This window comes from Cryptomeria japonica, chromosome 4 (genome assembly GCF_030272615.1).
Source record: "Cryptomeria japonica chromosome 4, Sugi_1.0, whole genome shotgun sequence".
NCBI classification, from domain to species: domain Eukaryota; kingdom Viridiplantae; phylum Streptophyta; class Pinopsida; order Cupressales; family Cupressaceae; genus Cryptomeria; species Cryptomeria japonica.
In genome coordinates, this window is record NC_081408.1 from 37686077 (window position 1) to 37830255 (window position 144179).

The 144179-nt window shown below is 37.8% G+C and overlaps 1 protein-coding gene across 7 annotated transcripts; it reads left to right on the forward strand.

Annotated features, from left to right (window-relative positions):
* Positions 1–37429: 37429 nt before the first annotated feature.
* LOC131047827 (uncharacterized) lies at positions 37430–99658 on the forward strand. Of its 7 annotated transcripts, none has more exons than XM_059219543.1 (9): positions 37430–37723; positions 37920–38425; positions 38530–38617; positions 39195–39386; positions 42518–42591; positions 95587–95736; positions 95886–96171; positions 96872–97105; positions 98836–99658. In XM_059219543.1, exons 4-9 carry the CDS (start codon positions 39240–39242, stop codon positions 99193–99195), a joined length of 1251 nt encoding a protein of 416 aa, XP_059075526.1. In that variant the 5' UTR covers positions 37430–37723; positions 37920–38425; positions 38530–38617; positions 39195–39239; the 3' UTR covers positions 99196–99658. The 7 variants fall into 7 exon arrangements, with proteins under 7 accessions (XP_059075526.1, XP_059075528.1, XP_059075527.1 ...); XM_059219545.1 differs by having other exon boundaries at positions 37431–38425; positions 98836–99210; positions 99459–99658; XM_059219544.1 differs by having other exon boundaries at positions 37431–37723; positions 37939–38425.
* Positions 99659–144179: the final 44521 nt, after the last annotated feature.

Consider the following 144179-nt stretch of genomic DNA (forward strand, 5'->3'; position numbering starts at 1 on the left):
ATAGAAGAAATGTTAATGCGATGCAAGAACCCTAAAATAAGGCAATGCGCAAATGTTAAAGTATGACTCCACAAGCGTTGACCATTTTTAGACGTCTACAATTCCAACAGTTACAATTGTAACATATGGAATTGAAAGAGCCTTATGAAATTCGAAGAGCCTTGCATCAACCTTTCAAATCCCAATTGACAAGCAATTGCAGTACAAATTTGCAAGGTACGCTAAATCTCCATGAGCTTTTATTTTATTTTTAAAAAATTTCATGTCAGGATTGCATCTGCTTTAATTTTAGGGGTTTGAAGCAAAATTTGTCTATGTAATCATGAATTAATCGAAATTTAGGCTTGCATCAACTAAAGATTCTTTTATTTGATCAATCATGGATTCCAACAAAAGTTGTTTGATCAAGTATTTGAACAAAGTCGACATTTCTTTGCGCTTCTGCAGGAAGAGAAGATGAAACTTGTGTTGAATGAAAGTCATATTCCATATCAGGCTGAAGCGCTTAACCCATCCGTGCAGTCACAAGGTTAGGAATTTCCTTTTAGGTTTTGGAAAATAATCTCTCGACAATATGTAATCTCAATTATGTTAGTTTTAATTTTGATTTGCGCAAGGGATGGAAGGAAACCAAAAGGTTCTATATTGGTCCCGGGGTGAAATCACAAAGCTGGTTCCCACTTTTGCCAACGAAGGAATTTGGCGAAAGTGGGAACTTCGATTTTCTAGGTGTTCGAGCGAAATAGTGGTATTCGCTCGAACTACCCCTGGGCATTCGAGCGAACCATGTTGCGGACCTGGGTTCGCTCGAACTGCGGGTGACTTTGTACGGGTTGAAATCAAGCCTATTAGTTCAAGTGAATGGGGGTTCGCTTGAACCATAAGGGATTCGAGCAAACCCCATTCGCTCAAAGTACTGTTCAATCGAACCCTCCAATTTGAGGTTTCTCCCAAAAAAATTTAGAATTCTGAAGAATTAATGACTTCAGAGCTCTGGTTCAAAGCACGAATGAAATAATCTTGATAACCCAAAAATATTAGATGGTAGTACTCGGAGCAAGCTTTCCAACGAGTATAATTTTGTTATATTTTGAATTTATTATGTTCTTGTTTTTTTAATTTTATGGAAAATTGGTTTTTCATTGAACATGAACTTCTCTGTTCAACGCATTGGGAAAAATAAGAAACTAATTCAAAAAAAATCTGAAAAATATCTATGCCCCTGGTATTGATGTCTTTTTTCTAACCAAAAAAAAAAAAATTGAATTTCGATTTATATAGAACAAGTTATGTGTTCAAACATAAACCTATGTCTGAATTATGACTAGTCGGACTTCAAAACTTTATAAAATGAAAAATATTGAACATATCACTATAAAACCAAATGCAAGCCCTAGATATTGATGTTACAAACCAAAATTCGAAAGAATTGAGTTTTTATCATTTATAGAAAAAAAGTTATGCATTTCGGGAGGCACCTCACTCTTAAAAAATGTAGTTTGTTGTAAAAAACTACTTTTCAAGGGAGATGGAAAAAAATTTTAAAAATCCTTCAAAAAAATTTGAAAAAAATGTATATAGAATCTACAAACAAAATGCTAGCAATCACTAATTTACATCATCTTCAAATTTTTAATAGTTTAAAAGTTATAGTTCTCGGAAGTTGAAGATTATTTTAAAAATGTACATCTCAGTGTCAAAAGTGGCAAAAAAGTGGGAACCATTATTGTGAGTTCACCCCCCGAATTTTTAGAAATGAATGGCGACCAGAAAAACAGATTTTACGAACCAGTGGCCCTCAAATGATATGAGTCATCCTCATGTCTTCTCTCGATTTTATTTTTAGGTTTATTTAGACCAGTTGCAGCATTACCTAGATCGATTTGTGTGAAGCTATCAATAAAAAAAAGCCATTGTTGAAGTTTATTCAAACATTGTGCTTTTATTCAGAATATGTATTATTTTTGGTGCTAATCGAAACAATTCTATAAAACATCCATCCTTTCAAAAATAATATTATAGTTTAGGGTTCTTTTCTATGCTCTGTATTCTGTCTCTTTATTTTCCATGAGAGAACATTTCTAACTTATATCAAAGTGATTTATTTTGAAGTGATGGTTCTTGATGTAGTTTTGTTAGGTATTTCAGAGTAGAGTTGGTTAAAGGTTTATATTAATTAGTATATCATGAATCTTTGAAGCGCTTTTCTCTACAACAACGATTTAGCGTTCCTTGTAGCTCGAAAAGGAAGATGCTTGCATAAATTGCTAACAGATTTTCTAATATAGCTTCTTCCATTCAACAATGGCTTCACAAGCATCTTCATTATAAGCTATGTTCGACATGAGTATAATGATAAAGCATCAAAAGTCCTCGTACAAATGCAAAGAGCCAATGTTAAACTTAATCGGTTTATATTTTCAAGTGTTCTTGGAGCACGCATTCATGTTGCAACTACGGAAGAGGGAAAATAAATCCATGCAATTGTAACAAAGGTAGAATTAGCATATGTAATGTACAAATTCATTCCACTGCAAGAATAGTTCACACGTTAGAGATAATCTCATGACAAGGTAAGCGTAGTAGAAAATCATCAATTTCGTTTATAGAAAACCATTTATTTTTATTGACTTGCTTGCTCATCAATATGTGTAATTGTTTCTTGAACCGTCAAATAGTGTCTCCTTTCTTTTAACCAATTGAACAGGAATATTTAATTCTTTGTGAAAAGTGGAATAATCAAAATTTGCACCAATTGTTGATCAAGTAATATACAAGAATATCTCCTCCCAATAATATTTCCGCCATTGCATAACTCTTTATATCAATGGAGGAATCTCTGGAGCTGTAGATTTGTCCTTTGAAGAAACATTTTGTTAGAAGTTACAAATGCATTAGAAAGTGGAGAATATCAAATGATATCAAATGTATGGAAGTTTAAAAGCTTTTTTATTTCCCTATTTCAAAATGGTAAATGAATTTCAATTTGAATGGAAGTGTAATAGTTTTTGGTGAAGAGTATGAAAAATTTAAGTTTAGTGATGTTTGATTTAGTAAATACGGTATAGGAAGTTAGGTTTGAATTTTAAAAGAGGAAAAATCTCATTACACAGTTTGGTGCGTTTTGCATTGTCTCATTACAAAGTTTGGCATGTTTCTCATAATAATGGAATTGGAGGTGCAGTTACAAAGATATGATATGATGTGTTTATTACTTGACAAAATTTTGAAGTATAATAAAAATGAAGTTTAGATTAAAAAAGTAAGGAAAAACTCTTAATTTTCAATTTAGAAAGATGAAAAAGAATTTTAATATTTCTAAATTTTAAACTTCAATTCTAAAAATCAAAGTTACATGCATACACAAATAGTTGAAAAATAATATATAAATTTCTATTTTCAATTAGAAAGATCAAAAAAAAAATTTAAGTTTCTAAATTTTAAACTTTCTAAATTCAAAAAAGTAAAATTAATATACAAACAATTCAAAAATAATATATAATTTTTAATATATATAAAATATTTATTATTAAAAGTAATTTCTAATTTATCATAGAAATTATTTTTTCTAAGGAAAAAATTTAATTTTCAATTTAGAAAGATGAAAAAGAATTTCTATGTTTCTAAATTTTAAACATAAATTTAAAAAAATCAAAATTACATGCATATACAAATAGTTGAAAAATAACAAAGAAATTTTTATTTTCAATTTAGAAAGATCAAAAAGAATTTTTATGTTTCTAAATGTTCAATGTTTCTAAATTCAAAAATCAAAGTTAGATTCATACAAAAATATTTATATCCTATTTATCTCTAAGTTGATTTTTAAAATTTATTTGTATTAAAAAAATTTCAATTAGTTCCATTAAAATTGTTTTATATAAATTATGATTTAAAATTCTTTTAAATATAGAAGATTAAAAGAATGAAAAATATAATATAATTTTTAATATATATTTTAACTATTATTTAAATTTTTATTATATGTTTCTAATCATTCTATAATTATTAAAATTAACAAAATAAATAGTTCTTCTAACAAAATAATTAGTTTTTTACTTGAAAATAACTTTAAACATAGAATGTATGCTCAAAATACAACTATTTTTCATTTTAAAGAAGTATTTGACCCATTTTTCCCTTTTCAATAAACTCCCAAATCCAACCAAATCAAACTTGAACCCTAATTTATGACCTTAACCCTAATCATAAACCTAATTGAATTGTAACCTTTCTTAAACCCTAATCTTAACACTAGCCATAAACCTAATTTTAAACCTAAACCTAATCATAAGTCTAATGTTAAACCTTAACCCTAACCCTAATCATGATATAAACCCAAACCATATCCACAATCTTAACCATAACTCCAAACCCTAATTCTAATTATAATCTTAACCTTAACTCCAAACAAGATGATCTTAACTATATCCCTAACCATAATCTTAAGCCATAAAACTAACCATGATGTAAATCCTAACCATAATCTTAACTTTAACTCCAAACAAGCTGATCTTAACTATAACCTTAACCATAATCCTAAGCCATAAAACTATCCATGATGTAAATCCTAACCCTATCCCTAAATCCTAACTATAATCCTAATCCTAAGCCTAAACCCTATCCCCAACCCTAACCCTAGCCACAATCTAAATGACAACCCTTAGCCTAACCATAATCCTAAATCTAACTGTAACCCCAACCATGGTGTAAACCATAACTATAACCATAATTATTGCCATAATCATACACCCTAACCCTAATCATAATCCCAACCCTAACCCTAATCCTAATCCTATCTTAACCATAACCCTAAACCCTAACCCAAATAATAAACCTTAGTCCTAACCCTAATGCTAACCATGATGTACAACCTAACTATACCATAATCCTAACCATAACACTAAACCCCAAACCTAATACTAATCATGATGTAAACTTAACCCTATCCATATGCCAAACCCTAATCCTAACCATAACCTTGATCTTTAACAATAGCAATAATCCTTAGGCCTAACCCTAAAACCTAAACCATAACCCTAACCCTATCTCTAAATCTAAACCCTATCCTTAAGCATGATGTAATCCTAACCCTAACCATATCCCTAGCTATAATCCTAAGACCTAACCCTAGCCATAATCATAACCTTGACCTTGATACTAACACTAATCATCAACCTAATTGAATTGTAATCTTTCTTGAACCCTAATCCTAACACCAATCATAACCCTAACCCTAAACCTAATCATCATTCTAATGCTAAAACTTAACCCTAACCCTAATCATGATATAAACCAAAACCCTATCCATAATCTTTACCATAACCCTAAACCCTAATCCTAACCATAATCCTAACCTTAACCCCAAACAAGATGATCCTAACTATAGCCCTAACCATAATGGTAAGCCATAAACCTAACCTGATGTAAATACTAACCCTAATCATAACCCTAACCCTAAACCTAACCCCATCCCTAAACCCTAACAATAATCCTAACCCTAATCCTTAACCCCAACCCTAACCCTAGCCACAATCTAAATGACAATCCTAAATCCTTAGCCTAACCATAATCTTAACCCTAACTATAAGCCCAACCATGATGTAACCCATAACTATTACCATAATCCTACACCCTAACCCTAATAATAAAACCTAACCCTAATCCTAATCCTAGCCTAACCCTAACCCTAACAATAAACCTTAGTCCTAACCCTAACACTAACCATGATGTACAAAATAACTATAACCATAATCCTAACCATAACACAACCCCAAACTTAACCCTAATCATGACATAAACTTAACCCTAGCCATATGCCTAATTCTAATCCTAACGCTAACTTAACCATAACCTTGAACTCTAATCTTAGCAATAATATTTAGGCCTAACTGTAAAACCTAAACCATAATCATAACCCCATCTCCTAAACCATAACCTTAACCATGATGTAAACCTAACCCTAACCATATCCCTGACCACAATCCTTAGACCTAATCCTAGCAGTAATCATAACCCTGACCCTAATACTAACACTAACTCTAACCAAGATGTAAACCCTAACCATAATCCTAACCCTAACACAAACCCTTACCATGATGTAAATAGTAACCTTAACCATAATGCTAAGCTCTAACCCTAACCATAAATCTAATCCCAACCCTAACCATGATGTAAATCCTAACTCTAATCCTAAACCTAGCCCTAACTATTATGTAAACCGAACCATAATGTCATAACCCTAACCCTAACCTAACCATGTGATATCAATCCTAACCCTAGCCATAATCCTAACCATGACCTTAAATCATAAGCATAACTATAATGTTAACTATAACCCCAACCATGATGTAAATCCTAACTCTAACCTTTAACCCTATCCCCTAAACCCTAAACCTAACATAAACCATGACACTAAACCCTAACCCTAGCCCTAACTAATGTAAACCTAAGCATAATGTTAATCGTAACCCTAACCTAACCATGATATCAATGCTAACCCTAGCCATAATCCCAACCATAACCCTAAATCGTAAGCCTAACTATAATCTTAACCCTTTAACCCCAACCATGATGTAAATCCAAACTCTAACCTTTAACCCTATCCTATAAAACCTAAACCCTAAACCCTAAACCCTAACCCTAATCCTAACCTAGCCATAACGTTAAACCTTAACCCTAACAATAAACCTTAGTCATAACCCTAACACTATACATGATGTACAACCTAATTATAACCATAATCCTAACCATAATCTTAAACCCTAACCTTAACACTAATCATGAAGTAAACCTAACCCTAACCATATGCCTAACCCTAATCCTGACCCTAACCAAACCATTACCTCTAACACTAAGGTCCTAGAAATAATAATTAGACCTAACCTACAACCTAAGTTCCATAACCCTAACCCTATTTATAAACCTAAATCCTAACCTTATGCATGATGTAAACCTAACCCTAACCATAATCCTAAGACCTAACCCTAACCATAATCATAACCCCAACCCTTATACTAACCCTAACCCTAACCATGATGTAAACCCTAACCAAAATCCTAACCCTAACAAAAACCATGAAAGTAAACCCTAACCCCAACCCTTACCCTAAATCCTAACCCTAACCACAATGCTAACTCTCAACCTAAATGTAACTCAAACCTTAAACCTAACCCTAATCCTAACCATGATGTAAACCCTAATAACAATTCAAATCCTAACCCCAATCCTTAACATAAACTATAACCATAACTCTTACTCTAACCCTACCATAATGTAAATAGTAACCCTAACCCTAACCATAATTTAAACATAAACCCCAACCATGATGTAAATCCTAACTCTAGCCCTAATTATTATGTAAACCTAATCATAATGTTAACCTTAACCCTAACCTAGCCATGATATCAATCCTAACCCTAGCCATAATTCTGTCAATAACCCTAAATCTTAAGCATAACTATAATCTTAACCCTAACCCTAACCCCAACCATGATGTAAATTCTAACTCTAACCTTTAACCCTATCCCTATCCTTATCCCTAACCCTAGCCCTAACCATGATTTAAACCCTAACCTTATCCCTAAACATGATGTAAACCCTAACCCTAGCCATAACCCTAAATCCTAAGCCTAACCATAATCCTAACCGTAGCTTGAACTCTCTAACTCCAACCCCAACCATGATGTATATCCTAACCCTAACCCTTTATCCTATCCCTAACCCTATCCCTAACCAATATGTAAGCCCCAACCCTAACCCTAACCCTATCTTTAACCATGATATAAATGCTAACCCTAGCCATAATCCTAACAATAACCCTAAACCCTTATCCTAACCATAATCATAACCCTAACACCAACCAACCATGATGTAAACTACAACCCTAATCATAATTCTAACCTTAACCTAACTATAACCATAACCCTAAACCCTAACCCTAACAATAATCCTTACACATACCTTAACCCTAACCATTACCCAAAAATTATCTATAACCTAACCCTAACAATGATGTAGACCATAACCCTAACCATAATCCTAACCCTAAACCCTAAGCCAAGTCTAAGCCTAATAATACAATAGTATAGTTATATATCAACTTATTTAATATCTTCCATGTTGTGTTGTGACTACTACTAGCCTTTATATATATACACACACACACACACACACACACACACACACACACACACACACACACACACACACACACACACACACACACACACACACACACACACACACATATATATATATATACATTGAGAGATATCCTTCTTGAGGCACCTATTTTTAATATTTTTCACCCTGAACTCTAATAATAAACCTTAACGTTAACCATAAACTTAACCCTAACAGGCTAAACCCTAACCATTATCATAACCCTAACCCTAACAATGATGTAAACCTTAACCCTAATAGTAAACCCTATCTGTAACCCTAACCCTAACTCTACATTAAATAATCATAAGTCAAATCATAATCCTAACCCTACCCCTACCTTGAGTTATAATTATCCCTAACCCTAACCCTAATTTGATATAAACTCTAAAAATAATTGTAACACTAACAATAAACCCTATCCCTAACCATAAACTTAACCATAACCATAACCCTAACCCTAACACAAACCCTTACCATGATGTAAATAGTAACCTTAACCATAATGCTAAGCCCTAACCCTAACCATAATTCTAATCCCAACCCTAACCATGATGTAAATCCTAACTCTAATCCTAAACCTAGCCCTAACTATTATGTAAACCGAACCATAATGTCATAACCCTAACCCTAACCTAACCATGTGATATCAATCCTAACCCTAGCCATAATCCTAACCATGACCTTAAATCATAAGCATAACTATAATGTTAACCGTAACCCCAACCTTGATGTAAATCCTAACTCTAACCTTTAACCCTATCCCCTAAACCCTAAACCTAACATAAACCATGACACTAAACCCTAACCCTAGCCCTAACTAATGTAAACCTAAGCATAATGTTAATCGTAACCCTAACCTAACCATGATATCAATGCTAACCCTAGCCATAATCCCAACCATAACCCTAAATCGTAAGCCTAACTACAATCTTAACCCTTTAACCCCAACCATGATGTAAATCCAAACTCTAACCTTTAACTTTATCCCCTAAAACCTAAACCCTAAACCCTAAACCCTAAACCCTAACCCTAATCCTAACCTAACCATAACGTTAAACCTTAGTCATAACCCTAACACTATACATGATGTACAACCTAATTATAACCATAATCCTAACCATAATGCTAAACCCTAACCTTAACACTAATCATGAAGTAAACCTAACCCTAATCCTAACCCTAACCAAACCATTACCTCTAACACTAAGGTTCTAGAAATAATAATTAGGCCTAACCTACAACCTAAGTTCCATAACCCTAACCCTATTTATAAACCTAAACCCTAACCTTATACATGATGTAAACCTAACGCTAACCATAATCCTAAGACCTAACCCTAACCATAATCATAACCCCGACCCTTATACTAACCCTAACCCTAACCATGATGTAAACCCTAACCAAAATCCTAACCCTAACAAAAACCATGAAAGTAAACCCTAACCCCAACCCTTACCCTAAATCCTAACCCTAACCACAATGCTAACTCTCAACCTAAATGTAACTCAAACCTTAAACCTAACCCTAATCCTAACCATGATGTAAACCCTAACAACAATTCAAATCCTAACCCCAATCCTTAACATAAACTATAACCATAACTCTTACTCTAAGCCTACCATAATGTAAATAGTAACCCTAACCCTAACCATAATTTAAACCTGAACCCCAACCATGATGTAAATCCTAACTCTAGCCCTAATTATTATGTATACCTAATCATAATGTTAACCTTAACCCTAACCTAACCATGATATCAATCCTAACCCTAGCCATAATTCTGACAATAACCCTAAATCTTAAGCATAACTATAATCTTAACCCTAACCCTAACCCCAACCATGATGTAAATTCTAACTCTAACCTTTAACCCTATCCCTATCCTTATCCCTAACCCTAGCCCTAACCATGATTTAAACCCTAACCTTATCCCTAACCATGATGTAAACCCTAACCCTAGCCATAACCCTAAATCCTAAGCCTAACCATAATCCTAACCCTAGCTTGAACTCTCTAACTCCAACCCTAACCACAATGTATATCCTAACCCTAACCCTTGATCCTATCCCTAACCAAGATGTAAGCCCCAACCCTAACCCTAACCCTATCTTTAACCATGATATAAATGCTAACCCTAGCCATAATCCTAACAATAACCCTAAACCCTTATCCTAACCATAATCATAACCCTAAAACCAACCAACCATGATGTAAACTACAACCCTAATCATAATTCTAACCTTAACCTGACTATAACCATAACCCTAAACCCTAACCCTAACAATAATCCTTACACATACCTTAACCCTAACCATTACCCAAAAATTATCTATAACCTAACCCTAACAATGATGTAGACCATAACCCTAACCATAATCCTAACCCTAAACCCTAAGCCAAGTCTAAGCCTAATAATACAATAGTATAGTTATATATTAACTTATTTAATATCTTCCATGTTGTGTTGTGACTACTACTAGCTTATAGATAGATAGAGAGAGAGAGAGAGAGAGAGAGAGAGAGAGAGAGAGAGAGAGAGAGAGAGAGAGACTTCTTGAGGCACCTATTTTTAATATTTTTCACCCTAAACTCTAATAATAAACCGTAACGTTAACCATAAACTTAACCCTAACCATTATCATAACCCTAACCCTAACCCTAACAATGATGTAAACCTTAACCTTAGCTACTAACCTTGATGCAGAGCATCTATCACAAACCACAAAACCTTCATTCAAGGGTAGACTTTAAACTTGAATCAAGAGGCATATAAAAAGATACAACATTCCTCTCAACTCCAAATCAATTTCAAAGGTTATATTACATCTCTATAGACCTTCATTAAATATTTCAAATCATAACATTCACCATAACATGAGAGAACAAATTCTTATTTGCCATGGAATACCCTAGTTTAGGGTTTCATCCTTTAACAACTGTTTTTACCAAAATGATCACAAAATATTCAATTCTTAACCAAATAAAGTAAGACAAAAAGAACTGGAAAGAAGATTCAGAGAAATTTCCAACACATATATCCTTTCTTCAATATTATCTCTCATGTGACCACACCAAATGCTACAACCGGGTTGTTGCTGCCTTCACCAATCCGGTTTTCACCATGAACTATAACAAATAGTCATCAATAACATTTTACATATTTCTCATAAAGACAATCGCTTCATTCAAAATTTATATTACTGAGTTAAACAAGTCCTCTCAAAATTTCAGCCAGATCCAACGGTTAAATAAAAAGATATGATCATTTTCCCAAAACTAGGTAACCCTTGGCAGGGTTTTGATAATCATTGAAAAAACAAACATATCTTGCCAAATACTCCACAAAAATGCACAAGAAAGGATTCATCTGAAATATATTTCATCAATCTATCATTAAATAACATCTAAATATAAAAATTACATCAAATGTTATCTTCCATGGTTCTATGACAGTCACAGATTCCTTAAAACCTCATGACAGTTTGAGGGTTTGATGGATAATCTTTGTCAAATCCCCTCCAAACTGATCTCCCTTCTTGATTTCGACCAAACATGGTTTTATAAACCATTTCCAACTCCTTTCTAACTACTCCAACCACCTCATAACCAATGGATTTCATTTTTACACTTTTGTTGCACTTTTTGGCAATATTGCAACTTTGCAATTTTTACAATTTTTGACATAAATGACTCGAACTCTTACATGGATACTTTTAAAACTTCAATATGGACCAAATATGATATCTTTGGACAAAATGGCTCATTTAGCCTTACATATTATGATTCAATTGACTCAAATAACCTTAATATATTATGAATGACTCAAATACAATAAATTGTTCATATTATGACTTTTGACCTCCTGGTATGCTTGTGTGCTTAGGTGCCTCTGCACCAAACCTTAACCCTAATAGTAAACCTTATCTATAACCCTAACCCTAACTCTACATTAAATAATCATAATTCAAATCATAATCCTAACCCTACCCCTACCCCAAGTTATAATTATCCCTAACCCTAACCCTAATTTGATATAAACTCTAAACATAATTGTAACACTAACAATAAACCCTATCCCTAACCATAAACTTAACCCTAATACTAAACCCTAACCATAACCATAACCCTAAATTTGATATAAGCTCTAAACATAATTGTAACACTAACAATAAACCCTAACCCTAACCATGATATACACCCTAGCCATTATCATAACATTAACCTTGCAACCTAACCCTAATCATAACCCTAACCCTAACAATGATGTAAACCTTAGCCTTGCCCATAATAGTAACCTTAACCCTAACCCTAACAATAATCCTCATAGTAAACCTAAATCCCAACCCTAACCATAATTCTAAACCTAAACCAAACCCTAACCTTGATGTGAACCCATATTGTAGCCCTAACAATGATGTAAACCTTAACTCTAACCATAATACTAACCTTAACCCTAACCCTATCCGTAACCATAATACTAACCATTAAATAATGTTTTATACTAGATCATTAAATAAAGTCTAATATATATCTTACATTTTAGTATATGCTTTAATCTTGTAACACGTATATTTATTAAATATAGTCTAAATGGATATATAAAATTTCATATATCTCCACATAATAATATAACAATATAATAATATAATATTATTATAATACTATAATATAATTCAATTCAAGAAAATGATACTATATAATTATATATTGCATTTATTTTATGTTTTTCATGTGGCGTTGCACGATGCCACTAGCATATATACCTTAAATTTTAATTTAATCTATATAAGATACGCTGAGAGATATCCTTCTAGAGGCACCTATTTGACTTTAGCATGTTAAATAGATTAAAAATAGGTGCCTCGAGAAGGATATCTCTTGGCAGCGTATCTTATATAGATTAAATTAAAATTTAAGATATGTATGCTAATATATATAACATAAATACATCCAATGCTGGGACGCATCTATTCTAGCTCCAAAAGTGACCTGTCGTACAAACGACATGCATCCAGAGTCCATTGACATACATCCCTCCCATGCCCTCCCATAATGCAATGAGTCACGTTCTGGGACCCACCATTAGGCTGATCTGGAGGCATGTTGTCATTTTCTGGTTAACAAAAAGGCTTAACAAATGCACTCGAAGCGTTGACCCTTTAGAGTGGCTGGTGTGGGCCCCTCTGACCCGTCCGCTTCGTCGTTACCAGTTACCATTTCCGTCATCCGTAATCCCACTCAAAGTTTGATTTTTTCAAACTCTTTTCTCCCGCTCATAAGCCAAAATGGGAGCTTTCAAACTAAATTAATATTCCCCCCATTATTAGAAAGAAAGTAGTCACTTCGTTTGTGCCACGTAGCCCACGAATCAGCGAAAGCGACTAAAACACTATGTTAGTCGAATTCGCTGTTTTGCGAGGAAAAAGAAATGGCGGCCACGCAGTCCGCGAATCAGCGAAAGCGAATAACACACCATGTTAGTCTAATTCACAGGTTTCGTAGGGCAAAAGAAAATGGCGGCCACGCAGCCCACGAATCAGCAAAATCTACTAACACGCTATGTTAGTCGAATTTGTTGTTTCGTGGGGCAAAAAGAAATGGCGGCCACGCAATCCGTGAATCAGCGAAAGTGACTAACACGCTATGTTATTCGAATCTTCCATCAACACGTTATGTGCCTAAACAATGTTCCATGAATCTTCTCTCTCTCTCTCTCTCTCTCTCTCTCTCTCTCTCTCTCTCTCTCTCTCTCTCCCATTCTTTCTTTTTTAAGTCTCTCTCCCTCTCTGCCTCTATCTCTCTATCTCACTCTCCTCCTCTATCAAGTGTATCTTTTTCCCACTCTCTCTCTCTCTCTCTCTCTCTCTCTCTCTCTCTCTCTCTCTCTCTCTCTCTCCCCTTCTTTAAGGTGTATCTCTCTCTTATTCTCTCCCTCTCTCCTTCCCCTCCCTCTCTCCCTTTCTCATTAACTCTCTTTCTCACTCTCTCCCTCTCTCCCTCTCTTTCCACCAATTAGGGTGACCTCCAATGGTTAAATTGAGACACCAAGATTCAAAATCACCAAGAAGGGGAAGTGCACTAACATATTTAAATTGAGACAACCTATGACCCCTTAGAAATCCGTATGACATCTTAGGTATCGTTACAAGTCATATGGTGTCCTATGACCCTGTAGGACACATGCATGGATCCCTAGGATACCATATGAACCCTAAGAATACCATATGTCCCTAGAGAGGGAGAGAGGAGTAGGAGAGCGAGGGAATGGGAGAGAGACACACCTAATAGAGGAGGAGAGTGAGATAGAGAGATAGATACTGAGAGGGGGAGACAAGAGATAAATGAGATAAAGAGAGATGGGGAGAGAGAGGAGGGGAGACCGAGATAGAGAAAACATAATATTGATGAATCAACACCTTGAGGTCAACATAATTTGTAATCTGATGATGTTTCAAAATCATTGTTGAGTTATTATAAATGTATCTTCTTCTTCATCAATAACATACAAAGGTAGCTCATTAAACAAAACAAGCATTATCTCATCATCTTGCTCAATATAACTAGGTAACTCATTAAACAAAACAATCAAAAACTTGTTATCAACACTTTTTCCTTGCTCTTTAACCTATTGTTCTATATCATCATACATATCATTCTATTGCAATAAATTTAATTTTTCTATTTCTACATCATTTGCAATTGTATTGACAAAAGATATCTTTGTTTCTACCTCAAAAAAGTCTCTCTTTTGTTCAACAAAATAGCTCTTTAGATATATAATAGGACCTCTTGGACAAAGGAAATTGATGCTAGGGCATGAAAGTTGATTTGCAAAAGGACTTTGATAAGATTTGGGGATTCCTTGAGGTGGAGACATCTCTTTAAAGGGTTTCTCTTGGGGAATGATGACCTAGTTTTCTAAATACATTTAACATCTTGCATGCGTTGAAAGCTTCTAAATCTTGGGATTTCAACTTTAGAAGAATCACTTGAAGGTTGAATCTCTAGTCTCTTCTTCTCTTTGCATCAACCTCTCTCTCTCTCTAAACCCTTCCCTTCCTCCACCCCTCTCTCTCACCTGGGATCTTTCTCTAGTCTCATACTCATTTTCCATCCCTTCCTCCCTCTCACTTAGTATCTATCTCTCTATCTTAGGTCTCTCTCTCTTAGGTTAGGCTTGGGAGGGAGAGAGGGAGAGAGAAGAGAGGATGGAAGGAGAGAGGGAAAGAGAGGGTGAGAAGGAGATATACTTGAGAGAGAAAGAGAAAGGGAATGGGAGAGAAAGAAAGAGTGTTAGAGGGAAAGAGAGAGACTCGAGAGAGAAAGGGAGAGAGGGAGAGAGGGAAAGAATGGGAAAGAATGAGAGAGAGAGACACTTGAGAGAGGGAGAGTGAAATAATGGGAAGGAGAGAGGGCGAGGGAAGAGAGAGGATGGGGGAGGGAGAGAGGGAAAGATGAACATAATAGGAAAGAGAGACACCTAAGAGAGAGGGGGGAGAGAGACCAGAGAGAGAGAGAGAGAGATAAGAAAACAGAGATAGAAGGGTAGGGAGAGACACTAGAGAGAGAGAGAGAGGGGAAATAATGGGAGAGAGAGACCTAAGAGAGAGGGAGAGAGGGGAGAGAGAGATGGATGGGGAGGGAGGGAGGGAGGGAAAGACTAGAGTGAATGGAAAGAATGGGAGAGAGACACCTACGAGAGAGGGAGAGAGAGATAGAGAAAGGGAAAGGGAGGGATAGGGAGAGATGGAGAGAGAGACAAAGAGAGGGAGATAATGAGAGAAAGAGAGGGTTGGGAGGGGGAGAGGTAAAAAGAGTTAGAGGGAAAGAGATAGAGACCATATGGTATCCTAAGGGGTCATATGGTGTTCTACGACCCCTCAGGACACCATATGGTGCCGTTATTGGTCGTATTGTGTCCTAAGGGGTCATATGGTGTTCTAGGATCCCTTAGTACACCATATAACCCCTTAGGTGTTATTAGGGGTCATATCGTGTCCTAAGGGGTCAGATAGTGTCTTATGACCCCTTAGGACACCAAATGGTGTTGTTATGTGTCATATGGTGTCCTAAGGGGTCATATGGGGTCCTATGACCCCTTAGGACACCATATGACCCCTTAGGACACCATGTGGTGTCGTTAGGGGTCGTATGGTGTCCTAAAGGGTCATATGTTGTCCTATGACCCCTCAGGACACCATATGACCCCTCAGGACTCCATATGGTGTCGTTATGGGTCGTATGGTATCCTAAGAGGTCATATAGTATTCTACGACCCCTTAGGACACCATTTGGTGTCATTATATGTTGTCCTAAGGGGTCATATGGTGTTCTATGACCTCTTAGGAGACCATATGACCCCTCAGGACACCACATGGTGTTGTTATGGTTCATATGGTGTCTTAAGGGTTCATATGGTATCCTATGACCCCTTATGTGTCATTAGGGTCATATGGTCTCCTATGACCCTTTAGGACACCATATGACCCCTTAGGACTCCATATGGTGTCATTATGAGTTTTATGGTGTCCTAAAAGGTCATATGGTGTTCTATGATCCTTTAGGACACCATTTGGTGTCGTTATGGATCCTATCGTATACTAAGGGGTCATATGGTGTCTTATGTCCCCTTAGGACTCCATATGACCCCTTAGGTGTCGTTATGGGTCATATGGTGTCCTAAGGCGTCATATGGTGTTCTATGATCCCTTAGGACACCATATAACCCCTTAGGAGTCCATATGGTGTTGTTATGGACACCATATGGCCCCTTAAGACACCATACGACCCATAACGACACCATATGACCCCTCAGGACACCATATGGTGTCCTAAAGGGTCATATGGTATTCTATGACCCCTTAGAACACTATTTGGTATTGTTATAGGTCCTATGGTGTGCTAAGGGATCAAATAGTGTCCTGTGACCCCTTAGGACACCCTAGGACCCCTTAGATGTCGTTAGGGGTCATATTATGTCCTAAGGGTCATATGGTCTCATTATGTGTCTTATGTTATCCTATGACCCCTTAGGAAACCATATGGTGTCGTTAGGGGTTGTATGGTGTCCTAAGGGGTCATATGGTCTCCTACGACCCCTTACAACACCATTTGGCCCCTTAGGACTCCATACGGTGTCGTTATGGGTCGTATGGTGTCCTAAGAGGTCATATAGTGTTTTATGACCCCTTAGGACACCATTTGGTGTCATTATGGGTCGTATGGTGTGCTAAGGGGTCATATGGTGTCCTATGACCCGTTAGGACTCCATATGACATAATATGTGTCGTTATAGGTCATATGGTGTCCTAAGGAGTCATATAGTGTCCTATGACCCCTTAGGACACATGCATGGATCCCTAGGATACCATATGACCCTAGAGAGGGAGAGAGGGGGAGGAGAGGGAGGGAATGGGAGAGAGATACACCTGAGAGAGGAGGAGAGTGAGATAGAGAGATAGAGACTGAGAGGGAGAGACAAGAGATAAATGAGAGAAAGAGAGATGGAGAGAGAGAGAAGGGGGGAGACGGAGAGAGAGAGAGAGAGAGAGAGAGAGAGAGAGAGAGAGAGAGAGAGAGAGAGAGAGAGAGAGAGAGAGAGAGAGAGAGAGAGAGAGAGAGAGAGAGAGAGAGAGAGGGGGGGGGGAAATAGAGGGAAAATATAATTTTTAAAATAATAATTTTCCTTTTCTATGGTATTTACATGAATGGTAAAAAATCGTTATGAAAATAAAATACTCTATTAAATTTCTTAGGTAAAAAGATACTTCATGTACATGCAAACCTAAGAAATATAATTATGTGTTATAGTATCCCTTTGCAAAACAAAATTTAAAAATATATTACCTCATGGTGGATCCATCAGGGTAGCATACCTTCTTAGGATAGCACATTATATCCTACACCAATACCCGATGGCAATGAAGACTTCTCCTTTGGCTTTGTCATTGGTATAGCAAAAGTTTACATCAGCATAACTTGGTCCATCAGGGAAGGCCTTTTCGACTATGTCGATACCCGATGGAAAAGAAAGAAAGAAAATCTTACCAAATGTTTCCATCGGCAAAACATATAGTATCAGAGCAATGCCATTTTCGCTATGCCAATACCCGATGCTTAGGGTTAGGGTGGTTGTTGCGAAATGCACTATAATCTGTAAGGAGTTTCTTCAAATCGATTCCATCCTTCAAGACTGTTTATGATCATGTGTGATGTGTCATTCATGTAAAATATCGGAGAAGATGTATCAAGACACACAACATGAAATTGGTTATTATCTGCACAAGCGATGCTTGCAAAGGATTGAAAATCATGGTTTGCAATGACCTTTTCCTTTTTCACAACGCGCTTTGGAACAACTTCCTATGATCTATGGTAAATAAGTTCACTGGTCTCAATGCTTTCACACATGCCAGTTGTGCTACTTGTTTCCTTTTGACATGAGCTTACCATGGCAACTAAAATGATAAGCTCCTTCCACTATTTCTCATTTGCAGGTCAAACAACAACGCTATCGCTTCCATCCTTTTTCTTTTCCAGTATAATGATACTTCATGATACTTCAACCAAGGTGCAAGCAAAACTCAAGCTTCTACTGAAGCAAGCTTGTCATTGATTTTAAGTCCAAATTCTTTTGCATATGGATCTTGAGCGTATGCATTGTGGTAGACAGTTTGTAAAATGTCCATCTCTCTGTCTTTAGGGTGTTGACTTGTAACTCTCAGAAGGGCAGCAAATTGCTTTTCATTCAAACATTTTGAATAGCGTTGGCCCTCTATTATTTTGCATAGCTCCATTTGCAAGTAGCTTGGCCTTTGTTGATTTCAAACTTGTAGGGTTAGAATTATGGTTTAGGGTATGGGTTAGAGTTAATTTTAGGCTTATAGTTTACATAGTAGTTAGGGTTACGGTTACCATTTACATCATGGTTGGGGTTAGGGTTACATTTAGCATTTTGGTTATGGTTAAGGATAGAATTTAATATAGTAGTTTGGGTTAGGGTTGAGGCTAAGGATTATGCTTAGGTATATGGTTGGCTTAGATTTACTTTATTGTTAGGGTTAGGGTTAGGGTTTAGGGCTAAGATATTAGTTTAGAGTTAAGATATAGGTTTAGGGTTAGGGATAGGGATAGGTTTTGGGTTATGGTTAGGGCTATGGTTAGGGTTAGGCTTTTGGTTTTGGACAAAGGATTATTGCTAGGGTTAGGGTTAATCTTTAGGGTTAGGACAAAGGATTTTTTCTATGGCTAGGGTTCAAGGTTACTATTAGGTTAGGGTTAGGATTAGGATTAGGGATATTGTTATTGTTATGATTGTGTTTAGGGTTAGGTTTACATCATGATTAGTGTTAGGGTTAAGATTAGGGATAAGTTTAGGGTTGATTTATGATTAGGATTCAATTAGGGTTATATTAGGGCCAGAGATAAGGCTATATTGAGGTTAGTGTTAAGGTTAGGTTATGATTAAGGTTACTATTCTAGGTTAATGTGTGGGGTTAGGGTGGGTGATCAGTTAGAATCAATGTTAAGATTAGGATTAGTATTCAATAAGGTTATACACATAATTTTTTGTTTATGATTAGGGTTCAATTAATTAGGGTTTTATTACCCTTCGAGTAAGTGTTAGGATTCAAATGTAGTCAGAGTTTAAGTATGAAGCATGATGTTTGGATTAGGCTCCTTCAATAAAGGTTGATTTTAAGGTTAGAGTTAAGGTTTAATTAGGGTTATGGTTATGTTAACCCAAAGGTTCAATTAGGGTTAGGATTCAATTTAATTTAGATTAGGGATACTATCAAGGCTACCATTTGATTATGGTAAGTGTTTAACTATAGTCGGGGTTAGTATTAGAGTTCGATCAACATTAGAATTAGGGTTATGATTTAATTACATTAGGGTTAAGGTTAAATTAGGATTATAGGTAATTGAGGGTTAGGGTTTGGGATAGAATATGATTAGAATTACGGTTCAATTAGGGTTAGGGCTTAGTTTATGGTTAGGGTTCAATTATGGTTAGATTATAGTTCAAATTATAGGTAGGGTTTAATTCTAGGATTAGAGTTAATTTTAGGCTTAGATTGTAATTATAGTAAGATTTTGTTTAGGCTTAGATTGAAATTGTATATTTTAGGACTACCTTTTAGTTTCTTTCCATTTAATACTTCCTCTATTGCCATTTTTATTTTGTCCACCAGCATGAGATTCGACAGTGATGCTTCTTTGAAAATTCTTTTGTTCCTTTCCTTCCAGATGTGCCATACTATTATGGATGGTCCAATTGTCCATAGATCACTCCACTTTGACTTCTGTCCGGTTGGCCAAGAGAGAATGAAGTCAAAAAAGTCTTTTATTTTTTACCATAGCCCAATTTATTCTTTCAATGAATCAGTTCCAACAATATTCTGCCACCGGACAATTGAATAGAAGATGATTTGCCGATTCTTCATCTGCACAACACATAACACAACGATTGGGGCCCGAGATGCCAATAGTTTTGAGTCTATCACCCATTAGGATTCTACTATGAAGAGCAATCCACAAAAAATCCCCAACTTTTGGAAGTAGCTTGGTGCATTGATAAGGCACGGTGGACAAAAATATTTTGTATGCTTTCATTATATTAATTTTCTTTTATTGTGACTAAATTGTGTGTCCATGTGACTAATTTGAGTTGCGAATGAAATTTGATCTCCATTGAAGTTGACTGTGATTTTAGGATACCAAGTAGAATCTCAAAATTTTAGTGCATCACCTCTTAGGGCTAGTAGTTTTCAATTCAAAATCAATATTTCTATCATTTTCTCTTCTCAAGTGAAATAATTTTAGGAGGTTTTCCAAGGGAAGTATCCCATAATATGGAGGTTCATCCTTGTTTTAGGTCACTCATAGCTTGAGAAACTCATAGTTTTGAGGCAATATCTTCACATGCCTAGTGATCATATAGGTCCTATGGTGTGCTAAGGGATCATATAGTGTCCTATGACCCCTTAGGACACCCTATGACCCCTTAGATGTCGCTAGGGGTCATATTGTGTCCTAAGGGTCATATGGTATCCTATGACCCCTTAGGACACCATATGGTGTCATTATGTGTCTTATGTTGTCCTAGGACACCATATGAGAGGGAGGGGGAGGAGAGAGGGAGAGAATAAGAGAGATATACACCTGAGAGAAGGGGAGAGTGAGATAGAGAGGATGACAGGGAGAGACTTCATTGTGTGTCCATGTGAGCTATATTGGTTAACCTCATGCATTAATTGTCTATGTATAGTCACATTTTTGTATATATAGCATATATAATCTTAGTCCTTAATATGCACAAATGGTTTAACATCAAAACTAATGGAATCTATCTCACACACACACACACAAAATCATTTCTTATTTGATCACAATTGGACACACTAATGTGTGCCCCAAGCTTCAATATTATTTCTTTGGAATGAGTCTTTCAATGACATAATCTACACTTGCTCTAGCCTACAAAATTTTATAGTTTTCCATAGATGTAGCTAATAGAGATAACATGTAACCAATAAATAGAATCTAAACTTGTTATTTGACTCCTAAATGGATGATATGATGATGTTCCTATGGTTTGTTTAAAGATCCTTCAGTTTTGTCTCGTTTATGCATTTTCAAGGCAAGAAGTGTCATGTTAGTAGATGTTGTATGTTTTGTTGAGTGTTTTGGCAAGTTGAAGTTGTGAATACAATCATTTTCCTTCAAGCAATTATTTAATTTAAAACTTTCTTATGAATCAATTATATACTACATGTTTCTAATTTGAGTTGCGAATGAAATTTGATCTCCATTGAAGTTGATTGTGATTTTAGGATAGCAAGTAGAATCTCAAAATTTTAATGCATCACCTCCTAGGGCTGGTAGTTTTCAATTCAAAAGCAATCTTTCTATCATTTTCTCTTCTCAAGTGAAATAATTTTAGGAGGTTTTCCAAGGGAAGTATCCCATAATATGGAGGTTCATCCTTGTTTTAGGTCACTCATAGCTTGAGAAACTCATAGTTTTGAGGCAATATCTTCACATGCCTAGTGATCATATAGGTCTATGGTGTGCTAAGGGATCATATAGTGTCCTATGACCCCTTAGGACACCCTATGACCCCTTAGATGTCACTAGGGGTCATATTGTGTCCTAAGGGTCATATGGTGTCCTATGACCCCTTAGTACATATGGTGTCATTATGTGTCTTATGTTGTCCTAGGACACCATATGAGAGGGAAGGGGAGGAGAGAGGGAGAGAATAAGAGAGATATACACCTGAGAGAAGGGGAGAGTGAGATAGAGAGGATGACAGGGAGAGACTTCATTGTGTGTCCATGTGAGCTATATTGGTTAACTTCATGCATTAATTGTCTATGTATAGTCACATTTTTGTATATATAGCATATATAATCTTAATCCTAAATATGCACAAATGGTTTAACATCAAAACTAATGGAATCTATCTCACACACACACAAAATCATTTCTTCTTTGATCACAATTTGACACACTAATGTGTGCCCCAAGCTTCAATATTATTTCTTTTGAATGAGTCTTTCAATGACATAATCTACACTTGCTCTAGCCTAAATTTTTTTATAGTTTTCCATAGACATAGCTAATAGAGATAACATGTAACCAATAAATAGAATCTAAACTTGTTATTTGACTCCTAAATGGATGATATGATGATGTTCCTATGGTTTGTTTAAAGATCCTTCAATTTTGTCTCATTTATGCATTTTCAAGGCAAGAAGTGTCATGTTAGTAGATGTTGTATGTTTTGTTGAGTGTTTTGACAAGTTGAAGTTGTGAATACAATCATTTTCCTTCAAGCAATTATTGAATTTAAAACTTTCTTATGAATCAATTATATACTACATGTTTCTAATTTGAGCTGCGAATGAAATTTGATCTCCATTGAAGTTGATTGTGATTTTAGGATAGCAAGTAGAATCTCAAAATTTTAATGCATCACCTCCTAGGGCTAGTAGTTTTCAATTCAAAAGCAATCTTTCTATCATTTTCTCTTCTCAAGTGCAATAATTTTAGGAGATTTTCCAAGGGAAGTATCCCATAATGTGGAGGTTCATCCTTGTTTTAGGTCACTCACAGCTTGAGAAACTCCCCATGTTGTGCAAGATTACTGAGTTTTACATCTTAGCATTTGGGCACAATCCTTAGTAACAACAGCTTTTGGCACACCAAGTGGGATAGTTTGGATTGTTTCTGTCTAAGGATTTTCCATACATTGTTGATATTTTTATTTATATCAATGATATCTTCCTTTCAGGCAATATCTTCACATGCCTAGTGACTCTGAGTTCAAATCTATTGGTTCAATAGTCCAAGTGTTGGTATGTTTCAAAGCGAATCTATTTTATTTTGATTCTCCGGCTCTTTGAATGAATAAATATGTCTATACTTCATAAGAGTTTGTCTTATCAACCCCTATTTCATGAGAGTAATTTTCCTACACCATATTATCTATATTAGACCCAAAACACTGCTAGTTTTATCCTAGACAAACTTTCTACAACAAGCTATTAGCATATTCAATATGCATACCACCCACCCATCCCTACTCAAACCCATTGGGAACTTGAATATAGATCATCTTATGAGGTAAAGGTTCGTAAGTTGATATGTATGATGATATAGAACAATAGGTCAAAGAGCAAGGAAAAAGTGTTGATTCATCAATATTATGTTTTCTCTATCTCGGTCTCCACCCCCCTCTCTCTCTCCATCTCTCTTTCTCTCATTTATCTCTTGTTTCTCCCTCTCAATATCTATCGCTCTATCTCACTCTCCTCCTCTATTAGGTGTGTCTCTCTCCCATTCCCTCGCTCTCCTACCCCTCTCTCCCTCTCTAGGGTCATATGGTATTCTTAGGGTTCATATGGTATCCTAGAGATCCATGCATGTGTCCTACGGGGTCATAGGACACATGCATGGATCCCTAATCGGTCCTATATAAAGAGATAGAGAGATAGAGGTAGAGAGATGGAGTGAATAAGAGAGAGATAGAGGTAGAGAGATATGGATAGAAAGAGATAGAGAGAGGAGTAAGAGGGAGATAAAGAGAGTAATAGAGAGATGAAGATATAAAGCAAGAGAGATGGGGCGACTAAGAGAGATGTATAGATAATGAGATATAGATAGAGAGGGATAGGGAGATACAGATAGAGGGAGCAATAAAGAGAGAGAAAGGTGATGAAGACAAGTAACAAAGAGAGGAACAAAGAGATAGAGAGAGGTGGAAAGGAGATTTATAGAGAGATAGAAATAAGGAGTGTGTGTGTGAGTGAGAGAGATAGTGAAGTGTTGTAACTTGTAACCTAGCACAATTTACACAACTTTATGTGCCCCTACTTTCATGTGTCCCATCTTAGCTCTCACCCAAGTCCATTTCAAGCCTTTTTACCTCAAAACTAATGTCATCTTTCTGCACGGTAATCTAAACCCTAACATTGAGTTATTTGTTCTTTATTTCTCATTTATTTGCCCTATTTCCGATGAATAGGTGCACTTGAGGCACCCTTTTCTGTATAGGGGTGCCCAGGGCATCCTTGCCTTCCTTAAAAAAGACACATTTAAATATGTTAGTGCACTTCCCCTTCTTGGTGATTTTGGATCTTGGTGTCTCGATTTAACCATTGGAGGTCACCCTAATTGGTGCAAAGAGAGGAAGAGAGGGAGAGAGTGATAAAGAGAGGTAATGAGAAAGGGAGAGAGGGAGGGGGAGTAGAGAGGGAGAGAATAAGAGAGAGATACACTTGAGAGAAGGGGAGAGTGAGATAGAGAGGATGCGAGGGAGAGACTTTAGAGATAAAGAATGGGAGAGAGAGAGAGAGAGAGAGAGAGAGAGAGAGAGAGAGAGAGAGAGAGAGAGAGAGAGAGAGAGAGAGAGAGAGAGAGAGAGAGAGAGAGAGAGAGAGAGTTAAATGAAAAAGAGAAAGGGAGGGGGGAGGTAGGGAGAGAGTGGGAAAGAGATACACTTGACAAAGGAGGAGAGTGAGATAGAGAGATAGAGGCAGAGAGGGAGAGAGACTTAAGATAGAAAGAATGGGAGAGAGAGGGAAAGAGAGAGACAAAGAGAGAGAGAGAGAAGATTCATGGAACATTGTTTAGGCACATGGCGTGTTGATGGAAGATTCAACTAACATAGCGTGTTAGTCGCTTTCGCTGATTCGCGGACTGCGTGGCCGCCATTTCCTTTTGCCCCACGAAACAGCGAATTCGACTAACATAGCGTGTTAGTAGCTTTTGCTGATTCATGGGCTGTGTGGCCGCCATTTTCTTTTGCCCTGCGAAACTTGTGAATTTGACTAACATGTCATGTTAGTCGCTTTCGTTGATTCACAGACTGTGTGGCCACCATTTCCTTTTGCCTCGCGAAACATCCTAGTCTAATCTGCCAGGCCCACCATCCTTTCGCTGCTTCGCGAAAGATAAACTCCATGCTATTTCGCCCACCGAAATAACGCAGACCGTTGGATCCTTTTCAAGATGCACCTTCTTTACTTTCCACGTCATCCTCACGCTAGGCCCACTTCCCTTTCGGTGCTTCGCGATAGGTTAGTCAATCGCAACCACTAACTACAGAATCGACGGTGTAAAACACGCAACTAACACGTGTGTTACTCATAACTAATTGGGTATCGGTATAGCAGATCGAGACCGCTCCTGATAGCCGAAACATAGTCCGATATGTCCCATCGGGTATCGGCATAGTTCAATTTATGTCCCTCCAATGCCCCAATGATCTCAATATACCAGTCTGCATTGTGACCAAGTCCCTCGCGTCATTAGCATAAATCACCCCGAAGAACTCCTAGCAACTCTCCATCCCCCTTAATAATCTTATCGGGACTCGACATCACATAATATTGCTTCTTCCGATGTCCCGATGAGTCCTAATGCATGTTTACTTTATCGGTATAATTTACACCGATATCCGCAAGTGCTTTTATCTTCATCGGGGGTCATAATAGCCGTTTTCTATTCCTCCCGAAGTCTCGATCAGTCTCCGATGCACTTTTATGCTTTATGCTTCCAAGTTTGTTTTATCGGTATAGGTAATACCGATGGTTCCACCTTCCCAATTCTCCATGTCATATAGTGTCTTAGCGACAGGTTAGTCAATCGAAAGCGCGCATTACCAATAGGTTAGTCAATCGCAACCGCGCGTTACCGACAAGTTAGACAATCGCAGAATGTTGGTCGCAATATGGACGGTGTAAAATGGACTACTAACACGCCTTAATAGTCTTATCAGAACTCGACATAGCATAATATTGCTTCTTCCGATGAGTCCTAATGCATGTTTACTTTATCAGTATAATTTACACTGATATCCCCACAGGTGCTTTTATCTTCATCGGGGGTCGGAATAACTGTTTTCTATTCCTCCCGAAGTCCCGATCAGTCTCCGATGCACTTTTATGCTTCCGAGTTTGTTTTATCGATATAGGTAATACCGATGGTTCTGCCTTCCCGATTCTCCATGTCATACAATGTCTTAGCGACAGATTAGTCAATCGAAAGTGCGCATTACCGACAGGTTAGTCAATTGCAATCACGTGTTACCGACAGGTTAGACAATCACAGAATGTTGGTCGCAATATGGACGGTGTAAAATGGACTACTAACACGCCTTAATAGTCCTATCGAGACTCGACATAGCATAAAATTGCTTCTTCTGACGTCCCGATGAGTCCTAATGCATGTTTACTTTATCGGTATAATTTACACCGATATCCCTCCAGGTGCTTTTATCTTCATCGGGGATCGGAATAGCTATTTTCTATTCCTCCCGAAGCCCCGATTAGTCTCCGATGCACTTTTATGCTTTATGCTTCCAAGTTTGTTTTATTGGTATAGGTAATATCAATGGTTCCACCTTCCCAATTCTCCTTGTCATACAGTGTCTTAGCGACAGGTTAGTCAATCGAAAGCGCACATTACCGACATGTTAGTCAATTGCAACCACGCATTATCGACAGGTTAGACAATCGCATAATGTTGGTCGCAATATGGACGGTGTAAAATGGACTACTAACATGCCTTAATAGTTTTATCGAGACTCGGCATAGCATAAAATTGCTTCTTCCAATGTCCCGATGAGTCATAATGCATGTTTACTTTATCGATATAATTTACACCGATATCCCCACAGGTGCTTTTATCTTCATCGGGGGTCGGAATAGCCTTTTTCTATTCCCCCTGAAGTCCCGATCAGTCTCCGATGCACTTTTATGCTTTATGCTTCCGAGTTTGTTTTATCGGTATAGGTAATATCGATGGTTCCGCCTTCCAATTCTCCATGACATCGGGGATCCATATAACTATTTTTGCACTAGTATTTTTCTCAAATATGGCCATTTTTTTATAAATCATGACTAGTCTAATCTACCGGGCCCACCATCCTTTCGCTGCTTCGCGAAAGATAAACTCCACGCTATTTCGCCCACCGAAATAACGCAAACTGTTGGATCCTTTTCAAGATGCACCTTCTTTACTTTCCACGTCATCCTCACGTTGGGCCCACTTCCCTTTTGCTTCTTCGCAAAAGATAAACTTCAAGCATCTTTCCTTTATGAAACAAGGTGGGCCGTTGGATCAACCGGAAGATATCATCCGTTAACCTTCATTCTTTAACCCACCAGTCGGGCCCGCCACTCTTTTTTCACGGCTTCACGAAAGGTAAAGTTCTGACTATTTTCCTTTGCGAATTTATGCACACCGTCGGATCTACCAGAACTTGCATGGTTTTTACGAGCCCTGATATCGGGTTATCGGGAGGTCCCAATTTATGTTACCCCGATACCCGATGCACTAAATGGAGAAGGGGACTCTATTAAAGAGACTCTCTCTGATAAAGTGATACCAAGCAAGAAGGGGAGTCAGACTCATCGGGATAACATACATTATCGGGGAGATGCATTTTGAGTTATCCCGATGCCCAATGAGGAAGATGAGCTTAGCACAAACGAAGTAGTCCAAATCAGTCCGACTCAGCGAAGCTACTAACACGCGATGTTAGTCGAATTCGCCATTTTGTGGGGCACAAGGAAGGTCACAGCTATTCTATCTCCAAAACAAACATGTCGTACAGCGTGTTAGTGACAGGTTAGTCAATCGCAACCATTAACTTCAAAATCGACGGTGTAAAACGCGCGACTAACACACATGTTAGTCATAGAGATAACATACACTATCGAAAACGAGGAAAAAATGTCATCCCGATACCCGATGGGGCTATTGATGGAGCTCTTTCCAATAACCGATGGAGTGATGTCTTCATAGCGGCGACATCGGGTTATTGGGAGGTCCCAATTTATGTTACCCCGATACTCGATGCACTAAATGGAGAAGGCGACTCTATCAGAGAGACTCTCTCCAATAAAGTGATACCAAGCAAGATGAGCTCGATAAAGTGATAACATACATTATCGGGGAGATGCGTTTTGAGTTATCCCGATGCCCAATGAGGAAGATGAGCTCGACACAAACGAAGTGACTACATCGGGGAAGCCAATGCTGATAAGACCGAAACAACCCAAAAGCGACTAACACGCTATGTTAGTCGAATTCGTTGTTTTTGCGGTCCAAAAGGAAATGGCGGCCACATAGTCCTCGAATCAGCGAAATAGACTAACACGCTATGTTAGTCGAATTCGTTGTTTCGCGGGGCAAAAGGAAATGGTGGCCACGTAGTCCGCAAATCAGTGAAAGCGACTAACACGCCATGTTAGTCGAATTCGCCATTTTGTGGGGCAAAAGGAAATGGTGGCCACATAGCCCGCGAATCAGCGAAATCCCTTTATTGTCATCGGGATAACATACACTATTGGCAATGAGGAAAAAATGTCATCCCGATACCCGATGGGGCTATCGATGGAGCTCTTTCTGATAACCAATGGAGTGATGTCTTCATAGCAGTGACATCGGGTTATCGGGAGGTCCCAATTTATGTTACCCCGATACTTAATGCACTAAATGGAGAAGGCAACTCTATCAAAGAGACTCTCTCTAATAAAGTGATACCAAGCAAGAAGGGGGTTCAGAGTCATCGAGATAACATACATTGTTGGGGAGATGCGTTTTGAGTTATCCTGATGCCCGATGAGGAAGATGAGCTCGACACAAATGAAGTGACTACATCGGGGAAGCCTACGCCGATAAGACCAAAACAACCTGAAAGCAACTAACACGCTATGTTAGTCTAATTCGATGTTTCACGGGGCAAAAGGAAATGGCGGCCATGCAGTCCATGAATCAGTGAAAGCGAGTAACACACCATGTTAGTCGAATTTGCTGTTTCGCGGGGCAAAAGGAAATGGCGGCCACGCAACCCGTGAATAAACGAAAGCTACTAACACGCTATGTTAGTCGAATTCGTTGTTTCACAGGGCAAAAGGAAATGACGATCACTCAGCCCACGAATCAGCAAAAGCGACTAACACGCTATGTTAGTCAAATCTTCCATCAACACGCTATGTTCGTAAACAATGTTCCATGAATCTTCTCTCTCTGTCTTTCCCTCTCTCTCCCATTCGTTCTCTCTTAACTCTCTCTCTCTCTTTGCCTCTATCTCTCTATCTCAGTCTCCTCCTCTGTCAAGCGTATCTCTCTCCCATTCTTTCTCTCTTAAGTCTCTCCCTCTCATCCTCTCTCTATCTCACTCTCACCTTCTCTCAGGTGTATCTCTCTCTTATTCTCTCCCTCTCTCCTCACCCTCCCTCTCTCCTCACCCTCCCTTTCTCCCTTTCTCATTACCTCTCTTTCTCACTCTCTCCCTCTCTCCCTCTCTTCGCACCTCTCTCTCTCTAGTCTCTTGTACTCTCCTTCCATCCCTTCCTCCCTCTCACTCAGACTCTCTCTCTCTCTCTCTCTCTCTCTCTCTCTCTCTCTCTCTCTCTCTCTCTCTCTCTCTCTCTCTCTCTCTTCCTGTTTCTCCATCTGCCCCCCTCTCTCTCTCTCCATCTCTCTTTCTCTCATTTATCTCTTGTCTCTCTCTCTTAGTCTCTATCTCACTCCCCTCCTCTCTTAGGTGTATCTCTCTCCCATTCCCTCCCTCTCCTCCCCCTCTCTCCCTCTCTAGGGTCATATGGTATGCTAGGGATCCATGCATGTGTCCTAAGGGGTTATAGGACACTATATGACTCCTTAGGCCACCATATAACCCGTAACGACACATAATATGTCATATGGAGTCCCAAGGGGTCATAGGACACCATATGACCCCTTAGCACACCATACGACCCATAATGACACCAAATGGCGTCCTAAGGGGTCATAGAACACTATATGACCTCTTAGGACACCATACGACCCATAACGACACCGTATGGAGTCCTAAGGGGCCAAATGGTGTTGTAAGGGGTCGTAGGAGACCATATGACCCCTTAGGACACCATACGACCCCTAACGACACCATATGGTTTCCTAAGGGGTCATAGGACAACATAAGACACATAATGAGACCATATGACCCTTAGGACATAATATGACCCCTTACGACACCATATAATGACACCAAATGGTGTCCTAAGGGGTCGTAGAACACCATATGACCTCTTAGGACACCATACGACCCATAATGACACCATATGGAGTCCCGAGGGGTCATATGGTGTCCTGAGGGGTCATAGGACACCATATGACCCTTTAGGACACCATACGACACCTAACGACACCACATGGTGTCCTAAGGGGTCATATGGTGGACGTATGGTGTCCTAAGGGGTCATAGGACCCCATATGACCCCTTAGGACACCATATGACACATAACAACACCATTTGGTGTCCTAAGGGGTCACAAGACACTATTTGACCCCTTAGGACACAATATGACCCCTAACAACACCTAAGGGGTTATATGGTGTACTAAGGGATCATAGAACACCATATGACCCCTCAGGACACAATACAACCAATAACGACACCATATGGTGTCCTGAGGGGTTGTAAAACACCATATGACCCCTTAGGATACGATATGGTCTCTATCTCTTTCTCTTTGACTCTTTTTACCTTTTTTCCTCTCAACCCCCTTCTCCCTCTCACCCTCTATCTTTATCTCTCTCACTCCCCCTCCCTTAGGTGTCTCTCTCTTTCTCTCATTATCTCCCTCTCTCTCTCTCTCCATCTCTCCCTATCCCTCTCATTCTCTTTCTCTATCTCTCTCTCCCTCTCTTGTAGGTGTCTCTATCCCATTCTTTCCATTCTCTCCATTCTTTCCCTCTCTCCCTCCCTCCCCCATCCTCTCTCTTCCCTCGCCCTCTCCTTCCCATTATTTCCCTCCCCCTCTCTCCAGTGTCTCTCTCTCTCTCACATTCTTGCCCTCTCTCCTTCTCTCCCTTTCTCTCTCAAGTCTCTCTCTTTCCCTCTAACACTCTTTCTTTCTCTCCCATTCCCTTTCTCTTTCTCTCTCAAGTATCTCTCCTTCTCACCCTCTCTTTCCCTCTCTCCCTCCATCCTCTCTTCTCTCTCCCTCTCTCCCTCCCAAGCCTAACCTAAGAGAGAGAGACCTAAGAGAGAGTGATAGATACTAAGTGAGAGGGAGGAAGGGATAGAAAATGAGTATGAGACTAGAGAAAGATCCCAGGTGAGAGAGAGGGGTGGAGGAAGGGAAGGGTTTAGAGAGAGAGAGAGAGGTTGATGGAAAGAGAAGAAGAGACTAGAGATTCAACCTTCAAGTGAAGCCTATTCAACCTTCAAGTGATTCTTCTAAAGTTGAAATCCCAAGATTTAGAAGCTTTCAACGCATGCAAGATGTTAAATGTATGTAGAAAACTAGGTCATCATTCCCCAAGAGAAACCCTTTAAAGAGATGTCTCCACCTCAAGGAACCCCCAAATCTTATCAAAGTCCTTTTGCAAACAAACTTTCATGCCCTAGCATCATTTTCCTTTGTCCAAGAGGTCCTATTATATATCTAAAGAGCTATTTTGTTGAACAAAAGAGAGACTTTTTTGAGGTAGAAACAAAGTTATCTTTTGTCAATACACCTGCAAATGATGTAGAAATAGAAAAATTAAATTTATTGCAATAAAATGATATGTATGATGATATAGAACAATAGGTTAAAGAGCAAGGAAAAAGTGTTGATAACAAGTTTTTGATTGTTTTGTTTAATGAGTCACCTAGTTATATTGAGCAATATGATGAGATAATGCTTGTTTTGTTTAATGAGCTACCTTTGTATGTTATTGATGAAGAAGAAGATACATCTATAATAACTCAACAATGATTTTGAAACATCATCAGAATACAAATTATGTTGACCTCAAGGTGTTGATTTATCAATATTATGTTTTCTCGATCTTGGTCTCCCCTCCTCTCTCTCTCCATCTCTCTTTCTCTCATTTATCTCTTGTCTCTCCCTCTCAGTATCTATCTCTCTATCTCACTCTCCTCCTCTATTAGGTGTGTCTCTCTCCCATTCCCTTTCTCTCCTACCCCTCTCTCCCTCTCTAGGGTCATATGGTATTCTTAGGGTTCGTATGGTATCCCAGGGATCCATGCATGTGTCCTACGGGGTCATAGGACACCATATGAGTCCTTGGGACACCATATGACTTGTAACGATACATGAGATGTCATATGGAGTCCTAAGGGGTCATAGGTTGTCCTAAGGGGTCATAGGACACTATATGATCCCTTAGCACACAATAGGACCTATAACAACACCAAATAGTGTCCTAAGGGGTATAGATAATGAGATAGAGGTAGAGAGATATAGATAGAACAAATAGAGGAACAAAGAGATAGAGAGAGGTGGAAAGGAGATTTATAGAGAGATAGGAATAAGGAGTGTGTGTATGAGTTAGAGAGATAGTGAAGTGTTGTAACTTGTAACCTAGCACAATTTACACAACTTTATGTGCCCCTACTTTCATGTGTCCCATCTTAGCTCTCACTCGAGTCCATTTCAAGCCCTTTTACGTCAAAACTAATGTCATCTTTCTGCACGGTAATCTAAACCCTGATATTGAGTTGTTTGTTCTTCATTTCTCATTTATTTGCCCTATTTTCGATGAACAGGTGCACTCGAGGCACCCTTTTCTGTATAGGGGTGCCCAGGGCATCCTTGCCTTCCTTAAAAAAGACATATTTAAATATGTTAGTGCACTTCCCCTTCTTGGTGATTTTGGATCTTGGTGTCTCAATTTAACCATTGGAGGTCACCCTAATTGGTGCAAAGAGAGCGAGAGAGGGAGAGAGTGAGAAAGAGAGGTAATGAGAAAGGGAGAGAGGGAGAGAATAAGAGAGAGATACACCTGAGAGAAGGGGAGAGTGAGATAGAGAGGATGCTTTAGAGATAAAGAATGGGAGGGAGAGGGAGAGAGAGAGAGAGAGAGAGAGAGAGAGAGAGAGAGAGAGAGTTAAATGAAAAAGAGAAAGGGAGGGGGGGAGAGATAGACAGAGTCTGAGTGAGAGGGAAGAAGGGATGGAAGGAGAGTACATGAGACTAGAGAGAGAGAGGTGCGAAGAGAGGGAGAGAGTGAGAAAGAGAGGTAATGAGAAAGGGAGAGAGGGAGGGGGAGGAGAGAGGGAGAGAATAAGAGAGAGATACACCTGAGAGAAGGGGAGAGTGAGATAGAGAGAGGATGAGAGGGAGAGACTTAAGAGATAAAGAATGGGAGAGAGATATGCTTGATAGAGGAGGAGAGTGAGATAGAGAGATAGAGGTAGAGAGAGGGAGAGAGAGTTAAGAGAGAAAGAATGAAAGAGAGAAGATTCATGGAACATTGTTTAGGCACATATTGTGTTAATGGAAGATTCGACTAACATAGCGTGTTAGTCGCTTTCGTTGATTCGCAAACTGAGTGGTCGTCATTTCTTTTTGCCCCGTGAAACAACGAATTTGACTAACATAGCGTGTTAGTAGCTTTCGTTGATTCATGGGCTGTGTGGCCGCCATTTTCTTTTGCCCTGCGAAACCTATGAATTCGACTAACATGGCGTGTTAGTCCTGCAAAACCTATGAATTCGACTAACATGGCGTGTTAGTTGCTTTCGTTGATTCGCGGGCTGCATGGCCGCCATTTATTTTTCCTCGCGAAATAGCGAATTCGACTAACATGGCGTGTTAGTCGCTTTCGGGTTGTTTTGGTCTTATCAGCGTAGGCTTCCCCGATGTAGTCACTTCATTTGTGCTGAGCTCATCTTCCTCATCGGGCATCAGGATAACTCAAAACGCATCTCCCCGACAATGTATGTTATCTCGATGAGTCTGACTCTCTTTCTTGCTTGGTATCACTTTATCGGAGAGAGTCTCTCTGATAGAGTCCCCTTCTCCATTTAGTGCATCAGGTATTGGGGTAACATAAATTGGGACCTCCCGATAACCCGACGTCACCACTATGAAGACATGATTCCATCGGTTATCGACAAGAGCTCCACCGATAGCCCCATCGGGCATCGTGATGACATTTTTTCCTCATTGCCGATAGTGTATGTTATCCCAATGACAATAAAGGGCTTTCGCTGATTCGCGGGCTGCGTGGCCAAAACAGCGAATTCGACTAACATGGCGTGTTAGTCGCTTTCATTGATTCGCGGACTGTGTGGCCACCATTTCCTTTTGCCTCATGAAACAACAAATTTGACTAACATAGCGTGTTAGTCACTTTCGCTGATTCGCAGACTACGTGGCCGCCATTTCCTTTTGGACCGCGAAACAACGAATTCGACTAACATAGCGTGTTAGTCGCTTTCGGGTTGTTTCGGTCTTATCGACGTAGGCTTCCTCGATGTAGGATGACGTGGAAAGTAAAGAAGGTGCATCTTGAAAAGGATTCGACGGTCTGCGTTATTTCAATGGGCGAAATAGCGTGGAGTTTATCTTTCACGAAGCAGCGAAAGGATGGTGGGCCCGACAGATTAGACTATGATGTTTCGCGAGGCAAAAGGAAATGGTGGCCGCACAGTTTGTGAATCAGCAAAAGCGACTAACATGTCATGTTAGTCAAATTTGCTATTTCGCAAGGAAAAATAAATGGCGGCCACGCAGCGCGCAAATCAGTGAAAGCGACTAACACGCCATGTTAGTCGAATTCACAGATTTCGCAGGGCAAAAGAAAATGGCGGCCACATAGCCTATGAATCAACAAAAGCTACTAACACGCTATGTTAGTCGAATTCGCTATTTCGTGGGGCAAAAGGAAATGGCGGCCACGTAGTCCGCGAACCAATAATAATAAATTGTAATTATTAATAATTTTTCGCTTCAAAAAACTAAACTGTAATTTTGGGGGCTTCAAAGCCATACTGATAAGGCTGCAGGTAAAACTTGAGCATATGTTACATATGCCTCGTCCATTATCTGCACTAACCACTGTGACTGTAAAAATTATAAAGCAAACGTGACTGTGAATTTCATAAAGCAATATGAAGAAAAAAAAATGAAAAAAAAATTGAAGACAATTTTTTTTCGTAGTCTACAATAATAATAACAGACTGAAATATCTCTGAAATGTAAAGGGGAAAAAATGTTATCTATTTTCTTCATACACTGGTAGATTATGAAGTGCGTTTCATTCACAGATTATGAAGTGCGATTCATTCACACATTTTATAAAATACAATCACTTCACATTCATAGCACCCAAGAGTCACATTAAAATATAGACAAAACTTTTCTTATTCAAAGAATGTGACATTGATTAACATGAAATATGTCTAGGTATGAGAGTACAAACTTTTTCCACTAATGTTCGATCAAACTCTATGATGGAAAAAACCTCACAAAATAAACTCTATATCTACAACGACATTGATTTCAATATTTCAGATTCAAAAACACCACCGGAGAAGCATGACAAAGACTATGAAAGAACCAAGGGAAATTATTCTTCTGTAACTCTAGACATCGTTTTAATCATACCCAGCTACAGCAAAAAAACAAGACAAAATTTTTCTTTACACTGTCGTTTGTACTTAAGAAAAGATAAAATATCAAGCATTTACAGCCCTAGCAATCCATGCATTCTGTGCTTAGATAATGTTATGATAATCAGACGCTAAAAAATAACATTCCCACACGACTTTCTGTCCATACATCCTTCAAATATTGCAATGCAAACTTTGAACAATAAACCCAATTTTATGTTTATCATGGAGACGGAGCAATTGGATGGGTGGTAGGATCATGATAATCGGATTGATGAATCGAAATTTCTGCTCTCCCTTCTTTAATACTTTTGGTTTTGTACCCATACCCTTCTGGAAAAAATCTGATTTCTTTCTTTCTTTTGGCTTCTCCAAGCTGTTACAGATAAAGAAACAACAATTCATGCTTGTGCATCACAAATAAAAGAAACAAAACACTAAATATGCAGTCAAAGGAAAAAATATGTTATGGGTATTTTAAGTATCAATACCTTATCTCCTAAGATTGGTCTGCCATTGAAATCTTTCCCATGCAAACTGATTTGACTATGGGCAACAGAAATATCTGCAGAACCATCACTGTTATTAACAACTACAATATAGACTAATAGATTTCATTAATATGTAACTCAAACCTATGTCATTCAATGCCTCAGCCGAAGTTGCCAAAATGCATATCAGCATGAAAGAATAATGCCAGAAATCTCCTAGAAAAGTCTTTGCTCCATCCACCCTAGGAAAATAAGGCGGCTCCTTATAGATCTGAGACAAAACGTCGGGAGCACTGCTTCTATAAGACGAACCCTTCATCTCCACGCTTCCCATGACGACAACGACCAGCACTAGCAAGAAAAACCTCTTAACCCCAGTCCAACTGTGACAGCCAAACTTAGCATCAAAAAATGGAAATGAAATTGCAGCGTCAGAAAATGAAAATGGAATTCAATAGCGATAGAATTCAAAACAAATATGTTTGAAATTATGTTTGGGCGGGAGCGGCAGAGGAGTTTTAAAATTCAAATTCAAATTTTTGGACACATGTGGTTACAAACTGTAGCCGTGCTCGTGAGGCGTGACTGGGAGAGTGGCTAGCAAATATTAGCCGTGTGCAAATACTTTCTGTCAACCGCAAATGACAACATGCCTCCACGTCAGAAGCCCAATGATGGGTCCCGGAACATGTTGTATGGGATTGTATGACATGAAAGGGCATGCGATTTTGGGGAGCCGCATCATGGCATGACATGCCGTTTTGGACCCAAAATAGCTACAGCGCCAATGCTGCTGGATACTCATTGCCACGTTGGAAAATGGTTATATATGTTTAGCGTAAAAAACTTTAGCTTCCATTCTACGTAAATGAAACGTATTCCCTCTCATTAAATTCTGTTTTAATACGCGCTGAGGACGCGATCTCATTTTCTTTCAAATTCTTTTCCGCTCTGTAAATTTTTCTTCACATGAGTGCCGTTATAAAAATTCGAGTCGTTTAAAAAGCCGAGCTTTGCATTTTTTAATTTGCTAGCCCTTGCATTTTAAATTTTTTTTCCTTCCATGACTATTATTCCAGCTTAGATCGCAGCAGCAAATCTTACGAGGGACAAAACAGAGAATCCTTTTGGCCTTTGGGACGCTTCAAATTACCAGGTTTGACATTTCAGACCCTTGAAATAAAATAGAAAAGGCCTGCAAGTAAACAGATATAGCATCTCAGCAAAATGAATGAAAAATCAGTTCCGTTAGCTCATGTTTTAGGCCATTAAAAAAATACTGGGGACTCGTTTTTCTGGTTAAGATTTTTTTCCATTAAGTGAAAAATAAAGTCTGTTAGTTACTTTGTTAGGGTTTTGAAAACCCTGCAGACCGATCAGACATGCAGTTGAGATATTCTGTCAACAGTAGATTGGACTGCAGGCTGATTTATTGAAATAACGGAGTTTTTAAGTGTCGTTTCCAATCGGGACGCTTTGCTGTGGGTTTTTCTAAAATTTTGTTGTTGTGGTGGCGAATTCGGTTGAATTACGTCATTTGATGGAAATTTAATCCAAGATTACTTGAAACGGCAGATAAATGTATTGAGACTTAAGCGATAACTTTTGAAAATTAGGGGACGGCCACATCATTTTGATGCATTGTTGATTACTTTTTCCCGAGACTACATTGAACATTTGCCCGGTGGAGGGTTTTTTTTGAAGAACTTGAAATTCAGCATAATCTTTTCCGAAATGGTACCATTTGATGTAGATTCTGTCAAGGCGTTGTTCACGTCCTTGGAAAGAAGATCAAATTGAGTATTTTCTGTTGAAAGAATGTTTGTAAATTGAGTTTTGGAGCTTGCTGGAAGTAACGGTAAGGATTTTTGCATTGAAACTTGAAGGCATAGCTAAGTAACTTGTTCAAAATTCTGCAAGAGTCACTGGAGGAGAATGAAATCAGATTAAGTGATTTTGCAGGCTGTCAGGGTTGGAGAAATACAGCTAAATTGAGTCAGTTACTTGAAGGTGGAAGGCACAGAAGAAAGAAATTTTGGTTGCAGTCACATCAGCTACTTTTGAGAAGCATTTAGCAAGCAGGTTTCCGATCAATGTGATTTGGTATGCTGCTTTATTATTTTCTCTCTCTGGAGATCTGTTCGCTGCTTTGCTCTTTTGTTCTGCTCAAGTTTTATGCCACTTTAGGGGAGATCCACCAGGAATTTTCATTGTTATGTACATTCTTTAGTCCCATTGACTATGCTTGGGTACTGCTGGAAACTAATGTGTAAATAAAATAAAATAAAGTGTTGTTTGATTTCAAGCTTCAAACTATTGTGAAAGGAATTACTAAAGTCCTCAGTCTTTTCAAATTAGCTTGAGTGACGATCACTAGCTGATCTGCTAGCACAATAAATATTTCTGACTGCTAAATTTTTTTAAATTTTTCAGTCTTTTCAAATTAGCTTGAGTGACGATCACTAGCTGATCTGCTAGCACAATAAATATTTCTGACTGCTAAATTTTTTTAAATTTTTATATTAAGTTGTTGTTTGTTGCTTTAATAAGTCAAATTGATTTAAAATATTAGAAGTTTTGATATATTTAAATCTGTTCCTGATATATTGGGTGTTCCATCATTTGTTTCAGATCAATACATTTCATGAATAGTTGGCTCTCCAGGGAATTAAATGGCTTCCATATATTATATCATTGTAGCATTTCCATGCACAATTGCAGCAATTTCCCTGGCAATATGGCATATTTACAGACACCTGTTGAACTATACAGAGCCGATATTCCAACGCTATATTGTTCGCATTATCTTCATGGTGCCAGTAAGTGGTGCCTTCCCATTAAATCATACAGCAGTTGATATATTTGTGAAATGGAAATGTTTAACATGCATACGATGTATTGTGCAATTTGCAGCATAACCATGAAATTTTTACCACCTTATAATTTCCATTGTTTTTTTCTTGATTGGAAAAGTTGAGTCATATTATATTAATTTCAAAAAAGTAGACAGAGTTTATAATCAGAATGCATAAAACCATAAGCTGTTAGTTCTACCCTACCACCAAAAAATATCTGACTGTAGCAAAAACTGTCCTAACAGAGTCCGAATTTGATCCTGTGCAACTATAGGCTAGCTAAGAATGCTTAAATTTTCATTTCAAACACCAATAACAAAAAACCGCAGACTAAACCTAAACCTAGTAAACTAGGCCTCATTCCTTATCTGGTTCAGTTCGCCAGTAGTCATCCTGGAATTGATTTTCTTGCTTTTCACTATCACGCCTTCTGCATCCTTGGCCTTCTTCTCCTAAATTTCCATTGTGGAGTTTGATTTCAATTTTAAAAAATATACGCACATTTGGCCATCCATTTTTTCAAAAATAATTCTTGCCTTTATACGTTTCTTTTAAAAAGTGGAGTTATTAAAATTATAAAATTATTTTGACACTCCTCCATGAAGATGCATGTAACTTTAAAAAACTAAATCTGAAACAAAATGAACAGTAGGAAGTCCGTCTTGAATAAGTATTTGAACCCAAGATTTTACAAGTCTTTTTGTAAAGAAATATAAAAGACAGGGGAAAGTACCCTTTAGTTGAGCATGTTCCAATACTTATGAGTGCATTGGACATCAAGAGGTCGCACATTTTAATACTATACACTATTAGTTGTGACTTCAAAGTCGTTACTCGATGGTGTTGATTATCATTACTAAAAATTAATGAAATGAAATATTTTGAACAAGTCACATCCAAAAACCAACACCATCCAAAAATCAACCTCAATATGTTTTGTAATGTTCTCTTCTCAAGCATAATTTGTATTATTTTAATATTGAAACAAATCAACAAAAATCAACAAAACCGGGGACGTTTTGCAGACTTGTGGACGGCTAGGGGATGTCCTCCGCTGTCCCCATAATTGCAAAATTTGTGGGAAACGTCCTGGAAACTTGGGGACGGCAGTGATTCTCAAAGGGGACGTCCCCCCGTCCCCTAACCGTCCCGGGGACGGCGAGCCGCCCCCCTTTTCCCAGCACATTTAACAAAAAAATAAAAATGCTGAACTTTTTAAATTTTTTTTATTATAGGTCTGTAAAACTGGATTTTCACTAATATGATGGGTAAACATGTCCGAATCACTTCCAAAAGCACTTAAATATAATGAGCAGCATCCTGGTAAAAAATTTCACAAACACTTAGAACTCGGTAGTGCATGAAAAAGTGGTTGCAGGTCTGCAATATTGGACTTTTCACAATTATGAAAGGTAAAAAGGTCTGAATCATAGCCAAAAGCACTCAGAAATATGAGTAACAGCTTGGTATAGAATTTCACAAACACCCAAAACCTTTGTAGTGCATAAAGAAGCGGTTTGTAGGTCATAATAGAAATGGAAGACTATCAAAATATCCTCCAACCAGCAAGAAAACAATTAACTACATGCAAACAAGTGTTGACATATTGACAATGTATTTACAATTATGAATGCATATTGAGTATTGACAATGAATTCTGAATTCTGAATGCATATTGAGTATTGAACACAAATGTGGTATGTTAAGGTTCTATAATGTACATATACCTGCTTTATCCATGTTTTCATATGAATATAATGTATATATACATGCTTTATCTATTTTTCATATGAACATTTAAAATTTCCCTATATATTTAAAATTTTCCCTATATTTTATATAGTCGTCCCCCCGTTGTCCCCAAAATTGGCAAAAAAATTTGCTGTCCCGGAAACTTGTCCAGCCATCCCCTGCCATCCCCGTCCTGGAAACTCGGGGTAACATAGGAAAATTGTTTTCTATTAGAATTGAAATAAAAAGGAGTACAATATTGTATCAGTAGTCAAATTTTAAAAGTTGCTGTGCATTCAAATTTTGTGTAAGGCTGACAGTCTTTGTTGAAAGGCCATTTTATTGATTAAAAAGTATAAAAAAAGAGGAGGATTGACTTCCCTTGTTGAAAGGTCGATTTTTGAATGAAAAATATTAAAAAATAGGAGTGCTAACTGTTCGTGTTGAAAGGTCTATTTTTGAATGAAAATAATTAAAAAATAGAAGTGCCCACTCTGCAAAACCTGGCAAGGGCTGACTGTGGAGCAGATACAAGAAGGGCAACTCACTGGTAGAGTAAGAGAAGGTGCAAGTGCAGGCAAGGTTGTATTGCAAGGCAGACAAAGCATAGGCATGGGCAGAGGAGGGTCATGGCAGGCATGAAGGATGCATGGCACAGTGGGATCCCAAGCAGGTGTGGGATTATTTGAATCCCTAGCCATGAAAATATCAGAATCCCCAGCCATGAAAATATCAGAAACCGTAGCCATGAAAATTTAGCCAAAAAATTGACGAGTACTATGAGTAGTCACAGATACTGCATTTACAGGCCTTGACTTGCTGAAACTTGCCTGTGATAAGTGGGGCGAGTTACTTTGTGCACATATAAACTTGTGAGTGTAGAGAGTTTTTAAACTATTGAATTTGGCACAGACAGAAACTTGTGAGTCCGGCTAGTTTTAAAATTTAAACTATGGAACCAACTGTCCACTAAATATCAAAAATCAAATTTAATGATGCTGAAATCAAAGTTGAACATTGTTACAGGTCACTTTGCTAACTGGATAGATTAGGGTAAGGGGACCAGTAGGGTAAGAATTTTGTGTCTGGCATCCATCAGGAATACATTTTTCTAGCTTTAAACTCTCTACATTTTAATTCTTTGCTGAGAAATTATTCTGTTGAACTTGATTGAGTTTGATGATGGTTTTACATCATTGTGCGATTATAGTGATAAATAAAATTTGTCTATTCCAGGTTTTTCTGTGCTGTAAAATGATATTTTTTTTTATAGGGGATGTTTTCAAACAATTCCTTTCTCATGGAATCTTAGCTTTTAATTTTTTTTTAGTTCCCTTGACCGACTTTGGTTTATTGTCTTGCAGATATATGCAACGATGTCATTCATGTCTCTCGTGCTAGGAAATAAATCAATTTATTTTAATTCTATTCGTGAAATGTGAGTATATACTATGTTTACCTTTAATATGGGTTTTTGATTTGTACTCTTCTCAAGGAAATTACTTTTTTGTGCTCTTCTAGAATGTCTTTAGGGAGTAATTGTGTTTGCCTCAATGTCATGCATTGCATCCACTCTGCTGTGCAAATAATCAATTTTATAAGCTAATTAGCGTTTATATTTATTATTTACACAATAATAATCCTAGTTTTGGCTAAATTTATTAAACTTTGTTTTCATTAGTTGCTATGACTCCCCCAAATATTTTAGATATGTTGAACTGATATTGGATAGAAAGTGCATGGTTAAAATGAAAATTGTCTTCTTTGTGTTAGCAAATATTAAGTACATTATTTATGGAGGGTTATAATTGTTTTGAAAGTACTTATTCAATACATTTAATGCTATCTGGTGGGTGATGTGATAACCAGGGATTTGTGCAACAATACACTATGAAAGATGTAGTGGCATTACGTTGTAGGTAATGATGTTTCACCATACAATTATTCTTAAAGGATAAACTCCATATTTTCCTTCAACAAAGAAATACAATACAATCTATACACAAGGTAGATGTACCCAACTAAGACCCATATAAATAGTCTTCTTTGTAAAATTGTCAGCTTTCATAAACATAGTGGCCATGTGACTCAGACATTAACTAACTAACTACACATATAACTCAATGACTAATTAACTGTCCTATGCATCTACACGCTGGCTATATATAGCTCAATTGGACATGATTAAGACACTGCATCAAGAGATTTCTTCCATAAGCTAACTGCTAGTGTTGCCTCAATATATTCTACATATTTATATGACAACACAATTATGGATATAGATACATAATATGCCAACCCCCTTTGAAATGCTTGGCCCTGGAAGAGTGGGATAAAGCCAAATAGCATGTCTTTTTGGATTTGCATATGCTTGGCCTTGTGCTTGATCTTCCATTCACCCCTGTACTATTCTGTTGCTTCATGCCATGCTATCTTGATTGTTGCCGCTCATGGTAGCATGGAGCTCCATATGGCTAAATCCAATCTTCAACATAATGTTTGTTTGGTGCTTGAACATGTGGAGGGTTAATCCTTTTCTTATTTAAGTGCACCTGCTTTTTCTCTTCTGTATTCTTTCATTTCCTTTTCACTGCTTTCTTTTTTTTTTAAGTTGGGACTCCTTAGTAATCCCTTTTAAGGTTGACATTCATTTTTTCTATCAGATTTTCATCAATTTTTCTTGCACATTGAAGACAGCTCACATGTTTTCGGCCAAGATGATCCAAGAGCAATGGCTGAAGCATCTGTAGCCATGACATGAAACCAGTGCACGAACATAAACATCCACAATGGCTGTAACATCTCTTGGACCTTTACCAAATCTCTCTGTGTTGCCTTGGCTTGAGCATGTAACCAGTTCGCCAAACTCAAAATTCTGAGTTAGATTTGCTACTTGGGTTTATTCAGACTGCAATGCTATTCTCTAATGTTTTCTTGTACGTGCAAAATTTGAGTTTGTTTGGATGGAGATGTAAAAGAGTTTTCCGTTTCAACAATTTTATTTCCTTGTTGGCTTCTCAATTTGCTAAAACAACTTCTGTCATTTCTCTCTAGGCTAGAAATGCTTATTTATTTTTGCCCAAGTCAATTTATTTCTTCAACTAAGGCTTTTCTAACAGGCAAAAGCATCATTCGTTATATATATGTAATAGAACATTTGCTCTCTATATTGTAAAACCTAGATACCATTATTGTAAAATCAACAGTATGTTTCTTTGCAGAAAATAAGGGAATGCTCATGATTCATACATAAAAAATTCCCCCTAACAGCTCACTGTTTTCTATTGGAAGATGGCAGTTTTGAAAGGATTAGTTGTAAAGAGGTCCTATCTCCATCAACATTACTTGAAGTCTAGGTTAGCAAATTGGCTCATTTCCCTGCTGATTTGCCCTGGAATTGGGTACTGCCTGGAAACCCTGAAGAATTGACCAGGGTTTGCATTTTATTAACCTGATATGTTTCTTCCTTGTGCTGGTTGATTCCAAGCTATTCTGATGCTGATGTGGCATATTTTGGAGGATTCTGATCCAATTCCAGAACTCTTGCAGTTTTCATGTTTTCTTTGACCGTATTTTCAAGTGGAAAATCCAAGCCAACACATGGTTTACGTAGATGTGTTAAACTTGATTTGTTTTTTTTAACTGTGTATGTGTGTGTTGCTGTGAAAACAATTTTCTGTCAACTGTATGATCCTTGTCACCAGGTAAGACTGCCGTTTACATAACTGCTTTTAAATTTTAAAAGCATTTCAAAAGTAAAATTATATAACTATAATGTTTTTAGTTTTTAAATTTTAATACTGTTTAACTTCGAAAATTAAATTTTTTAAAATGGTTTAAAACTATATTTAATATTAACATGGTTATCAGCTGAAGCCTGAAGGTAATTTACAATTTAAGACTACATCACCGTTTTTAATTACTATTTTTTAATTTTAATGCAATTCTATAACAGCATATTTGATATTAAAATACAGCATAAAGAAATTTAAAAACCTGTATAGCGTGAAACTGTATACAGTATACAGTATATTTATATTTATTAATTAAATTAAATTAAAATAGTATTTGATATTTATAATCATAAATTTAAAAACCTGTAAGTATATCAGTATAACAGTATGCTTATTTTTTAATTTATGTAAGACAAACTTATATTATTAAACTAATTTCAATTTTTTTTATAATAATTAATAAATAGTAAATATTAATTTTAATTTTGGCATGACAATATGGCAGGTGTCTCTTTACCTGCAGTCCAGATGTAATTTCATGCAGTCCAGATGTAATTTCATGTTTTAATATAATATATATTATAGAGGCTTTATGCCTTCTACTTAAAAAAATTCATTTTTAAATTTAAAAACATTGTACAGATTAAAATTTTAACATTTGTTGTTCAATATTTGTTTTTTGAACTTCTTGTAGACAGGACATTTGTACAATGGCAATCGGTACTAGCTCCATTGTCCAACACAACTTCAAAATGGATCTGAGTTCACTTTTGTAGGGGCATGTACAAATGACTACACCAGATTTGAGGTGGTAAATTGTTTGTCTGGAATGTAGTGTCTGTGATCAGAAGTATACTAGCTCATACAACCAGGTGAAAACCCATTTCTGTGCCATTTCTAACATGAGAAGCAAAGCATATCTAGGAAAGGTTGGTAATTGTGTGCGACCCATCAAATGGCAGAATTTATTAGAGAGTAGGAGGAAGAAGAAGCAAGAGTTTGCCTATGGTGCAGAGCATCCTTTGAGGAGAGGAAGGGGAACACGAAAGATCTCCCATTTCTCCCTCTCATAGTGTCGTCCTTGATGTTGTAGTAGATAGCCAACTAAGGTGAAAAGAATGAGGGGTCTATTAGAGAGGTCATTTTAGAATGATGCTAGAGAGATTGTAGATCAAACTATGGTAAGATGCCTCTATGCAAACAATTTTCTCTTCAATATTGTTTGATCGCCATATTGGCATGATATGTTGAGAAAAGTAACCGAGGCTCCAAAATAGTAGATGAGACTAGGTTGTGTGAAGGTTTGTAGTATGTTATTGGCGTAAGGGGTAAAAAATATAGACATTTCATTGGCTTTTGTTAGGAATTCATGGAAACAAAGAAGGGTGTCCGTTGTTTTTGATGGGTAGAAGGATATAAGAAATTGATTGTTAATCGATGTAATTGCAACGTCTCCTCCTACATTTAGGTATGGACTTGACAACTAGACTATCCACTAAGGTTGAAGCAACGAGGCATGAGCATGAAGGCATGCTGGGGAAGGGAGGGGACATCTAATGGGTCAGAATGGCATTGGGTTTTATGGTCAACAAGTGGGTAATCATGTTCTATTGTCTAAAGGGGCTGTGTTTTTGAAGTTATGGATTATGAAGGGCAGGTGAAGGATGCACAATTTATTGTTGAAATTCTTATATAGCACATTTGTTAACTTGGTCATCAAAATGTTGTTCAAGTCATAATGGACAATGCAAATAATTTTAGAGTTGTTAAACATATGCTGCTTGAGACACTTATATTTTGGAACTCACTTATTCTCATGCTACAAAAGTGGGGAAGAATAATAAATTAGATCAAACAAGTCTATGTTGAGGCTAAAGAGATCCAAATGTTCATCACAAACCACCACATGCCTCAGGCCATTTTTAGATAATTCTTGCAATTGGAGTCACGAAAGGTTGATATGAACCCTACAATTTTTAATTGTTTTTGTTTCACTCTATTGATTACTAACTTATTTTTTAAAATTAAGTATGCAGTCTTCTTTGTTTTTAATTTTCAATTTTTGAATAGCTCGTTGAGACCTGATTCACATCCAACACAATTGTCTTGAGATCACTTCTGAATGTGTTGAAGCTACTTTCTAGCATGGACATTAGTAAAATCTGGTTTTCATGAAGGCAATCCAATTGTGACAGGCCAACAAATGTAAAGTGAATGATCCTAGTTGACACTCGGTGGGACCATGTGGGTTATCTTCTTATTTTCATCGAGCACATCATTAGCATGATTTGTTTTATTGACATGGATATGTCATGTTTTGGAAATACATATGATGACATCAACCCAATGATTGAGAAGATGAAGTCCGTATTAAATGAAAAAGAGCAAGATCCTCATGAAACATTCTTCATAGAGGAACAATCAATTTGTGTTGAGTGGTAGATCAAAATGATCATTTGACCACAACTTCTAATTGCCTTTGCATTGACTCCGAAATTTTACAACGATAAGATTGTTGCTTTGGTGTCAAGGGTGCCACAATACAGAGATCTAAAAGTCAATGAAGGGTATAGGAAAGCACTTATTGAACTCCTTTTGTCCATTTGAAATGGAGGATTGAGTTACAAATGAGTTTGCTGAGTTTGTAGCCTCCAATGTTTTAAGTATTTCTGCTCTTTGTGACAAGTATAGGAAGGATGCTTACATTTGGTGGTACCGCAATGGCCATACATCACTACCCCTCTAGACTCTTGGAATCAAAAGTTTATTGCACTCTATAAAATTTGAATTTTTTTAAATTTTTAAAATAATAAATTTATTAATTTCAAATTTGAAGTTTGATTTACAATTTTATATATAACTCTCTCACTTTGCCTCAATAGGTTGCTAGTTCCACTTGATTTGAGTAGAATTGGAGTACACACTCCTCCCACTTAGTGAAATGTGACCAATGGGTAGCAAGGCAGTGGAGCTGGTTAATGTGCATTCCAACTTGCATCTTCTTACAAACAAAATGAGTGCAACGAAGGGGGCATGAAGTTGTGGAATGTAGATTCAAAACAAATTGACTTGGATTTTTCATTTGCCACAGTCTTCACTTTTTGTGGAGTCAGATAGCCAACATACATTTAGTGTGAGTGTCAATGGGGCTGCATTTGGTTCATCTCATCTACTTGCATCGTCTAATGTTAATGATGATGCTGAGGTTGGTTTTCATGATGACTCATATGATGCTGATTACTAATTGTATTATTTTAATAGTGAACCAAAGAACAAGGATTATCTTTCATGACATTGAAGATTTGACAAATTGATATTGAATTTGGAATTATTATATTGTATTTGAAATTTGTAATGTCCTCTTCTCAAGCATAATTAGTTTGAGAACAATTAGTATATTTTCTGAGTTTTCCCATAGGCTGATTGGTGAGAATTCCAAGAATTTTCTGGAGAGCACAAGATTGTTCTAGCAATAGTTTTGTTCATGGAAGTGAGTTCAGGTGGTCTTGGTAAGCCTCATGATGCTTTTAGAATGAAATTCCATCTTTTTGGAAGCTCTCCATACTTCTTGGAGAAGTAGGCTATTTTTTAGATTGATGCCAAGTTACTACAATTTATCATCCTAAGTTCTCAGAAACATTATATTATGGTCAAAAATTCATATTTATCTAATTTTGATGCTTTTCGCAACTTGGGTGAATAATTAAATTATTAAATAGTTAATAGTAATATTTAAGTTGTCCTAAGGAGGATAAATAAAAAAGGCAACTTAGGTGTAATTATTTAATAATTGTTTTTAGTCGTGCCTTCAAGGGACACTAGGCACAAGGGGGACTTTGCTCACATAAAGGATTATTATTCAATTTGAGAAAAAGAGCTCTTGGAGGGAAAATAGGAAAGTGATATTTTAATTCCTCTAGTGTGTTATAAAAAGAGGTTGTGAGCTCATTGTGAAGGTTAGACATGATATTTTCTTTTGCATTTAAGAGAACCTTTGTTCATCACTGATTTTTTCAGGATGAAAATCCTCTTGAAAATGTTGGTTTTGAGGACGAAAACCCTCTCAACTGGTCTTGGCAGTTTCATATAGAAGCCACAATTGTGCCTACAAGTGAAGTTTCAATTTTTTGCTTCAAGAATGGAGGTATTTGATGCCTTTTGATTAGTTATTTTTGGTTTGCTAATGCTTTTTGTTGGAAAATTCAGTTTGGGAGACTTTGGATGTGTGATGGGAGGTCATACAAGCCCTTCTATTCTGGTCATGCCATCCACTACAGGCTGTACCACTTGCAAGTATAAATTATGATTAATTTTGAGATTTGATACAAATATTTTTCTTGCTATTTTAATTGTGAGGGCCGTACAAAGATAGAGGAGGATTATGAAGGGGTCGTACCACCTGCAGGTAGGTTGTACATGTCAAAAGAGGGTGTGAGAGTCTATTAAATGGATTTTTGCATAGTTCAAATGTGGCTTGGAGGCGCCTTGGGGTTGTAGGAAGATTCCAAGCCTTGACAAGGTGGACAAATGGAAATTTGAGGAGGTTGCATTGTGTATATTAGTAGTTACTCAGTTGGGAGGTGTTGCGATGCTTCTAGATAGTGTTTTCAATGTGTTGATAGAGAGTTCAGTTCTGATTTATAAGGACAATCAGTGGTTACAGAGTTACACCAGACCTACATCAACCTTTGCTTCATCTATCAGAGGTGCAGTTGGTTCATTGTTAAATTGATTTATCTATGTCATTAGGTTCATTTTGGGTTGCTGCAACCATAAAAAAATTGTGATCCAGACTTCCAATCAGCATATATTAGCAGTTATATTTCCAAATGATGATTATGATGCACTTTATACAATTCTTTAATACCTTTGTGACCATTTCACACATCGCCCCATTCAAATGGGGACCCCCTCTTTTTGCTTGGTTTTGCCTGTTCTTTTCTCTGCTTTTTAGGGTTTTGGGTAAGTGAGCGAGTCGTCTGGACTAGGGTTAAGCCTTAGGGTTTCCATTTTGATGTTTTAAAGCCAAAGTCCAGTCCATTTTGAGGAATTATTGAGCATCCTCCTGTGGATTGCAATTTTGAAATAGGGTGAATCTGTCAGGATGTCAGATGAGTTTGTCTAAGTTCAGTCGGAATTTTGAAAGCAAGTCCAAATTTTGCCTAAGTGTTAAGGATGGAATTATGAGATTTTTGTCCGATTGAAATTTTGACCAAATTTTGGAAAGTTTGATAATTGACCCCTGGCCTTGGAGATAACCTAATTTTGCCTTGTGAAGTGACTGAAAGCCTAAATTCCTGATATTTTGACCTATAGGGGTAAAATCGCTCCTGTCCCTCAGTCAGGGACCAGGGCGAAGTTGGTATTTTATGCCTCTTGGTTATTAACTTGTTTTATTTGTCTTGTGTAGGGTCGCCAGGAGATGCAGTTGAACACGAATTGAAAGTTTTGAAGATTTTGAGATTCAAAAATGGCAAGTTTTTTAAGGTTTAAGGCTAAATCGCTCCTGTCCCTCAGCCAGGGACCAAGGCGAAATGGCCTACTTAGACCATTTTTGGCCTTAGTTGATCAAAGTAAAGCATCAGGGACGCAATAAGGGATGAAATCAACCTGATGAAGCACCAAAACTTAGTCGTTTGCAATGAAAAATTGAACATTTGGCCTTAAGGACAAAAAATCGCTCCTGTCCCTCACTGAAGGACCGGAGCTTGAAATCCAAGATCGCCTTGCCCTTGCAAGATTTGAATGATTTCGTGATTTGAGAAGAACAAGGAAGATACGTTTTATCGGTTAAATATAACTTGAAAGGGGCACTATGGAGAAAATCGACCCAAGAAGTTAAATCGCTCCTGTCCCTTTGTCAGGGACCAAGGCGAATTGCTCAAGGCGCTCCTGTCCCTCTCCCAGGGACCAGAGCGATTTGCTTAAAGGACAAGTTTTGGCGAAGGTGAAGTGAGTTTTAAAGTTTGAGGCAAGTAAAAGGAGGCGTAACCACTCTATTGAAGATAATTTTGAAGATTGTAAAATGCCAGTGAAGCCTATTTTGTCCTAGGCGCTCCTGTCCCTCTCCAAGGGACTAGAGCGATCTCTTCATAAGACAAATTTCCCGCAAAGTTAGAGCGAGTTTCATGTTGGAGATGAGTGAAGGGGGCCCCAATCAACCCGTTGAAGACAAATTTGAAAATAGACAAAACACAAATGAGCTTATAAGTGCAAGTTTGCTCCTGTCCCTCACTCAGGGACCAGGGCGAAATATAGAATATCAAGTCTTTTCTTTCAAGTTTGGTCGGATCCAAGCCAAGACGCATGATGGAGATGATGTTTGGGACGCTTCGAAGAGGAAAGTGAAGTCACAAAGACCACGAAAATGATGGAAATTGCCAAATCGCTCCTGTCCCTCACTCAGGGACCAGAGCGAAATAGTTAGGTATGCTTAAATTTTGAATGCCTCTTCCGTTTCAAACGTTCAAGAAGGGGTAAGAGACACTATTTTACACTTTGAAGACAATTTGAAGTTGATATGATCAAGGGTTTGCACACAGAGCAAAATGGCGCTCTTGTCCTTCAGTCAAGGACCAGAGCGATTTCAATAAAGACCATCATTCCCTCCTGAGGCCACGCCAAAGCAAGGTTGAACGAAGTCAAAGAGTCTTTTGAAAGGTGATGGATAAGGAACCAAAATTTAAAAATTGACTAACTTGAGCAAAGATGCAAAATCGCTCCTGTCCTTCAGTCTAGGACCAGGGCGATTTCTACTTAACTAGTCATTTCCTTCAAAAAATTACGTCAAGGCAAGGTTACACAAGGTCGAATATGTCTTTAGGAAGATGATAAGCAAGGGGTTAACGTCAAAAGTTGACAATCTTGAGCTAAAATGCAAAGTTCGCTCCTGTCCCTCACCAAGGGACCAGGGCGAAAATCACTCAAATATCAAATTTGCCTTGCAAAGGACGAGTTAAACATGCGCAAGACAAACAAAGATGATCACTCCTTACCTCGCAAATTGACTTGATGATTTAGAAGACAAAGACTAAGGAAGAAAAGCAAAAATCGCTCCTGTCCTTCAGTCAAGGACCAGGGCGAAAGTGGTTCAAGAGGCATTCATTCAAAAGATCAAATAGTCCAAGCTCAAGGTTCCCAATTAAAATGCCAATTTGGACGTAAAGGAAATGACTTTGAACGTGAAAATCAATCCAAAGTGGCTAAGGCGCTCCTGTCCCTCTCCCAGGGACCAGAGCGATGTGGTTAGTATCCCTTACATCTCTCATGTTTTGGCGCCAATAAATTTTGAAATACATTAAATGCTAAAATTCGATAAAAACTTTGAATTATTTGATTAAAATGGCATTTGAAAAATAGCGCATAAGGCATTTAATAATTGATTGGGCCTTTTAAAAAATCGAAATTATTAAATACAAAGGCACTTAAATTAATTAATTATATAAAAAAGGGAGAGCGCTTGGGTTATATTTCCATATTTTTACAAAGTCGGCTTCCATTTTATTTAAAATTTATTTATTATTTGCCTTATTTCCAAAAAGTCGGCCCATGTGCAATTAAGGAGGTGAGCGCCTATATAAGAGGGGTACTTTCAAGCATTTCAAACCATCATTCAATCATTTTCACATGCGATTTTGGAGAAGGACAAGGAGAGTGCGAAATCTCATCAAGAGGAGTGCGAACTTTGTTTATGGTGGAGCGAATTTGCCCTCAAGGCGTTGGAGACCCCCAAAGGTGGCGAAGTTGATAAGGAAGGCGCCTTTGCTAGAGGAGGCTCACGTTGAAGACTCTAATCTTCATTTTGCCTAGGCGAATTTCCTTAATTTTGCATCTTTTGTTAGAGTTAGCTCTCAAAGTGAGGTATGGCGGAGATTCCCCTTTGTCCAATTTTGATTTTTTGAATCGTCCTTGCCTCAATCTTGAATTTTGAATTTTGAAATTTTGAATTTCCAGTAGCTCAATCGCATTTAGGAAATGATAACTCAAAGACTTATCATGAAGTCTCCTAAAATCAATCTTTAATCTAGTCTATATTTCTACATTGTAAAGCATGTTACTTATTGTGAAATGTTGTGTAGGTGTCACGATGGCGACCCCGAAGGCGGGAGCATCCACCAGTCGTCCAACCCTCATGAAGGAAGATCAAAAGAATGAAGAATTGGAGACCAAGATCGTGTCGAAGTGGAGCAACATTGGAGATACCAACTTAGGAAACTTAAGTACGAAGAAGTTTCGAGAGGTCCCTTACATTGGCAAGCCATCACCTGTCGCCAGAAGGATAATTGAAAGTGGCATCATTAAAGCAGCCGGTTTCCCTCCAGCAATCCAGTGCCATGAGTTGATGATCGAATGTGCTCGCCATTATGATCCACAGTCCAGATCGATCGTATCCAAGGAGGGAAACACTTTGGCTTACCTTTCAGAGGAGGCTATAAGTGAGGCTTTCCATCTTCCGGAGCACAGAGATATGATCTACAAAAGCATAGAAGGAGCCAGGTCCATGTATGAAGATGATCCAGACACTTGCCTAAGCATCATCAATAAGAGCTGGTTACTCAAGAGTCGTCCTCGCTTGAGCAAGATTCCAAACACACTGCATAGGATCGATTTCCAGGAGGAGTACAAAGATTTGATAACACTGCTCAACCGAGTCACAGGAGCCCCTCAAGCCTTCTATTTTGAGAAGTGGATGTTCTACTTCATCCAAGTGATAGTTCAGGGAAAAGGAACAATTCATTGGGCTAGAATGATTAGCCATTGCTTGGACGTACAGTTAAGGAGACTGAAGGCTACCAAGTCCTTCCACATGAGTTCATACATCATATATGCCTTAATTAGGAGCTTTGAATATGCAGGACTACCTCACAGAGGAGTGATTGGAAGAGGACCTGGGGAGGTCAGAGTTTGTGATTCCTATGTTCACTTGCATCATCCGCCAGGAAGTAACTACAAGTTAGTCAATGATACCTTCACGATGAACATCACCAGGACGTTGCAAGGCGGAATTCATAATAGGCTATCTCAAGATGCACAAGAGCTAGTAAAGAGGTACGGTGCTTGGTTTATCCAATTTCCGAAATTTACATATATTAGAGTTCATGGATGTCCTTCACCTCCACACATGTTGCCGAGATATCCGACAGACAGAATAGTGTTACTCGAGGTAACTAGACAGTTGGCAGCTTGTGCGAAGGCATTCAGACACAGACATGGAAATGGAGTTCCTGTGCCTATCATATTGGGGAATTCAGTTGAGGTATGTCCTAATGCTCTAGCCATGGATGATGCAGAGAAGGAGTTAGCTTTATATTCTTTTTCATTCTTTGCCTTGAGAGAGAGCTTTGATCCTTATGGGTATATAGAAGAGACAGTCGGAAGAAAATATAAGCATGAGTTTCAGATAGAAGACTTTGTGATGAATCTCTTAGATGATCTTGAAGTGAAAAGAAAGATGCATTCTAGATTGCCTTTGGACTTCATCAGGAAATGCAAGATTTACAGAGTGGCCGACCAAGCTCAGGACAGTGGCAGACATCTCCAATCATCTTATGATCGGGAAAGCAAATCAGTGAGGCTAGATTGGAATGAACCCGAGATTATGGATCTAGATACTTTGATGGCTCCAGTTCTGTCTTGTACTCGCAGATGGGTTGATGTGTAGCATCAGAAGTTGAGAGAGCAAGGCATATCTATGACTTTTACTTTGGAGGAAAGGCCAGCTGAAGGAGGAGCAAGTGTAAGTGAAGGTAATCCTAATCCCAGAAACACAAGCGAAGGCAACCTTCGAAGCGTAAGTGAAGGCAATCCCCATCCAAGAGGCTTGAAGAGGAAAGAGAGACCTGAGAAAAGAGAATCCTCCAAGAAGAAGCAAGAGGCCAATCGAGATCGTTCATCTGGCACATCTTCTCGACAAGAGAAGAGGATATTTGAAATGGAGGAGTCTATGGAATCAATGGTACAAAACGATAAACAGGAAGAAGGACAGGCACCTCAACGATCATCAAGTCAATCTCTCCAAATCAATGAGCTACATGAAGACAAGAACGATAATGAAGTAACATCTCCTCTCAGAGAAGAAGAAACATTGCCTAAGGAGATACAGGTTAAAGAAACAAGGTCTGCCATCCCAAATTGGTTAAAGGAGAGACTAACAAGGGTGATTGTGATCGAGGACGAAGATAATGTGATTGATTTAGAGACCCTTGTTGGGAATTCTCAGGAAGTGACAGATAGGAGGAAGGCTACTAAGATGTCCAAGATGATCAGAGATGAAACCGGATCCAGGAAATCGCAGATAGCTACACCGGCAGTGGACAAATATGAAGGTGAGATCCTTGCAGAGGAATATGATGTGGAGACATTTGAGCTAGGTCCACTCACAGCCGAACAGACATTGGATGAGGCCACCGATTCATTTGAAGCATTAAAAGACAAGCTTAGGGAAGAAATGGAGAAAAATAGAAAGCTTGAGAGAGAGGTCGGTGCATGGAGAGGCTACTTTAGCCATCTCAATCAGCCTTTGGGACGTCAGGATCCAGCAATATCTCCTGCGCAGGCACTTCCCCTTGAATCAGTTGGTGAGGCAGAGAGAGTTAGGAGTTTGGTCCAGCTTATGAGCTCTTGGATTGACAAATCTCATACAGTTGCTATTGAATTTGCAACAAGGATGATGCAGACTATTCACCGAGCTATCCAGGTTCTTGAGATCATCCACAACTTGATGATAACGGTAGCCGCCTTTGCTCATACTAAGGATGTTATCATTCCTGTCCTGCAAGTAATCAGACAAACATCAAGGAAGGTCCTAGTACAAGAAAAAATAATGGATGGAGGACCTCATAGTTTACTTCAGTGGTCAACTTTACTCCAGATGAAGGAAGTTCTCTTCGAGGACATCAGTACTAGATGCAATCCTGTTGAGGAGGTTATCCACCCGATCCAGGATAGAGTGTTTGAGGTACTACGTACTATTCTTGGCAGGAGGATTGAAGTTGAGACAGATGTGGACTTACAAGAATTGGAAGAAAGGGTCAAGGTCATCTTTTGCAAGGATGCGAATATTATCACAGATGAGCAACGGGACCAGATGTTTGCTACCATGCTCCTGATTGAGAAGACCAAAGAACTTGAACCTGCATGGGATGCTGCTCTTCTCAAGGCTTTTGATCAGGTCATCCACTTAGAGGAACGAATGAGGAATCTTCCCGAGATTACAATTGCTGAGATCGAAGGAATCGTTTCCAGATTCATTGCATATGCTAAAAAGGAGCATTGAAAGGGAATAAGATTCTAGAAGAAAGATTGTTATAGATGACATGGCACTTTAATTGTCATTGGTCTATGTCTCCTAGGTTTTTGTGCCAAATTTAATATTTGGCTATGCATTTAATATTGTTCAATAAAAAGGGGACTATTATAATAAACCCTAATTAGGGTTTAGGTGTCATAATCTTGACCATTGATCTGGATCGTTCATTGTAATTGAGGATGCTATATATACCCTCATTTCTTTTCATTTTGTAATAGAAATTAGATGCTAGAGAGAATTAGAGAGATATTAGAGATTAGCAATTAGATAAGAGCAAGTTACTTTGTAGCAAGATTGAGCTTTGAAGAAGGAATTTCAAGCAATTGTTGTTTATGATGACTTTGAGATCAATAAATATTGATGTTATGGTGTTTTATTGTAACTCTTGTGGTTATCTTCATGGTTGTTTACTTTCTTGAATCATTCTCAGTCAAGGTAGTATTTTAGTTTGGAGGACAAAGTGTTGGACTTGATCTTTGGTGAGATTCACTTTCCAAACCACTAGTTTCTTGCTGATTGTAGGAACGCCTTGCGTGGTCAACTGGAGAAACTTGAATCATTTAAACCTTCAATCGTCATTGAACTTTGGATATGTGCCTTTGTGGTAGTGTCTATGATTCTTGATGAATTGAAAGATCATTTGTTACCTTAGAAGATCGCATCAATTTCAGTTGAGTTGTTATTTTATGGCAATATTGAAGTTGGTAGAATCTTACCAAGTCCTGTCTGCATTAAGTCATTCTTAAGATTAGACTAGAATTAATCTCTTGCAAGCCCTTCTCTTCTGAATTTTTTTTTTGAGAATTTGTAAGTTTAGGAAATTCTATTTCGGAACGTAAGGCCCCTTGATGAAACATCAATCACAACGACCACTGGTGCTTATCCACACGTAGAGACCCTACATAAAAGAACATTGGAGTCACCCTGATTGATCCTTTCTTTGCGATATCTTCAGCAATCAGAGACTTTATTCAAGAGAGGATAAGGTACCTTTTGGGTATTTTATTCTGTGTATGATTGTGTACAAAATACACGTCAACAGAATTGGCGCTAGAAGGAGGGCCTAACATTCGAAATCCGAAAATTTAAAATACACTTCAAGCATGATCATGAATCACAATGGTGTTGCCACATGAGGGATTGAATCAAGTAGTGCAACCTAATTTGCAGATAGGCAACATTCAAGAAGATATTGTTTCAGGATTGAATCATCTAGCGTGGAACATAAGGAGAAGTGAAGCTGAGTATAATAGAGTGAGAATAATTTTGGAACAAGAAGAAGATAGGGCTGAAGAACACCGAAGAGTCGCAGCAAGGGAGCTTCGCAATCAAAGGAACCTACAATAATCTCCGCAAGACTTCACGCTGGATCGCATTGGTTCTTTCTCGCCCGAGAAACATCAAAGACTATTGAGGTCAACACCAGGCATCAAGAATCTAAGTGAGCTTCAGTTTACTTCAAAAGCGAAGCGAGTCAAAAGAGAAGATACTCCCAAGGAATTTGAACTAAAACTAGAGGAGTCTCCTGAGTCATCACAAGTTCTTCAGGAACAAGTACAAGCGGCGATCCAATCAAGTATCTAGGCAATTTCTCAGACAAAAGGCCAAGCTAGCTCATCAAGCCCCTTGTCAAACTTTCAAGCCTCAAAAACTACGATGGCTCACCATGCTCCGCCTCCTCCTCCTCCTTCGCATGTACTTAATGGCGCTACTTGGCTAATCAACAACCCATCACCATTGGAATTTGCAGTCTATCATGATATGCCAAAGAATCCAGAGCATTTCTGTTCTAAGTTCAATGTCAGTGATTTCAATCGCACAGCGGAGGATCATATCAAGATGTTCGAAGACCTTCTTCGTAACAGATGAATCGAATATGGAGATGTAGCATGTAGGCTTTTTCCCTATTCATTGGGAGAAGAAGCATACTTTTGGTTTATTCACTTGCCTACAGGGTCAATCAGGACTTGGGACGCGATGAAAGATGCATTTATTGCAAAGTTTGGTATACCAACCACACCAGCTGAGTTGTATAGACAATTTGTTGAAGTCCGAAGGAGAGAACATGAGCCAATCACTTCTTTCAACAACAGGTTTCACCGCGCATACACAATGTTACGACATCCTTATCTCATTGCAGACCCAAGGGAAATCTACTATGGGGCTTTGGATCATCTCACTGCTATGTTTGTAAGGACACATCCTATCCCAAATGATCTAAACGCAGCATATGCAAAGGCTATTGAAGTTAGTAAGCACATGGGACAGAATATCATTGGACCACTACTGCACATGGGACCTGTCGCAGCACCAAATCAAATGCAGACAATTGGAATGGCATTGGCCAACCAGACTCCAGTTATGAATCCGATTCCACAAGCAACATATTCGAGCGTACAGCCGACAAACCAGTTGGTCCTTCACCCTGGAGTTCCGATTTCACAAGCTCCACCAGCACAACCTGTGTACCTGCAAAATGCCACAAGCTCATCAAGAACACAGGAAGAAAAGGATGAAATGAAAGAGTTGATTGAACAAGTCAAGAAACTGTCAACCGAAGTAATTCATCTAAGGAACCAGAATAATCAGCTCCAAAGTATGCAGAGGGTCAATCATGGTCAACATACGAATAATCAAAATTTCCAAGGAAATAACAATTAGGGTTTCAGAAATAATTATCAAGGGAATAATAACCAAGGTTTTCAGAGGAGACCATGGAATATGGCTCCCAATAATGGAAATATGGTGACGCCACTAGATAACCCATCAAATTCTCAAAATCAAGAAAATCATTCTAACAGTAAAGTGTTTTTAGCAGAGGCGGCCTTGTCCAGTTGGTGTAGACTCCATAATACAAACCAACATTCTGAGTTACAGTGTCCTGAATTCAAGATTGCGGCCGACATATTTCAGCAAGAGATGCGTAGCAACGATACACCTGAAAATCCGCCCACGACAAGATACGAAATGGTCCCAACCATGCAATACGATCAAGCCATGATTGTTGAAAGCTGCAAGTATTCACAAGAGGAAAATAATCAAGCACGAAATGGGAGATTTCCACCAGAATCGGCTAATGGACCAATGATACCACCAGGTTCCCAGTTCCCACCTGCATCTGCAAACGGACCCATTGAAGACTCAGAGTATTATTTTCCACCTTTGAACAACAGTGTCCTAGTTGAAGGGATAAAGGAGGTATTTCACCAGTCCTTAGGAGGTATGAACCAAAGGGTTTATCATAGAAATCAGAGGAATCAAGAACCCCTAACTACATCGATCCCTCCGAACAATTTCTCTACTCCTCCGGATCCACAAGCTAGCAACAATCTGGAATATCCACAACACACGCAAGGATACAGACAAATGAATACACTTGCACCCCCCATGGGCAATGAAATGAAAAGACTAGCGACGTTGGTGTTAGAAGAACTCAAGAAAGTTAAAGTTAGTCTACCACTCTATGAATTACTCAAAGTTTCAGAAATCAAAGATGCAGTGATCAATAGCTTGAGTGAATCTAGTACAGTTAGGTCAAATGTTCAGGACTCGGCCAACAGGGCTCAAGCTACCATCAATGTGACCCAAGAGGAAGCCGATGACAAAGGATAATTTGAACAAAATGAATGCATGGTCCAGACCATAACCTTCCCAGCCAAAAAAGAAGACATTTTGGAAGGAAAAGTGTTACTCAAAAGAGGTGAGACTAAGAAAACTCAACCTACTATCAAAGAGGGCCTCGCCACTAGCCAGATTCTTCCAAAAAAGGAGGTTGCCATTAAGAAAGACGTGGTCAAGAAAGGGAAATCTTCAAACAAAACAGATCACTCAAAAGAAGAGAGTCTAGTAAAGGACGATCATCCGAAGGTTAATGAAGTGAAACATCAAGAACCCAGTGAGGATTCCTCAGGCCTTTCTCAAGGAAAAGATGAACCGGCCCCGTTCCTGTTATCAGTCAGAATTTTTGGGAAATTATTACACAATTGCCTTTATGATTCAGGAGCTTCCAGTAATGTGATGCCCCTAGCTGTCTGTCAAAGATTAGGAATAACTCTTGCTCCTACCAAAAGAAAGGTCACCCAGCTAGACAAGACAGAAGTTCTAGTCATGGGCGAGTTGAACAACATCCACATGCAATTAGCCGCGGACCCGAGGGTTCAGAACTTCATAGATATGTCAGTTGTGGATATTCCTGACTCATATGGGATGCTTCTGAGTAGAGATTGGTCACGAAAATTGAACGGGTATGTGTCAACTGATTTCGCACACATGTGGCTACCATGGAGAGGAGTCCCAAATCAAATCAAGATCGATAGCACTCCAAGATTGAGACTTATGATAACCGAGTATGGAGAAGACAATGAAGTCCTGTTCTTAGAATCAGACTTAGGGACATACAAGCCAAAAGTAGGTGAGGTCCTGATGATATAGAACATACAAGATGAAGATGGTCAGCAAGAAGTGATAGAATCTACAGAAATTGTCGTCGAAAGTGATCAAGGATCCGACCAAGAAGATGATGGTATGTTTGAAAATTTCAGAAGGTTCGTACATAGAAACATCCAGCAAAGTGTGCAACTTGGTAACTTAGCATCCGTCCGAGATTTGCTTCTTCCAAATTGGTGTAGGATACACAATGCCATCCATTCAGAACTATCCTGTGCTTTGTGTCAGACTGCATTAGAACAAGTATATAAAAGAGCCTCGTAGACATTGATCATGGAAGAGATTCGAGATTCAGAAGATGAAAGCTCTGTGGAAGATGAAATCCTATCCGACACATCAACTGAGAGTCAGGAAGACCTAGAGACGGAAGATCAAGGAAATGCAATATGGACATTGAGGTTCGATGGATCTAAGTCTAAACAAGGATCTGGAGCAGGATATGAATTGATTAGCCCAACAGGAGAAACCTACCTTGCCGCTCACAGATTACAATTTCCTTGCACCAACAATGTAGCTGAATATGAATCTTTGATTCATGGGTTATTGTTAGCCATCAAAAAGAAGGCAAAAATATTGCAAGTATATGGAGACTCAGAAATAGCTATAAGACAAATCAGGAGGCAGTATGTTTGCCACGACAAAAGATTGACCAGATACAGAAATCGAGTTTGGGACCTCATTGAGAGTTTTGAAGCCTTCAACATCAATTCTATATACAGACATCAAAATCAAGTAGCTAATTCCCTTGCACAAGCCGCCAGCTCTTTGATACCATTAGCAATGGAAGGATTGAAGAAGTTCATAGTTGAGTTAATATCAGTCCCTTTGGTCTCAGATAACATCACCAATTTTCAAGTTTTCGAAGACGACAAGCACATACTGGATTTCTTAACCAACACAGATGTCTTCCTAGTCCAGATCATTGATGAGGAAGAAGTAGGAGAAGCAGAATTTGATGCCGAAGGAGTTTTGAATTTAAAGACAAACACTATTCCAAAGGGAATGGTAGAATTGGAAAGGATTTTTGATCCTGACAAATTAAAAGAGATGAAGGATATCTGACTAGTAAGAAGGAAGGTTGGTGAGATGAGAAGATCGTCAGTTTTAAAGACGAAGTTTTGCTGCAATGTATGAAGTCGCTGGAAGATCGCAGATCAGAAGTTGATTTGCATGAAGAAGATCATGGATTTTGTGAAAGCCGCAGAAATTAGTCTAAGCCACCGATACAATTGTGTGAGGAATATGATCCAAATCCTAGAAAAGGTTTGAAGGGGTTGAAGCCAAGCAAAGTGCAGTCCAACTGGAGATCACCACATAATTGATTGTGGGAGGAGAGAATCCCACTAAAAGTCGGGAGAAGAAGCAATCAATTTTTTTTGTGTTAAAAGTGGTTAAAATTAAGGGGGAGAATATTGGCACCGTAATTTTCCTGCTTCGCATGAATAGTTGCATGAGAACTGGAACTGCAGTTAAGGATATGCTTTTCTAAAAATATAATTTTGCATAAAAAAGCTAACTGTAGTTGTGCATGAATATGCATGTTTATTTTTCTATTTTTTGTTGGCATTCATGTGCCAAAGACTATTTATTGAGGTAGAATTGTAATGTTTTCTTGTCTTAGATCTCTATGATCAGCTGATCCTTGATCTCGTGATCAAGAGGATTTGTATATATATATATATATATTTTGTATAGATGTCATCCAAATGTACCCAACCCTCTGAAAATTTCTGCCTTGCCTGCACACCATGCCCATGTATCTGTACCTGATTCTGATTCCGATTCAGAAAGTAGCTTGAAGATTTTATTAATATTATGATGCCTTTGAGAAAGCTACGTGAATGCCTTTCAAATGGTAACTTGTGACTATAATTTGAAGCTCTTTCCAAGAGATTTTCCAGCTGCAATAGGAATCCTTTATTTGCCCAAAAAACTGTAGTTTTGGAAGGTCAACTTTTAAATTTTGTAACTCCCTTAATACTTTTTAGGAGGCTAGAATTCTCAGTGGTATAATCTGCTAGTATTGTTACAAAAGTCTTATAGGGTACTTAAAACAATATTGCTTCTGAGGAAGGAGAAAATGTTCCTACTCATGCTTCAAGTTCGCTCAATAACCAGCCTCATATCCACTTTGCGTCATGGTCACCTGGCTTACCAACGTGGGAGAATTTGCCTTTCTTCTAGAGGAGAGGACTTGAAATAGAGGAAAGTAAGTGTTAGACTATTAGTTTAAGGAAGCAATTAGGAGGTAGGTAGATAATTTGCTTATGGGAAAAAATGTGAGCAATATGCATGTTGATCACTACCAGAGTTGCCTCCACAAATTTAAAGTTTATGTTAAAGGTACTTTTTCAATTAATTAACGAGGGATCTAAAAGGGCCCTTGCCCATGAAAAGAGAAAGTACTACAAAGACATGAACGAAAAGTAGGAAAACGGTACAAAAATTGGCCAACAAAAGATATGCAGGCTGACAACTCAAACCACAAAAACACTAAACCCCAGCTACCCATCTCATGCCGAGGGTCAACCCCCAGCTAGCCAAATCAATAACTATTTCCTCCCTACCACCCAAGCCCCACCAACATACGAACCAACACTTCCAGTATCAAAGTGTCGGCAATTGATACTCATCCGGTGGTTTTTGGTGGCTGATTATTGATTTAGGGTTGTCATTGATGAAAACTCTTCATGGGGATTCGATCTGATAGTCGTAATTCTTCTTATTCGGAAGCGGGTGTTAACTGGTAGTTGATTAACCGGTATTTTAGGATGAACATAGCATTTTTGGGTTTGGAAGCTTTCTGGTGATTGCGGTGCATTGAATCATGTTTTTGTTGATTGGGCCGACTTAGACACATCATTTTATTATTGTTTTGGTGATCCACACTTATCTTTTGAGATTCGGTCAAGCTGACATGTGACTACACGTCACACTAGCAGGTCGACATGATGTATGATCTATTTTGTGGTTGCCGGTATATAAGTTTTGTGTGGATTATCTTCTTAGTGTACGATGCGATTATATGTGAGTGAGAGGTGATCGAGAATCCGTTTTGGCACAGTTTCACGTGCACATTCTTGATCTGGTAGCTGATTGAGACAAAGAACATGGTAGAATAGAGCAAAACAACAAAAGTGATCTAGTTAGTGTATTCAATACTCAACTAGAACTCATCCAAGCATTGTAGATGCTACTTTAGAATTCATTCATTGTAATTTATCACTGTAACAATCTTGTAAGTCAGTGAGACTTCCTTGAGGGTTGTAGTCTTCCGGGTTATTGTAATTGAGCAGTGAGCTCTAGGCAATGTGCTTGAATGCCTGTGCATTCCCATATTGTATTATTGTTTTGTTATTGGTCATAGTGGAATAATATTGTGGGTTCAAATCCCATTGGGGTTTTCCCCATTTGGGTTTCCACGTAAAAATATCGGTAATCTTGTTGTTTGTTTTATGTTTCAGCATTTCAGTTTCAAGTATTTGCTTCCAGTGGTTTAAAGCTAAGTTTGAAAACTTGCTAACCGGTAGATCACTGATTCACCCCCCCCTCTCAGTGATCCTTGATTCCAAAAATTGGTATTAGAGCCGAGTTCCTTTGAGGAAGCTTAACTGATTGAGGAAGGTTCAGGAGATTGATTCAATGGATTTCGGTTTTTCGAGACAACTCAGTGTGGCACTTGAGGATCTTTGATGTAGCTAGAAATGAGATCTGCATCTTGAAGGAAAACCTGAATGTTGCTAATGATATCATTAATGACTTGAAGGATCAAGTGAGCACTTAAAGAGACGAGGAAAGAATTGATGGACAAGCTGAAGGAGAAGAAGATCAAATCATGGAATATCAGGGTAAAGCTGATGAAGTTAGCAATCTTGAAAGAGAGAATGCCGCCTTGAAGAATGAGATGCAATCAATTGTGATGAGGCTGACTAAGGAGATTGAGGACCAGAAGAAGAACGAAGAGAATCCGACACAATCGTTGAGGGAAAGAGCAGATGAATGCTTTAAGCTTACCTATGAGAAAGGATGAACTTGCTACTGCCAATGAATACAAAGACAAATTCAAAGCTAGCTCAACAAGGCTTGATGAGATGCTGGAAAGTTAGAGACATGGAAAGGACATGCAAGGACTTGGATTTGAGAAAGGCAAATCCTCCGGATCTTGACAAGGCAATGAAAAACCTGATTAAAAGAAGAGCTAGAATCCTTCAGTAAGACAACCTAATGCTCATAAATTCAATGGTAGATGCTTTACTTGCAATAAGTTTGGTCATATGGCGAATCAATGTAGAAGTAGGATGAATAATGGAATGAACAACATGAACAATGTTCCTACCTTTACATGCAATAATTTTGGTCACAAGTCAAATATGTATAGAGTAGTAACAAATAACTTCCAAAACAAGAGGTGTTATGCTTGTGGGATGTTTGGACATATCTCTAACCAGTGCAGGACAAGACCAAATCAAATGAACTTCAGAGCTATGCAGAATTATGTTGTTTGCCATGCATGTATCAAAACTGGTCACATTACAAAGTACTGCAGAAGCAAGAACAATGCTCCGGTAGATAAGAACAAATTAGATGAGAAGGGAAAGACGAAGGTAGAAGAGATCAGAGACGAACATGAGAAGATGTGGGTTAGAAAAGATGAATCTAAAGCTGAAAATGGATCTGCACTCGAATTCAATGCATGATTTTCATCTAGTAACTAGGGCTTTATGTTTTGGGGGGAACTTTTCATGCAGATTCTAAGAACCCCCTCTTTGGTAGTCTGCTATCGATTCCGGAAGGTTGCAGAAGGCTTAAATCATATGTGTAGATGTTATCCGGAAGTTTCAAATAAGGTTTGATGCTCCGTTAAGAGATTCTATGAAAATCATGGTAACTGGTTGCAACATTTATTACAATGGAAAATTAGGTTTTCGAAGGATAAAATTGCATTTCAAAGTTTCATTTGTCACAATGCGATCGAGCGAAGCGATTTGGTGATTTCAACAGCGATCTCAACGACTCTAAAGCAATTTTCAGTGCCAGGTTGTGAATCAAGGTATTTATTTGTTTAGGCTTTCTGTTTTTGCAAACCCTAGTACTCGAAATGGCTTCAGCTTCTGGTGTTGCTACCCCTTTGGTGATCGAGATTAAGGACAGGGCCAGACCTGTATTCAAGAAACACCCTTTCAAGTCCGTTGAGGATGATCCGGAAGGTTCATTTTCATTGGTACCCTACAACGTGCTTCACAATGAAGATATTAGGGCTTACATACATTGTGATCTTGAGGAGCTTGGTAATGTTGATATTTTAGAACTGTACAACAAGCACTTGGCGGGTGGTTTGGGAAATCTCAAACCTAAATACAAAGTTCTTTAGGACAAGTGTTTTTCGTAGTTTGTCCATTTTTCCTTGTTCGATGAAGCAAAATGGATCCGATACATTCTTAGCCGTGTTCATGACGAGTTCATATGGCTTGATAGGCCACACAAGATCACCAAGCAGGCAATTCGAGCCGTGACATGCCTAGCTGAAATTGGTGAAGTACCTAGCTTGAGGAAAGTGTCGAATGACACGGTGATTGATAGCCACCACTGGCTCCAAATTTGACAATAGATTGATGACCATAAACGACATTTTGGAGAATGATGTGAAATTTGCATCGATGGTGGTCGGTTACAAGGTTTATCAGTCGAGCAGGTACAACTCTGTCTTCGGTATTGCGATTTACTCTGCATATCAGGTGCTTAAGGAAGACAAAAGGTATGACCTGTGCATAGCCCTCCTGAATGAGTTGTTGAGCTATTTGAAGAAGATTAAACAAGATAAAAAGCACACCTTCAAATATGGAACACTTCTTATTTGCTTGGTTCTATACTTCTTGAATGAGATACCCGATATGAAAGGAAAGGTTTGATGGGCCTATGATAGACCAGTGGCCATGTAGATCAAAGAGGGATTATGGGGAATTGGAGATGCAACAAAGAGAATATCTGCTCTCTGGGGATACTTTAAAGCTTTCCAAGCAACAATGAAAAGCAGAGAGAGGATCCCTAAAGAGATTGTTGAAAAGTATGAGCAAATCATATGCTTCACGATTGACAAAGATCAATGTTTGATGGAAGCAGTAGAGCCCAAAATAGTATGGATCATGCCCATGGGGTATGAAGTTGACTCTGTTACTCTTGAGGCTTATGCCCAATACCTTTTGAGTCAACCAGTGGACCCTAAGGAAGGGAGATTTGGGACATTTAAAGAGAAGGATCTTAGTTTGCATATGCAATTCACTGCTCTTGCTAGAAAAAGGGAAAGTTACAAAGATGGCTGAGGAGGTGGCAGTTCAGATGGGTTTCACCCGGGAGGAGGTGAAGAAAGCAAGTGAGAAACATGCGCAAAATGAGGCCAAAGAGGAAACCAAGAAGCCTAAGGTTGATCCGGTTCCCTCCAATGTCAAACCTAAAGAGACCAAGTCTGCTCCTGCTCCGGTGACGCAATTCGCAAGACCTAGCCCATCCGGGAAAGGTGTATTGAAGCAGAAGGAGAAGCCCAAGAGGACCTATGTTGCAATATCTCCGGTGGCTTTTGAACAAAATTTGAGGACGAAGCAGGAAAGGCGAAGAAGAAAGGAGAATTTGTCAGAGTGGTGAGGAAGCTGCAATTTGGTGGAGCCCAATAGAGCAAGAAGGCAAAATCAGATCTTGCCTCTGTCGGAAGACCTAAGAGAGAAAGAAAAGTCAAAACTCAACCCGAGCAAGGTAAATCTGAATCTGTTCCCTCATTGACTACAAATCAGTTAATTGATGAAATAATTGTAGATGGTAATCTAAAGGATAGTGGAGTTTGTTATGCAAATTGAATGAGGCTGATCAGAGAAAAGGTGAGGAAGCAGTTGTATTATATTTACACAATTTTAGCAAAACATTAATTGAATTGGAGAAGAGCATTCCAAAGGATTTGTACAATCTTGTTGATGCAAGAAGAATGACAGCAAGCAAACTTGACAAGGAAATGAAGGAGAGAGCCAATAAATGTCTGTATCTGTATCACTCATGAAGAAGCCAAGAGGCTGATTGAGGAGGCAAATAAGAAAGAATTCCAAAGTAAAAACAGGGTGAACAGACTAATGATTGGAAAAGTGGAAGAAGTGAGGAAAGAGACGGAGGATATATGGAGAAAAATAATTTTAAATGATCCTTTGTACAAAGATGTAGTTAAGCTCTCTCAGTTAGAAGAGAAGCAAGGTGTTTCCGGTGGTCAGAAGGATGAAACTCAAACTGAGGGACATGTTGTGACCTGTTTCACACATCGCCCCATTGCAAATGGGGGCCCTCTCTTTTCTTGCTTTCTAGGGTTTTTGTTAGTGTCCCATGGCCTTCCGCTTTAGTTTTGTCAAGCCTTGCTCAGTTTTGAATAGTTCAAGCCCTAAGGATTGAAAGTTAGTTTTTGCAAACCAAGTGATTCTAGAGTCAGGACACCGTTAGAGTGCTTAGAAAGGCTAAAGGACGAAGATCGCAATTGATTTGGACGAATTAAGACAACTTTCTATTTTTAGAAAGTCTGCTTTTTTGCTTTTTCCTATTTTTTAGGAAGTTTTGTTTTTGGCACTTTTAGCTCGATCCTTGATATGGCTATTTTTAGAAAGTTTTCCCTATTTTTTAGGAATGTCTGCTTTTTGCTTTTTTAGAGTGGGGACCTAGGGTTTGCATTGATACCATTGACTTGCTTCGATCGGGATCCAAAATTTCCAAATTTTAACCTAAAAAGCCAATTTCCTACATTTTAGGGGTCATGATGCTTCAAATGGTCTGCTTGAGTATGGATTTCAAATTTCAAGTTAATCTGGTTAAATTTGGTTAAGTTGTGAAATTTTGGAATTTTCCAAAATTTTTCGAAGTCTGTCTAATGGATGATGTTGAGTGTTATGGCAGGTGTTCAAAAGTCCGCCATGCTTGGTGGAGAGGTTTCAAAACTCCGCCCTATCCAAGCAAGATGATGGAGGTGCTTCAAAAGTCTGCCTTGGAAAGGTCATCTCAAACTCCGCCCTCCTTGATGTCTCATGAAAGTCCGCCCTTGGAGATGTCTACCCAAAGTTCACCATGGAGAGAGCAAAAAGTCTGCCATGTTGAGAGGTGTCTAAAGTCCGCCTTGAGGGGGTAGCCTCAAGCTCCGCCCTCCTTGATGTTGTAGAATGGTCTCCAAAGTCTGCCCTTGCAGAGGTCTCCCAAAACTCTGCCCTCCAAGCAAGTAGCCAACCTTCCAAAACTCCGGCCTATGTTGATGACCAACACTTAAACTCCGCCATGCAAAGGAAGGGCATCAAAGTCCACCCAAGATGCTAGCAATGGAGAGGTTCGCCTTGAAGAGGGAGTATCAAAGTCCGCCCAAGGAAGACCTCCAAAAGTCCGCCATACCTTGAGAAGCCTTCAAAGTCCACCTTGCTTGGTGGAGAGGTCATAAAACTTTGTCCTATCTTGGTGGCCTTCCAAAACTCCGCTTTGGCAAAGAGTCATGATGTCCATGAAACTCCGCTCTATCCAAGCAAGATGATGGCGACCTTCCAAAAGTTCGCCAAGTATGTTAGAGAGGCCAAGAAGAGGGAACTTAAAACTCCGCCCTCCTTGGTGTCCTTCCTAAACTCCTCCTAAGGAGACCTTCAAAAGTCCGCCCTAGGAGATGCATCAAAAGTCCGCCCAAAGTGCTAATTATGTTGAAGACCTTCACGAAACTCCGCCCTATGCTTTGAAAAGGTAATGAAAGTCCGCCCAAGTTTTATAAAGAAGATGGTGGAGTCATAAAAGTCCGCCATACATGGTGAGAAGGAGGAAGGCCACCCATGAAGAGAGCCTCTAAAAGTCCGCCCAAACTTGGAATTGAAGACAAATAAACATGTTGGAGTCTTGTTGATGTGTTTTTCATGCACATGCGAACACATAATAAAATACCTAAAGGTACCTTATCCTCTCTTGAACAAAGTTTCTTGACTGTTGAAGATCTCGCTGAAGGATCAGTCGGAGTAACTCCAAGGTTCTGATATGTAGGTTCTCTATGTGTGCGGTACGATGTGATTTTGCTGGAATTACAAGGGGGGCCTACATTCGATGACCTGAACGTCTGATTTGCTGGAATCACAAGTCCTATTTACTAACTAGAAGATAAAGAAATGGCAAAAGATACAAGGTTCAGGAAGTCTACTCTAAGACCTAGAATGTGAGAAGATGGATGAATGACCAGGTGGAGTCCTACTGGGTTGGGTCTCACCATTAGGTTGAACAATTCAACACCAACTTAGTGCGATCTTCTAAGGGATGTTTCAAATATGTCCAAATTGTACACCATCAGATGCTAATCACCATTCAAGATAATGCGTGAACAACAGAGGTGTTATGACTCGGGATTAAGCTCGTTCTATGCCAGTTGACCACACAAGGGGCTCTTACAGTCAGCAAAAGGCTAGTGGTTTGGACTAGGTGGATTCCATGCGAGTGCATTAAATAACTTCTTTCATTCAATTTAATTATCTATCATCTAAAATGAAGATTCAACAAGAGACCATGCATATTGCAAAGAAACAACACACTTCACCATAACTTCAATGAAAATGGAGTTTATTTACAATCAATGGCAACAATTTCTTGCCTTGTCCTCCTAATCTACTCTGATTGCTATTCTATCAGCTAACTATTCACCGACTATTAACCTTTACAAATGAGGAGCTAGGGGTTTATATGGAGAACCCTTTACAAATTGGCAGCTCTGATTGACTTAGAATCAATGGCTAGGATTACAAGATAGAAACCTTAATTAGGGTTTGTTACAACAAACTTCGTCTAGCCAATGAGAAAATTACATTCCAAGAGTGAGGACCAATAGGAAACATGGGTAGGTACATCGAAGTTTGTGTCGCCTCCGATAGATTAGATACATTGAATCTAGTCCTGTTGAGGTGGACCAATCCGATCGGAGGAATGATGACTGGGATGCCACCTTGCCTAATGCTTGTGACTTGGTTGATCCTCCTCTGTCTTTGATATGATGAATGATGTACTTCCTTTGCTTGACTAGGCTTCCTATTGTCAAGTCTTTCTTCTCCATTAGCATATCTCGCCTTGAAGCGCTGACAAAGCCTTTCTTTGTCATCTTGTAGTAGAATGAGGTCTTGAGGCAAACTTGAACTCCTTGAACACCCCTAGTCTTCCAACGCTTCAAAGCATCTTGAGTCCTCCCTTTCTGCATGTGGAACGTCCTTGATGACGATGGACTGGAAGAGATTGTCCTTGCCCTGGCCTGGTCTTCTTCTATCTGCAAAATAAACCAAAAGATGATTAAGGATACATAATAAATTCATCATTTTCTACCTTAAATCATCAATAAGAGTTATCAAATGAAATTCACTTGAAATCCTTCCCAGGGACAGGCCCCATAAAATTTTGCCCTGGACCCTTTGGAAGGGTCAGGAGCGAAATTCTTGTTTAAGCTCAAATTCCATCATTTTATTGGTTCAAAATGCCTCCGAGACAAGCATATGCTATCTTTCTCTTGTCTAAAACCTAGGAATCCATATCTTGACCTCCATCATGAGCAAGTTAGGTAAAATTGAGAATTTTGTTCTGGACCCTTAGGAAGGGTCAGGAGCAAATTTCTTCCCTTAGCTCAAAATACTCACTTCTTTCACTCACAATCCCCTCTAAGGCATGCTTGTGGCAATCATTAAGCCCAATCTACCTTGAGCACGGTCTTGGCCTAGCACAAATTTGAAAGAAAAAGGACATTTTTGTGAATTTCGCCTTGGACCTTCTGGAAGGGTCAGGAGCGAATTTCTTGTTTTAGGCTTGATCTTAAACTTCCTTTACCTCAAATCATCTTGCAAGGCAAGAATACCTCACTCCACCTTCAACCATGCCACAAGAATCAATGTTTTGGCTTCACCTAGGGAGAAAATGGTGGATTTGAAGAATTTCGCTTTGGATCCTTTGGAAGGGTCAGGAGCAAAATTCATGTTTTGCTTGTTTTCCCTCACTCAACTCCATTCCTCTCACTTTGTTCTAACTTGCTTCTCACCTCTGGATCTATCTCTCAACTTGCTTGACAACATTTACTTGGCCTCAAAAATGGCTAAAAGGAGAATTTCGCTAAAAAACATGGCCAGGGACAGGACCTATAAGGGATTTCGCCTTGGACCCTTTGGAAGGGTCAAGAGCGAAATTCTTGTCCAAGCTTAGAATCTTCATTTTTGGAGGCAACAATCCATTCAAGTGCAATCCTAGGGGCATCCCCCAACTTATCCCACCTTGGTCTAGGCTTAGCTTTTCATAAAAATGAAAGGAAAAGGGTGTTTTAAGGAATTTCGCTCTGGACCCTTTGGAAGGGTCAGGAGCGAATTCCATATTTTGAGCTTGTTCCTTCATTCCTCTCACTTCAATTCATCTTCGAAAGCAAGGTCACGCCACTTCACACCCATCCAAGCCATAAAAAACCAAAGACTTGACTTTCTTTGAAGGGAAAATAGGTGATTTTAAGAATTTCGCTCTAGACCCTTTGGAAGGGTCAGGAGCAAAAATCATGTTCTAGGCTTGATTCTTCATTTCTTTAACTCCAAACCACCTCAAAAGGCAAAGACATGTTATCTCACTTCCATCTACGCCATAAAGACCAAGGACTTGACCTCCTCTAAGGGAAAAATAGGTGATTGCAAGAATTTCGCCCTGGACCCTTTGGAAGGGTCAGGAGCGAAATTCTTGATCTTGGACAAAATCTTCACATTTTGATGCTTTCATTCACTTCCTAAGGCAAGAACATGTCAAAACCTTCTCAATATGCCCTAGAAACTAAGATCTTGGTCTAGTCAATGAAGAAGTGGGTGTCTTCTAAGAATTTTGCTCTGGACCCTTTGGAAGGGTTAGGAGCGAAATTCAAGTTTTGGGTTGATTTCACACCTCTTTCCTCCTCAACTCACTTCAAACTTGATTTAACCAATTTCTTCTCACCACAATCAAGTCCACTTGCCACCAAATTAGCTTGAAAACTTCGCCTTTCAATGCTTTAGGCAAAATAGGGGGTCAAATGAGGATTTCGCTCTGGACCCTTTGGAAGGGTCAGGAGCGAAATTCATGTCTTAGATCAAAATCTTCATTCCTCAATGCTTTCAATCACTTCTTGAGGCAAGAACATATCAATCTACCCCCACCATGTCCAAGGAACAAGGATGTTAGCCCAAGCAAGGGAGAAAATAGCGTCTAGGGAGAATTTTGCTCTGGACCCTTTGGAAGGGTCAGGAGCGAAATTCACATTTAGGCTCAAATCTTGACTTCATTTCTCACATTCCGTCTTCCAAACAAGTGTTTTGCCCTCAATAATGCCTGGGAATGAGTTTGTTCTAAGTTTGGGTCAAAGTAGAATGTCTTATGGAGAATTTCGCTCTGGACCCTTTGGAAGGGTCAGGAGCGAAATTTGACATTTTGGTCTCTCCGTCAGGATTCATATATGGAATACAACATTTAAGTATAAGTGACATTTCCTTATATCTTTCTTCTTTCTTATAAGTATAAGTGACATTTAAGTATAAGTATATGGAATACAACATTTAAGTATAAGAAATTCTTATACTTTAAGTTATATTCCATATATATTGTTAGGATGTTTGAGAGTGGTTTCGGACCTCCAGGAGTTATAATGCAAAATCTTGTTTTTGGAGGATTCTTCAATTTTCCAGACTTAGTCAAATTTCAGGATCAGGATGACATTCCAGACAGCCAAATTTTAGGACATTTGAAGATCAAGATGACATTCCAGACTTCATCACTCACCAATTTGACCTAATTCAGACCTTCAAGGATGATATTCACTCACCAAGCTTCATTGACCACTTGAAACTCAAACAAGACACAATTAGCAACAAGAGCAAGACTAGGACTAAGGGAGACTTTCAAAGAAACCCTAACTTGGAGCACATGTTGACTCCCCCTGGCTCAAGCAGAGCCTGCCATCCTAGTGATCCCCCAACGACACTCAAAATGCAAAGGCTAACAGACAAACCCTAAAAACCTAGAAAGCAAACCCTAGAAAGCAAAATGTAGGGGTCCCCATTTGCCATGGGGCGATGTGTGAATACGTCACAACAAGTCCTTCCAAAAGTCCGCCCAAGTATGAAGTTGAGCACTTAAAACTCCGCCCTACTCTTGGAAGTCAAATAAAGTCAACAAGAATGTAAGTGATGTCATCAAATCTTCAAAAAAATTGAACTTATAATCAATTTAGAATGTTGGAAACTGAGATTTTCAAAGATCAACGAGCTGGAAAATCAAAATGGAAACTCAAAATTAAAATGGGAAAGGGGTATTTATGATTTTCAGACTGCGTTCCAAATTAGAAACTTTTTGGAAGATACTATTTTATGAGCCTAGTTCGAATTAATAAACTAAAAACTATTTTGAAACTTGCACAAGCAAAGGATTTTCGAACTAAAGAAGATGACAACACTTTCCCAAGATTTGAGTTAGAATTAGAAACATGAGTTGGATGATTTTTGCATGTTTCTAATTAGGAATTCAACTTCATTACAAATGCATCATTTGTAACTTCATTTTATACATCAAGAAGTTCGAACTTCTTTAGCCGAGGAGAGCATAAAGAAGCATTTACAGATTGGAGTTCATTTGGAGAAAATTTCGATATTGCTTGCAGTTGGACAAGCTTCTTGACAAAGGATTCACGGATTTTGTAGTGAAGCCAGCTGGTATAAGGAAGAATTATTAATTCTTTCTAAGTTTTCTGAGAAATTTCCAGCCTTATTTCAATCTATTCGAAGGTGAAGTTGAATTTATGATGAAGATTTGTGCATTTTCTGAGTTTTTCAGAGTCATTGATTTTAGTGGATTTATTCGAATTCTTAGTAAAGGAAAATCATTTTTTTTGACTAAGTAAAAGAGAGTTTTGGAGTTATAGCACGTAGTGTGGGATTGTGATCACAATCATCCTTGAGATTGAAGAACTTATATACGAGAATCCACTTTTTTTGGCTGAGTATGAAAATGAAATAAAATTTTCAAACACTTAGCCATTCATAACCCCTATTTTCTTCAATTCACAAATTAATTTCTAACTTAAGCTTCGTTGTCTAGTTGCAGATTCTAGGCACTATGAAATTTCAAGTGGACAAAGACGCTCCTCCTGAGTCAAGGATGACTTCAAAGTGGAAGAATGTTAGCGACACTAACCTCGGGCACATCAATTTGAGGGAGTTCAAGAAACATGTGTTTGGTTTGGACAACCTCGTGCCTACCACAATCGCACGAAAGATGATGAAGAGTGGCATCGTGCATGCTGTTGGTTTTCTTCCCACCATGCAATGCACCAAATTAGTAGCTGAATGTGTTAGGCATTACAACCCCGCCAATAGGGATATTGTTGCACCTGATGGGAGAATATTGGCGAACATCAGTGATGAGGCCATCAGGGAAGCCTTTAGAATTCCAGAGTATCACAATGCCGTGTATGTGACCAAAGATGAAGCTGATCGCATGTATCAAGACCACTTAGAGGAGTATGACGCCATTGTCAATCATTCTTGGTTGGATAAGCCAAGAAAAGGTGCCTCCAAACTTCAGAGGAAGAGCTTGGTGAGAGCATACTTCAAGGAAGATATCAGAGATATGATCGTTTTGTTGAACAGGATAATGGGGAATCCTCAAGGTGCTCCAGTTGAGCTTTGGATGTATTATTTTATTAATGAAATAATGAATGGAGTGAAGATGATAGACTGGGCTCAGATGATAAGTGACAACCTGGATAGCCAGTTGAAGAACCTGGAAGCAAATAGGACCTTCTTCATGAGTTCGTACCTATTTTATTCCCTGACTAGAACCTACAGATATAGAGGTCTTACTTGCAGAGGGGAAGTGGGAAACAAAGAAAACCAGTTTCCAGTCTATGATTATTACCCCTAGCTCCACATGGAAGAAAAAATCCATTTTAAAAGGGTAAATGACACATTTCTCATGCACATCACACAGACGTTGCAAGGTGGACTACATTAGAGACTCTCCCAAGAGTCTATGGACTTCATTAGTAGATTTGGATATTGGTATATCCAATACCCAAAGTTCACTTACCTTAGAATTCAGGGGTTCGCCGGATCTCCCTACAAGCTTCCAGCTTACCCTACCAATCGAGTTGTGTTGCTTGAAGTTGTGAGGCAATTGGAGGGGTATATGGCAATTCAAAGAGATAAGCAGAAGAAGGCATGAACCTCCTCTCTCATGATTGGGAATGGACTGGAAACATGTCCGTCGTCACAAGCTACTGCCACTGCTCAGAAGGAGCTGGCTTGGTACCCCTTTTATTAGTACAAGGCAAGGAAGAATTTTGATCCGTTCCACAAAATAAAAAGGATCGAAGGGATGATATTTGAGCATAGGGTTGATTTAGAAGATTATTGGGCTAACGCAGCCAATAGTTTCGAGGTCAGGAAGAGATTTTGGTCAAGGATTCCCTTGAGCTTGGTAAGAGCAACATAGGTGTTTATAGTTGTTGACCAAGTAGAAGACAACCTTGAGCTTCAGCAGCCAGGCTTTGAAAATATGAAGAATGAACCACTAGCCTTGATAGATTGGTCAGAGGGAGAGAAATCAGATTTGGCAGACCTCATGAGGTCAGTTGTCGAATATTCTAAATGGTGGACCTCTGAAAGGATGAAACCACTGAAGTCTAAGGTGTAACCTTGACCTATGATTTGATGGGAGTAGATGACTCTCTATCCTCCAACCCTTGTATCTCTGCAGGCAATGTTCGGAATCCAGAGAGTGTTGGGTCACGAAAGAGGAAGGAGTTAGTTGGAAGCTCCAGAAAGGCCATAGGAAAGAAGGTTGTAGGGGAGAGACGTGAATCCAGCGGAGGTCATTCCATCCTGAGTGCCGCATATGTCGTGCTTGATCAGAATGCAGTTGAGGAGCAGGAGATGGACATGTGTAGGGTTGATAAGGGAGTGATAGTGCCTTCTCCTTCGATTGAGGAAGTAATGAAAGCAGTTGTCCAAAGTCCGGACATAGAGCAAATTCTAGATACAGCTATAGAAGTTGAAACGCCTGCATCTCCATTAGTCTTCTTGGATGGTATAGTTATTGAACCAGGAAGGGCAGATGATGGGTTTGATTAGAATACCATAGAGTAGTCAACCATTCCTGATTGGCTGAGGGAAAGGATAAGGGCTAAGGTCCCTAAGGAAGCCCATTCTGAAGAGATCACAACAACATTTCTGGAGAAGGTGAATGAGCCAATCATAGTCAAGCCACCCAAGTCAGCCAGAAAGTTCTCTTTGATTCAAAGAGACAGTGCAGGATTCAAGACAGTTTAGATAGCTGTGCCAAAGGAAGGAAAAGCCAGGGATAATGTTGCCCCAGAAGATTATAAGATCACCACTATAGAGTTGGGTAAGCCTACCTAAGACCAATAAGTCTAGTACTTCAATGACTTGTAACGCCCTCAAGGCGAGTTTAGCTCAGGAGAGAGAGGAGAGAAAGAAGGTTGAGAAAGAAAACTAGCAATGGAGGAAGTATGTTCTCCATCTTACCAGGCCACTCAACCATTAGATACCGATCACCCCTCCACAACCTCTTCAGCAGGAGTCAATGAAGGATTACGAGGATATGAAGGGCACATTCACACAGGCCAAAGAGTGGATTTCAGATGCTTTAGCACGGGCTGATATATTTGTGGAAAACTTAGTATCAGCACATGAGTCTGCCTCTTCATTGGTTAGCCGTATCCAGGACTTAGCTGCAAATTGGGAAGACGTGGAGGAAATTCAAGATGAAATACTTCTGCACTTGAAGGTTACCCAAGGCTTGTCGAAGAGAAGTTTGGTGGATGTAGGTGCCATACAGGCTGGGGATAGGTATGACTTCAACACCTGGTATTATGCTTTGGTCACTCGAATTGAAGTTTTGAAGAAATCCGAGACTAAGTGCTTTGAAACAGAGGAGAGTGTTAGGGAGATTTTGAGTAAGGTGTTTCATGTAGTGTCAGAGATCTGGAAGAAAGAGAGTATAAGGGAGAAGCATTTGCAGGCAGAGAACTTGAGAGCCAGGATTCAGTCGAGCTTCTTCAAAGACTCGGGGATGATTGACAAGGGCGATCTTTCAAAGATTACCAATTTTCTCTTCATCGATGAGAACTTTCTTGCTCAAGCAGTTGAGTGGGAAAGCACCCTCGCTACATGTACCGATGATGTGGATATCATCGACTTCCAGATTAGCAGCTTGCCAAGTGTCACTATGGAGGAGGTTAGGCTTATTGTGTCCAGGTACATCGAATCTGCGAAAGAGGAAACTGGACAGTCACCTTAGTGAGATTAGCAACTGTGCCACATGTCACTTTCTTATTCTTTCAAACTAGTAGAGTTTTGGGAAACCCTAATTAGGGTTTGTAGCTTTCAATCTAGGTCCTTGATCACTATTTGATCTCGGCCGTTCATTTATTTTTGAAAAACTATATAAGGCTACCTTCTCTCATTTGGAGGGTGTGAGGTTTTTGACATATTGTTGCGTAAGGTCATTTCTAGATAATATATTGCATGCACGCTTTCTCTTCAGGGTTTGTAATCCCTATTGTTTGAATGATTTGCATGGTTTCGATTTCCTCAACACTTAGTTAAAATTAATCTAGATTTGCTTCCATTGTTGTTAATTTGAATGAAGGATTTGATACGTGTTAATTGATGGTGTATCTCCACTCATGCTTTTGGTGAATGGATGATTTCCATTTTACCGTGCAAAGTTAATCTGAGCCCATCCTCTATGCATCCCAACATCTTAATCAAACATCTTAATCATAAGCACAATCCATCGAAGATTGCACCGGCTTTGTGTAGTTGTCCCTAGTGTGGCGAAGCAAGGTTTGGTTTCCCGAGAACACCCAGTTGATACCGTCTCCGGAGTTCATAGGATTAGATTAGCCTTCTCAAACCCTATCTCTTTTCTCCTTTTTGAAAGTCTAAACCCCAGAAAATCCAAAAAGGAGAGAGCCTAAAATTGCTAAATCCGTCTAAGTCCAGCAGTTCAATAGATAGTTGTTAACACAAGTCTCCCTTGAGATTTTCAGCATACACTACCCAAGAAGCTATTTCACTAAAGTCGCTTGTTCGCACATAAAGACCTTGGAATCAGTAGTGATTTTTTAGGAGAGGATAGAATACCTTCAGGTATCCTATTCTAATGTTTGGTAGATGATAAAACAAACACCAACAGGACATCCCGAAGATCCTGATAACACAACACTTGATGCTGAGACTGGTGATAATCCTCTGGTAATGGATTGTTCAACAGCCCCCGAGATCAAAAAGGATGATACTGCACCAAGTGGCAACACCGGTGCAAAAGATAAAGGGGATGGAGAAGAGGAGAAGAAGGATGCTGAGACTGCAAAGGCAAAGGTTGGAGAGTCTAACAAAGGCAAAGGTGTAGTTGATCCGACAATTGTCACTCCTCTGGTTACAGGGACCTGTTGATGTGTTTTTTATGCACATGCGAACATAGAATAAAATACCTAAAGGTACCTTATCCTCTCTTGAATAAAGTCTCTGAATGCTGAAGATGTTGCGAAAAGGATCAATCGGGATGACTTCAAGGTTCTTTGTATGTAGGATCTCTACGTGTGGATAAGCTCTCTGTGGTATGATGTGATTTTGCTGGAATCACAAGGGGACTTACACTTGATGACTGAACGTCTGATTTGCTGGATTCACAGGATTTTACTGGTTTAGATTTGAAAAAAAAGGAAAAAAGATGAGGGTGAGGAAAGAATCTAATCCTAATACTAAGGAATGTAGGAGCAATGATTGAGCTTTGATGAAATTCTAACTAAGTCTTGTTTTGACATCCCAGGACCATCTCCACAAGGTTAGTGCGATCTTCGAAGGAAAGCTTTATGATGTTCAAATCATCACTGCAGACATAGACACCATCATGCCGATGCATATCAATGAAGAAGCGACAATTGAAGTTAAGCTTAAGCTGAATGATTCCAGTTGACTACACAAGGCAAGTCTGCAATCAACAAACTGCTAGTAGTATGGATATGCGAATTTTACCATCAATCAAGCACATTTCTTCCACTCATCTAATAACATGAAATCAAATATGAGAAGTATAGAGACCATGCAAATTGTCGAATCGACCCATAAATTTCACCATTTCTTCAATGAAGTTTTACAAGTCTCTTACAACAACATCTTGGCAACAATCTTTGCCTTCTCTCTCTACTCTACTCTAATTGCTATTCTATCAACTAGCTAATCACCTTCTAACTACTCTCAATTCACTAACTCTATTCTATTGCTTTCTAACTGCCTTTACAAATGAAGAGTCGGGGCTTATATAGTGCCCACAATACAATTCGATGGCTAAGATCAATTTGAGATCAATGGCCAAGATTCAATAATGAAAACCCTAATTAGGGTTTGTTACAACCATTACATAACATTTAATGCTTGACCAATGATAAAATTGCATCTTTAGGACACATGTCTTCTCTGGAAAATTCGACCAATGGATAGCTGGGGTAGGTACATCGAAGTTTGTGCCACCTCCCATGAGTTAGGTACATTGAATCTGGACATGCTGAGGTGGACCAATCCGATTGGAGAAGTGATGACTGGGATGCCACCTCGTCTGACATTTGCAACTTGGTAGATATTCAACTTGATGTTGCTGAGAAGCTCGCTTTAATTAACTCTTCTGAAACTATCTGCTTCTTCAACGAACCCTTTGCTCTGACTTCTTGTGTCCTTGATGTGCAGGATGATTGATGTACCTCGTCTTGGAATATCAGATTGGAAGAAGTTATTCCTTATCCTGATGATGCTGGATCGAAGAAGGTCGTCCCTGTCGATGCTAGACTGGAGGAAGTCACCCTTCTCCTTGCTTGATCTTCTTGGAGGAGACCGTCCTTGATCTGGCTTGATTTTCCTTGAGGAGAGCCTTCCGACTTGTAGATCTTTCGAGCTTGGGAGTCGCCATCTTGATACCTCCGCTTGAGTATTAAACTCCAAGAAATGATGTAAAAATAGATGAATTTTGCTAGGCAAAGTGTAGATCAAAGCTCTCCCTTGGATAAAATGCACCTCCTTTAGCTTGGAAAAGAACTCCACCTTCCACTAGCTTCTTCAAGATCTGGAAATTCGCCTTCAAATGTCTTCAAAAAATCTGGAAATTATCCTCCAAACTAGCAAGAAATTCGCCTCTCCAATAGCCTTCAAAATGAATTTCGCCCTCCTTAGTCTCCACACTTAGTAGAAATTCACTCCACTCCAGCTAGATTTCGCACCTTCAATTAGCTCTCCAAATTCGCACTTGAAAGGATGATTGAATGATTTGAATTGTGAAAAAACACCTCCAATATATAGAGTGCTCACCTTCCACTTACCCATGAGGCCGACCTAGCAAATAAAAGGTGAAATAATAAATAAAACCTCAAAAGGAGTAGGCCGACTTGTCAAATAAAGGCAAAATAATGCCTTGTGCGCTCAACTTTTAATTTTTTTTAATTCCAAAATTAATTTTAGATGCCTTCACAATAAAAGTTCGATTTTTAAAGGCCTAAAATCAATTTATTAAATGCCAAAATGTCTTTATTTAATGCCAATTTAATTTTAATTTTTTCAAATGCCCCAAAGTTAGCAAATTTTGGTGAATTTCAAGGAATGTCAACGTTCAATTAATGCAAAAAATGAAGGATATTACCAATTTCGCCCTGGACCCTTGGTGAAGGCCAGGAGCGATTTTTCAATCTAGACCTTGCATACCTCCTTTTTTTCGGCCAAAACTTCATCTAGGCATTTAAATGGCATTTTCCCACTGACTCGCAAACTTGGTTTTATCAAATTTTGAGGAAATAGTATGATTTTGAAGTTTCTCGCCCTGGACCCTTAGCAAAGGTCAAGAGTGATTTTTTATTTTGTGACTAAAATCCTCAATTTTCAAAGGCAATATAATATTCATCAAGTTTCTTGGGGTCCTTTTGCCTTATCTCATCCTTGCCTTAGCACAATTTTGAAGAAAAGTTGTAGTTTTTTGCAAAAATCGCTCCGGGCCTTCAATGAGGGTCAAGAGCGCTTTTGCAAATTTAAGCTTGTCCATGCCTTGTTGTTTCTCCAAATTATCTTCAACGGATAGAACACACCCTCTTCCATTTATTTTAATCACAAAACTTGTTTTGCCCTTGCAAGAAAATTGCACTTTTAGAATCTAGCTCCGGACCTTCAGTGAGGGTCAGGAGCGCTTTTGCAAATTTAAGCTATTTTCTCTCACCTTTCCCTTTGAAATCACCTTGATAAGGAAGAACTTTCCTTTTTTATGCTATGAATAAATCTTTAAGCCCAACAAGTGATAAAATAATGTGTCTTTCAAGAAAATTGCTCTGGACCTTCAGTGAGGGTCAGGAGCGCCTTTTGTTTTTTGGGTTGATTTCCTCTTTTGATGATCATCCAAATTATATTCAATGGGTAGAACACGCTTTCCTTGATCCCTTCCAATCATAAAATCACTTTGATCTTGCAAGAATAATGCAAATTTGAAAATCTAGCTCTAGACCTTCAGTGAGGGTTAGGAGCGATTTTTGCTACCTTGATCAAACTGCTTCATTTTTCATCTCGAAATTTCTTTGCTAAGGAAGATGTTATCTTGCTTCATGCTATGAATAAATTCTCATGTCCAAGAAAGGTCACAAGATGGTGCATATAAAGAAAATCGCTCTGGTCCTTCAGTGAGGGTCAGGAGCGATTTTTTACCTTTTGGACAAAACACCTTCAATTCATCATCTTCAATCAAGTCTGGGTTTTCTATCATGCTTATTCCACTGCTCATCTTGCCTTTAATACCTCATCTTGATCACAACAATGCTAAAAATGACCTTCATGGAGAATTTCGCCTAGCGATTTTCTCTTTGTTGCCCAAAATTCACCATTTTTCAAACTTTCAAACTTTCAAATGCATCCAGTAACGTCCAATCATCTCTCCGGGAAACCTTGCACAAAACAAGTTAGCCAAAATTAGCGAGAAATAAACTTGAACAACATTTTCGCCCTGGACCCTCAGCAAGGGTCAGGAGTGAAATATACAATCTAGGCTAAATTGCTCAATCTTTTAGTTTCAAACCACTTCACCGGGCGAGGTAAGATCATTTTCAAAGCCAGGAACAAGATTTCAAGCTCAAACAAGGTGGCAAATGAAGTTTATGATGATTTTCGCTCTGGACCCTCAGCGAGGGTCAGGAGCGAAATTTACGATCTTGGCCAAAATTCATCATTTCCTTCAAGGTGTTCAAACAATTCCAAAGTCCAAACAAAATGCTTTGCAAATCAAAATTTGGTCGAATAAGGCCAGGAATAAGTCCTAGGTTGATTTTCGCCTTGGACCCTCTGGAAGGGTCAGGAGCGAGATTCGCTTTGGACCTCCTGAGAGGGTCAGGAGCGAAATTCGCTCTGGATCCTCAGCAAGGGTCAGGAGCGAAATTTGACTTTTTTAAACTCTCCGACAGGATAATTTTATGGAATATAACATTTAAGTATAAGTGAATACTTTAAGTTATATTCCATATATACTTTCAGGATGTTTGAGAGTGGTTTCAGACCTCCAGGAGTTATATTGCAAAATCTAGTTTTTGGAGGTTTTTCAGTTTCCAGACTTAGTCAAATTTCAGGATCAGGACATTCCAGACTTAGCCAAATTTCAGGATCAGGACTCTCAGACTTAGCCAAATTTCAAGACCAAGACATTCCAGACTTCATCACTCACCAACTTGACCTAACTCAAGCAGAACCTGCTATCGAGGTGATCCCCTAGGCGACCCTCAAAATGCAAAGGCTAACTGACAAAACCCTAAAAAAAACTAAAAACAAACCCTAGAAAGCAAAAAAAAGCAGGGGTCCTGTTGTGACCATTTCACACATCGCCCCATCGCAAATGGGGACCCCCTCTTTTTGCTTGTCTTTTGTTCGTTTTCGCTTTCGTCTTTAGGATTTTGTTAGTCAGTTACTTGTCTGGATTTAGGGTCAAGCCTTAGGGTTTTTATTTTTGTCTTTTCAGGCCAAAATCCAGTCGTTTTTGAGAGCTTTTGAGCTTCCTTTTCTAGGATGCAAATTTTGAATGCAATGAGTTCGCCAGAATGGTCTAATGTTCAATTGGAATGTTGATGCAGAGCTTAAATTTGTCTAAGTGTTGAGAGTGAAGTGTGAATTTTTGTCCGATTGAATATTTTGACTAAATTTTGACCTTTTTGATTTTTGATCCTAGGCATTGGAAATGATTTGTTTTTGCCTTGTGAAGTGTTAAAATGTGAAAAATCATGTTATTTTGGCCTTTAGGAGCAAAATCGCTCCTGTCCCTCAGTGAAGGACGGGAGCTCATTTTCAAATATCTCACTATTCCTGCAGAGTCGAGACGAATTTCAAATTGGAAGTGATGGAGAACGGCGAAATCTTTCCATTGAATATAAATTGAAGATTTTCATGAAGCACCGAAACGCCTCCAGGAGGAAAATCGCTCCTGTCCCTCAGTGAAGGACCGGAGCTACAAATCAAATTTTGCCTTGTCCTTGTCAAATTTCGACGACTTGATGATTTGAAGAGGTCCAAAGGAAGATGCTTTACCAAATGAATATAATTTGAAGTGCTAACACAAAGGACAATGGTCCAGAATGCAAAATTCGCTCCTGTCCCTCTCCAGGGGACCAGGGCGAAGTACCTTATAGCTCCCGTCCCTCTCCCAGGGACCAAAGCGATGTCCTTCATTGGGCAAAATCCAGGCAAAAATCAAGACAAGTTTACGTCCAAAGGCAAGGAAGAGCGTGAGATGAACTCATTGAATACGAATTGAAGATTTTTAAACGTCCACAAGGGTCCCAAAATGTCCAGTTCGCTCCTGTCCCTCAGGAAGGGACCAGAGCGATTTTTGTTATAATTAATTTTCTTGCCAAGTTGCAGACGATATCAAGGCATGGATGAATGGAGTAGAGCATGACGAATCCGTTGAATATAAATTTGGAACCTGACAAAATGAAATGAAGGCCACAAGAGATGGATCGCTCCTGTCCCTCTCCAAGGGACCAGGGCGATACAATGGTTATATTGCCTTTTACTTAAGTTTGAAATCGATCTAAGTCAAGACGAAGGGTGGCAAGAACATCTTAAGGCATCTTCATCGAGCACAAGTACTTAAAGGTCATCACAATGAAGAAATTTGCACCCTAAGACCTAGTTCGCTCCTGTCCCTCAGGAAGGGACCAGGGCGATGTTGGATATATTGGCCATTTCATGCAAGATTTACGTAAGATCAAGGGTTTGCAAGGTCTTAGAGGGTCCATGGTGCCTTTTGAAGGTAATACACAAAGATTTTGAATGTAAAATGATCACCAAGATGTACATAGGGACCATATCGCTCCTGTCCCTCTCCAAGGGACCAGGGCGATTTGCCTTGGACTCTTCGTTTTGTTTCGAGTTCATGCCAAGTCAAATACTCCACAAGATCATACAAGGTTCGAGACATCGTTTGAAGATCACATGCAAGAGTCTTGAACGTCCAAACATCGTCAAACATGCTAAAATGCTCACATCGCTCTTGTCCTTTGAACAAGGACCAAGGCGATCCCATCAAAAGCATTCATAATCCTTCACAGTCAAGGCAAGGCGAAGATGAACAAGGTAAAGGACGGTGTTTGGAAGACATCACAACGAAGATTGAAGTTTAAAGTTGCTAAGATTATGGAGAAAGACATGGATCGCTCCTGTCCCTCTCCAAGGGACAAGGGCGATGATCCCTCTAAATGTCCAAACACCACATGCAAACAAATGGAACGAGCATAGAAAGAACGAACAAAGATGTTATTCGCTCTACAATGAAGGATCGAAGATCAAAAATGCAAGGTCTACGTGAAAACATGGAGATCGCTCCTGTCCTTTGGACAAGGACCAGGGCGATGAACACCCAAAGGCACTTATGCGCACATGCAAGGCAATCAAATTCGAAGGACCCATCAAAATGATCGATATTGAATGTGGAAAGGAAGGAGATGAACGTTGAAAACATGACAAAATCATGGATCGCTCCTGTCCCTCTCCAAGGGACCAGGGCGATGAGGTACGTCCCTTTCGTTTTCATAATTTTGGCGCCAAATAAACATTTCAAATTTTCCTTAAATGCTAAGTTCGATAAAATTGAAAATCCTATTTAAATTAGCATTTAATATGGCGTTGATCATTTATTAATTATTTTGCCTTTATTAAAAAATCGAAATTTATAAATTAAAACGAAAGGCATTTAATTAATCATCAATTAATTAATAAAAAATTGAATTTGGGCGCTCATATATGGAGGTCGGCCTTGCTATTTAATTAAAAAATCATTTTAAAAAATTGTTTTATCTCCAAGTCGGCCTAAGGGCATGGAGAGGTGCAAGCGCTATATATGGAGGGTGAAAACTATTGTTTTCACATCATTATTTTTATCCCTCTACATGCGAATTAAGGAGAAGGAAGGAAGTGCGAAGTGTGGGGTGCGAATTCCATTCAAATCCAAGGTGGCGCTATTACATCAAAGGTGGTGCGATACTTCATTTGAGCGAATTTGAAGACCACGCCAAAGGTGAACTTGAAGATCACGTTCAATCCAAAGGTGGCGAAGTTGATCTTTTGAGGAGATAACTTTGAAGATCATTTATACATCAATTTTGCCTAGGCGATCTTTTGTCTTTTTGCATTCTAGAGCTAGCTCTCTATTGAGGTATGGCGATTTGATTTTATTGCTTTATTTATTCATCGTCATATTTTAAGTTTTGAAGTTTTGAATTTTGAATTTCATTGCTCAATCTTTTGTTTTTAGGAAATGATAACTCTAGAGACTTATCATGAGGTTTCCTAAAAACTTTATCTCTCTAATCAACGTTATTCATTGCAAAATATGGTTCTCATAATGAAATGTTGTGTAGGTATGGCGACCCCAAAGGCGGGAGCATCCGCCAGTCGCTCAGCTCTCATGAAAGAAGATCAGAAGACCGAAGAAGTGGAGACCAAGATCGTGTCGAAGTGGAGCAACATTGGAGATACAAACTTGGGGAACTTTAGCACGAAGAAGTTTCGAGAGGTCCCCTACATTGGCAAGCCATCACCTGTCGCCCGGAGAATAATAGAGAGTGGCATCATCAAGGCGGCCGGTTTTTCTCCAGCTATTCAGTGCCGCGACTTGATGATCGAGTGTGCTCGTCACTACAATCCACAGTCCAGGACAATTGTGTCCAATGAGGGAAACACTTTGGCGTACCTTTCAGAGGAAGCTATAAGTGAAGCTTTCCATCTTCCAAAGCACAGGGACATGATATATAAGAGCATTGAAGGAGCCAGATCAGTGTACGATGATGATCCAGATGCTTGCCTAAGCATAATCAACAAGAACTGGCTACTCAAGAGTCGTCCCCGTCTAAGCAAGGTACCGAACACACCGCACCGGATTGATTTCCAGGAGGAGTACAGAGATTTGATTACTATGCTCAACCGAGTTACAAGAGCACCTCATGCCTTCTATTTTGAGAAGTGGATGTTTTACTTCATCCAGGTGATTGTTCAAGGAAAGGGTACGATACATTGGGCTAGGATGATTAGCCATTGCTTAGACGTACAGTTGAGGAGACTCAGGGCTACTAAGTCCTTCCACATGAGTTCATACGTCATCTATGCTTTGGTCAGGAGTGTTGAGTACGCAGGACTACCTCACAGAGGAATGATTGGAAGAGGACCCGGTGAGGTCAGAGCTTGTGATTCCTATGCTTACTTGCATCATCCGCCAGGGAAAAACTATAAGTTAGTTAATGATACTTTCACGATGAACATCACAAGGACGTTGCAAGGAGGGATTCACAATAGATTATCTCAGGATGCCCAGGAATTCATCAAAAGGTACGGTGCTTGGTTCATTCAGTTTCCCAAGTTCACTTACATTAGAGTGCATGGATGTCCTTTACTTCCATACATGTTGCCGAGGTATCCGACAGACAGAATTGTGTTACTTGAGGTAACAAGGCAGTTGGCAGCATATGTGAAGGCATTCAGACATAGACATCAGAATGGAGTTCAGGTACCTATTATTTTGGGTAATTCAGTTGAGGTATGCCCTAATGTCTTAGCCATGGATGACGCAGAGAAGGAGTTAGCCTTGTATTCTTTTTCATCTTTTGCTTGGAGAAATAGTTTTGATCCACATGGACATTTAGAGGAGACGGTCGGTAGAAGATTTAAACATGAGCACCAAATTGAAGATTTTATGATGAACCTCCTAGATGATCTTGAAGTAAAACGAAAGATACATTCTAGATTGCCTTTGGATTTCATCAGGAAATGCAGGATTTACAGAGTGGCCGACCAAGCTCAGGACAATGGCAGGCACATCCAGTCTTCCTATGATAGAGAAAGCAAAACAATAAGGTTGGATTGGAATGAGCCCGAGGTCATGGATTTAGATGATTTGATGGCACCAATCTTGTCTTGTACTCGCAGATGGGTAGACGTTCAGCATCAGAAGTTGAGAGAACAAGGCATAGCTATGTCTTTTACTTTGGAAGAGAAACCAGCCGAAGGTGGAGCAAGTGTGAGTGAAGGCAATCCTAATCCTAGGAATTCAGGTGAAGGTAACCTTCGATTTGCCAGTGAGGGCAATCTCCATCCGAGAGGTTCGAAGAGAAAGGAAAGATCAGAAAAGAAAGAGCCTTCCAAGAAAAAGCAAGGTGCCAACAAAGATCAAACACCAGGTACTTCTTCCAGACCAGAGGATAGAACAATTCGAGTGGAAGAGTCCATGGAGTCGATGGTACAGAATGACAGGCAGGAGGAAGGACAGGCACAGCATGTTTCATCAGATGGATCTCTCCAAGACTATGATTTAGAAGAAGATAATGAAATAACATCTCCTCCCAGACAAGAAGAAATAGTACATAAAGAAATTCAAGTTCAAGAGACAAGATCGAATATCCCAGATTGGTTGAAGGAAAGATTGACTAGGGTGATCGTAGTTGACGACGAGGACAATGCAATTGATTTAGAGAGCCTTGTTGGACGTTCACATGAAGTAACAGAGAAGAAGAAGGCTACCAAGATGTCCAAGATGATTTGAGATGAGACTGGATCTAGGAAATTGCAGATAGCTACACCGGCAGCAGATAAATATGAGGGTGAGATCCTAGCAGAGGATTATGATATACAGACTATTGAGTTAGGACCATCCACAGCAGAGCAGACTTTAGATGATGCCACCGACACATTTGAGGCATTGAAGGACAAGCTTAGAGAAGAAGTGGAAAAGAATAGAAAGCTTGAGAGAGAGGTCGGTGCATGGAGGACATATTTCAGTCACATCAATGAACCTTTGGGACGTCAGGATCCAGTTAGATCACCAGTGCAGACATTGCCCCTTCAATCGATCAATGAAGCAGAAAGATTCAGGAACTTGGTCCAGCGTACATGTAGTTGGATGGATAGATCTCATACAGTGGCCATAGAGTTTGTTACAAGGATAACGAAGATTATTCATCAGGCTATCCAAGTTCTTGAGATAATCCACAGGTTGATGGTAACAGTAGCTGCATTTGCCCATACCAAGGACGTTATCATCCCTGTCTTGAAAGTAATAAGACATACATCCAGAAGAATTTTAGCGCAGGAGAGGATCTTGGAAGGTGATTCTCACAGTTTATTTCAGTGGTCAACCTTACTCCATATAAAGAGTGTTCTCTTCGAGGACATCAGTGTTAGATGTAGTCAAGTTGAGGAGGTGATCAATCCGATCCAGGACAGAGTATTTGAGGTACTTCGTACCATTCTTGGCAGAAGGATCGAGGTCGAGACAGATGTGGATATGCAGGAATTTGAGGATAGAATCAAGATCATCTTTCGCAAGGACGCAGATGTTACAGATGAGTAGTATGATCAGATGTTTGCCACCATGCTCCTGATTGATAGAACGAAGGAACTTGAACCTACTTGGGACGCAGCTCTTCTAGATGCATTCGATCAGGTCATCCACTTAGAAGAGAGTATCAAGAATCTTCTCGAGATTCCAATCACAGAAATCGAAGGAATCGTGACAAAATTCATTGCATATGCTAAGAAAGAGAATTGGAAAGGGAATAAGATTCTAGATGAAAGGTTGTTACAGATGACATGACATCTTATTTCTCATTGGTTGATACCTCCTAGGTTTTTGTGCCGAATTTAATATTTGGCTATGTATTTAATATTGTTAAGTAAAAAGGAGGTCATTTGTAACAAACCCTAATTAGGGTTTAGGTGTCATGATCTTGTCCGTTGATTTACTTTCAGTCTGGACCTTTCATTGTAATTGGGGATGCTATTTATACCCCCATTTTTCATTTCATTGAAAAAATAGATAATAGAGTAATAGTCAGATAATAGTCAATAGTTGATGTAAGAGAGATTAGAGTTAGAAGCAATTTTATTTTGTAGCAAGATTGAGTCTTGAAGAGAGAAATTCAAGCAATTGTTGTACATGATGACTTGGAAATCAATAAAATATTGAAGTTATGGTGTTTTGTTGCAAATTTCTTGAGTTATCTTCATGGTTGTTTGATACACTTGAATCGTGCTCAATCGAAGTAGTTTGTTAATTTGAAAGACTAAGTGTGAGATTTGATATTTGGTAGGATTCGTAATCCAAACCACTAGCTTCTTGCTGATTGTAGGAACGCCTTGTGTGGTCGACTGGAGAACACTTTGAGTCCTTAATCTTCAATTATCATTGTGTCTTGGATATGTACCTTCGTAGTAGTGTCCTTGATCTTTGATGCATTGAACACCATTATATTACCTTAGAAGATCGCACTAATTTCAATTGAGTTGTTATCTTATGGCAAAATTGAAGTTGGTTGAGTCTTGCCAAATCTCGTCCATACTAAGTCATTCATAGGGTTAGGCTAGATTAGACCTCTTTAAACCCTATCTTTTTGCTATTTTTTGAAAGTTCCTTTTAGTTTAGTAAAATCTTCGAGCTTTAGAATGCGTAAGACCCCTTGGAGGAAACAGCAAATCACATCATACCACTAAAAAGCTTGTCCACACGTAGAGACCCTATTAAAAGAACCTTGGAGTCTACCTAACTGATCCTTTTTGCAGATCTTCAGCAGTTAGAGACTATTTTCTCAAGAGAGGATAAGATGCCTTTAGGTATTTTATTCTGTGTATGATTGTGTATAAAATACACGTCAACAAATTCACAACAGGACCCCACAACAGGACCCCACCACAGGACCCCACCACAGATCCCTATAAATCTTGATGGTTCGTTGAACTTCAGAAAGATGTCTACTGTAGAAAAGTTCATGCTCGCAGTTGCTATGCAAGCCCAGGCTAGCTAGGATTTGGTGAAGTCTGAATCTGAGGATAAAAAGCTAATTTTGACGTCGGTAGATGTTTTGCAAAAGGTGGCTCCAAATGTACAACTAGATTCTAATAACAACCCCTCTAGTAAATTGTTGCAATTGATCAACAGTGTAAATACCAGTTTTGATTATTTAGAGAAGTCCGCTACTTAGAAAGTTTTGGATAAATTTAAGGATGTTAGGATATAGACATTCCAAAAGATGATTGAGGATGATAGAGTGAGACTAAATAAGAGATTGTAGATTATTTCTGATACATTGTCAGAAGGCGGTAAATTGTAGAAATCTTGCCTAATTTTGCCTAAATTCATTGTAGATATAAACAAGCAGATAGCTATTTGCTAGGGCAAGCTTGCTAGCATTTCACAGTCCTTTGATCCAAATGTAACTCTAACCAGAAGTGTTGAAGGGCAGATTATAGCTCTAAATGATCAGATCTCAAGCCTCCAAGCGAACAAGGACAAAATTTTGAGAAAAGTTGGTGAACTCCAAAACCTGATTGCCCCCCGGTCGGACACCATGTTGAGTGACAAGGTAGATTGTATGAAGGAGATGGCTCGATCTATGTCATTTGACCTAAGGGAATTAGAAATTCATGCCACTTTATTTAATGCATTCATCATAGTTTTGGATAACTTGAAGAGTGGGTGGGATACTCACCTAGGATTTTTGAAGACTATTTATGTTGACATCTTCAAGTATTTTAAAAATTTTTGGTAAATATCACTGTAAATAAATTCTGGACAACATCCCATCTTTGGCATTGATGTCAAAGGGGGAGAGATACGGTGAAAAATGTACAGTATAGAAGAGTGGAATTCTTTGTCTAAGGGGGAGCCTTTTGATTCTTTTGATTCTTTTGAATCGATGTACAGTGCTCAACACTTAGCCATTTTACACGAGTGTTGCCATCAATGCCAAAGGGGGAGATTGTTGGCAATTGACACACATTCGCTGGGTTCCAGTGGCTGATTATTGATTTAGGATTGTCATTGATGGCAACTCTTCATGGAGATTTGATCCGGTAGTCATAATTCTTCTTATTCAGAAGTGGGTGTTAATCGGTAGTTGATTAACCGGTATTTCAAGATGAACAGAGCATTTTTGGGTTTGGAAGCTTTTCGGTGATTACGATGCATTGAATCATGTTTTTGTTGATTGGACCGACTTAGACACGTCGTTTTATTAATGTTTTGGTGATCTGCACTTATCTTTTGAGATCTGGTCAAGCCGACATGTGACTATACGTCACACTAGCAGGCCGACATGATTCCAACACAAAGTTGGGAATTTGACTCCATGGAACACTTTCATCACTGCTTCTCTACACTTGAGTGCCCAAGTCCAGCAAAGGCATGGTATAGCTACAAGAAACTACCAAACATCTGTAAGAATGGGTTAGCGTGAAGTTCTCCATGATTGAAAGCAGATCAGTGCTGTAATCCTGTAGCTCCCAATGAGCTCAGAAAATTGCAAGAATTTCCTTTTGGACCAGGCTAACATCTTCAAAAGAAGCAGAGGGTTTCTGCCCAAACCGAGATGGCAGAAATGCCCTGAGAAGCCACGACTGCTGTTTGGTTACTGACACCACCGAAGCAAACTTCTGCTCAGGGCTCTCACAAATTGTTGCCTTTAATCTGGGATGAGCTGGTTCACCCAAACAAGAGACACACAAAACAGCTTTAACAAAAACATGTGCTCTTCTAAAAGCTTTCAATTTTTCCAAAAGAGTTATTACAAAAGAAGAATTGACTTGTATCAAGAATGTTAAAATCCATTTGACAAGGCCCCATATCCACTCCTTCCCAGAAGTGGAGCATTTGTCACAAGTGGAACTTATTCAAATGCAAAATTTCAGTTTTTGATAGATCTATCATTTTTGTATTTCACTCTTTTGGGGACCTTTGTAGAGTTTAACGATATCCATTGTCCCACATGAAGGAAGATAACTAAGAGTTAATCCCAAGCTTTTCAATGCCAATAAATGGTATTAGCATCAAAATTTTCTGTTGTATTAGCAATAGCTGATAAGTAGTAGTGAAGCCCCATTGACTTTTAATCACAAAAGCCTTACCATATGACATTTTACTGATTAGAGTCTTTTTGGGGAATCTGCCATAATGTCCCTTCCTGGCTAGGTCAGCCAGCAGAGAAATAAAAGGTTTTTTTATAAATATGTAAAACGAAATATCAGCCAGCAGAGAAATAAGAGGTTTTTTAATAAATATTTAAAAACGAAATATAAATAAATAATAATAATTTCCTAAGTTGGCCTGCTGTGATGGAAACCCTAATCTTTCTGCGAGTTTTCCTTTCAAGATTGCAATTTTTGGTTAGAGATCCCTATTGTTGACCCAAGGGCGGGTCTGTTTTAGGTGTTACCACCATATTTAGGGGACTGTGGTGATCAAGGGCATTGGTGTGGGTCTGTTTCAGGTGTTGGCTGCAATTTTCAGTGGACTGTGGCAATCAAGGGCATTGGTTTGACAGGTATCTATGTGGTGTCTGTGAATACAAATCAGGTCAAGGATTGAGCTATTGAACTCTGTAGAAAGGGGCAAACAGAAGCAGATAAGTTTGGTGACCTATCGTGGGGTTAAGTGTAAACAGTGAAGGCTTCATCACAAACCCACAATGACCAGAGGGAAGTTTACCATAGTGCTAAAGCTCATTGTCACCAGCAGATCACCATATATTCATGTCAACAACAAGGCGGCTTATCAGTCCCTTCCAGGGACTTGCGTCAGCTTTGGACCTGCATAACAGCAGGAGAAATCACCAGCAGGTCAGATCAGGGTTCGAACTTCATTGCATGCTTGCAGGTATCCTCCAGGTGTGCCCTAGACCTCAATGTATCTGGCCTGGAGTCCTGGTTGTATGTCTTTAGTGTCATTAGTGGTGAGCGAAGGAAGGACTGAACCGCCAACCATTTTTTAAACTCATCTGGGCGGGCACAATCATCAGATCTAGGGTTTCCCAACCCTTTTTGCATTCAGTTGGATAGAGATGCATAGCAGATCTAGGGTTTATTTTCCACTCTCAGAGAGTAATCAGCAAAAAACCCTAAACCTTCAGTGACTTACAGCAGAATAACATCTATATTTTGATCTCAGCTATTCCGGGGATCTGTTAAGGGAGTCATAGTTAAACCTTCAATGGCTTAAGCAGAAGAAGATCTATATTTTGAGCCCAGCTGTTCTGGGGGTCTGTTAAGGAAGGGGGTCATAGTTCCAGTTTTATCTGAAATAAATAAACTTAAGTTGGGTTTTCACTGCGGTTTGAGTTTCTTTTCAGTTGTTTAAACTTTCTTTCTAGCTGTGTAAAAATCAGGTGAGAACAATATCCAGTCATCTGTAGTTGCTGTGTGTATGTTTATAAAAATCGAGAGACCTTTCTGATTAATGTCCTATCAACCCTATGACATTACATAGGTGCTTCCTTGCATATCTCTTATCAAAATAATATTCTGTTCCAAGTAGACTTTGCTGTCTTATGAACCTGTGAGCCCTTGATAAGCAGATGTTTGTACAAGTCGCGTTTCACATTAATTTTCAATACTTTTTTGTGTATCTAAATGACATGGCCATTAATCCTTTTGCAGACGTACGTAGTTCTAGAGGGTTGGAAATCTTTTTTTTTGATTTTTCCCTCAGGTCACTAGCTGATAGTTGATTAGTAGGTATGGTTTTCAAGTTTTCATTAGATAAAACATTGCAACTTTGAGCCTGGACCTATTGACATAGCAGAGATTATATTTAATTGATTCTGATGAGGTAAAAGAGGAGCTGCATAAGTACACACCTAATGAGGATAAGATCTAACCAATCCAATGTAGCAAGGGAGAAGCATCAGAACTACTTGAATAGAGGTTTTCTAGGAAAGTAAATAGCTTACAGTACAAGTAGTAGTCTAGCAGAATAGGAAAACTAGAAACACTCTATTGAGAAAAAGAAAAAGACGAAAAAATTAATTGACCAAAAAGCTCACTAAGCAGTTTTTTTAATAAGTTGCTGCTTCTTACGGAAGGCAGTTGAAATATTGTAGAATAATTTAAAAACTTGAGCAGATTAGTGAACTTAAACATAAACCAAAGGAAAGATTGATCCCTTATATTCAGAAGGTGAGGAACCTTTGAAACTAATGGGTAAACACTTGGAATGAGATTAGATGAACTTAAAATAATTTTTGTGGTAATACTATTTAACGTTGCAAGGAAGCGATCTGTCGAAGAATTTGTTGCCATGGAATCTTACTGTTGTCTTACTGTTTCTTCTTGCTGTCAAATTTACCATTTGTTAAAAGTTACAAATGCTCGGGCCATTTCTTGGTGCCTGAACAATGTTTCCTGCAATATAACTGTTTCCCATTTCATTTCCCATTTCTCCTTTTAGGTAGCAGAAGTCAATCTTATTTCAGTTATTGCATGCTTCTTGTTGATTATAAACTATTAACGCACTCTTGAGGATCTTGATATGTTATTTGCTTACCAGTTTTCCTTTTCTGTTATGTGTGTAATCTGATATGCAGATATGAAGCATGGGTCATATATAATTTCCTTTCTCTATGTCTTGCTTGGGTGGGTGGACCAGGTGCTGTAGTTACAAGCTTAAGTGGCCGAGTGCTGAAGCCATCATGTTATCTGATGACATGTTGTCTTCCTCCGATACCACTTGACGGGTTTGTGTCATTTATCATTATTTTAATCCTTTTCCATTAGTAAGCATGCGCTTTTAGATCTTTCTTTCCTCTATTATACTAATGGTCTTCCTCTAGATCAATTTGAATATTGTTTGTTGGGTCTTTAGTAAATTGGTTTATATGTGCAGGCGTTTCATTCGACGATGCAAGCAGGGTGGGTTACAGTTTGTCATTTTGAAGCCCATACTTGTTGCAGTTACATTTATTTTGTATGCCAAAGGGAAATATGAGGATGGCAACTTCAGTGCCAACCAAGCTTACCTATATGTGACAATCATCTACACCATATCGTATTCTTTAGCACTGTATGCACTAGTTTTATTTTATGTGGCATGCAGAGATCTACTTCGGCCATTCAATCCAGTTCCAAAGTTTGTAATCATAAAATCTGTTGTTTTCCTTACATACTGGCAGGTATTAATCTTTGGTGACTTCATCTAATTTATTATCAATAACTCAGTTTAATTTTCTTTGGTAGTTTTCAATGATCCTTTGGCTTTGGGTTATGTAATTCATTGAGCTTTGCAACCGGTTTGAAACCTGAACGTATAAACTATTATAACAATATATGGGTAATGATGGACCCCATAATCCTATCAAGGGTCGTGGATAGGGAAGGATATAAAATGCTCCTCTACTTTTTAGCTTTTAATGCCATATTGTGTTAACAAGTGTGTAGTGATATCGCAATGTCTTCTTGTTTAGCATGTTTTGTACAGATTTACATTAGTTTATGAATTACTAATATTGTAGCTTAGTGAAATATCTGTATGTTACTATTAATATATTTTAAATTTAGCATGCGTGCACTACTGCTTCTTTGTTTTTTAAGATAAAATATAAAATATTTGAAATTAATGTTAAATTTAATTTTTAACTTACAAAATAACTAAAACCCTCAACAATAGCCTTCCCTGAATGCAAGGTTCTTGTCTGATAGAGGCAAGAACAATAAATAACCAATAATATTAGTGTTTAAAATTTTGGTTCAAGTTCTTTGGCAGCATAAAATTGTTTGGACTAAGTATATATATATGATAAAAAGTGATTTGAACCTGGATTGTACATAAGGTACTTGTATGTGATTGGGTCGTCCTGTTGGTCATGTATACAGGGAGTCCTAGTGTTTCTAGCAGCAAAGTCTGGAATCATTAAAAGTGCAGAGGAGGCTGCTGATGTTCAAAACTTCATTATCTGTCTTGAGATGGCCATTGCTGCAGTTGGACATTTGTATGCATTTCCATATAAAGAGTATGCTGAAGCAAACATAGGTGCATATGGTGGTTTAACTGGGAGTCTTACACATGCCTTGAAGTTCAATGACTTCTATGATGATACAGTTCACCAGGTAATGAATATGTTTAATTCCATAAGCAAGAAAGAAATTATGTCAGTGTCTGTGATTGCCAGAAACTGATGAATGTGACATTATATGTGCAATCCTGATGGTTATATTTTTTAAGGCCAATAATTGTGAGTTGAACTGCTAGTTTTCCCAATTATGATAATTAGATGGTGAAATATGGTGATTAGTTTTGTCATTAATTGCAAATCACCGTGGGAACTTTGTCTGGATTTTCACATGTGGCTATTCTACTGATTGCTTGATAAGTAATTATGTTTCACTTCTTCGGTAAGTCATCATTGTTGTGCTTGTTCTATTCTCATGAGTGGATTTGAATTCTCTCTCTGCATTTTTTCACTTTTTATACTATTCAAAAGAGCCTTTTACTAAATTAACCAGCAGGTTTGGAACTATTCACCAAGGCAAACTTCTTGTGTTGACATGACAATTTCAGTTGCAGTAGGTTGCCATATTGAACTTATTTCTCCTCTTAGACTTAGCAGATTTTTAAATTTTTTAAAAGTAGAAATCAAGATATTTGGTGTTCTGGTGAATGTGAAGAAAATATATCATGCTGGGATGGTTGGATGCTAATAGTAGTCTGTTTCAAGCTGTGCCCACACATCACAGTCTTATATTCTGCCTCATTATATCCATCTCAAGCTTTTTGGGTCATTAGTTAGCTCAGCTTCTATGGGAAATTGTCTTTCCTTTCTATGTCGTTGCATCCTCTTTCAGTTTCCTTTTGTTACTCAGCCTCAGGGTGCATTTCTTGCTTCATATTTTCTGGCTAAGTCACCAGGTTTGGCTGAATTTCATCCTTGAAGTTCGAAATTTGCCGAACTTCAAAAAAAAAAAAAAAAATTCATTGAAATTCACCGAGCTTCAAAAATTTTTTAATTTTTATTTTTATTTTTTATTTTTTTTTATTCTTTATAAATTTTTGGCCTTCTTCTTCTGTTAATATTTTTTAAACACATCTTTAGTCTGTCGTGAGTCGCAGCCTACAAGAGAAGTAGTCATGGACCCGTGATAGTCGCAGCCTGCAAGAGAAGTTCGCCTGCAATTTTTGCCTATCGTTTGTGCCCTAGCATATGTTTCCTATGGTTTATATTTTATAAATATGTCATTTTTTGTAACGATTTCAAATCTATTTATCAATTTTAAACTATTTAGGGAATTTTATAGATATATTACATATATTTATTAAAACAATTTAAAAATTACATATGGCGAATTTAATTCGAATTTTGTACATTTCGAATTTTTCCCTCATCGAACGTCATTCGAATTTCAAAGTTGCTGAACTTCGAATTCGAATGAGAACCTGGTGACTTAGTTTTCTGGTATAGTAGGCTTTAGCCATCATCAATCCTAGTGTATTGCTGCATATTATTAAGATAATTAAAGTTTTAGATTAACAGAACTAATATTGTTTTTGGTGAATCAAAATACATATAAGCTCTTAATGACAGGTAGATAAGTGAAAAAAAATATATTTTAGTTTTTGGGGTATAGTTAAGTAAGCAGTCTCACAATAACTGAGAATTTGCAGAATCATGCTACTGTGCTTCTATAAGGCCAAAATCAAAGAAACTCAATGTTTGTGTTACGTGTAAGTTATAGTTGTGTCAATTTGGCTGGAAATCAGGCTTGTCATATATCTTACTACTGCTTAATATATTGTACATAGAAATTGACATTTCTGATGCATTGTGCTTATGATGCTTCAGTTTGCACCGACATATCATGATTATGTCCTTTACAGCAACGAAGGTGAAGAAGGGACAAGAAAATATCGAGCACGGACATTTGTCCCTACTGGCCAAGAAATGGACACCGTACGGAAAAACAGAAAAATCTTTGGAACTGGTAAAACTGATGATTTATATTCAGTGGGGGTAGCTTCTGCTGATTGTGCAAGTCCTCGTGTTGTGGAAGTTGGGCATAAATCTGTCAAGGATCCAGAATCCATGAAATCTTCTTTGCTTTTTGATCCAACAAATAATTTTTCGAAGCCTTATGACATTATGTCATTGGAGTCTTCTGTTAATGAAAGAAATCCATCCGAGTTTAATCCAAGGAGGGTCTGACAAGCAATGCAGCAGGTATAACATTGGAATGTATTTGATCAGTAATGTGTAGGATTATTACGAAGCACATCCAACTGAAAATTTGTTGTCATTCTTTTACGTGTGGTATTAGGAAAAAGTATTTTGTTTTAATTCATGTATATTCAGTGCTTGGAATGGGGTTTTGACTCGAGTCCTGAATATGGGCATGTTCTCTTGGGTTTTTTCTCTCCATGTTGCTTTCTGTATATCTAGACATCCTTACTAGTTATTCTTTTCTTCAGTTCATTTGGACATTCATCACTTGAACTACTGATGTGCAAATGAAATGATCAGGGATCAATGGCTTCATTTTATAATATGTAACCAAGAGTTCTCACACGACCGTATGATAAAGACGGCTTTCTAAATGTTTGTATCTGTGCCTGTATAATAATAAAGCTTGCAGTCCACTCACCTTGTGGAAGGTACTGCAATTTATGTATTCACAGGAGCCATGCCTCCTCTGTTTGGCTGGATATATGATGTACCTCAGTGTCTGCATGTCTTCTATTACTGAAAATTCAGTTTTGTAATGGTTGGTTTTGAATAGCTGGGCGAGTCATTTTTCTGTAATATTGGAGCAGATTCCTTCTTTACATTTCCAGATTAGCAATGCATACATAATTACAGTAACTTCTGATGTTGTGCAATAGATACTTGAACGAGGCATAAAATCTGAACTAATATGTTGTGTCTCATAAACTAGGGAAGTATATTTATCATTTAAAGAATTATATTCATCAAGAAAGGTGTGATTTTGAAATCATTACTGGCATTAGCATACAAAGTTGTCTTATTTAATTCAATTGTGATGAATATAGTAGATTTCTAATCTATACTAATTCGCTTTTGTATTTCTTTAAAATTTATTTTTTTCATAGGCAAATACTGGTCTATTATTCTAAGAGTAGGTTTTAGCCTTTCATTTTTACGTCCCTTTGCAAGTCTTTAGTTCTATGCTTCAATGAGAGAGCACCCTACAGGTATTGAACTTGTAGCATCGTCATTGTAAGCATAGCAACCAATAACTGGGTCACATAGTAATTGAACAACTCTTGAATTGTTCTATATCTATTCTTGTCGATATGGCAGGAGTTAATTAGTTCATCATGGATTTATTAATTTTCCCCATATAACATTGCAAAGAACTTAATCTCATTCATATTACTTTCATCTTTAATTCCAAGTTTTTTGTATGTAATGTCCCTTAATAAAATGACCTTAAAATACCCTAGTTATGGTGTTTGCCAAATACCTCAACCTTTTCTGTAGTCAAATCTGGAAAATAGAGCCAGAAAATGCTACAAATTATACTAGAGAATGATTATATAAGCAGCTATAACATAAAGAGAGATTCATGTAGCAATCTCAGAAACAAAAACATAAATTATGATAGTAGAATATAATCATGTAGGGTGACTTATGGCAGTTCTCCCTACCCAATATTATCATGTAGGGTGCCTTATAGCAGTTCCCCCTACCCAGTATCATCATGTAGGGTGCCTTACAGCAGTTCCCCCTACTCAATATAATCATGTAGGGTGTCTTATAACAGTTCTCCCTCTATCTGAGAGGGTGCCTTAATAGTGGTTCTCCCTCTAGAGATAGTTTTCAGCCATATCATTGATCAGATTCATAAACATGAATATATTGCCAACCAAATATGCAGAATCTTATGAGCATCAGTCATAAATATGCAAGGTATTAATACTGTGAATATACAGATATTATCATGCAAAATTACCATGTAGTGAATCTACAGTTTGCTATATATAATTCCTGAAATTCATACCAGTTCGGATATTTGGCTGAGTATATTTGTAGCAGGTATTAGGCTTTTGTCTTACTACTACCTTTTTTTCTCTCGATTACCTCTTCTCCTCTCCTCATGTCTATTGGAAGGTATTTATCCTTCCTATTTTGGTGGAGAGACAAATCCCCAGCCACTTTTGTAGGTGGCAGCGACCTTTCAGCGACCCCTTGAAAGGTCGCTGCCCCTCTTAATAGCTGGCATACTCCACCAGGGGTGATAACAATAATAATCATGCCTTTTCAATAACCGGTTAATATTCATTTAATCAGCCATTAATATCTAATGTAAATATTAATAATAATCAATCAAATTAATATTATTTAATGCCATTATTAGGAATTGTAAATGTAAAATAGACTGTTATTGTTTCTATGCAATCAGATTTGCTGTGGCTTCAATATCTGGTATGTTAGAGTCAGATCGAAGAAATGAAAATCGATTATGTCTCTTATCGATTTGCCTCTGTAGGTACGAAGGCAAATGTATATATATATGTCATCAATATCTTTCTGCTTTTTGTTATCCACATCGAACCCCTGTTCAATAGGAAGGATGGCTTATATATATTATTGTCTTCATGGAATCGTGCCCCCATAGGGGGTCGCGATCCTATGTGGAATCACGTGGTTCCACATATGGTCGTGACCCCTGTGTGGAGCCACGATCCTCTACACAGGTGTTCATAACTTTAACCAAACTTAAACGTTTGCAAAGTGAATTTGTTAGTTAACACTAATTAAAATACAAGTGTTAAAATACAAGTGTTCATTAACTAAAGAATCGTCATCCTTTAGGAATGAACACAGGGAAAGGTTACATACTTCATATACTCAAATATATGACCAAGAAGTTTACATAATTTTAGACATCAATTATATTTTAACCATACCAAGATACCTCTTGAAGTGATCAATTTTCACTTTTGCTAGGGGTTTGGTGAGAATGTCAGCTGTCTGATCTCCTGTATTGACATATTTCAGTCTTATTACCTTCCTCTCTGTCGTGTCTCTTACATAGTGATATGGGATCTCAATGTGTTTGGATCTATCATGGAAAATTGGATTTACTGAAAGTTTAATGCAGCTCTGATTATCATAATGAATGATAGTAGGCTTCAGACTTTCACCAAATAGTCCTACTATCAATTTCCTCAACCATACGACTTCCTTAGCTGCCATGGATGCAACTATATATTCAGCTTCTGTGGAGCTCTGAGCTACGGATGATTGTTTTCTGCAGATCCAAGATACCATAGCTGATCTTAAGCTAAAACAACATCCTGAAGTGCTCTTCCTGTCTATCACACTTCCAGCCCAGTTTGAATCAGAGTATCAATGTAGGTTCAATGTAGTGTGTTCATAATGCAATCCATAGTCCAAGGTACCTTGTAGATATCTCAATATATGCTTTACTGCAACCAAATGTATTTCTTTGGGTTCAACCATGTGTTGGCTGAGTGCATTTACTGCATAACATATATCAGGTCTGGTAGTGACTAGGTACATTAATGATCCAATAATCTGTCTGTATAATGTTGGATCTGCAAATTTGGAATCTGCTATAGCTTCTTTTAGTTTATGTAGGTTTGTTTCCATAGGAGATGACATTGGCTTACAATTTATCATTCCAAATCTCTTCAGAATGTCTTTGGTGGATTTACCTTGATTTAGATAAATACCATCTGGTTTTTGCCATACTTCTAATCCAAGGAAATAATGGAGTAGACCTAAATCCTTCATCTCAAACTCTGAAGCTAGTTCCTGTTTGCATTTTGCAATGAGATGATCTTCGCCTGTAATTAATAAGTCATCTACATATAATATGAGTATTAACATTTCACCTTTGATTATTTTGAAATACAGATTTGGATCCGCAATGTTCTTAGAGAAACCTATCTCTAATAAGTAATTGTCAATTCTTTCATACCATACTCTGGGAGCTTGTTTTAATCCATACAGTGCTTTCTCTAACTTGCATACATGTGTTTTAGCATTATTTACCTCAAATCCCTCAGGTTGCTCTAGATATACTTCTTCTTCAATTGTTCCATTCAAAAATGCAGTTTTTACATCCATTTGATGAACTTTCCATCCTTTAGATGCTGCAATAGCCAGGATTGTTCTGACAGAAGTGTATCGTGCAACAGGTGCAAATGTTTCTTCATAGTCAATTCCTTCCTTCTGTGAGAAGCCTCGAGCAACAAATCTTGCCTTACGTTTTTCTATACTACCATTAGCAGCATGCTTAATTTTAAAGAGCCATTTAGAAGATACAACTGATTTTCCTTTAGGTCTAGGCACAATTTTCCACACATCATTCTTTAAGATAGATTGATATTCCTCTATCATGGCATCCTTCCATACTTGCTGTTTAAGAGCCTCTCTGACACTTGAAGGTTCAACATTTATGAGGTCTGTCATTAGAGTAACATAACTATAAAACTTTGAAGGTCTTTTGCTTTCTCTAATTGTTCCTCTAGGTGTTGCAAAGGATTCTGCTTCCTGTACTGTTTTAGTGGCCCATAGTGGTCTCTTCTTGGGATTCTCTGTTGCAGTGTTCTCAAGTTCCAAGGTGTTATCCTCAGGATGCTCCCTCTGAGTTCCAGAAAGAGAATTTTCTTCCAAGTTAATGGAATTAGTTGGGATTTCAGGTGTGATGGAACTCCTTGTTTTGTTAATAGCTATATCTTCCTCAAATATGACATCTTTGCTTAATTCTATTTGTCTTTGACCAGGGATGAATATTTGGTAGGCTTTAGATGTTTCACTATATCTTACAAAAATCCCTTTCCGTCCAGTAGGTTCTAATTTAGTTCTTTTCTCCTTAGGTACATGAATATAAACAGGACATCCAAATATTTTGAGATGGCTAATATCAGGTTTAATTCTAGTAAAGACTTCTTTAGGAGTTTTGTCACCAATATGAGAGTGAGGACATCTGTTTTGAATGTATACAACGGTATTAGTGGCTTCTCCCCAAAGTGCAGTTTCTAGGTTTTGATCTAACAACATAGCCCTTGCCGCTTCTACTATTGTTCTATTTTTTCTTTCAGCAACCCCATTTTGTTGAGGATTGTAGGGTACAGTGAACTCCCTCTTAATCCCAGCATCTTTGCAAAACTCTTTAAATACTTCCGATGTGTATTCCCTACCATTGTCAGTCCTAAGAATTTTGATTTTCCTACTAGAGTGATTTTCTATAATAGATTTGAACTCTTTTAAATTTCCTAAGAATATCTTTAGACTCTTTACTTTTAAGGAAATAAATCGAAGTTTTCCTAGAAAAACTGTCTACAAAGATTACATAGTATAATGCGTTTCCTAGTGATGGTTCAGACATAGACCCACATAAGTCAGAGTGAACTAGTTCTAGTATTTCTTTAGTTTTTCTAGAACTGCAAGGAAAATAGCTTTTAGTGTTTTTCCCTAGTGCACATCCTTTACAAACATCTGAATGAATTGGCTTTAGTTTAGGTAGTCCTATGACTAATTTCTCCATAGAGGGTAGAGCATGAAAATGTAAGTGCCCTAGTCTTCTATGCCAAATTTCCGCTTGGTCTATGACTTCATGAAGTAAGGTTTGATTTGGCTCATTACACAATTCATATAGGTGTCCTTGTCTGTAACCAATCACTTGTGCTCTTTTGAAGGTGAATGTTTTTGGCCATGCCATTACTTTTCCTTCTATGAATGAGACTCTATATCCATCATCCTCAAGTGCAGAGATAGAGACTAAGTTCCTTTTGATGCTTGGTACAAATAGTACCCTGGTGAGTTGGATAGAGGTTCCAGACTTCAGTCTGATTGTACATGTCCCGACACCTTTTATAGGATGTGCAAAGTCATCCCCTATTGTTACCTCTTCATTTGATCCCTCTTCCATTGAGTCTAGTAATTCTCTGAATCTGGTGACATGTCTTGACGATCCACTGTCTATCACCCAAGTGTTAGACTTGTTTGAAGCTTGACTTGATAGTGCTGAATATAATACAAATTTCTCAGATTCAAGTTCTGTGTTCCTCTCTACTTTGGCGAATGATGCTTGCTGTTTTACTTTGTCAGGACAATTAAATGACATGTGTCCGTACTTATCACATTTATGACATTGGATTTTTGACATGTCTTTCTTATGCACGCTTATCCCATGATGGGATTTTCTCTTCTTGCCTTTCTTACGAGAGTCGGTATTCAGAATGTAGAGGTCCTCATCTTTAGTTTTGTGATTTCCCCCTTACATTTGTCTTGACTCTTCAAGGAGGCAGTCATCCCTTAGTCGATCAAAGTTTGTAAATTTATCCCTTGCATTTATGCCTTGTTTGAATGATTCCCAGGATTCAGGTAATCCATCTAGAGTAATCATTGATAGTTCTTGCTTCTCGACATGATAATCAAGTTTTTGCAGTTGATCTCTGAATGAACCTATCCTCATGAAGTATGAGTTTATTGTTTCACTTTTATTTATACTTATGTGGTTCAACTGTCTTTTTAGAGCTAGGGTTTTGCTCGGATTGTTTATCTCATACGTCCTTTCAAGGGTTTTGAACATTTCATAAGCGTTGTCATATTTTAATATAAGTGGTATTATGTGATCCCTTAATGCATCTATCACGATTTTTATAGCTTTATCATTTCCTTCATTCCACACAGTTTTCTCAGGATCGTCTGCAGGTTCGGGCTTGTCTTCTTTTATGAATTTGATTACTTTGTTTTCTTTTAATACTATCATAATTCTGACTTTCAAGCCACAAAATTTGCTGCTCCTTTGAGTCTATCCTCGAATCTGATTGTGTTCACCATTTTAGAAATCTTCGATTTGCAATGTAAACTTCGCTTTTAGTCTATTCGGATCTTAAGTAGTTAGGCTTTGATACCATGTAAATGTAAAATAGACTGTTATTGTTTCTGTGCAATTAGATTTGTTGTGGCTTCAATATCTGGTATGTTAGAGTCAGATCGAAGAAATGAAAATCGATTATGTCTCTTATTGATTTGCCTCTGTAGGTACGAAGGCAAATGTATATATATATGTCACCGATATCTTTCTGGTTTTTGTTATCCACATCGAACACCTGTTCAATAGGAAGGATGGTGTATATATATTATTGTCTTCATGGAATCGTGCCCCCAGAGGGGGTCGCGATCCTATGTGGAACCACGTGGTTCCACATAGGGTTGTGACCCCTGTGTGGAGCCACGATCCTCTACACCGGTGTTCATAACTTTAACCAAACTGAAACGTTTGCAAAGTGAATTTGTTAGTTAACACTAACTAAATTCCAATGTTTATTGAATCGTAAATAACAAAATTAGTATTCTCTGTGCTGATACAAACAGATTTAGTTTTCTGTGTTACGACTGAGACTATAATTTAACAGGAATACATTCAAAAATTGTTCTATAAGAATATAAGGGGATATTACTGCCTGTAACTTAATAATAGTTCTGATTTGATCTGATCAATGGTGCCCCCACTAGATGCTTTGAATTCCTTTCTTCTATATCTCTCAATGTGAGGGAGAGGTCACTCCTCTTCACCATGCATGCCCTTTGGCAAGAGACACACCCTTTCACCATTAGCACCATTTGAAAGAGTGTAACTCTTCATTATTTATGTCCTTTGAAAGGGACACAATTTTCACAATCAGATCTGCACTTTCATTTTCAAATTCTCTGCCCTTTGAATGAGTTCTTTTCTCCCTTTTATACCTCATATTTGAGAGAGTAACAACTTATCCTTTCCTGTCTTTTAACCATTCATTGATTTAATTGAATTTTAATTATATTTAGTTATATTCTTTTATATTTTAATTTTAATTTTACTTTTAATCTTTTGTATTTTAATTTTATTATTATTATTTATTATTAAATTCTATTATCAGAGTTGGGACATTACATTGTAATAGGCATCAATGTGTCTTTCTATGGCTTTTGTTGTAGTACTGCTAGATGTTTGTGTAGTGGTTATGCTGGGGGCTTGATGCTGTCATGCAACCCGTACATAACTAAAAGCTTCAACACACTTTACTAGTGCCTTCACACTGACCACGATTTCAATAATGGTAAACATAACTTCAAGGAGAAGATCATGACATGGCAAATAACCCTAGTCTTTGGGGAGAAGATATACTTTCATTATTCCCCCTGTTGGCACCTTTAAATTTTCATAAATTTGAAGTTCCATAATATCTTCAATTTGTTGTAGTAACTTCTTGAACACCCCGTCAAATCTGCCTGACTAGCTTACTTTGGAGGTCAATATTTTGGAACCTATTGAGCGTCATGAGAAATGGCTTGGTAAGCATATTCACATGTCATGTAAACACATTTGCCTAGTTGCAGTCCCATAATATAATTTGATTAAGTTTTTGAAGCCCAAAGCAGTCAAAGACTTGGTTGGATTAGAAGACTGCATTTTGACATACTAGCTCCAGAGGCCACCTTTGAACTTTCATATTTTGCACCTCAGAAGGAATTGTGAAAAACTATTTGGCAATTACATTTTCATGACATGTGGTTAGGTCCTTGTGCAGTGGCATGATCTCATAGGCAAATTTGACGAGTTTTCTAAGGTGATTGCAAATAACTAGGCATGATTTGAAACTGGAAAAATGTGCAATCTACTTGACTGGCCATCTTCAGAGATTAATTTTTTTTACTTAGGAATATTCATCCAAATCCTTTTGGTGAAATGATGGTCATAATATATGAGAATGTGCATGTTCAGTCACATGGCCCCTGGGTGGCTCCTGCTATGATGTTTAATTGTTTCCTAACTGCTATCTGGCCTGAAATGTCATCCTAAATTTTTTTCAAATCTTGCAAATTCAAGGGAAACCCACTTCACATTTTTGTCCCAATAGTCTCCAGTTTCAGTTTCACAGCAATCCGAGCTCATATGGTACTTTATTTTAAAGTTTTCTCTATTGAATGACATGGGTAGCGAGGTTAGTTTACAAAGGAAGTACCAAAGTTCAACAAGTTGAGTAAAACTGGATGACAAACCCATGCTTTATTTTAAATATCGTGCCTACTTGCAAATTTTTCATGGCCCTAGGATGTCCGGTTTGTTCGTAGTGAAACTACCTCAAATTGGGTGGAAGAAAACTTATTTTTTTTCATAATTTCTTTATAGTTGCACCACTTTTTAAAATAGTTGAAAATTTCTTTTTGAAGTAAATGTGAGACTAACCTCATGTCCCCATGCCATTGCTTAAATGTAAAATCTGCTTAAAATTAAGCAATTGGAGTGTTCCCATGAAATTTTTTAATTAAGGGGAAATGATAGATTAGAATCTTTTCCTATTTTTGTGGATCAGCAACTGTTTAAAACTTAAAAATAAGCTTTGACAAAAAGGGGGGGCTGAAAATAAGTAGCAACTGCTTATGGAGAAGAATGACAAGTGGTTCCACAATTTTTTTTCCCTAAAATTTATGTGAATTTATTATTATTAAATATTATATAAAAAATACAATTTAAAATAAGCAAGCAAAATGACATGTGAGTGTGCAAGGAAGGCTCTTAAACATTGTTGAAAGTGAAATAAATTACGTTTTTTGGTTTTGAGCAGATTGTATAGGTCTTTTTTGAACTGAAAATGAAGTTTTATACATTCCAAATGGTGCCCAAACCTTTTCTCATGCATGTGGAATGATTTTATTGTTTGCAACTTTTTTTTGTTACCGGGAAGCCCAAAAACGACCTTGAAATTCTAAAAATGATCCAGCATGTGGGGTTTCATTCACAAGTGATTTGTTTTTTACTCGTAAGTGAAAAACAAACATGGTAAATCTACTTGTCACCCAGATTAAAAGGTCTTCATGGGATTTCAAGTGGAAATGAGACTCAAATCAAATATTCACAAAAATGCAAAAGAAAGGGAAAAATCAAATTTCAGGGCAAGTGAAAACAAAATGGAAATAAGGATGTAGATTAAAAATCAGATTTTTAGAGAAAGGACGAGTGTTAGCAGCATATCAAATCTGGAGATCCTTCTATATTTTCTCTTCTTCTCTTCATTGTTAGGGTTTTGGAAGTTGGTATTATGGAGGTAAAATAAGGATGTGTATAGTCATATATAGAGTATGTAGATTGTAAAAGTTTGATTCCATTGGCAAATGATAGCCAATTCTATGCAGTTTTAATGGTATTTTCATGAGATTCTTTCTCTATTATACTCGTTGATTTCATATGAATTTGTAATATCAAGGATATTCAAGTTTGTCATTGCAGTCTTTTGTTGTTGTGCAATTTGTATTTGGGTTTCCTTCAAGGAGAGGATTAAATTCTTTATAAAAATTGTTGTGGGTTTGAGGGCATAGTAAGGATCTATGAATAGAATGTTTTGACAAAATAAATCGATCTGTTAATGTTAGGCATTAACATTGTTTAGAATTCACTGGTTAATCTTAAGTTTGCTGTTGGGATCTCTGTTTCAATTACATATTTGAGTATGTAAGTATTGATTTGTGGCATGGCATAATGCATTTTTAGAAACAACCTTCAATATGCTAAGATTTGTTTCAGTTTTGTTGCTTGATAAGTTTATTGTATTTATAGTGTGCTCCATGCAAGTTACTGAGTATCACTCATGATCTGAGCCAATGTTTGGTGTAGTTTATGTTTTTTGGCATATTTTTGGTGAGAACAATATATGCTAAGTAACTACATGCTGAATGTGTGTATGAGTCTTTAGGTGTTGTTGAAAGGGTCACCCCCTAGGTCTAACAGAGCCTAAAGTGCAAGGGAAACTTGTGTTTTCTGTTAGTTGGCCAAGTCTACTGTTAGAAGTAATCATAAGGCCTTGCTAGCCTTTAGATTTTAACATTTTGTTGATTTGGGAACCAACACCCCCTTCCATGCCTTGATGACATTGGTAGATTAGGAACTAGAGGCACCATTTTTATGTGAGCATTTTGGAAGCTCTTGCTACTCAATAATAGCCCCAAAAAGCTCCTCTCATGTACGGGTGCCATTAAGTAATGTCTTTGCAGTTTTCTTGTAGTAATCAAATGATTGCTTCTGTTTAAGCTACACAAGTCAGTTTCCTTTAGTTAGCTAGATTGTTCTGAACCCTTAAGATGGATCAATCCCTTGGGAAGTTGCATTGCTTGCAGAGCTCCAAAGACTTATGGTAACATATTTTTGCATCATAGTACATTAGAAGTGGTTCGCATTGCCTTGCAGAGCTCCAAAGATTTCTGATAACATACTTTTACAACATAGTACATCTCATTATCACTTCTGTCATTTTTGAACTCTTTGGTAACCATGTTTCGATTCTTCGAATTTCTTTGAACAAGGCCCCTAAACAAAATTATCAATAGAAGTCAGGCTAAAAAACTTTTTTCCTTTTTTCTTTTCTAACTTAAAGAGTACTCTCATCTTATTCACAAATTTCTAATTACCCTACGGACATACAAACTTCAATTTCAATAATTTCCTTTTAGAGAAATTTGAAAATAAAGCTGAAGAAATGTATAAATTCAATTCAAGAATGATGATAGATTCTAGAAAATTATAAAGCATTAAAGAACTTGTTAGAGTTATCTTGTATTAGCTAATAATTATTTATTTAATTATTAGTCTATTATACTCTACGCTTAAGCTAAACTTAGGCATTTAATAATATTGTAGGTATTTAAATTATTCAATACTCTTTATCTCTTTAGGGTTTCTTTAGGGTTGCATATCTTTAGGGTTTCTATTCTCTTGTCATAAGGATTGTATTGTACTTTTTCTTATTTATTCCCTCTTTGAATGATAATCTTTTTCTTCAGAGTCTTTTTTGTGTTTTGTCTCCAATCTTCTCTTGTGACAGGTTTTTTGCTTGCATATGCTCTTGGGATCTCAAAAGTTGTACTTTATCAACTTCTTCATGGTATCAGAGCTTACATCTACTGCTTCTTGTTCCTGATTTCTTTTCAGAAGATTTTCTCTGGAGTAAAGAGTTTCAGTTCTTTTTCAGGGGTTTTAGTTTGGATCTGGAGCATCTTTTTTTGTTTATGGGCATTTTGAGCTCAAACGGACATCACCATTGGACTCAGAACATCCAAAACCCCCCATTTTCATATAAAATTTGTTCAGTTTGGACAACTTTAGCTCTGAGATTTTTTTTTAGTTTGCCCTTTGAAGGCACGTTTTTCGAGGCAAAAATTAAAAAAAAAACATTTATTTGGGCCTTTTCACGGTTTGCCCAGGCCATGGCCACTACCACCAATCGCTGGCGGTTTATTAATTGTCGCGACTAGTTCTGTTGTTGGCAGTTCTTGCAGGCGGATTATTGACTCGCCCCGCCGCTACTCACAACACCGCGCCTGCTGCCCAACGCCCATCGCCCAACGCCCGACAGCTTCTTCGTCACCCAACCTGCCTTCGCCTGGCTGCCGCTGCCTGCTGCACCGTGCCTGGCCATCGCCGCCCACTGCACGACGCCTGACCTTCGCTGCTCGATCTTTGTTGCCGCCCAGCGAACGAGCCACCTCTCCTCTTGCTTTTTTTCTAGCTAGGAGGAGGTTTTTTTGGTCCTAACTTCGGCAAATGGAGTCGGATTTTTGAAAATGAATAGGCACTAGAAAGCTCTTTTCAATCCTTACTCAGATTTGGAGGTGAGATTTGTTGATTTTTTCATTTAGTGCCTGTTTTTTGCCATCAAAGTCAGAGCTCTTTTCTGCACTCCGGGAGCCATAACTTGGGCAAACAAACTCCGTTTTCGGAAAATGAATAGGTGTTGGAAAGGTCTTGGAGAGCTCTTCTTAGATTTGGAGTTGTCCTTTCCAAAAAAAAACACCAGGTACACAAGATAGTGTTTGACGCATTTTCCTTGCTCTTGTCTTCTTTTCTGGCTCTCAGATTATACTGGTTTTTTGTTTTACATATTGTGGGGGGTGTTATTTTTTGCTATTTTCTGTAACTTACTTCAGAAAATTAGAACACCTAAACTCAAAAAAAACCAGAAAAACCCCTTCTGCATCTTCTGTCTAGTCTGAAAGATCACTTTAATTAAAAAAAATCAAGAGTTGGTCCAGGTTCAGATACTGGTACACATGGCAGATTCCTCAGTTGAGCTTCTTACATCCCATAACTATCACAAGATAATGGGAGAGAATATGCGAATTAGGCTTTTATAGATTTCTGCACAGAGCATGGTTTGCAACATCAGTTATCAGTTCCTCACACCCCTCAACAGAATGGTGTTGCCGAGAGAAAGAACATAACACTAAGGGAGATGGCCAATTGTATGCTTCAATCACGTTCTATGCAGCCTGCTTTTTGGGCCGAGACAATTAATTGTGCCACTTATATTCAGAATTGGATGCCTCATAAGGCATTGCGACAGTTGACTACTGAGGAGGCTTGGTCCTATGTTGAGCCCGATGTTTCTACATTCCAAGTTTTTGGTAGTGAGGCTTGGACATTTATTCTAGATGCTCAGAGGAAAGCCATGGAGAGGAAGAGTCGACCACTCATTTTTGTTGGCTACTATGAGGATGTTAAGGTGTATAGGTTGTTTGATCTTGCTTCCCGAGAGGTCCTGTTTAGGTGAGATGTCCAGTTTGATGAGTGCTTTCCTCAGATGGATTCTCCATCAACAACTTCTCCCTCACTGCCTCCTCCTCCCTCTTCATCTTTTGAGGATTCCTTCTTCCTTGAGGATGATGCAGATGATGGTCCACCTTCACCACCACCACCACCCACTGCTCAGCCTTTGCCCAAGTGGGCCTTGTTTACAGTTGATGCTACTGGTTCTATGGTAGGTGATCTTACTGACACTCGTTGCACTCGTGCACAAACATCTGGTTCTAGTTTTCTGAGTCATGCCATTTCAGATGATCCTCAAAAATTTTCAGAGGTGATAGGTCACCCAGAGTGGGATAGGGCCATGGATGAGGAGTATTCTTCTTTGATGAAGAATCATACTTGGGATTTTTGTTCTCTTCCGAAGGGAAAAAAGTTGGTTCGGTGCAAGTGGGTGTATCGTACCAAGTATGCTGCAGATGGTTCTATTAATAAGTATAAGGCTCGTCTTGTTGAGAAGGGGTTTTATCAGGTGGAGGGTATTGATTACTCCGAGACCTTTTCTCCTATCACCAAGATGAATTCTATTCGCTTTGTACTTTTTTTGGCAACTTCATGGGGATGGACAGTTTTTCAGATGGATGTGTAGAGTGCCTTCTTGCATGGAGACCTTCGTAAGAAGATCTATATGGAGAAACCTCAGGGTTTTGTGCAGGATTCCTCTTTGGTTTGGAGACTTCGACATTTATTATATGGTCTCAAACAGGCTCCTCAGGCCTGGTATGAGAAGATGGACTCTTTCTTGCTCTCCACACTCTGTACACGTTGTCATTCCGATCCTACAATATACATTAAGCGTCAGGGGGATGATGTAGTTATTCTTGTGCTCTAAGTTGATGATCTTATCATTATCGGTAGCTCATCCTCCTTGATTCAGGATATCCAGCGAGCCTTGATGGAGCAGTTTGAGATGACAGATTTTGGCCTTTTGCACTATTTTTTGGGCCTATAGGTTATTCAATCTTCTGATGGGATTTTCATACTTCAGCAGAAGTATGCTCTTGATATGCTTCATAGATTTGACATGCTTACTTGCAAGCTTGCACCCACACCATTTCAGTCAGGTGTTGTTTTATCTCCCACTTGTTCTACACCTTCTGTGGATTCTACCTTATATTGGCAGTTGGTTCGTAGTTTGTTGTACTTGACACATATGCGCCCAGATCTTTCTTTTGCGGTTGGTCTTGTTTCTCGGTTCTCCCATGATCCTCACGAGAGCCATTGACAAGCAACCAAACGTATTTTGCGGTACATTCGGGGCACTATACAGTTTGGCATTCACTATACTTGAGGATACCCTCACATTGTTGGCTTCACTGACTCAGATTGGGCTGGTGATGCTCAAGATCAGAAGTCCACTTCTGGCTTTGTTTTTTGCTTTGGTTCAGGTCCTATCACACGGTCTTGCAAGAAGCAGTCTGCTATTGCATTATCATCTACAAAGGCTGAGTACTGAGCAACGGTGTTAGCCAGTCAGAAGGTTTTATGGATTCGACAGTTGATGACTGAATTTCGGTTCCCTCCTGATAGTCCCACTATCCTTTGGTGTGACAATCAGAGTGCCATTCACCTTTCCCACAACCAAGTGGAGCACTAGAGGTCTAAACACATTGAGCTTCACATGCACTTCATCAGACAGTTGATTCATGATGGCTTTCTCATCTTGGAGTACATTCTTACAGAGGAGCAAGTTGCTTACATATTCTCTAAACCTTTTGCATCTCCGTGCTATCTTCAGTTGCATTCTATGCTTGGGGTGAAGGAAGTTGTGCTGGGGGGTCCTCCTTGAGGCCTTCCTTCCTTCATGTTTTTTCTTTGCATTATTTTTCCCATCTCTTTTTGGAGTAGTTTTTCCCATGTGGTTTTATCTATTTCTCCGTTTCATAGAGATTTTGTTGTGATTGGGTTAAGTTTATCTTAAGGGGGGGTGTTAGAGTTATCTTGTATTAGCTAATAATTATTTATTTAATTATTAGTCTATTATACTCTACACTTAAGCTAAAAAAATATTTAATAATAATGTAGATATTTAATAATTACTCTAATTATTAAATACTCTTTATCCCTTTAGGGTTTCTATTCTCCTTTCATAAGGATTGTATTGTAACTTTTTCTTATTTATTCCCTCTCTCAATGATAATTTTTTTCTTTAGAGACTTTTTTGTGTTCTGTTTCCAATCTTCTTTTGTGACAGGTATTTTGCTTGCAGATGCTCTTGGGATCTTAGAAATTGTACTTTCTCAACTTCTTTAAAACTTGTGGACAACTTACTTGCAAATAATAGCATACAATTCATGCACTCCAAGGGGAAAAATTACTGTAAAATATCCACAACTAATAAAGAAACAACTACAAATTAAGTAAAAATACAGTTTTTACGACATAAATTAACCCCAAAACCAGTCGCATCAAATGCCAATCAAAATTTTGAGAGCCGTACGATTCCTTTTTTCTTAAATCAGAGCAGCACTGCTACGCAAAATTGTTTGGAGCCAAATCACAAATGCACTAAACTTAATAAACTTGCAGAGTAACTGAGCCAATGGACCAAGATGCAATTATCTATGGGCCAATTTCTCTAATCACAAGTATTGGCAACCCAATGACCTTGATATGCTATAAACTCAATTCACAACTGATGACAATCTAACTACTCAATTTACAGAAAGCTATAGATGTTCATGCATTAAGGAACACAAACCCAAAGTGTAATTCACAAACTATCTTAAATAACTAAAATATTATCTACATCTAATTTAGGAATATGCACCTCCAGTGCTATTGTATAAGAGTCCAATGTGGCACCAATTACAACTATGGCGCAGGTTCAAGCTCATGAATGTGGCAGAACGAAAAGGTAGCTGGCTTGCTCGCTTAAGAAATTTATTTTTCACAAACCAAAAAAAATAAATTCAAAAATTCAAAAAGAAAATCTCTCCTAAAATCAACTGAAACAACATCGATTAAAGTTCAACTAACTTCCCAAACCACTCTCAAGAAAAAGTAAACCGGCTTCATAACAAATACCAGTTTGGAAAAATAATCGACTTCATAACAAATACCAGTTGAGAAAACCAATTCATGACTAAGATGAGAATCTATCCGCAGAGAAAGCATCCATAATTAAGGAATAGCATATCTCGAGGATATGTTTACTGAATTCAAAGCCATAGTTGATTATCGGAATTGAATTATGTATAGGATGATTTGGCAGCTCATAAAATGTACTAACAGGGAAAGGAAAATGGCATTAGATGGGTACTGATGGTACTGGAGCTTCCATGTTGAGGATTGTCTCTCTACTTTTTTGAACCCTACCTCATTGCTAGAGACCTTGATGTTTTTGGGTCACAAAAAAATGGAACAGGGATCAATTCAACTGCCTTCTCATCCATTGAACAAAAATCAAAAGATCTTCACATCGGTGAGAGTGGCTCCATGGGTGCAAGACTTAATAGGTAAGAGTTCGACAAAAAATTGACGTGATCCAAAAGTTGCATTTATTGAAGTTCTTTTTGTTGGAAAGAAGTTAGCTTTTCCAGTTACTGGAAAAAACCATCCACTGAAGTTCAGGACCAATCTAATCTTTCGTCTGCTACATAACAATGAAAGTAGTGGACCACATGATAGTGAACAATGCCAAAACTACCTTGAGTCGTCAGATTTTAAAAATATAGATGATGGAATCAAATTCGATGAGAGAAGAAATGAGTAAGGAGTTTTTAGAAAACAAAAGGTAAAGTGACTGGTTGACGTGGGCATATGTATTTTGCTCACCAAGCATTGCATCCTAGGGAATTCAATGACGAGGATTGCTCACAGGCACATGAATTCCATAATAAGATTATTTAGTATCCAATGGAAGTCAATATAAATGATTCCAGCGTCACCACATTTCGCCAGTCATGAATTCATTCCTTTATCACCTATCACCTAATAACCACTCTACTTTTGTAGAATGAATGTATTGCCTCTTTGCAATACAATTTTTTTATTGGAAGAAGAAGAATAAATATACAAATCCAGCTCATAGAAACATAGCTGTAGCAGCCTACTAAAATGCTACAGCAATCCAAATAGCAGCAAATACATGTTAATAAAATGTATGGGATAATCTTGCTTAAAATTGAAGACGAATGAAAATATTTTTTTTTCTAAGGATTTTAACCATATAGTATTTCCACGAATAATAATTTTTTCTAGGAGACTTCTTATGTACATTAATAATTAAAAAATGGCAGAGAACCTACAATGAGCACATGAAGTATCTTGTAGGTTCCCAAATACCTAAAGCAATAGTAATATTAGTACATGGGACAAGGATGCTAATATGTCGAACTAGGGTTTTGAATTTTGAGTTGAAAGTCTATGGGTTGATGTGGCTATTTATATTATAAATGTTGTTAGATGAACTTGTGTGCTCCTTACCTTGTGATTATTACTTATGCTTGAAAGGAAGGTCATGGAATACTTCACATGAGAAATAGTTATTAGAGGATTACACTCCCCTTCTACTAACATAATAATGAGAAATTGGTAAGATTTAATGTCACCTTTCAATGTTCATTGATGATAACTGATTTGAGAGATTCTAAATTGGCCATTTTGCATGAGTTTGTGCCATTGATTGTCACACGAGTTCCCCTTTTCATGCCTTAGTCAAACACCCAAGTTGAAAAAACCTAAAATTGATTAAGTGTTTGATTTGTCTAAGTTTTAGAGTTTTGAAGTTAATTATGTTGTCATACCTTTTCTATCAGCCTTGATTCATCATCTTGAACTTTGTAAGAAGTGGTTGTGAAATTTTTAGACCTTTAGGCTATCAAGATCTCCCTTACTTCCTTGCCATTACTTAAGCCCTTCGATCCTTGATGTCAAAAGAGTGTATTGGCATACATGTTGATTTTGTTGGGCATTGAACTTTCAATGGTTCCCTTATTCTTTTGCTTCACAATGGTTTTTTTGATCCTTGAAGTTTGGAAGTTGTTATTTCTAAGTGTTCTTTCATCAAATTTTCAGCCTGTTGGCAACTCGTTCGCTCCCATGCCTTTTTAAGAACACTTTTATTCACCTTCCCAACCCTTGATTCTTGATGATGATGTCATGTTGATTTCATCATAACATCATCTTGACATCATTATCAGAGGTTGGACTTTCAAAGTCCCTCTTTCTTTGGTAGGTAGCAAGTTGGATCCCCAATGCTTGATGCTTGATGTAGGAGTGAGCTTCATTGGGCTATTAGACATCCCAATTTCAATAGACAAGCAATCCTAAGGGAATATCGAGGATCAATGCTTGATTAATAAAGACTTTGTCATGGCATCAAAGGTTTTAATGCACTTCTATTAGGTTTGGTGCGAATAATGATACACTAAGGTTCAAGGATTTGTTAATAGCTCCAAGGATACTTTGAATTATGTGTTTTCTCTCACCTACCATTATACAACACCATTAATGCTTGCAATTGTACCTAATACCGATCCAAGGAGGCTCCAAAAATACCTTTAATATATTTTGGTACGAATCAAAGGGGAAAAGGAAGACAACAATGCTTCATTTAATGCTGCAAATGAAGAAAATACACACATTAACTTGAGAGGAGGGGATCATGAATCAATATATAATCAACTTTTTCAACTTTTACTTTTGGTAATCTTAAATAATTGATCAAAGCATTCACACAATTAAGATCTAACAAAAGAAGACAAGTTGCACACACAATTTTACATGGAAACCCTTGTGGGAGATAACCAAGATGCCCATATTATTTTTTATATTTAACTTATTACAACTTCGTAGGCTCTAACCCACAAGAGACACCAATCCCGTCCATTGAGATCCAACTCAATAAGAGATTCCAATCTCTTGAATAAGAGGCCCAACCTTGGATATTGCCAAGTAGAAGGGTCTAGCCTTGGTCATGTGGATGAATAATGATGTTGATGGATTTGTCCTAGATCCTTTGAAGAGCTTCAACAATCTGCTCATCCTTTCTTGAGAATATGATCCAAAGTCCTCACTCAAATATGAAAAGTAGTCTTCTATATTGCACTCGAAAATCTGATATCCCCCTTCACAATAAATATGCACCAAGTCTGCCATAATCTTCACAAATCATTCTAACACAACTTGCATGAATTCACCCTCTAGATGAGTTTGAATTAACTTCATAAGTTTGCTAATATGAAGGTCTGGTATTCCTTCATAGATCTACTCTTTTCTACTCTTTACCTATGCTCCAAACATACTCCTTATTTTTGCTTTTGATCTACTTCTTACTACTCCAAATGTTAAAATCCTTTAATTTAGGTTGGCTCTTGAAGCATCATCCAATATTTGATTTTTAGTTTTATTATTTTGTTGTCTTTAACTAGGTCGGCCATAGGAGGGGGATCAATCATAAATAAAAAATTATTTATGTATCTTCTTTTTCTAGTCATAAATGAACTAGCCATGGGTTTAGCACATTTTGCAAAATTAGGTCCCATATTTTTGTCATATATGTTAGAATATTTAATCTTTACTTGGCTTAGGTTTATTTGTATTTAGTTTAGGATATTCCTTTGGAATTCCTACATGTAATTTGTCCTCTAGTACATGTGTGAGGACAAGTCATTTCTTTTATTTTCCTTTATTAAGGAATATTAGATTTCCTCCATAAGAGGATGTGGACACATGACACACACATTTTATGAATGGTGGCATTCATAGATTTGGGAGTTACTTTGTAACTCCTCTCCTCATCTCTATTTAAGAGATGTCTCCTCTCTCATTTCTTCTTAATAAAATTATTGTAAAGAGCTTCTTGCTCTCTCTCTCTCTCTCTCACACACACACACACACACACACTCTCTCTCTCTCTCTCACTCACACACACACACACACACACACACATTTTAGGCATTACTTCATTCATAATATCACAAGGGATTTTTCTTTGCTTTTCCCCTTTCAAAATTTCTTGTGCCTCCTTCTTCACATTTGGGTGATTGCTCCAAGGTTTTTGCATTTCTCTTGGTAACATTTACTTCATCAATAAACTTACTTGGATTTTGTTTTTCTTTCCTTACTTTTGTATTTTCTTTCATGGTATTAGAGCAGGTTTCTAATCCTTGTTTCAAGTTGAGATTGATGAAGGTTACCATTCTGTGGAGTTCACCTTCTTGGAGGCATTCTTGAGAGGAGAAGAAGTTCTTTCTTTAATATTTTCTATTGTACAGGTTTTTTATTTCAGATTTTAAATTTTTTTTTTCAAACTTGTTAACAAGTTTGCCTGCAGGTTTAATTTTCTTAGATTCTAGTCTTTGGAAGGCTTGCCGCCTAAGTTTCTTATTTCTGATTTAAAGTTGTGGCTTTGGAAGGCTTGCCGCCAAAATTTCTTCTTTCTGGTTTTTTTTAATTGTCTAGTTTGGAAGGTTTATCACCAAACTCAGCCTCCTTAATCTATTTGGTCGGCTTGCCGCCAAACTCATATTATCTATCTTGTTTTTGGAATTCTTGCTGCCAAAACTCGTTTATCCTTGAGTTGCATCTGTGATTTTCTTGCAAGTTTCAACATTTTTCATTTTGCAGTTTTTTTTCCAGAAGTTTAATATTTATATTATATTCTTTATTCAATCTTTTCATAGTAACATATTCTGAATATCACATTCCATTTGCTGTCTTCTGTTTACTGTAGAAATCATTTTCAAAGAGTACTTTAATCTGTTATTGCATAATATAACTTTAATCTATAAAAAAATCTGTAAATCTTGCAAGCTTGTGCACAACTTTCACCTTCTCTTGTTGCTTCCCTTGTCATCTCGATTTCACTCTACTCGATTTTTTTTCCAGCTTCTGTTTTTTCATTAAGTGACTATTCCTCTTTTTTGCACCGTAGGTTCAAATCAGAGTGGTTATTCCATACAAGTTTGAGTTGCTATTTCATAGCTTTCAAACAAAGGCTATAATAAGTATCAAGACGTTTTCAAGTTATCAAGTTTCACCTCTGGCATTATGTCTATATAACGTCTCTGCTCTCTAGTTCTTCTCTGCCATAACGCCTCTCTTTCATTTTTCGTTCTCGCTGACTTGTTTTATCTACTTGGATGATCTCTCTGATTTTTAAATAACGAATCCTACTTTCTCTATGCATTGATTATCATTCCATTGTCTTTGACATGTACCTTTCTTATTCTCATTCTTTTTCACGTATATTCAAGTTTATAAAGGTTTTTTTTAAGTCTCTTACTTTCACATAAAGTAGTTTACTTTTTATAATAAAGTCTTATTTTTTTTTATATTAAGTAAAGTTTATTTTAGTTTTTTCTAAAAAGTTTGTAATAAATAAAGTTCTTTTAATATAAAATTGTTTTATTGTATTATTAAGATTAATTTTTTTTTAATATAAAGTTTGTTCAATTAAAATTAAAGTTATTTTAAAAAATAATTGAAATTTATTATTTAGGATTTAAAAATAATTTTATTTTATTTTTTATAAATAATTTTTTTAAATCAATTTTTCTTATTTTTTAAAATTGTATTATTGAAATTTGATTCAATTTTAATCAAGGAAGTTATTATTGGTTTTTTAATCAAAGGGGTTATTTTTTAAAAACTAACCATTTATTTTGCAAATATGTCTACATTAATTCCAGAAATTAAATTAAATAGCACTAATTATCATTCATGGAAAACTCATATTTCCTTTATTTTTCGTTTTAATCACCTTTTGGATGTTGCTATTGATAAAACCTCTGAGCTTGCTTCAACTACTCCTCAAGCCGACTAAGATAGATGGAAGACTCAAAATGAGGAAGCACTTGCTTTAATTGGTATTTCAATGGTTCTTGATTTGTATGTTCTAATTGGAAATTATACAAAAGCGTATGAAGCTTGGGAAATTTTAAAAACAACTTATGATAGCTCAAATGAATCCCAAAAAATTCAGCTTCAAGATCAACTTGAAGATCTTAGGTATACGGATTTTAAAACCATGGATGAATTCTTATTAAAGTTTGATTCTGTTAATAGTCAATTAATGGGTTTAGGAGTTACTCTAGCCGATTTACGTTTAATTCATCTTATTCTTAAAAAATGTCTTCCTCGTCAATTTCAACAATTTATTATGAATATTCATGCTCAACTTCCTATTCCTAGTTTATCTACTCAATTAACTTATGATATTTTTTCATAATTTATTAAGTCAAGAGAAAGCTAAATTAATTCAATTTGGTACTCTTAAAAGTAGTGAACATGCTTTTATGTCTAAAAATCAAAATCATAATAATAATTTTAGATCCAATAATAATAATTATAATCATAATAATAATCATAATAATAATCACAAGTCTTCTAATTATCAATTTCATTCTAAATCTTGTCATAACAATTCTCATAATAATACTCATAATAGTTCGTACAATAATCAAAGGAATAATTCTCAAACAAGACCCCATTGCACATATTGTGGGAAAGATGGACATATTACTAATAATTGTTTTAAGAAACAAAATGGTAAAAAGCCCATGAACCAAAATAATCAAAATAATCAACAACATAAACCTCATTATAAGAAAGGTAATAATAATGGTATTTCATCTCGTCATGTATTTACATGTACTTATAATGTTTCTCAACCACTTGAGTGGATTATTGATTCTGGTGCATCTCAGCATGTTGCTTCTCATAAAAAATGTTTTGAATCTTTGCATCATGATACTTCCAATATTCCTATTCAATTAGCTAATAATCATAGTTGCAAAGTTGAAGCTATTAGTGATGTGAATGTTCCTAATGGGAAATTACATGATGTTCTTTATGTTCCTGAATTAAAATCAAATTTGATTTCAGTTCCTAAACTTTATCAAGATTATAAGATTAACTTTTATAGGGGCATGTGTTCTATCATTGATCCAAAAACTAATCATGTTATTGCTACTACTAAAATGGATAGTGATAACTTATTCAAGTTCTATGAATTTTCTCCTACAAAGTATTCATTGCTTACTACTGTTGATTTTACTATATGGCATGAAAGACTTGGCCATCTCAATTCTGATTATATTTCATTGATGCAAAAAGAAAATATGGTTGATGGATTGCCTACTATTGTTCCTTCTCAAATTGTTTGCAATGGTTGCATGAGTGGTAAGATGCATAGGGTACCCTTTCCTCATGGTCAATCTTGGAGGGCATATACTAAATTGCATCTAGTTCATAGTGATCTCTTGGGTCCCATGGAGAATCCCTCCATCCAAGGTTCAAGGTACGCTCTTACCTTTGTTGATGATTTTTTAAGGAGAACATGGATATATTTCCTTCATAGTAAGGATCAAGTGCTTGATGTGTTTACTGAATTTCATATGTTTGTAGAAAGGCAATCTGGTTCTAAAATTAAGATTCTTCGTATTGACAATGGAAGAGAATATGCCAATAATGCATTTAATGCTTATTTGAAATCTTTTGGAATTAAACATGAGCTTACCGCTCCTTATACACCACAACAAAATGGTGTGGCAGAACGGAAGCATAGGACAATTGTTGAAATGGCTAGATGTTTATTGCATGCAAAAAATATGGATTACAAGTTTTGGGCTGAAGCTATGGCTTGTGTGACTTATTTAATTAATAGAACACCTACCAAAGCCTTAAAGGATAAAACTCTTGAAGAAGCTTGGTCTGGTAGAAAGCCCAATTTGCAAAATTTAAGAATTTTTGGTTCCATAGGTTATGTTCATAAACCTAAGGAGAAAAGAAAAAAATTAGATGCTAAATCTTCTCCTTTTATTTTTGTTGGTTATGATGAAAATACTAAAGGTTATAGAGTTTACAATCCTATTACTAACAAGGTAAAAGTTGCAAGAGATGTTTGTATTGCAGAGAAAGGCATTCATGATTGTTCTAAAGTGGAGGATGATGAACTTGCTCAAAGAAAACTTGTGCTTATGGAGGAACAACCTCCTTCTCTTAACCCTACTCCTAATGCATCTCTTTCTATTACTTCTAGTGATAGTGATGATGATAATAATAACTCTACTCATGACACTTCTTCTAGTGATGAATCCATTACTTCTAAAAGAAGACCTAAATGGTTTAAATCTTTAATTCAAGATAGTGATGAATACTTAGCTAGAATGGATAGAATTCAAGCTAGAAGAGTTAATTATTGTAATTATGCTTTAATGACTACTATTTTGAATTCTAATGATCCTAAAACATTTGATCAAGCTAAAAATCAACCACATTGGCAAAAAGCAATGAAGGAAGAATATGATACTTTAATTTCTAACCAAACTTGGGATTTAGTTCCCTTGCCTCATGGTAAAAATCTTGTTTCTTGCAAGTGGCTTTATAAAACTAAATTGAATGCTAATAATAAAGTTAGTAAATTTAAAGCTAGATTAGTTGCTAGAGTTTTTTCTCAAATTGAAGGCTTAGATTATATTGAAACTTTTGCTCCTGTTGCTAAAATGCCTACAATTAAACTTGTGCTTGATTTAGCTTCTAGAATGAATTGGCCTATTCACCAAATGGAGGTTAAAAGTGTTTTTCTTAATGGTGATTTACATGAAGAAATTTATATGTCTCAACCTCTTGGTTTTATTAAAGAAGGTAATGCACACTTAGTTTGTAAATTAAAGAAATCAATTTATGGATTAAAGCAATCTCCTAGGGAGTGGTATTCAAAGATTAGTGCATTCTTTCTTTCTCAAGGCTTTATTAGAAGTAAAAATGATCCTAACTTGTATATTAAACTTAGTGAAGATGATATTGTCATTATTATCTTGTATGTAGATGATTTGATTCTTACTTCAAGTTCCAATACTTTGATTTCTGATATTAAGTTTCAACTTAATCAAAAATTTCAAATGATTGATTTAGGTCTTTTACATTATTTCTTAGGAATGCAAATTTGGAAAACCTCTAAAGGAATTTTCTTATCTCAAAGTAAATATTGCTTATAGTGTTGGTTTGGTTTCAAGATTCATGTCTAAACCTCAACAAACACACTTTAAAGTTGCTAAAAGAATTTTAAGATATATTAAAGGAACTATTAATGTAGGTTTGTTTTATGATGCAAATTCTGATTTTACTTTAAACGGTTTTACTGATTTCGATCTAGGTGGAGATCCCAATGATGTGAAATCTACTTGTGGTTATTGTTTTTTTGTTGGTTCAAGAGCAATTTCTTGGAATAGTAAAAAACAACAATCTACCTCTCTTGGATCTACCGAAGCTGAGTACAAAGGATGCACTAATGCTTCCAAAGAAGCCTTGTGGCTTAGAAGACTACTTGAAGATTTGGGTCTATCTCAACACGAACCAACTCTATTGTATTGTGACAACCAAAGTGCCATTGCCTTGGCTAAAAATTCAGTTTTCCATGCAAGGAAAAAACACATTGCTCTCCAACACCACTTTATTAGAGAACAAATTGAAGACAAACAAGTTTCACTCCTCTATTGCAAGGGCGAAGACCAAGTTGTAGATATTTTGACCAAGCCACTTTGTAAAGAAAAGTTCCAATTTCATTGTGAAAATATTGGATTGCAACCCATTGAAGGGTTTGATGTAAACTCCCCAAGTAAAGCTTAAGGGGGGGTGTTAGAATATTTAATCTTTACTTGGCTTAGGTTTATTTGTATTTAGTTTAGGATATTCCTTTGGAATTCCTACATGTAATTTGTCCTCTAGTACATGTGTGAGGACAAGTCATTTCTTTTATTTTCCTTTATTAAGGAATATTAGATTTCCTCCATAAGAGGATGTGGACACATGGCACACACATTTTATGAATGGTGGCATTCATAGATTTGGGAGTTACTTTGTAACTCCTCTCCTCATCTATATTTAAGAGATGTCTCCTCTCTCATTTCTTCTTAATGAAATTATTTTAAAGAGCTTCTCTCTCTCTCTCTCACACACACACACATTTTAGGCATTGCTTCATTCATAATATCACAAGGGGTTTTTCTTTGCTTTTCCCCTTTCAAAAGTTCTTGTGCCTCCTTCTTCACATTTGGGTGATTGCTCCAAGGTTTTTGCATTTCTCTTGGTAACATTTACTTCATCAATAAACTTACTTGGATTTTATTTTTCTTTCTTTGCGCTTTTATTTTCTTTCAATATATTAAAGGATATATGTCACAAATTAGTCCTTTGACATCAATGCCAATTATGTCAACAATCTCCCTCTTTGTCATTGTTGGCAACCTTGTAAAAATAATCTTTTGAAACATTAACAACTCCACTTGACCATAATGCTCCCCCTAACTCAACTTCTCCCCTTTTGACATCAATGTCAATAGATATTCGTGGTTAACTAAAGAAGACAATTAGTAGTTACCCCTAAATACATGCTTCTCCTAAAAACTTAGCAAATGGATGAGAGTGACATCACTCCCAATTTTTCTCTGATGTATTCAAAAATCTACCCAAGGACTTGCTCCCTTGAATGAAATGGTACTTAATCAAAATATGCATAGTCCTTGAATGCATGATTGGATTCTTTAAAAGGTTAATGACACTTGTATTATCATAGTGTATTAGAATGGGATGCTCATACTCAACCTTAATATCTTTCAATGTTAGTTTCATCCCTAACACTTGTGTACAACATGTTGTTGCTACTATATATTCTGCCTCTCATGTCAATAGTGAAATTGATGTTTGTTTCTTGCTAAGTCAAGATACAAGACAACTACCAAGAAAGAATGCACCTCTAGTGGTGCTTTTTCTATCATCAATATTATCAAGCCAATCTGCATCCATGTATATGTTGTAAGATTGAGATCTTCACCCCTAAGATACCATAATCCAAAATCCATATTCCCCTTCAAATAGTTCAATATTGATGACACACCTTGTTGGTCACTGAAATACAAAGAAGTCACAAGAACTTACAATCAAATGATAGGGCAATAATGACAGGAAGTTCTAGAATTAATCGAAGAGATAATTACATCCACAACCTATTCCAATTATGATAGGATACAAAGCATCACTCTTACACTTTAGGACAAACAAGGTACAATGAAATAGTAATGTTTCCCATTAACAATATTCCTAAATTATTGCAAGAGTGTCTCGACCCCTTTTAGGAGCTGATCTATTTGCAACAACCAACACAAAGCTTTCCATGGTCTTCTACAACCTTCTTCCTTGCAGGCTTGGGCTACTGTTGCAGTTGGTTCCTCACCATCAAACTTACTGTTCTTCGACTAGTTATTTTCCAACATGACCAACAACCTTCTCTTCTTCTGTGGGAATCGACCAACACCCCCTCCTATCCAAGAGGCTTCCTTAAGAAGGAGAAAATATTATCAGTTATTAATCGACTAATTGTCAGGTTCCCAAGCAACTATTGAACTGAAGGGTTCCTGTTGTTGTGAAGGCTTCCTATCCCTAAGGTGATAGGAAGTCTGTAACTACACCCAATCAACAATAAGATCATAACATTGTCGAGGCCCAACGCACCCATAAATTTGATTGACCATGAATGCATTACATTCATTGTATGAGGCACAAGGCTTGTTTTATTCAACCAAATTAAAAAGTAAACCAAGATCAAAGAAGAAATATTGAAACAAAAGAGAGGGAGGGAGATGCCCCCGCATCAGACTCCAAAGGTAGAAAGAAAATATCATGAGCCCCTGCTCATGAGGTATTCCATAGTATGACCCAATTTAACAATGTCAACCTCAGTCATTCAAGAGGCATCCTCGAGAGGATGATATTTCCATTTAGCCAAGTACTTAAAGTATTCATGCTTGCAGGTTTTCTTTAACAACTGTTTATCCAAAATAAAGTCTATACTTTGTAGAGGGAAAGAAGTTCTTTGTAGTTCCCTAGTGAGAGAGACGTCTGCATCTTTTGTATCTTCATCTGCACCCTCTTTATAGGGATATAAATTTTCTACATTGAAGATGGGGGAGATGCCCAAATATGAAGATAGAGCTATCTCATAAGCGTTAGCGAAAAACTTTTTGAGTATTCTACAAGGATCTACTTTCTTCATCTGAAGTTTGCTCTACGTAATAGTTGGAAACCTCTCCTTTCGAAGATGAGCCAAGACAAGGTCTCCAACTTGAAAAATGAAGCCAAGCCAATAGTGGATACTTGACTTGGATGCCTCTTATCACATGGGTTCTACAAAAGAGTAGTTTTCTTCATTGGAGCCATCAAAGGTACCTCATAGTTACATAGGTGATGATACACAAGTTGAGGTTGAAGGGAAAGGTTCAATTGACATGGATGATGCAACATTTGAGAATGTTCTCTATGTTCCTAACTTGTCTACCAATCTTCTCTCTATCTACCAAATCACTCACTATGGGAATGGGAAAAAGGTTGAGTTTACACTTGATTCAGTTGTGGTAAAGGAACTTGATGATGAGGCCTTGGTAGTAGTGGGACAAGTCAATGAAAATTCAAGGCTTTATTAATTCTCCCACTTTGTGCCAAGTTCTCCTTCTAGGGCCTTGCTTACTGATTCAAATTCAGAAAGTAAGCTATGGCATGAGTGGTTTGGTCACCTCAACTATTGCTATCTCCAGCAGCTTATCACTAAAGACATGGTCACAGGTCTACCTTGAATATGTTTTTTAGAGGGTGTATGTTTTGGATGTTCCATGGGCAAGCATCCTGAGGAGAAGTTTGATAAGGGGAAAGCTTGGAGAGCCTTGGAAGTTCTTCAACTTGTTTATAGTGATGTAGTGGGTCCATTTCCAACACCTTCATTTAGTAAGGCCCACTATGTCCTCACCTTCATTGTTGACTACTCCCGCTTCACTTGGGTCTACTTTCTTATTCATAAGAGTGAAGTATTTGATAGATTTTAGGACTTCAAGACTCGTGTGGAGAAGCAATCCGGGAAAGTGGTCAAGATTCTTCGTACAGATAATGGAAGGGAATATGTGAACAAAAGACTTGAGGATTTTTGTACATTTGAGGGGATTGATCTTCAGCATTCTATTGCATACACTCCACAATAGAACGAAGTTGTAGAGCGCAAGAATAGAACTCTCAAAGAAATGGCTAGCTGTATGATACATGCACATTCTCTTGATCCCACATTTTGGGCAGAGGCTATTAGTTGTGCCACACACATCTAGAATCGGGTTCCTCACAAAGCTTTGCAAGGTATTGCTCCTTTTGAGGCTTGGGTTGGTAGGAAACCAATTATGAGACATTTTAGAGTCTTTGGGTGTCCAACATGGGCTCGCATACCTACACAGAAACGCAAGGCATTGGAACCTCAGAGTAGGTCTTGCATATTTATTGGATATCGTGAAGGTGTTAAGGCATATAGATTGATGGATCCTGAGACACATGAGGAGTTCATTGTGAGGAGTGTTCATTTTGAGGAAAGCTCTCCTAGCTTAGCCTCTCTACCTCCTCCACCTTCCTCCATTGTGGATAGTGATGCCAATGATTTAGATGATGAGACTCCTTCAACTCTCACTCGCAGGGTTACACCTCTGCAAGGTTCGCTTGCAGTTTAAGAGTCTTGTTCTCCACTTCCACCTAGACCTCGTTGGGCTCGACAGACACTTGAGTCAGCAGGTTCTCTTGTTGGGGATCCTTTAGATACATAGAGGACTCGATCACAGCATTAGGATCTTCCACATGCATTCATTGCTACCGCTTCTGATCCATAGACATTTCGGGAAGCATCAGGGGTTCTTGAGTGGTACCATGCTACAAAGGAAGAGTATAGTTCCTTGATGAGGAACAACACATGGGATTTAGTCCATCTCCCTAAGAGGAGAAAGATGGTTCGATGTAAGTGGATCTATTGAATCAAGTTTGCGGTGGATGGTAGTGTGGATAAGCATAAGGCTTAGCTTGTTGTGAAAGGTTTCTCTCAGGTTCTAGGTGTTGACTATACTGAGACCTTTGCACCCGTAACCAAGACGAACTCCATTTGCTTGACACTTGCTATTACCGTAGCTCATGGTTGTGCTGTATATCAGATGGATGTGAAGAGTGATTTCCTTCATGGGGATCTTGATGAGGAGATTTATATGGAGCAGCCATAGGGTTTCATCCAGGGTTCTTCCTTGGTTTGTAGACTAAGAAAATCTCTCTATGGCCTCAAGCAGGCCCCCAGGGTTTGGTATGCCAAGATGGATTCCTTTCTTCTCTCAGCAGGGTTTACCAGGTGTCGTTACGATCTGAATGTCTATATTTTGCGACAAGATGACTCACACTTGATACTTGTTGATAATTTGATCATTACATGGAGCACCACATCAATCATTAGCAGGGTCAAATATGCTTTGCATGATAGATTTGCTATGACTGACTTGGGTCTTTTGCACTACTTTCTCAGGATAGAGATTTCATAGTCACCTTCTAGGATTACACTATCGTAGCCCAAGTATGCTCTTGATCTTCTTGCACACTTTCATATGGCTGATTGTAAGCCTGCACCGACTCCCTTTCTTTCGGGAGTCAAGCTTGAGGCTCAATTCTCTTCTCCACGTTGATGCTACATTGTATTGTCAGCTTGTGGGTAGTCTCATCTACTTGACTCACACACGACCTGATATTTCATTTGCGGTTGGCATGGTTTCCCGCTTAATGTAGGAACCACATGAGCTTCATTGGAAAGTCGCCAAATGGATCCTTCTGTAGCATCCTAAAATTGCGACACTTGCAATTTCGACTGCATTTCGGTCTTCACGATGGCGATGCAACACACAACCTGAATGGAGACCCCGAAACTTGCTCACGACACTGAAAAATGCATTTTTCAAGTACCCTGGCCTGAACCTCCTTGCACCCTGCTGTCCCGGGAGGTGGGACCAGAGCGCCCAGCGCCCTGGTCCCTAGGACCATGGCGCCCAACGTCCTGGTCCCTAGGACCATGGCGCCCAGCGCCCTGGTCCCTGGGTCCTATTTTGGGCCCGGTCTCCTAAGGGGTCTCGGGTCTTTTTGTTTGCAATTTGGAAATTACATTTCCTGGTCGGCCTAAGGTCGGGAAAATCAGTCTATCAGCCCTAAATGACAAGTATATAAACTACATTTTCCTCTTTCATTTGATATGATGGAAAAGGCGTGGAAACTATACTCAAACATTCAAGCATTCAAGCATTCAAGCAATTGATCATTTCAAGTCTCCATTCAAGGCTAAGTGTTGCATTCAAGTCAAGGATTCAACCATTGAAGAGGAGATCACATACTACATGCTACAACATACAACATACAACATCTATACCTTCGCACATAAGGATACAAACATCCTTAGAACAAGGTATTAGTACTTGTTTTACAGTCATTTACATTTACAGCTCTTGCTCATTTCTTGGTTAATTCCAAAACCGGGGTTTGACCTAAAGGCAAACCCCCAATCCCTAACCCCCCAATCGTCTTCGCTTTTCTGTGTGTAGGTTGCAGGTACGCGGCTGAAATTGAAGATCTGGAATCCTTGTGCAGAGACGAACAGATCCCCCTTCGTTTCGCGGATTTTTCGGAGGACCGTGGCGCCGGGCGCCATCTTCCCGACAACTTTTGCTCAAATTTGCAGGACAGCGCCGTATCGACATTTTACTGCTAATTCCAGGTCCGCAGCTTCATCCTATAACCCGAACTCAGTTTAGAAGCGAATCTTTATGACTTTCTATGCATGCTTAGCTTAATTTCCTTAACAACATTCTTTACAAAAGAGGGTAGCCTTGCTTTCCTAACCCTTGAAATTCATTTAGCATCCAACCTTACATTGTGTGGGATTGGATCTTATGAGTTTCAACCCCTCTTTTGAATGTAAAGTCTCTCCCCTAAGTGAAAATCATCGAATCCTAGCAAACCTCCCTTCTCTCTCCTCGGAGTTGGAAGAGGGGAGAACAACTAGGGTTCGATCGTGATTTTCCGCTTTACACCTTCATTACATCTAGGGTACACATAATTATGGGATTCACTATGCAGCACACACATGACTTCGCTTGGTTGGTTACACAGACTCCGATGAGGCTGGAGATCTTGATGATCGTAAGTCTACTTCAGGTTATAGTTTTCACTTTGGTTCAGGCCGCATTTGTTGGCAGAGCAAGAAGCAACATGCTATTTCTCTCTCTTTGACTAAGGCTGAGTATCGAGGAGCTGTTAACGCAGCAATTGAGACCATTTGGCTTTAGCAGATTCTCACAAAGTTTGGGTTCACCACTCCACGATCGACAGTTCTACATTGTGACAATCAGAGTTCCATTGCAATCTTGAAGAACCTGGTCCAGTATCAGCCGACCAAACACATCGAGATCCATATGCACTATATCCGAGAGTTGATTCAGGAGCAGGTCATTGATTTGCTTGGTATTGTCCTACAACGGAGCAGGTTGCAAACATATTCACTAAACCTTTCACCAAGAGTAAGTTCCAGCAGTTGCGAGCTCTCTTGGGGGTGCGGGATGTTTCATTAGGGGGGTTCAGCTGACTTCTCCTTCCTCTCTTATGGGGGGAATTTTTCCTATTTGAGGTTTTGTCCTTCTTCTTTGAGAGTCTTTTGTACATTCATCTCTCTTTTGGGGGGGATTTTTTTCCCACTAGGTTTTGTCGCTTTCTCCGTTTGTGAGAGATTGCAATACATAGTTTTGCTTGCAATTGCATATTGTACATGGGTACCTATCATGGCCTAGTAGCCGGGACCCATCTTACATTATTGACTTCAGTCTTCATTCCCCTAAGTTGCACTTAAAGGGGGGTGTTAGTGTAAATAAATATTCATCATGGATATTATTACAGTTTACTTAAGTTAACTTAGGATAATGCATCTCTTCGTAGTTTGGATATGAGACAGTTAGGGAAGTGTGCACATATGGATATAGCTGGTAGGAGAAATTCCACCTTTTGTGGTCTTATTTTGTTGTTACACTCCACATTCGGTGGGTCATCCACCTCTTGTGAAATATTATATTATTTCTCCTACCTACCCCTAGTATTTCCTACCTACCCTTGTTTCTCATTGAGCCACATGTCATGATTGTGTGCTCACATATCCATATGGACTTTCCTATATAAGCAGGCTCATATTCATTGTATTAGTTAATCCAGTTGATCATTTGTATATTGATGAGAATATAGTTTGTTCTTGTCATTCTTTTGTCTCTCTTTATACTTTTCATTGTGCCCTTGATCTTGTCAAAATCTCACATAATTTTATTGTAGTAGTAGTTGGACTTGAAGTGGGATATTGTTGGGTCCCTCTCATGGTTGTCTCTTGGTCTTTCCTTGGAGACTTCAAATTTCAATAGGTGCAAATAATCTAATATATTGCTAATGCAAGTTTTTGTATTGTAACTATATAAGAGAGTTAATAAAATAAAGTTTCCCATAATTTTCCCATGGATGTAGCCAATATGGTGAACTGCATAATTTCTCGGTGTTTTGTTTTTATTGTTCTAATCCATATATTGCTTTTTCTATATATTTTTTTTCCTTCTTTTAAATATCAGCAACGATAAGAATTGGTAAACAAAGCGACAACTTAACTAATTTAATATAAAAATCTATGATAACATGAACTTATCGTTTCAATTTTGATTGTATTACATTTGACTTACTTTAATGTACTTTTCTTCTTTGATGAATTTATGCATTGTTCCTTGCACATCCTATTTGTATTTCTTCTAATAGATATTTTACACCATCGTTGAACCCCATGTAACTAAGAGGATGCAAGGTTCATTATTAAGGTTAGGCTTGGTGAGTGTAAAGAAAATCTATGTAAAATATGATATGTATTTATTTTTGAGAAATTTAACTTGATGAGGAAATAAAGGTATGATCCATGTATGAGAACCTAGTAACTTATAATGAGAATAGATATTTATGAATATAAATAGCAAATTATTATAATGATTTGATTAATGAAAATATTACAAAGGATAGGGATATGCATGTAGGAGGGTAAGAATTTAAGTGCCAATGGCTTAGTGGAATGGTATAAAGTTTATGAGTTCAAATAGTGGAATGAACACATCATGAAAATACATAGTGGATCTATAGAATTAATAATAGGTGATGTGCAAGATAAGATTGATGATAAGTATAGGAAATTGAGCATAAAGAGTTTGGATTTTTTATTTATTAGTTATGGTGCATAAGCTAATGATATCATTACATAAATCCATAATTGTATTATATATAGTTTTAGTAAGAAAGGACTAATGAGTGGAGGTGGTCATAGTGGTTATTAGAATGATAGGAAGTGTAAATACAATTACTAGGAGATCCAAGAGTGATTTCATGGAGACATAATTAATAATTGCAAGATCAAAGATTAATTTTTTGGTAATATGGTTGAATACAAATAATATAAAAAATGCAATCTAATAGGGTCCAAGGTATTCCTCTTGAGACCCAAAGTATACTCAAATATTGAATCCTTTTCCTTGCTATCTTTTATGCGTAGAAGAGGAAAATAGTGGATCTATAGTATTGGAAGTAATGAAATTAATGTTATGACAATTAATAGAATTTTCACTTAGAGAAGATCAAGGATATGGGATAACATAATTAATTGAATGAACATTCTTATGTGAAGAAGAAGAGATGAAGGTGGTTCTTTGGAGGGGTAATTTTGAGTATGTTGATCAATATATCAAGTACGACTATTGAAATATGTGAAATTAATTTTATATTAACCAATTTATGAGGGACTAAACTTGAAACAAGGAACTTGCTCAACATCCAAGTAAATGGAAGACATTAAAGAGGGTGAATCGCTAGTTTTAATGTAAAAATATTCATACCTTGTAATTACTGCATTATGTTTTACACTTATTTTGACATTTTTTCCTAACATATTTTGATTAAGTAAATCAGGATAGGGCCCAAACTCTTTACATATAACCCTACTAGATGGAAAAGAGATATCTTGTAAGTAGTGAGATGACAAAGAAACCAAAAAGACAAGATGCTAGCAAAAGACTAAAGCATCAAATAATGGGGCACAAGTGACTTAGCCCTCAACAAAGAATATGCCAACACTTCAGGTTAGAAAGGAGTCTTGAAACAAAGAAAGATACCTTGAAAAATTATAAAAACATCTAAGGAAGAGCCCGACAAAGAACCCCAAGGCAAAAGAGAGAAAACCCAGCCTAAAAAAGAAAGAAAGTAGACCAAAAATTGAGTTGAAAGGCCCACTTAAGTCATCCAAAGGTAAGAGATAGCTAATTGGCTGCATTCTTCCAACATTGAGACAATATCCTAGTTGACCTTGCTTCAAAACCCACCTCTATAGGATTTGGAGCAGTAGAAAAATCTACTTTGAGCTTAGAAGCATCCTAAATAAAGGACAAGATAGGGCAAGAACCTGCATAACTGAGTTTGGGAGCTCATGAAAGCCACCTAAAGGTGAGAAAAGAAATTTGAATCAAATTTTTCACTAAAATGTTTTATGACACCTCAAACTAACAATTTTTATTATATCCCCTTTACCAACTTGCAAAAAAATTATATTATTCTAATAAGATTTCACATTTTTTATTTTGTAATATTCTTGGATTTTCTTTTGGATGGTAGCACAACTTTATTATTCTAATATGGTTTCACGCTTTTTATTTTGTAATGCTCTTCTTGGGTTTTCTTTTGGATGAAATTGTAAAGGTTTATTGACCTATCATTTTAATTGTTTGTGTTGGTTGTAACATGTAACACTTTCTCCTTTGAATAGACCGTCTTCCATCTTGTTAATTTTTCATGTTGATCTAACCATTTCAACTATTTTATTAGGAAGTCCTTGCTCCTTATTGTCATATCTTTTCGAACCTATAACAAACATTTACATGCAATTTAGTTTGTTGAGGCATTTGATCATACTATAACTCTTTTTTTCTTATAATATTACTTATTCTTTAATGAATATTTTCAAAACGTTATTTCTTGTTTCTTTCTTTGTCTAATTGTTTTGTTCTATTTAGACTTCTGATACAGGTTCTGCATTTTTTGTTGCTTTATAATGTCGCGGAGGAGTGTGAAATCCCAAGGCTTATAGAATTCAACTTTAGTGACATGTGTTTTGAATTTATTCCTTATGCTTGAAAAATAATAATCGATTCACTCAAATCATAGCTATCAGATAGTATTTGGAGAGTTTAATACCCTCTAAAATATTTGACGATAGCAGATTTTACACTCCACAGTAAATAATAGTAGGTGTCTCGGGATATTGCTTGAATCATGTGAAAAATGTTCTATTATTTTAGTCGTTCGATCAAAGATTTTAATTGATTTATTCCATGTGCTTTATATTTTCTTAGTAATCAACTTTGCTAATGGAAATTGTAGTTAAAAGGTTGTAGTTATCATAACTGTAGTTAAGAGCTGGGAGTTGCTATAAATAGTTGCTATAAATTCAGATATAAAGCAACTCCCACTGCTTTCCATGGCTCCTCCTACTTCTGCAATTTCAATTCCCTAGCCTATCCATATTTCTACTAGCGAAGAAGCCCAGTCAGGCCTATCTAAGCCTAGCCTGAGAATTTCTCATCTCAGCTAAAACTCTATGACTTCATACTCTGCCTATCTAAGCCCTGTAGAATCTGAAACTAGTCTGTCTCCTCTGAGCCAACCGATTAATCAAATAAAATAGAAAAGAACATACTATAACAATAATAATCAAATTGCATAAATACAATAAACATAAATCAGAATAAAAACAAAGTGGCCTATTTTTTGAACAACACACAAATTCTCTATTACTGCTTGATAAAAAATAAAACAAAGATTCCTTATAAATAGAGTTTTCTAGCTTCACTAAGAAAAGAATTCAAAGTCTCTAAAAATAGAACATACAGTACTAAGGATAGAGCATGCTATGCATGCATTTATTTGGTGGAAAAAAAATTAGATGAAAAATCTAAAATAAACACTACATGCTAAAACCTAAATCAAGAAACTAAACCAACTACGGGCATGCATTCTTGGGTGCATAGAAACAGTCTTAAAATAAACTCCAAACTAAATTTAACTAATAGCATGCACAACATGCTTTATTTTCAAGAATGCAAAAAACTAAAAACTAAGAATAGCCTAAATCTATTCAAATTCATTGACGGTGCATGACTATGCTTTTATTGGTGCATGATGGTGTATGCATGTTGGAGCTTCCTAACAAAAAAAAAACATCACTTATCTTTATACTCCCCCTTGATGCTAAGAGGGCTTATAATCTTATCTAAGAGTTTAAAAGAATGAGCTTTCGCAACTGCTTTGGTGAAGATATCTGCTAGCTGATCCTGAGTGTTGATATGCTTCAATTCAACTTCCTTCTTCTGTACCAAATCCCGAATGAAGTGATATTTCATGTCAAAATGCTTTGTTCTACTGTGATGAACTGGATTCTTTGCTAATTTTATGGCACTCACATTGTCACAATAAATCACTGTAGGTTGAATTTGCTTTTCTCCAATTTCTTTCAAAAATTTTCTGAGCCAAAGAGCTTGTGTACCTACTGAGGTAATTGCAACATACTCTACTTCTGTGGATGAGAGGGCAACAATGCTTTTCTTTTTTGAGCTCCATGTAATTAAACTAGAACCAAAAGAGAAACAATTTCCAGATGTGGACTTACGGTCATCCATACTACCTCCCCAATCAAAATCACTACAGCCTACAAGATTGAACTTTTCGAAAGAGTAGCAATGAATACCAAAATTTGAAGTCCCTTTCACATACCTCAAAATCCTCTTGGCTGCTTTCATATGTATTTCTGATGGATTTTTCATATACCTTGAAACAAGTCAAACTGAATAGGCAATATCAAGGATTGTGTGGGTTAGAAATATCAAGCTCCCCACTGATAAGTTGGTGTATTGACATGTTTTTATCAGGACTTTTAGGTTTTTGATATCTTTTGGGTTGCATTATGATAGTAAAATATTGTGCATTGACTATATGTAATCCATGTTTTAAAAACCGAACTTAAGAAATCATGTTTGAACCTTGCCAATTTCTTCCTGCAGCCATGCCAATTTATTTCTGCAGTCAAATGGTTTGTCTCTGTGATATGCAGATTATTTAGGATGATTTCATATGTGAGTTAATAAATGTATTAGTTAAAGTAAGATACATATGCGTGTCCTTGTATTCTGTTTCTGTTTTAGTGCAGGTAATAATTGATGCTACAGTGAAGAATTCTCTTCCGTGCCTAAGGACTGGAGAATCACGCCAGAGAGCTGGAGGTCAAATTGAAGGAGATTCAAGCGAGCATGATCTAAGGCATAATCAGAGTAGTTGTACTTCACCACAGGAGTTTAACTCCAGTACATGTTTAATCTATAAAATATTTCTTTGGTGTGCAAAGGACCGTGGTTCGGTTACAGATCCACAGTTCCTGCAGCCAAGCTCTCTGTTATCCCCTTCGTCTGGCAGTGATCCGTCTTTTCTTCAGGGCGTAATTGTAGTTATCCATTGTAGTTTGTCTTTTCTATTTAATAAGCTCTCCCTTCTTTTCTGAGTGTTAGACAGAATGGAAAAGGATTGAGCAGTTTTTGTCACGTATTCTAGATTTTCATCTTTCGGATATGTAATTATCTTTCAGGAAGAAATGAATAAAAACATGTTATTCTGATATGTTAAGAGTTATTTACTGAGAGTTTGATATCACTCATCCAAGGGGCCCCACTTGGTGAGTGATCTCGTGTTTATAATTATTGAAGTTAGTTTTTACTTAGTTGCAGTAGAAGTTCATGACTGGGATGTTCCTGCAGCCACTGGAAATAGATCCTTTGACTGTTCCTACAGCCAAGGCAGAACGGTGTTATTCCTTTTATTTCCATTAATTCATTTCAGCAGAATTTTGAAAAAGCTTTTATTTAGTCTTTCTGATTTTTATTCCTACCTTTCTTCCAGTAATTGAGAATAATCATTCAAGGAGCTTAGTGCATATATCTTGCAGACCCATTTCAAGTTTTATGTTCCTGGATTGACAACTTAATGAACACCAACCATGAGAATAGTAAACTCTACCATATGAATATCTAAACTTTGGATTGAGATTTGAATTAGAGGTATTATTGTTATTAATGTTGGGGGTAGACATTTTTGGCACCGCTGCGGGGATGGTGTCAAGCTAAGAGCCTTTTATGATTGTTTTAGTTTTTAGTTAATTGTTTGGATTTCATGAATTTGCATGTATAATTGAAGAAGAGATGCCAGAGGTAGATTTTTACCCACTCATACTACCCAAGAAGAAGATAGTTCTTCAGATATAAACCCTTTTTCTGAGTTGTATCAAGTCCCACAAAATTTGAATCACCCTGAGTCTGAATTTACAGGAGATAGTCTTCAGCTCCTCTTTGGCCCGCAAGAAGAAGAGTTGTCTATTGTAATAATCCCCACAAGTCCAATGCAAGGGAACCCACCCCCGGTGGAAATAATCCACCACCACCACCTGGTCCAACATTTGAGTTTCCCATCTCTGACCAGCATGATAATGCTAACCTCAAGAATATTCCAGCATCTTCACTACCTAAGTTCTATGGGTTGGTCACAGAGGACCCTGATACATTTCTGTTTGAGTTTGATGTTCTCTGTAGGAGTTTTGACTATACCACAGATGCGCATAGACTCAAAATTTTTCCAGCCACTTTGAAGGAGTCATCCTTGAGATGGTTTATGAGTTTGGGTAGTAGCACAATCAATACATGGGATGAGATGAAATGGTTGTTTCTTGCAAAATATAAAGATTACTATAGAGGCACTGATCGGCATGGGGATGACATCTTTAGGATGACACAAACTGCAGATGAGAGCCTTGAAGATTATCTGGAAAGGTTTTTGTTTAGTGTCAAGAAGTCCAAGCATAGTACCTTGAATGAAGATTCCCTCAAATTGATATTCTTGAGGGGTATCAGTGATGAATGCATTGATTCCTTAGATCTAATGGGGGGGTGACATTACACAATCTACTTGGGCTGAAATAGAACAAATTTGCAAGAAATATTCTAGATCCACTTCTAAGAAGAATAGGAGATTTAAGCCAGGAGCACCATCATCATCATCTGGAAATGGAGTTTCTAGGTTGGAACTTAGTCATTTGTTAAAAGATTTCAAAGAGGACATAATAAATAATATGGCTACTCAGTTGGATACATTGGCAGCTAAGAAGAAGCATGAGGAAGCTGATGCATTCCTTGCAGAATTTTGTCCTCATTGGTAAGCAGCGGAAGAAAGATTGTAGATGTAAAATGGTTGCAAATGTTGAAGTACCTGATTTAAAACCAATTCAAGGGGAGGATGAACAAGTCTTCTATGCTGCTATAAGAAGACCAAATTTTCTGAGACAAGGTATGCCACCTGATCCACTTTCCTTTTTTGGTTATAGTGGTAGTTCTTATGCACCAAATAACCAATGGCGACCACAGTATTCTCAAAATTTTGGTAATTATCCAAATTGGTATGGATCACAAGGCCAAGGAAAGCAATTTGCTAATCAAATGCCCCAGTGGCAGCAGCCACAAGGAGACTGGTATCCACCTCAGAGTGCAGGGAACTAGTTTCAAGGGAATTGGCAACCTAACTCTCAATGGAGGGGAAACCCATCATGGTCATCCCAATCTTCTAGCTATCAGCCTCCTAATCAGCAGCCACAATCTCCTGCTTTAATGCCACCTTCTGTAGCCACAACACCACCTCCAAAGCAAACACAACTACCTACTCAACTATTGCCTAATCCAAATATTAAATCTCAACAACAACAACAAGCTTATTCAACCGATGCTAACCAATACCCAGCCTATTCTTTATCACTAGAAGATATTCACCTCCGATCTGGAATAACCCTTCCTAGTCCCTCTCATCCAGTTATTACTGAAGTACCAGAAGAGCAACCAACCTCTGATCCTAATGCTGTAATACCTCAGAATCAAATATTACCACCATTTCCTCAAAGATTGTCCGACAAAGAAGTTTCAACTGAACAACAACAAAGCTTTGATATTCTTGACCAACTGAAGCACATTTGTGTTAAAATTCCATTGCTGCAAGCAATAAAGGATGTTCCAATATATGGTAAGGCATTGAGAGAGGCATGCCTAAAGAAACCTGGCAGAAAGAAAAAGGATCCACAAACCGTTCATGTTATGGGTCAATTAGCTGATATTATGTTGGGAAAAGTTGCTATTCCAAAATATTCTAATCCAGGCAGTCCTGTTGTGACTATAGTCATTAATGGAAGTCAAATAAAGAATGTTTTAATTGATCTAGGAGTAGCCATTAATGTAATGACAAGGGAAGTAACGAAACATCTTGAGATAGATAGTTTAAGGGCTACACCTACAGTTCTTCAACTTGCTGATGGCTCTGCAGTAAGACCTGATGGTATAATAGAAGATATAGTGGTCATACTAGATTCCTGGGAATACCCTGCAGACTTTATGATTTTATCTCCAAAAGCAACATTCGGGGGATATCCAGTCATTTTGGGAAGACCATGGCTTGCCACAATAGATGCATATATTGGGTGTAGATCAGAAGACATGACTATCTCAGATGGTAGTTCCACAAAAACATTGGCTTTGTATTCCTCTGCACAACCTCAGCTTGAGCAGCAGCAGACTGTTTGGCCTATTTTGGGAGAGGAATCTGAAGAGATAGACTCTATTAGTCATCTTATGATGATTAATCGAGTACCACTCATGCAGTTATATGATGAGGAATCAATCCTTTATAAGGTTCTGACAAATGAATTAATAGAAGACAGAGAATTGCAGGAATTGGTTCTGAATATTGCAGGATTGGACTTTCTTGTAGCCACTGATATTTTGCACACTTTGTTGCCACAGGAGTTGTCATATTCTCATATTTCTGATATAAATCAGATTGATCTTACTGTCAAGATAGAGGTTGCATTGAATAAATATTTGAACATCAACAAGAATATAGCAGATATTTAGAAGGATAGCTTGGTAGACTTGCTAAAACTCCATAGAAATGCCTTTGCATGGGATTACAAGGATATGAATGGAATTGCTCTAGCAGTTTGTACACATCGCATTTATATAAAGGATGAGTGTTTTCCCCTTAGACAACCTCAAAGAAGAGTCAATCTTGCCTTGAAAGAAATAGTTAAAGAAGAATTGCAGAAATTGTTGAAAGCTGGATTTATTTATCCCATTTCTGATAGTCAAAGGGTATCACCTTCGGTGATAGTTCCTAAAAAAGGAGGCAAATGGAGAATATGTGTTGATTATAGAGCTTTGAACTTAGCAACAAGGAAGGATCATTTTCCACTACCCTTTGTAGATCAGGTATTGGATTCTCTTGCTGGTAAGAAATGTTTTTCATTTTTGGATGGATTCAGTGGCTATAATTAAATACAAATAGCCCATGAGGACTAGGAGAAAACAACATTTCCTTGTCCATGGGGCACTTATGCATATTCTGTTCTTCCTTTTGGGTTGTGTAATGCTCCAGCCACTTTTCAAAGGGCGGTCATCAGTATTTTTTCTGATATTTCTCAAGACATAATGGAGATTTACATGGATGACTTTACAACCTATGGTTCTGAATTTGATCAGGCATTGGATAATTTGAAGAAAGTTTTGCAGCGGTGTGAAGACTACAACTTGTCTCTAAACAGTGAAAAGTGTTTTATAATGATGGAAGAAGGAATAGTCCTTGGTCATCATATATCTATACAAGGTATACAAGTGGATCAAGCAAAAATTGAGGTTATTCAGCAAATTAATAACCCTGTGAAGCAAAAAGATGTGAGAAGTTTTCTTGGCCATGCTGGATACTACAGAAGGTTCATTAAAGATTTCAACAAAATTGCAAGTCCCTTATATACACTACTTACTAAAGATGCAAAATTTAAATGGACCTCAGCATGCAATGAAGCTTTTTTAAAGCTTAAGCATGCTTTGACTCAAGCACCAGTTCTCAAAGGACCTAATTGGTCTTTACCATTTCAAATCCATACTGATGCATCTGATTATGCTATAGGAGCAGTGTTAGGATAGAAAGTTGATAAGTTGGAAAATACCATATATTATATCAGTAAGTATTTGCAAGGACTTGAATTGAATTATACAGTTACTGAAAAAGAAATGCTAGCTGTTATATATGCCCTTAACAAGTTTTGACACTATATTATAGGGTATCCAATATTTGTCCATACAGATCATACTGCAATTAGATATCTTATGAATAAGCCATCAATCACCGGTAGATTGGCTCGCTGGTTATTGTTGATGTAGGAATTTGATATCACAATTATTGATAAGCCAAGGAAGTCTAATGTTGTTGCTGATTATCTTTCACGACTTCAATTGCAGGAAGACTCTACAATGATAGATGACACTTTTCCAGATGAGCATTTGTTTCTCATATAGGCTCATACACCTTGGTATGCGGATATTGCCAACTATTTAGCTATAGCTAAGATGCCAATTTCTTTTTCTCCTAAGGAAAGAAGGTTGTTAGTTGAATTTTTTTTTAATTTTTCATGGATTGCTAATTGTCTATTCTATACTGGACCTGATCAAGTTATGCGAAGATGTGTCAGAGAAGATGAAACATATGACATCTTGCATGCATGTCATGATGAACCATGTGGAGGTCATTTTGCTGCCAAAAGGATAGCATTGAAAATGCTCAATACTGGTTATTATTGGCCTACTCTACACAAGGATGCAACTCAGTACACAAGGAAGTGTGATAGGTGTCAGCGAATGGGCAGACCTACAAAATCTGATGAAATGCCTCTATATCCTCAAATATCTGTAACACCATTTGATAAATGGGGATTAGATTTTGTTGGCCACATTGATCCACCTTCTAATGGCAAATCTTATATCTTGGTATGTACATACTATGTGACAAAATGGGTAGAAGCTAAAGCTATGCAACATGCAAGAGATAATAAGGTAGCTAAGTTTCTATATGAGGAAATATTTACAACGTATGAAGTACCTAGGGAAATTGTCTCATATCAGGGACCTCAATTTACATCAACATTGATAAAAGCTTTGGTCAATGATTATAATATAAGACATAGGAAATCTACTCCATACCATCCATAGTCTAATGGTCAAGTAGAGGTTACCAACAGAGAACTTGAGGGTATTCTTACAAAAACAATGTCTATCCACAAGAAAGATTGGTCTAATCGGCTTTCAGAGGCAATTTGGGCATATAGAACAACCTGGAAAACACCAATTGGATTCACACCTTTTGAGATGGTCTATGGAAAAACAACAATGATGCCTATTGAATTTGAGCATAAAACCTTGAGAACAACCCTACAACTGAATATGACATTATCTGAAGCACAAAAGGAACGCATTCAGTAGTTAAATGCTTTAGATGAATGGAGAAAAATAGCTGTTCAACAGACAGAGTTGATTCAAAACCAAAGAGCCAGATGGCATGATAAGTATATCAGAGAAAAGAGATTCAAAGTTGGTGATTGGGCACTCTTATATGATTCCAGATATAAGGATGCTCAGGGAAAACTCTAAACGAGGTGGTTGGGTCCTTATCAAATAAAATAAGTTTTTCATAATGGAGTAGTTAGGTTGTCCACCATAGATGCTGTTAGATTCAAACTTTTAGTGAATGGACACCGACTACGCCTTTATCACAAGCCAGC

Bases quoted from the DNA above. Each gene is read 5' to 3' on its own strand.
- LOC131047827 (XM_059219543.1), top strand. From the start codon at position 39,240: ATGGCTTCCATATATTATATCATTGTAGCATTTCCATGCACAATTGCA. The intron at 95,737-95,885 runs GTTTGTGTCATT...TTATATGTGCAG, and splicing joins CCTCCGATACCACTTGACGG to GCGTTTCATTCGACGATGCA. The intron at 96,172-96,871 runs GTATTAATCTTT...TCATGTATACAG, and splicing joins TTTTCCTTACATACTGGCAG to GGAGTCCTAGTGTTTCTAGC.